Source organism: Heloderma suspectum, chromosome 5 (assembly GCF_057233095.1).
Source record: "Heloderma suspectum isolate Gila_16-S chromosome 5, 16-S_ref, whole genome shotgun sequence".
NCBI lineage: Eukaryota > Metazoa > Chordata > Lepidosauria > Squamata > Helodermatidae > Heloderma > Heloderma suspectum.
Window position 1 is genome coordinate 201,947,808 of NC_139462.1, and position 144,179 is coordinate 202,091,986.

Genomic DNA, 144,179 nt, shown 5'->3' on the forward strand with positions numbered 1-144,179 from the left:
GTTTCCAGGACAATGGAAAGAGAAGCTAATGGAGGACTACCGGAGTTTTAAAAAGGAATCAGCTTTGCCATGAAGAGAGGTTTCCGCCCCTCTCCCCCCCCCTTTCTCCTTTCCCCTGAAAGTCCAGATGCACCTGCATTTCAGGAGCAAATCTCATTGAGCACAATGGGAGTTACTTCTGAGTAGACACACATATGCTTGTGCTGGGAAGGTGGTGGTGGGGAGAACACAAAGAGGGAAATCAGCTCCCATTTTAATCCAGAGGACCTCATTGTCTACAATGGGAGTTACTTCTGAGGAGACACTAATGGATATGTTTTGGGAAAGAGAGTAGTAAACACAAAGACAGGAACCTCCCCCCATTGTAACCCACAGGATATCTATAATGAAGCTGTGAAGTACTTTCTTCCCAAGTCAATTATTCAGAGCCTTGAGATCATGCTTGGTTGAGATCGTGCATGGTCGTTTAATCACACTTAAGGAACTGGGCTTTAAAGTGTGCCATTTCAACTGAGTGGGAATTTTGCAAGCCTCATCGACTGCAATGGGAGTTTCTTTCTAGGAGATACTAATGGGTTTGTTGTGGGAAAGAGACCGAAACCAGCCCCAATTTTAAGGCACAGGATCTTTATCAGGAAACAGTAAAGGAGTTACGTCCGAAGGCAATGGACTGAAGCCTCAGGATCGCGCTTAATCGCATTTAAGGAATTGAGGGCTTTGATATGTGCTGTGTCAATTGAGGGGCTTCTCTGTCATTTCTGTGGTCATTGAGAGGTCAAGCTTCATTCAGCACACTGGGAGGAAAAAAACCTTGACTGGGGTCATGGGCTGTGTTCTAGTGCTTATTTTCAATGATGTTTTAAAAGTTGCTCCCTTGGCATCCTGCTCCAAAACGGTGATGAAACTTCTGGAAAACGGAGGGAAAGGGTTGGGTCACTGAGGTCAGAGCAACACACCTACAAAGGCCGGGCTACATGCCCCATGGGCGGGTCTATGATATCGGACCTAGTGCGGTTGTGGAAACAGGTCAGTAATGGAGCCACGGTAAGCTGGAAAAGTCAGACTATAACCAGTCTCAGAAGAAGCGGTTTTTCTGCGTTAAAATGCGGGGCTAGTGCTGAATGGCCACGACGTCATGGAAACACAGAGACCTCACTGCACAGCCAGGTTGGAGTAAATCGCTGGTGGAAACACAGCCTGCGGGTCTGTACAGTAACATAGATAGGTCGGGTGTTTCTTCTTCCTTTAGTTCCTTTGACATCTTTGATGCTTCTGCTGATCTTGGAAATCCATCCTTCCTGTTATCTGCAGTGTTTATTTAGTATAGGTTGTAATAAGCTAATGACATTGATTGTGTGTATGTGTGCTTGCTTGCGTGCATTTCAATGGGGGTTTCTATGAACTTGCCTGCGGCTGATTCTTTGAATTTGTGCATGGAGTGCTGCGTGACGGAGTGAGCTCCCGTCTTCAGTCCCAGCTTCTGCCAACATAGCAGTTCGAAAGCAAGAAATTGCAAGTAGATAAATAGGTACCGCCTCGGTGGGAAAGGTAACAGCGTTCCGTGCACCTCGGTGTTCAGTCATGCCGGCCACATGACCACGGAAGCATCTTCAGACAGCGCTGGCTCTTCGGCTTAGAAACGGGGATGAGCACCGCACCCTAGAGTCGGACACGACTGGTTGGGGACACCTTTACCTTTTATAAGCGATTCAGTGGGGCTGTTGAGAGGGAGAGAAGATAACTATCCTGTACTGCTATGAGGAAAGATGTCTACTTCATGGATCTGAGTGTGCGCGCATGTGTGTGTGAAAGAAAGCACATTATGAAAGATGTGGCTACAGTGTCATGCATCGGTGGCATCCAAACGTAGCCATGTGAATTATTTTGGGTAAACTCCAACCTAAGTCCTAATTAGAGTAGGACCCATTGAAATGAATGGGACTTACGTTATTCATGACTAACTTAAGTCCCACTCATTTCAAATGGATCTGCTCTAACTAGGGCTTAAGTTGGATTCTAACTTTGGTTTCCGAATGACAACTGAAGATCAAAAGCAGAAAAGTCCATTCTTCTTTTTTAACACTAGAGGGAATGTGAACGTTAGGAATTAACATTGGATCATATTTCTCGTTTGCAGCCTCCCTGTAACGTTGCTAGGGTGGCGCAGGTGTGGGGGAGCGAAATCGTTTTCCAGGAACAGATCTGAGGGACACAATAGGAGCGCCCGCCTGACAGAGGCTTTAAAAACGCCAAGGCCTCGGGACAACCGCGCATGTGCTAGTAATAACACAGGGGCTTCACAGAGATATAAAATAAAGTGACAAATTAATAGGTTAGAGCAGGTCATGAGGCTGGTTTATTCAGTGGAAGCTGGTGGCTCCGCTCTGCGTTTCAGTCAGACCCAGCCAGAACTCTAAGGGAGCTATCCAGGGTGCTGAACCCAAACCTCAAAATGGGCTCAGCACCCTGGATAGCTCCTTTAGGGTTCTGACTGGTTCTGGCTGAAACTCAGAGCGGATTCACAGCCCCAATGACATCGGAGCCACCAGCCTTCAGTGGGTTTAGATTTCCAGGTAAAACCCCTGAAATAAATCACTCTCCAGGTTGCTGTAGCAAAAAAAAGGAAAAAAGCAGTTTACTAAAATTGCTCCCTCAGACCTACTTCCCAGCGCAAATCCAGCGTTCAGTTTAACGCAGAAGCCTTGCACTCCTTTGACTTGCATGAAGACTGTTGTGCTTTTAAACGTTTAAAACTAAAACACCCCCCCCCCCAACACACGAGAAATAAGACATGAGTTCGAGCAGAAGAGTTGTCTTTGCTGCTAGATTTTGTTGCGGGGGACGCGGGGGGAGGAACACGCAGCTGTCCAATCACATCTACGCTAAAACCCTGGACTTCTCCATTGTTTTCAAAGGCAAGCTTTTATTTCTGCCCAGGATATCAGAAATGGTCGAAAGTTAACCCGGAAGCTATAAGTCCTGTATGCGTTTATAGAGTATAACTCTACTATCGGATTCTGCCCCCCTCCGCCGACACTCTAAAGGCGCAGGAAGCTCATCCGACGCATGCGCCCTGGAGTGTCCCGCGCGGTGGCGTAACCTAGCAACAGGCAAAGCGAAACGCGCTAGGAAGAGAGTGAGAGACAGGCGCTGCGAGGTTTTAGGAACGCGACTGCCCGTGTAGACAGTCGAGTAGAGATCTCGCCGAGTGAGTGGAGCTTCCCCGGGGACAGACAGGCTGGGAAGTTGTCTAAGGGAAAAGAAGGGACGCGTGTTTGTAATGTCTGTGTGCCTTAATGAGGCTGTGCACAGAAGAGTTATGGGGTGTATCTGTTGTTCAGTCGTGTCCGACTCTTGGTGACCCCATGGACCACAGCACGCCAGGCCTTCCTGTCCTGCGCTCTCTCCCGGAGTGTGCTCAAATTCATATTCATTGCATCGGTGATGCTATCTAGCCATCTCATCCTCTGCCGTCCCCTTCTCCTTTTGCCTTCGATCTTTCCCAGCATCAGGGTCTTTTTCAATGACTTTTCTCATTAGGTGGCCAAAATATTTGAGCTTCAGCTTCAGTATCTGTCCTTCCAATGAGCAGTCAGGGTTGATTTCCTTTAGGATGGACTGATTTGACCTCCTTGCAGTCCAGGGGACTCGTAAGAGTCTTCTCCAGCACCACAGTTCGAAAGCAGCAATTCTTCGGCACTCAGCCTTCCTTATAGTCCAGCTCTCACAGCCATACATCACTACTGGGAAAACCATAGCTTTGATTAGACGGACCTTTGTCGGCAAGGTGATGTCTCTGCTTCTTACTATGCTGTCTAGGTTGGCCATAGCTTTCCTCCCAAGGAGCAAGCGTCTTTTAATTTCATGGCTGCAGTCACCGTCTGCGGTGATCTTGGAGCCCAAGAAAGTAAAATCTGTCACTGCTTCCATTTCTTCTCCTTCTATATGCCAGAAAGTGATGGGGCCAGATGCCATGATCTTAGTTTTTTTAATGTTGAGTTTCAAACCAGCTTTTGCACTCTCCACTTTCACCCTCAACAAGAGGCTCTTTAGATCCTCTTCGCTTTCTGCCATTAGGGTGGTATCGTCTGCATATCGGAGGTTGTTGATAATTCTCCCAGCAATCTGAATTCCGACCTGTGATTCATCCAACCCGGCGTTTCTCATGATGTACTCTGCATATAAGTTAAATAAGCAGGGTGACAATATGCAGCCTTGTCGTACTCCTTTCCCAATTTTGAACCACTTGGTTGTTCCATGTCTGGTTCTTACTGTTGCTTCTTGGCCCTCGTACAGGTTTCTCAGGAGACAGGTAAGGTGGTCTGGTACTCCCATCTCTTTAAGAATTTGCCAGAGTTTGTTGTGATCCACACAATCAAAGGCTTTAGCGTCGTCAATGAAGCAGAAATAGACGTTTTTCTGGAATTCTCTTGCTTTCTCCATGATGCAGCGAATGTTGGCGATTTGATCTCTAGTTCCTCTGCCTCTTCGAAACCCCGCTTGTACTTCCGGTAGTTCTCGGTTCGCATACTGCTGAAGCCTAGCTTGTAGGATTTTGAGCATAACCTTGCTGGCATGTCAAATGAGCGTAATTGTGCGGTAGTTTGAACACTCTCTGGCGTTGCCCTACATTACTACTGGGAAAACCATAGCTTTGATTAGATGGACCTTTGTTGGCATAGTGATGTCTCTGCTTCTTACTATGCTGTCTAGGTTTGCCATAGCTTTCCTCCCAAAGAGCAAGCATCTTTTAATTTCATGGCTACAGTCACCGTCTGCGGTGATCTTGGAGCCCAAGAAAATAACATCTGTCACTGCTTCCATTTCTTCCCCTTCCATATGCCAGGAAGTGATGGGGCCAGATGCCATGATCTTAGTTTTTTTAATGTTGAATTTCAAACCAGCTTTTGCACTCTCCGCTTTCACCCTGAACAAGAGGCTCTTTAGATCCTCTTCGCTTTCTGCCATTAGGGTCGTATCGTCTGCGTAACGTATCTGAGGTTGTTGATAATTCTCCCTGTGTATCTGTACCCGCCTTATTTTCTTAGACTAAGTCTGCCAGTTGATTTTTTTAAAATTTAGTTAATGAATTTTCTGAGATGTTGTGGATATTTATTTGATTAAATTTGCAGAATATTCTTAAGGATAAAATAGTTATTTGTAAAGCGACGTGAGGAAGGAGCATTTTTTCATTGTTTTTAGAAGATGCACGTGTCATAACAGGCCTCCTCTCAGAAAAGGCCATTCTTCCTGTGAGGGAAAGAAAGAGGAAGGAATGCCTCTTTTAAAATGGTGTTTGTCACTGGTGAATTTGTAAACATTTAGATTTTTTTAAAAATGTAAGAGGCTGCTTTCTGAGTAGTCAAGGTCACCTTTTTAATTGATAAAAGATCTTTCAATTGATTAATCAATTAAATGCTGGAGTCCTGATTATTATGTAACTATCATAATTAGCAAGGAATAAATATTTAATTCAGCATTTTACTGCTTGGAATGATGGTACTAGTTGGTAGCAGTATGTTAGGGCATGCACAAATATGTAATTTGACTTCAGGTATTTAATTTGAGTCTGCAACTTGCTACGTACAATATCTATCATTATGTTCCAGGAGGACTGTTTCCCCATATGTACCCTTCTTCTTTCCTTTCCTCAATAAACTTACACCCTTAATCCCATACTGTCCCACTCTTCTTCATGATCTAAGTTTGTTTGGTGAAGCACAATTTTGGCATAAAGATTAGTATGCAGATACCTGTTTAAGTTAGTCCAATCCTAGGCATGGTTACTCAGATGTAAGAGCCAAACTTGACATGACAGCAGCAACTGTGTTTGTTCAGTATCTGTTGTTCAGGCATTCAAGGGCAGGAGGATTAGGGGATCTAATATTAATATCAAAAGGGCTACATTATGGCTAAGGGGAGCTTAATCCCCCCCTTACTTTGCTATGGTCTGATGCTCGAACTTCTCTTTTCCCCACCCTGGTTCTGGGATAGATCATGATGCTTTTTTCAGTGTGGTGTGGATTGCAGCTCTAGTCCTGTTGTTCTTAAATTGTAATTGGCTATTTACAATTTAATTGTAAATTTTCTGGGGCTGCGGTGGCTTAGTGGTTAAGACGCTGAACTGCAGACTGGAAGGTCGGCGTCAGCAGTTCGAGACCCGAGTGCCGCGTGACGGAGTGAGCTCCCATCTTCAGTCCCAGCTCCTGCCAACCTAGCAGTTCGAAAGCAAGAAATTGCAAGTAGAGAAATAGGTACCGCCTCGGCGGGAAAGGTAACAGTGTTCCGGTGTTCAGTCATGCCGGCCACATGGCCATGGAAGCGTCTTCGGACAGCGCTGGTTCTTCCGCTTAGAAACGGGGATGAGCACCGCACCCTAGAGTCGGACACGACTGGTTGGGGGCACCTTTACCTTTTTTTTATATCTCTTTTCCACTTTTCTTGGTTGGAATAACTTGCTTCTAATTCTTCTGTAATCGTCACTTACAATGATGCTTTTTCAAAAATCTCCAAATATGTACCAGTATCTGGTGCACTATGGCTTAGCTGTTGCTGTACCATACAAACTTCAGTATATTTATTACCTCATCATGTGAGGCTGGCTTCTGTAAGGCTGCAGTCCAATGCATACTTTCCTGGGAGTAAGCCCCATTGAACACAGTGGGACCTACTTCCAAGGAAAAAGCCATAGGATTGCACTGTGTGGAGGTGCACACATGAAGAGGCCCCTTCTGTACTAACCCCGTTTTTAGTCCCCTTTTCTCTTGCATTTGTGTGGGTGCCGTAAAGATACATGATAAGAACAGTGCTAGGCTAAAATTCACATGAGTATAATACATTTATTAGGCCAACCAAAAGATCACAAAAAATGTGCAAGGTTTTGAGATCTCCAGATCATTTCATCAGGCAAAATGTTAAAAAAAAGCAAATTGAAGTGGCAGGAAAGGGAGAAAAGAAAAAGCTGAGTTCTTGTAGTCATGGGGATTGTTCACATGTAACAACTGATAGATTTGAAAACTGATGGGTTGTTGTGCCCGCCTCTTCTGGGGCTAAACAACCCAGTGGTCTGGCTTCGCATGTCACCCTGCACAACCTACAAAGGAGATGAGTGTGGGTTGTGTGCTAAAGTGGAAGAGCAGGCATGCCCTCCCACTTGTTTCTGACAACTGGTTGGTTTAAAAATCAATGGGTTGTTGTTACGTGTGAACCCGGTCATGGTGTCTGCATGATCACAATCTTGCGATGGAATGGAGGAGGAAAGCAGGCATTCAAATAAAGTTCTAGGAGGTGATGTGTTGGTTTCAGCTGCAGTTGCTGGAGCTGGCCCTAGGGCTGTTTGGAGGAAGAATGGCACATTTTTGGTCCTCCATTTTTGAAAATATAAAATCCAGCTGTTAGCTCAAAAATAAACAAACTAATAGATTGAGGGAATAAAATAGTGTTGATAACATTATTGGAAAAACAGACATTTCTATCACATACTTTATTGAATAGGGAAGAGTAATGCTGGTAATCTTTACTGACATTAAAACTGAGTGATAGTAGAATGAATGCTATGAAATGTTGGGGAGGGCACACCATTCATTGTCAAGATGGATTAACAATGAAGCACACTGGAAGCAATGTCTTATTTTTTATTTACTTATTCCTGAGGACCCTTATCATTCCAGGTACCTCATTTCAGGTTTATTTAAAAAGAAAGAGGTGGTCCATGCTGGTTACTGGGAAAGTCTGGAAAACGTATTGACCTGAGCAATAGAAGTAGATAACATAGAAGTGTGTTCAGTCAAAATCAATGGTTTCTGCTTGGTTGAAATGTATTCAGCCCCTGAATGCTAATCTTCAGTCCTTAGCGCAGTACTTTACCCCTCTGTCATAACTGCTGTTTTCTGCTGTCTCTAATTCTGTTATTGTTAATATCGATACCCTTCTCTCCCTCTAGATTTGACATGATTGTCCTCCTTCTCAATTCCATTCCAAAATACTTCCTGGAACCCTGGTAAAAATATGCTTAAAAGAGACAGGCAAAAATTGTAGGTGGCCATGTTGGTCCATTAGGAAAAACCCAACACCAAAGTAGGACAATAACTTTATCAGGACTAGCTAAAATGTCACTTGGCCATATGCAAGCTTTTGAGTTCTCCAGAACTCTTCATCAGATTAGATGTTAAACAAAATAACAACGGGGATAGGAAGATGAGTATAACAGAAACACTCCAAAGTCTGCAGTTTGTAACAGTGAAGTGTAGGAAATGTTGTGCAGACTTGGGCTGTAATCCTATACTATGGGAGTAAGCCCCATTGTAGTCATTGTAGACATGTGTAGGATTGTGCTGTTGATTAGATTAGACTGTGCTAGGTGCAAAAGAGATTTCAGGTTGCAAGGAGGGCTAAGGGGACAAAAAAGCATAGCGACTGTTCTCCAGTTTTTAAATATAAAAACCAGTTATATTTTATATTTTTCCAAAAATGGATGGGCAGACATTATTGCTTCTTTCTTCCTGTAGCCTGAAATCTGCATAATATCTCTTGCATTCCATCTTCAGTGTTACTAACTGCAGACTTTGGAACTTTTCTATCATGCCTGGCTTTTCCTTCTCCCCTTTTGCTGTTTTGCTTAACATCCAACCTGAAAAAGAGTTCTGCGTAACCCTAAAGCTCGCTCACTATTTTTGATAGTTCAGTTCAGTTGGTTCTAATAAAGTTACTACCCTACTATGGCTTTTGGATTTTTTTTGTATTGGGCGAACGTGACTGCCAACAATTTTCATTTACTTTGGATTCCCACCTTTATTCTAAGAGATCAGGGTAGTGTACTTGGAAACCTCCCTATTCCCTGATTCCATATGACCCCATTCTTCCGCAAAAGGCTGCCTGCCCCTGGGCAACAGTTAGTGAGGCCACATGAGCTTTGTTCAATTAAGGTTACAGTATCGGCAGCTCAAGTAGCCTTTTTTCTTGACCTCAGAAATCTCACTGTCATGTTAGAACAGGGGTGCAGAACCTCAGGCCTGGAGGCCAAATCCAGACTTCTGGGGTCTCAACAGATCCCTCCAGGGTTCCCCGGATAGCTGTACCTGCTTCTGCAGGCCCCATCACCTTTCTTGTGCCCACTGATCATTTGGTGGTTTCCCGTTTTTTGTGCAGTTTTTCCTATATTCTAAAAGGTTGAAATACCTCTCCTAAGGATCAGTTCCTGGCAGTAAGAGCTTTAAACTAAAATATGCTGGTCTTTTTGTTCTGCCCCTTTGTCCCTGCCTCCTTTTGCCTTTGGCCCTGCCTACTACTTGAATGCAGCCCCCAAGGGCTTCTCCAAAATGGAATTCAGCCCTCGGGCTGCACGCCTGCACCTCTATATTAGAGGCACCTGTGCCCTCCTTGCTTTTTCTTTATTTACATTTGTACATCCCCCCTTTCTGTATTTAAGCATTAACTCTTAAGTATTTTCTCTGTGCCAACATCATATGTAGGGATAGCTAAAAGTACTATCATTCTAGAAACATTACCATCACAGCAGCACAATAAACCTTACGTTAATGAACAGAAGCTTAGCTAATACTGTGTGGGGAAATAAACAGAGAAGATACTGACTAGTAGGATTTCAGGAGATTTAGAAAGTAATGCATTTCCGAACAGTAAATTTTTCCAGTTCCTAACAAATCAGCTGAGGTCAGCATAGCTAGAATTTCATGGTGCCATCTTTGCTATTCAAGGCTGTCCTTGTATTTAAAAAATGTGCCCAAAGAGTGGAAGACTGGTTTAAAAAAGGGCTAGGATGAAGCATACACGTTAGTAGTGTGGAGTGGACTAGTGTACAAGAGGTACTCTGCCTGGATAGGGATGCCACATCCATCAGAGAATGTAAGGGCTGTAGCTCAGTGGTAGAGCAATGCTTTGCATGCAGGAAGTCCCTGGCATCTCCAGGTAGGGCTGGAAGAACTCCTGCCTGAAACCCTGGAAGAACATAGGAGCCATGCTGGATCACCCCAAAGGCTCCGTCTAGTCCAGCATTCTGTTTACAAGTAAACAGTCCAAGTAAACAATGTCTACCAGATGTCTACAAGATCACCCCTGCCCACATGTTTATTGACACTCTCAAAAAACTAAATAGTGAGACAGGACTTGCCTCTGCAGAAGCCATGTTGATTCCTTTTGAGCAGGGCTTGCTCCTTCATATGCTTATTAATTTTATCTTCAATAGTGCATTCCACCAGTTTACCCAGAACAGACATTAAGGTAATCTGTCTGTAATTACCCAGATCCCCCCTGCATCCCTTTTTAAAAATTGGCATTACCTTGGCCATTCTCCAGTCATCTGGTACAGAGGCTGATCTTTGGGGCATGTAACATATTTTTGTTGTAAGACCAGTGATTTCTTGTTTGATTTCTTTAAGAATTTTAGGATGAATACTATCTGAGCTTGGTGATTTGTTAGCTTTCAGTTTGTCAGTAAAGTCAAGAACTTTATCTCTTGTCACCACTATTTGCCTCAGTTCCTCAGACTCCTTTCCAGAAAACATCAGTTCAGGCACAGGTATCTGACCTACATTTTCTGCAGTGAAGACAGATGAAAATAACGTGGCTTTTCTGCAATTGCCTTATTCTCCTTTAGTACTCCTTTAATTCTGTTGTCATCCAACAGTCCCAACTGCCTCCCTAGGTGGTTTCTTGCTTCTGATATATTTAAAGAATTCTTTATTGTTGGCCTTGATGTCATTAGTGCTATGCTTCTCAAAATGCTTTTTTGCATCACTTACTGGCTGTTTGCATTTCCTTTGTGTGAATGTTCCTTTATGCGAATGTTCCTTTTTGTTCTCATTTGGGCAAAACTTCTGTTTTCCGAAGGAAGCCTCCTTCTTTTTTCTAATAGCTTCCCTGACACTGCTCATTTACCATGCTGGTGATCTCTTGGACTTAGTCCTACCTTTCCTGACCTGTGGTATAGATTCTAGCTGAGCTTCTGTTACTATGGTTTTGAGTAACCTCCAAGCATTTGGGAGAGATTTATTCCTCTTGACTCTGCCACTGCCAGAGTTGACTGTACTGAGCTAGATGGACCAATGGTCCAGCTCTATATAAGGCAGGTTCCTACGTGCCTCGAAAAGCTCTCGGATCTCATTTGTATAGGCCCATTAGTTCAGGGTGCAATTGTGCCCTTAGTCATTTTTAACTTCCTGTTGTCAAATATTGAATGTGAACAAAACACAGGAAGAATCCAAACATATAGAGCTGGTTGATTCTGAAACATAGTACCATTCAGTCTAGCTCAGCACTGTGTTCTCTGACTGGCAGAGACTCTACAAGGCTTCAGGTAGAGAATGTTCTTCCCCAGCCCTGGAAACTGAGGATTTTTGAACAGGGATTGAATCTGGGACATTCTGCATACAAAATATATGCTGTAGCACCTAACTATGCCCCCAAAGACCCCAGATACTCTAGTTACCCGAATAGACTTTTTGCAAACATCCTCTTTGTTAGCAGGAACTTATGTCTAACCCTTTTACTCACATCTGTCCTGATAATATCGTATCTGGGTCCAGTCCTTGCTAAAGTTTTTGATGAAAGTTAGATGAGCCTTAATAACAAGTTCAAGCACTTTTCCATGGTTGATTGCGTCCTATTCATTTGCGCCTCTTGATTCTTCCTTGTTTTTCTGCTCCGTAGTTTGGACAGCTTTGACACTCATCTAACTCAGGAGCAGAGACACTTACACTGGCCTTAAGAAAGAGGTCTCTTAAGGTCCTCTGCTGATAAAAGTAACATCCAGCAGCAGGGAAGCTTGCTAGTTAGAGATTTATTGCGATGAATTTGCATTTTGATGAAGGGGGGACACTACTCTCCATTTGTATGTATTAATTGATTTAAAAGATATATTAACAAATTATAATTACATGATGCCTTAGATTTGGTTGGGGTTTAAAAAAATCTGGCAAAATCAGGCCTGTTTTAATATATGTCAGGTTTTAAAGTGGCAACCCATGAGTGTTTGCATTGCCCTGATTTTCAGCTGCATCTGAAATAGGTCTAAAGAACACAATTGGAACACACAGACATTTTTTAGTTTAGAGATGGAAAACAGGACTTAATCTAATTATGCTGACACTTCTTATAAAAGCCCTTTAGTTTACGTGACCCTTTAATATGATTTGCTTTTGAGGCAGACCTTCCTAATTTTCATGATAAAATTGCTCTGCTGCTAATTCAAAGTACCTGATTGAATAGCTGCCATGTTCCATTTCTTTTAGGTTCATATTAAAACACTTTTTCTTAAAGTCTCTCCCTCTTGGGAGGAAGAATTTTACTGTACATCTCAGCAAGACATTTAAAATCTCACACATTTTTCCATTCGTTTTGTTTGTCACAGCTTGTGTTCTCCATAAGGACTGCTAGTGGAGCGTCCCCTAGAAACCTGGATTCTGCCTTAAGAACCCTGTGATTGCAGAGTCTAGGATACGCTTCATCACATGTTGTCATTTGTCTCCATTAATTTTATTTCATAAATGAGTAATGACTATATTTAGTGCTGTATCAAACATAATGAAAATATTGTTTCCTTTTTGAAATAGCTTACAATACATGCAGAGCTCAGTTTCACAGGTTTTAGGTGAGGATTGGTCTTGTAGTCTCTGTGTCCTCTCCTTGGATGAAACAGTGGACAGTAGGAAAAATGTGTTACATAAACACTCACAAGTCTCTCAGCATCAGCCACTCATCTAGAATATAGGGATAATAACATTGGTCTATCTTATAGGGCTGTTAGGGAGCAATCCTATGGGCCGCTAGTCAGAGGCTAGATGGCTGCTATTATTATTATTATTATTATTATTATTATTATTATTATTTTTAATACCCCACCTTTTCCCCAGTACTGGAACACAAGGCGGCTTACAAACATTAAAACATACAATTAAAACATATGAAAATATACAAAGGTAAAATATAATTAAACAACAATACAATTAAAATTATATTAAAAAACATTAAAACAGCATTTTAAAGCATTTTAGCAGCTTACCCCCAGGTTCCAACTATGTCCCAAAGGCCTGCTGGAATAAGAATGTTTTAGCCTGCCTCTGGAAACACATCAAGGAGGGAGCCATCCTAGCCTCCCTGGGAAGGGTGTTCCACAGCCATGGGGCAGCCACTGAGAAGGCCGTCTCCCAGGTTCCCACCAAACGTGCCTGTGACAGTGGTGGGACTGAGAGAGGGGCCTCCCCAGAGGATCTCAGAACACGTGCAGGTTCATAAGGGAGGATACGGTCTTTCAGATAAGCTGGACTGGAGCCATATAGGGCGATATACGTCATAGCCAGCACTTTGAATGGAAACAACCTGGAAGCCAGTGAAGCTGTTTTAACAAGAGAGTTGTATGCTACATAGGATATCTGGTTTTCCGGGAACCAATCTCAGAGCCTGCGCTCCGAGGTCGGTTCCCAGAGAACTGACCTCCCCACACTTCCGCACTGCCTCGCAGGCAGTGCGGAAAAGCCCTGTGCTCTGCACTCACAAGAGGAGTGCGGAGCGGCCAAAATGGGGCATTCCCAGGGGCGGGGAGGGTGGAAATGCCTGTATGACACATCCAATGTGTCGTACGGCAGCCTCTTCCCTCGCTTAGCCCTCCCACGGCTAGACAGCCGCAATCAGCTATCTAGCCAAAAATGCAGGGCAGGAGGAGCGCGGAGGGAAAGATCCCCTCCGGGATTCTCCTGACCTGCATTGGATAGGTGGTTGCCTCTGAGTTCAGAGGCGGCCGCCTATCTGCATAGGATTGTGCCCTTAATGTCAGTGTGGTTGCATGAGGCAGCAATTCCCATGACCCTCATATATCCACAGTTCATGAAAACTTTAATTATCACAATAGAAGGGTGAGCTGGAGTTGGAGGGAATCATATTGTCCCACCAACAAAGTATTACAGTTGGGAAATCTGGGGAAATGCAGTTTTCTCTTAACAAAAGCATTACCTTGGGTAAAAACATCTGGCCCATAATAATAAAGTAACAACTGAGGTAAGATATTTGGCACATTTTTTTTGCAAGACAAATGTGATTTTCTGGAAGAGACCTACATTTATCTTTAAAAACATAAGAGTTGTGCTGGATCAGAACTAAGATTAATCTAGTCCAGCATTCTGTTCCCAAACTGGCCAACTAGATGCCTATGAGAAGCCCAAAATCAGGCATGACTGCAGTAGCACCCTCATGTTTGTGTTCCCAGCAAGTAGTCTATTTCTATCTTTTTATTGTTGTACTTTGCCTTTTGATCCAGCAGGCTTCTCACTGATTGTGAGAGTCAGCGTGATGTAGTGGTTAGAATGTTGGATGAGATCTGGATTCAGTTCTCACCTGAACCATGACACTCAGCGGGTGACATTGGATCAGTCACCAATTTTCAGTCTAACCTACCTCTTGGGGTTGTTGTGAGAATAAAATAGGGATGGGGTGGTATGAGCTTCTTAGGGGAAGGGTGGGATAAAAATGTAATAAATAAGACCATTTTCATTAAATAATAGAATGAAATTAAACTACTCCTATCTTTAGGTCTAGTTGAGAAATAAATAGGCTATTTTTTTTTTTTAACGAGTCAGCCAGTTGTGCTGGTTATTACTTCACCAAATAATTTCTAGTACTTTCTGAAAAAGTTTCAAATCAATCAGAGATCCTAGAGAGACAGCTGTGATCTCTCCTAGGGAAAGGTGATGTTAGCTCCATAAGTGAATCAAGCAATAAATAACTGCTCAATAGCTCACCTTACATCCTCTTTTTACTGCCAGAGGAGGTAATTGCCCTCAGAGCTGACCTCTGATTTCTTGACAAAAAGATAAGTAACACATTTGGCAGTGGTTTCACTTTAATGTTTTGCTGACTGCTGCTCTTTGAGCTCTGGGTTTTTCTTTCATCTGTTTTCAGAAACAGAGGGAAGATAAGGAAAGTGGTCAGCATTTTGTAAGTATAACTGTTCAGACCCACTACAATCTGTATATTTGCTTTAAAATGAATACAGACTGATATTTTAAAATAGATTCCTTATGTTGTCCAAGGCACATTTATGGCACATATGATATGATGGAGTCCCTATGATATAAAATTGCAAACTGGACACAATCATTGATTGTAAACATTTTTGGAGGAACGGTGTACAGAAAAGTTGGTTACAGAGTATTAACATTCTTTTGTAGAGATATAGAGTGCATTCAGATGTAATGCCATAACATGGTTTGGCATTAGTGTGCACAAACAGCGGTGAACCTCAGGCCCAAATACTCCCCCTCCCCCGCCTTAAGTGCCACAAATGTTTAAATTGACTTTCAGGTTCTTGGCAAATTATAGTTTGCCATTGCATCCAAATGTGGCAAACTATGGTTTGCACAAACTAGAGTTTCCCACAACCAGGCTGCTGGTTTGTGCAAACCTTACTTTACCACACCGAGACACAATAGCAGACAATGGAACATGGGTGTCAGTTTAGAAATCATGGTATGCAAGGAAAGGAGGGAGTGCCGAGTGAAAAACCCACTGCTTCTCGTGCACAAAATGTCAAAACACGATTTGGACTTAGAATAGAATGTACTCATTTAGTGTTTTCTTCTGATTTGCCATAAATGTCAGCTTCACATTTGACCGATGCTTTCAAAGACCATTTTTGGCTTTTAATTCTCAAGAAATGTAACTAGGATATTAAGTTACTTATTATGGTTTGAGAGATTCTGCAAATGTATACCTTTTGACTAAGAAAACGTTTACGTTTGTACTGGAAGCTTTTTGTTTATCTGCATTAGGTCTACCTCATACCATGAATTCAGCAATCATGCATAATTGGGTGGAGGCCTGGATGTGGCCCCCATATAATGTGCATGGATTGCCTGATTTCTATTATCCCTGCAGGAATGATACATTATACATAGGGATGTAATGTATTTGTGCATATGTGTCATATGTGCTATGGTGGCTGAGGGCCCATCTGCTGCTGTGCATAGGGAGTAACTACATAAATCAGTATGCAACAACATGAGCTCTGTAAGCAGACAGTACTGCACTTTTGGCATTTTATGTTTGGTCTTTACTTGGAGTAACATGGTACAATAAGGAAAAGAGAGAAGATGCTAGGGGTTGTATTAATATACTTAGTTACGTGTCTGCACTATTCACACATAACAACTCGCCTGGTTGCCATAAGTGACTGGAATTCCATGCATGTGAGTGAGCAGGCTGATAGAGGAGAGACGTATCTCTCTGTCCTTCCTCCTCCCCCAGTCCATTTGGTTTCTGCACTAACTACGGGGGAAGGGAACTCCTTCTTCCATAACCTATAGGAAAACCAAGCAGGCTAACAAGGGATTGACATTCCGTCCCACTCTATTGTCTGCTTGATAGAAGGCTTTGGTTTTTTCTTTTTACTATCCCACTAAGCAATTAAGAGCTTTAATTTCCATGTTGACTGTGGAGAAGGGCTTTCCTTCCTCCGCAGTGAGCATGGAAATGCAGGCTACTAGCTTGTTAGCTGGCTACTAACTTTTTTTGCAGGCTAGTAACTTTTGGCGGCTTATTTACAACTTAAGGCCAAACTTGATGTGATGAGGCAAACGTCTTTGTTTAGTCATGCATCTGTCCTGTTCATATATAATGTAGGGGTGGATAGGGAAGCTAATGTCTGTAACAAAAGATGCATGTGGCTGAAAGGAGTGGAACCCTCCCCACCTTAACTTGTTCCCCATCTTAACTTAACACTGTTGTGTTAGGCCTTTTTTTCTGCCCAGCCCAGCTCATTTCCCTTATCAAGCCAGCCTTGGAGGAATGTTCTTGTAGCGCTTTTAGGTCTTTCCCCCCTATTTATACAGAAAGGGACAAAGACATGAACTATGAAGATAACTGCCCCTTATCACATCTAGTTTGGACCTCATGCTTCAGTCTGAAGAATGTAACTTGACTCTGCATCCATTCACATGTAAGCGAATATAACATAAGGCATATGTATAGCCCCTAAAAGAGGAGAATGCTCCCCTCGTGTTCCTCTTTGTCTTGTTAGGCAAACATCTCTTCAATACAGAAGTGAGGTTTGGAATAACCTCTGTTGCTGGACATCATTTATGGTTTGCCTTGGTCATGTAACGGCATACGAGAAGCAGCCAAATTTGTTGTGTGCAGTTAATTGCTAAAGACAGAGGAGTGATAAGCCTCCACAATTACTAAGAAGCAATACAACCATAATGCCAATCAACCAGAAATTTGCATAACTGAGGGGGAAAGTGCTCTTCTTCCATAATTTAATGCACATTTAATAATACACATATGTGTGATTAGCAGCAGTAATTTCACTTCAGTATAACATACCCTCTTTTAAGATGCCAATAAACAAAAACGTGTCTTGTTTTATGTTGCTCCGGATTTGAGGGGGTAGAGCAAATCCAGTGTAGTAGCAAGAAAGGGAAGAACTCTATTTGGATCCTAGTTGTCGGCACTGCATTTACAAAGGCAATTAAGCTCCTAAAATAAGAGCAAAAGGCTGTTAGCTGCATGGCTTCATAACTGCTTCATTTTAGTGCTTGTTTCTATAAATCTTAGTGCACTTAATTGTTGTTATTGAACTCAAAATGCTTTAGGGGGAAAATGCGGTTTTGATTTACCAAAGCACTGTATTTGAAAAGCATATGACTCTAAATGAAATCCCAAGGTGAAAATTTGATTCTCTGCCACTACTGAGCTTGTGTAGTTACACCTTGCAGTGAGCAAAACTTCTGATCAGTTCAAGATGGTGAGGTTAAATACTCACTTAACATAGGTGTAAATGAGAGCACAAGGTCAACAATAGTGGATAATCAATTCCATGATTTTTAAATAAGTGCTCCTTATATGATTGTTCACTTCACTTCCAGCAATTTGAGCTAATTTTATCTGATGCAGAATCATGCTTTTCTACTACATTATGTGATAAATTGAAATGTGTTGGCAAGCTCAGGGAGTTAACAGTACTTCCTGTACCTGCCTGCCAGTTCTCTCTTGCCAGTGCCCCCATCCCCATCCTCACATTCATGTTAATATTCATGTTTGAGGAAGATGTGTTTGTAGACTCCACCCCTAGGTGTTTTCCCTGCAGTTGTACTTACTCCCTGTTTCACAGTCTGTAGGGAAAAAATGTCTGAATGCGTGTTTGAAATTGGCAGGGAAGAATTTACAGCTAAGAGAAGGTTAAACACTCCCCTCCCTGCACTCTTGTGATTCTCCCTGGCAGATACCCCATATCTGCATTATTAAGGAAACACAGGGTTGGTAAACCCATATTTCCTTTGTAACATGTAGTCCTGCTAATAAAGATGGCAGAAGTGAAGGCCAAGGAGCTAGTCTGCAAAATTTTATTTGTCTATTGGAGGGAGCAATCCTATGGCTGCTAGTCAGCGGCTAGATGGCCATAGGATAGGTCGGTTCCCTGAGCACTGACCTCCATCCCCTCCTGTGCTGCCTCGTAGGCAGCATGGAACAGCCCAGCACGCCGCGCTTGGAGGAGCGTGGAGCGGAAAGAACGGGGCATTCCTGGGGGCATGTTGGGGTGGGGAAGTCGGAAATGCCAGTACGACACAACCCACGTGTCGTCCAGCTGCCGCTTCCTGTGCTCCGAGGTCCTGCGGCTAGACAGCTGAAGTCAGCTGTCTAGCCGTAAATGCAGGGCGGCTGAAGCATGGAGGGGACAATCCCCCTCCGTGCTTTTCCTGCCCTGCATTAGATAGGCAGTCGCCTCCAAGTTCGGAAGTGGCCTCCTATCCCGATAGGGTTGCGCCCTAAATATATTTTATGCAACTATTATTGTACATGTATTTCTGTTTGGGGGCATGCTGTTGAGTTAAACTGTGGAGAAAAGTTGACTCTGCATATTCCTATGTAAAAAGGATAATTTCCATTGAAGCCCTTCATTATAGCAATCGCTGTGTTTCCTAAGTCCATGCCTGTCGTTATGTCGCTATTGACTTGTATTAGTATGCTGAGAATTGACTAGCATCCCGCTGAGCTTTAGTAGTCACACTTCATGATTGCACACATGAATTCAGCTCATGAATTGCAACAGTAAGTCCAATTATAACTAGTATTTCATGTACAGGTTTTTCATGTATTTCATGTACAGGTTTTTTTTTTCCTGTAGTTGTATTTTTATGTACCGTGTGTTCTAGCTGTGATTCCATATGTATAACTTTTGGGGATCTTGCCTTATTCAGTTTGTGTCTTTTTAATTTTTAATTTTCTTTTTAGTTTTTCTACTTACACATTTTAATAGATATATTTACTGTTTGATGAATGTACATTAATGTCTTATTGCCAGACTTTCTTGTTCTCATGGACACATATACTAGCATGTATATGTGTGTAATGGTGAACACAGGTCTAAGGGGGCCTTTAACCAGAGATGTGGTTTGCACATGATGGATTTTTGCACAGACTATACTCTTATCAATGTAACAGCTACTTCTGAATGAGGAAATTAGCTTGTCGAAAAGCATAGACTTGATTTTTTACAGATTTTGTTCTTAAAGGACACAAACATACATATTAGTAACAGAAGAGAAAAATGGCTTGGTTAGTATACCCACCCCTCTAGCACATAGCCAGTATACTAGTTCTAACACTAAGAAACTGAGAAAGATGAACATTGGGAAAATTAGTGTTTGCCAAATAAGAAAGGGAAGGTGGCACAATGTGGCAGAGCAGGGGAATGGAAATCTGTGTGACCAAGGGAACTTGGGTGCTGGTGACAATGGTGGGCTGCCGGGTGGAAATTTGTAGATTGCGCAGGAAAGTAAAAGAAATAGAGCAGGAACAGCTATAATTAGCTGACTTCAGAGGCAGGGGAGTCCAAAGGACTTCCTGGTTGCTTGCCAAAATTTAAAAAAACTCAGCACAGATTGCCCTCAGAGTTCTCAGCTTTACTTCCAAATTAAAACACGGAGCAATTGCCTCAAGCCATGTGAGACACTCTTGAAGACTAAATTATCAACAAACATCCAAAATACTGGGTTTGATAGTTTAGTCTTTGTGGCTATGATGGGGAGACTTAACAGAGGCTAACATATTTTTAGGGACACAATTTGATTCAAAATAGATTTAGATGGAGAGCCTTATCAACATGGCTTCTCCTTAGACTTTTTAGTAGCTGCTTCCCAGTACTGTATGCTCCGTGAAGGACCAATTCAGCGTTTGGATTTAGAACCAAGAGCTCATGCATAGGTCATACTCCCCTACCAGGCAGCAAAATGTTTGGATAGAGCTGGCATGTTGTGATACATTATGTGTGGAACCCAGCTCTGGCTTAAGTGAGGCATTTTACCAAGGGCTAAAGCTTTTTCTCTGGGTGTACAAGGTAGGAAAGCAGGTGATGCTGGCCCTGAAACATGGGGTAGGCACTAGAGCAGGATGGAGAACTGGGGGAGTGTTTCCACCCTGTTGGCTTCACTTTGTTTCCAACTTTGTTGCAATGTTTCCCCAACTGCATCTTCTCCTTTTCCAGTTTCCACAGTGCTTAAAGTCCCGGCTTATGATCGCTATAGCATGGGGCTCTGTGTTGTTTCCACTGAGCTCTAATCAAATTATTTTCTTGATGGCTGGGTGGAGTCTTGAGTGGAGTCTGGGTTGGGTCTGATTACCTCATCAGTGTTCCTGCCTCCTCAGCCATGTTTCAAGGACAATGGAAGGAGAAGCTAATGGAGGAGTATGGGATTTTTTAAAAGGAATCAGCTTTGATGTGAAGAGAGGCTTCCCCCCGCTTTCTCCTTTCCCCTGAAAATCCAGATGCACCTGCATTTCAGGGGCAAGCCTCATTGAGCACAATGCGAGTTACTTCTGAGTAGACACACATATGCTTGTGCTGGAAAAGGGGGAGGAGAACACAAAGAGGGAAACTAGCCCCCATTTTAACCCATAGGACCTCATTGACCACAATGGGAGTTACTTCTGACTAGACAGTAATGGGTTTGTTGTGGGAAAGAAGTGAAACCAGCCCCCATTTTAACACACAGGATCTCTATATGGAAGCTGTGAATGAGTTACATCCTAAGGCAATGGACTGAAGCCTCGAGATTGTGCTTAATTGCATTTAAGGAAAAGGGCTTAAAAGCATGCCATTTCAATTGAGGGGGAATTTCTGTAAGTTCCGATGCAGGTATTCAAAGGCAAGTCTGGGGGGCAAGTCTGTCTAAAGAGGAGGCTGGGGGATGTTGACCTGGTGTTGAATGGGGTACAGCTACCCTTGAAAGACCAGGTCCGCAGCCTGGGGGTCATTTTGGACTCCCAGCTGTCCATGGAGGCTCAGGTGTCAGTTGTGAGCCGGACAGCGCTGTATGAACTCCATCTGATACGGCGGTTGCACCCCTACCTTCCTGACCATCTGCTCCCATCAGTAGTACATGCCCTAGTCTCCTCTCGTTTAGACTACTGTAATGCACTCTACGTGGGGTTACCATTGAAGACGGTTCAGAAGCTGCAGCTGGTACAGAACGCGGCGGCTCGCCTGATTAAAGGCAGCCGCCGGTGAGATCACATGACTCCAGTGCTGAAGGAGTTGCACTGGTTACCAGTTGTTTTCCGGGCCAAATTCAAGGTGTTGGTTTTGACCTTTAAAACCCTATATGGTTCCGGCCCAGCCTATCTCAAGGAGTGCCTCCAGCAACACCAGACAGGACACTCAACAAGATCAGCCTTGGATGGCCTTCTCTCTGTCCCATCAGCCAGGACAGCTAGACTGGTGGGGACTAGGGAGAGGGCCTTCTCTGTGGTGGCCCCCACTCTGTGGAACTCCCTCCCTAGGGAACTCCGCCATGCCCTGCCCCTTCTTTAATGAGCTTCTGCCACGCACTAGAAACGTGGTTGTTCAGGCAGGTATTTTGGATGGGTTAGGGTATTTTAGAAAATGTTTTTACTGTAGAATTTTATTGTTTTAAACTGTTTAATTATATACTTTGTACATCGCCCAGAGTGGCTGGGTGGCCAGCCGGATGGGCGATTAATAAATTTAATAAATAAATAAATAAAGTCTCATTCAGAACAGTGGGAGTTACTTCTGAGGAGACACTAATGGTTTTGTCATGGGAAAGAGAGTAGTACATGCAAAGCCGGAATCCAGCCCCCATTGTAACCTGCAGGATAGCTATAATGAAGCTGCGAAGTACTTTCTTTCTAAGTCAATTCATCTGAGCCTCGCTTGGTAGCTTAAATGCATTTAAGGAATTGGGCTTTAATGTGTGCCATTTCAATTGAGGGGGAATCTCAGCCTCATCCACCGCAATGGGAAGTACTTCTGAGGAGACACTAATGGGTTTGTTGTGGGAAAGAGACTGAAACCAGCCCCCATTTTAAAGCACAGGATCTCTATATTGAAGCTGTGAATGAGTTATGTCCTAAGGCAATGGACCGAAGCCTCAAGATCGCAGTTAATTGCATTTAATGAATTGAGGGCTTTGATATGTGCCGTGTCAATTGAGGGGCTTCTCTGTTATTTCTGTGGTCATTGAGTGCAAGCCTCATTCAGCACAATGGGAGGAAAAAAACCTTGACTGGGGTCATGGGCTGTGTTCTAGTGCTTATTTTCAATGATATTTTAAAAGTTGCTCCCTTGGCATCCTGGTCCAAAACGGCAATGTAACTTCCAGAAAACAGGGAGGGAAAGCGTTGGGTCACTGAGGTCAGAGCAACACACCTACAAAGGCTGGGCTACATGCCCCATGGGCAGGACTATGATACTCGACCCAGTGCAGTTGTGGAAACAGGTCAGTAATGGAGCCGCGGTAAGCTGGAAAAATCAGACTATAACCAGTGTCAGAAGAAGTGGTTGTTCAGCAATAAAATGCGGGGCTGGTGCTGAATGGCAACGACGTCATGGAAACACAGAAACCTCACTGCGCAGCCAGGTTGGAGTAAATCGCTGGTGGAAACACAGCCTATGTTAGGAAAGCATCATGAGGAATGATTTTAAGCCAGTCAGGCCACAGGTTATTCACAGTGCTCAGGCACACCAGTGAGAGGGATGCTCAGACAGAAAGAATGAACTTCGATTGCCTGAACTCCAAGGCAGTTACAGCAAAGAAAGCAATAGTTTGGTCATGGCAACTGAATAGAAAGTTCAAAGAGGTTCCTTGCTCCTTGATTAATTTTACATCTAGCTGGCTATACAGAGCAGCGTTGTATAATATTCAAAACAAAAGATGTATTCAAGGGTACTCAGGTGGTTCTTGGCTTTGCTGACCTTTTCGGGAGATGGCGATGCTTCAGTAGTGGGCCGTTTTTCCTGCCAGGGCTCTTGATTAGCCATTTCAAAGGCACTCTTGTGGGTTAGTCAGCTGGGTGGTAGCATAGCAGTCAGGTAGGCATTTGCATGTTTCTGTGGCCACAGGAAACACCCCCCTTTAATATAATCAAGGAGGAACCCTGAACGGCTCCTATGCCTCTGCAGTGGTTCAGAGCCATAATGGTGTTCCTTCAGGCTGTGTGTTCCGTAACCAAAATAGATCCTTGAGCCACAGTATCAGGGTAATACCAGATAAATTCATATCACATAGTACAGGTGTCAGAGAGCCAGTACATCTGAAGCTCCTCTCTAACAGTCTATATAAACGATAAGTTTGTGTGAATGCAGAAAGTACTGGTAAAGTTCCCTGAATGCATATTGTGCCTATCTCAAAAACAATCTGAAAATGAAACCAAACTTTTTAAGACTCCAGGAAGCATTGGTCAATGTTATCAGACCTGCTTATCCATACCAGAATATGGCTATTTCTGGTGTCTGGCAGCATCCCTAACAGCTAGTGGGTGGGCATAGAGGAGGTTTTTTTTAACAAGTAGAATGGAACTGCTATTAGTTTAGCAGTTGTTAAAGGCATGAATTGTATTGGGATGCTGTGAAATACCATTTCCTAACAACTTGAACTCAACAGTACTAGTAAACCATTCCTCATCCCAGTAACAACTATTACATCAAGTTCAGTGAGGTAGGGCTGAGCTCTTTGTAAATGCTGTCCGCCCAGCCTTCGTTGTCTGTTCATCATCTGCTCTTTTGTTTGTTTTTAGAATGGGTAAAAAGGTAAAAAAGGAAGTGGAGCCTCCTCCTAAGGATGTGGTAAGTTTATAAAGTACTGCTCGCTGTAAAAATGTTTACAATTATAACCTCCAAGTTTGTTGTGCTTTTCAAGCCTCTTACTCCCACTTATTTCCCCTTATGCCTCTAAAAATGTCTTGTAAAGATAATCACATTTTTGCTTCAGTTGGGCTCTGTGTGTAAACAGATGGACATTGATAAAACATATAAAACATAAAACATTGATTTTATGAAGAATCTTGTCTTTTGGTAGCCCCCTCCACTTTGTAAATGTAGAAAAGGCCTTCCCCTGAAGAAGAAAAAGAAGTAGTAGTAGTAGTAGGAAAAGGAATATATATTAATGGGTTCTGAGTAATAACTACTCAACTAGGCTGTGGCATATAGTTGAGTGGTGGCAGAGATGGTTCTCTATTCTGATCATTTGTAAGCTTTGACTTTGGCCTACAAAAACCAGTAAAACACGAGAGCCTGTTACAGAGACGTGAACAGGTATGCTAGGCTTATATCCCAGTGTAAAAAATGTTGGTCCTGTCTAGAGAAGTGGACAGGGAGATCTGCATGAGGAGTGGGGGCTTTTTAATTTTTGTGGAAAATCAGCTGACTGTTGCTAAAAAGAAGCTGCTGTTCACTACAAGTAAACAAACCCCCTACAGTTTGCATGCAATTCCTCACGTATATAAAAGAGCTCACACACTCAATCAATAAAGATCATTACATGGGGGAAAAGTTCCACTGAACTCAGCTGAGTGTAGTTCCGCTACTGATATATTTATGATCTGGTTGTGAGATTCTATTATTTTTATTGAATATTGAAGCTGTTACTTCAGTTTTCAATCATATGACTCCAGCAATTGATCTGTTCTGTGCATGTTCTGAAGCATAATAAATCTTAACATCATCTCATGAAATTTTAGAACTGCCTTGAGTGGTAAAATGGAGAACTGCAAAATATGGTAGGGAATAAATTCCATGTCTTCCTCATAGTTTTTGTGGAGTTCTATGCATAGGATTGTTCCAAAAAGCTCTAGAGCAGCCTTTCCCAACCCTGTGTTGGGAATGATGGGAGTTGCAGTCCAACACATCTGGAGGGCACCAGGCTGGGGAAGGCTGCTCTAGAAATTAGGAGGTGCTGCTCCTGCCACCATATCCTGCTCCACAAGTTCTGAAGCAAGTAGACCACTTTCTTGATCAGTTTTTTCACCACTGAATAAGGAGCAGAAGGAAAAGATCTAGTATAGGAACAAATGATGCCATCTTCTACCCTAATCTAAAGCCGATAATGTGATATAAAGTCAGAGGAACACTCTGGTTCCCCTTGTGTTCCCTTCTCCTCTGATATTATCCTGTTAAGGAGAGACATATCCATTCATTTCCCAAATCCACCTTGATTTTTTCCTTTTAATAAATGGTTGATTCAGATCTTTGAAAACTTAAATGTGTTTAAGAAGTGCTCTCAGGTTTCCTCTAACTCTAATTCACAAGTAGTTAAAACATCAGAACTGTAAACTGTGTTTAGTATTTCTAAACTTGTTATACAAATTAAGACGTAATATTTGAAAAAAATGAAAATATATACTTTTAATTTAAAAGAACGACCATTATTCTGCCTCTCCTGCAATTGAAACGAAACCATGCATAAATAGGACTTTTGTTTTCTTCTGTTAAGATTTTTAAAATGCTGAACCCAAGGAATGATATACCAAAACCATTCAAGCAATTTGTCACAGGTTCTCTCAGTTCTTTATAATTGCCCTTTTGGTGCTGCATTTAGCTGTGCTGTAATAATAAAAATCCCAGAAAATAACTGTATATCAGTAGTTCCCATTCAAATAATGTCTAGAACCAAGAAATTAGCATAAAGTTGTGCTGCCTTTTTTTCTTTTCTTTTGTGAGTACTGGAAGTGGACTCCAAAGGAGGGATTAACCTCTTCCATTTTGTAAGGTAGAATCTGTAATCTACATATATCATTAAGGTTACTGGAGTTTTGAATTTTTCAAAACTGAATTTCATCTGTGCTTTACTTGATCAGTCACCATTATCTGGTATTTTTGAAGTTGTAGGAGTTGCTCCTTTCAGTCTTCTTTGGACATAGTAAACATAACTTATTTTGTTATCACTACACATATCAACACCGTCTCTTATACTTTAAAACAAAGGAAATCGTTGTACAAATACTTGCAGATTGCTTTTTCCTTTATTGATATTGACCCTTTTACTATCAGTTAACCAGCTGCTGATCTGTGAAAGATCTGTTCTATCTTATTAATGTTTGGTCTTCATAGGCTTGGTGGTGTGTTCTGTAAAAACTTTCCAAAAGCTGTGTTGACGTATTCAGTGTGATAGTTTATATTTTTGTGGAACGAGTATAGACATCCTTGTTAAACTGCAAAGATTATTAGTAAGAGTTGTGATTTGTTTTGAGTCCCACATTTTTGTGTCTACAGTATACATTTCAATTATTTTCATTGGTCCTGTTCACACATAACAGCATGCCATGTACAAACTGCTTACGCATTGAATAATCAACCTCCAGTTGGCTCAATCGTAGGTTGTTGCATGATGTGTGAACCTGGACATTAACCCAGAACTAATTGTAGGTTAACTTTGGGTTGTTTAACCCACAAATAATGCATAGACCTGGTTCGTACATAACAACTCATCACTTAAAAAATGGTGGGTTGTCAGAGATGAGTGGGCGAACTGCCTGCAATGCAAAATGGAAGCAAAATGGAAGCAGCTCACACATAGCATGTCACCCTAAAAATTGTGGGTTAATTAACCTATGATTTGCCATGATTACATATGAACCAGGTCACTGTTTCTATCAGCTTGACTAATGCAAGCACATTTACAGGACCTCCCTTTTGGCATTCATAGATAAAGAGAAAGGATTTAGGTTTTTCTACTTCCTCTGGAGAGTACTCATGAGGAAAACATTTACTGGGGTCCTACAGCTGGCTCCATCAGCCAGGGTCTGGCTCCAGTTGCTTAACTTGGCTATCTTGCATCTGTGTCTTGCAGGGAGATGAGTTTCCTGCTTTCCTTTTTTAACACATTGTTATTGATTTAAAAATTAAATTTTCCAGGGAGGGAAAAAGGATAATCAACAACATATTAAACAACCAATGTATACCAATATTTCATCTTCCTTATATCAATAAAAATGGGTTCCCAATCATTATAATGTGTGGATTATTCCAGAATTGTTTAAACCAGTTCCATTGTTGCTCAATCTTAGCACAAGACCTCTCTCCTTGATGAGGTCTGATAATCCAGGTTAATTTATTTAGAACTGCAAAATCCCATAATTTAATATACCACTCCTTAATTCTTGGGATTTTATTAGATTTCCAATGCTTTGCATATACTACCCTAGCAGCAACAATCATGTGATGAAGGAGTATTTCCTTATCTTTATTTATCAACCCTTTAAAGTTTGGTAATAAAAAATCTTAGGGTCAAGAGGTAACCCCCCCTCCTGAATTATATTAACTGATATTAACATTTGTTGCCAATATTTCTTAGCCTGTTTACACTGTCACCAACAATGGTAAAAATCTCCCCTCCACCCCACCCCGCATTTACCTCAGAATACCCCTGGTGAATCTTTGCGATCCTCACAGGAGTTGTATACCACTATACTCACACAATTTTACACAATTCTCTTTCAAACAAGTAGCTATTGTGTATTGATCCACCTGTTTCCAGAATTCCATATTCCTATAGTCACCTCTGCTCGTTTTCTTGCTTTCGCTCTCAAAAGCCTTCCCAACTTAAGGCCATGGAGTTTTGGTATACTCATATCAATATATGCTTAAAATAAGTTATTATAAATGCTTGATGTACATCTTAAATAACTAAGGCTGCAATCCTATGTATACATACTTGGAAATTACTCACGTAGAGCTCAGTGGCAGTTCCATACAAGTGAGCATACGTAGCCTTTGGTGTTAATGTTCGATGAAGACCTTTTTATTCTCCCAGGCATTTTAGCTTCCTAGTATTTTAGCTTTGGTGTTTTAAATCTGTATTTTAAATCTCTGCATCGCTGCTAGATTTTATTCTGGTTGTATTGTTATATTGTGGTTTTAATGCTTTTATATTTTATAGTGTTTTATCCTGTGCTTTTTGGTTTTAATTTTTGTGAATCGCACAGAGGGCTTTGGCTATTGGCCGGTGTGTGTGTGTGTGTGTGTGTGTGTGTGTGTATATATATATATATATATATATAAAAAAATGTAGAGGTTGATGTAAAGCAGCACAGCAGCGAAGCAAAAAGGAGGCTCTGGATGCACCGTGCATGCAGTCAGTCTTAAGGTAAAATATATAAGAAAGATAGAAAGACTAGCAACAGAGTATTCAAAAATATATTTTAAGCTAAACGTTTCGGCTTCCGCTCTTATCAGTAGGTGTGCTGTTAAATGTTAATATCCATTTAACAGCGCAGCTGCTGATGAGAGCGGAAGCCAAAACGTTTAGCTTAACATATATTTTTTTAATACTCTGTTGTTAGTCTTTCTATCTTCTTTAACATTTGGTGTGAGATGCATTGTAGAACCAGGAACAAGAAAGACTGACACTTCTAATAACACATAGCATTGATTTCCTTAAAACTGTTCCTGCAATATCTGGAAGGTGACATGGCATAGGCATAGGTTTGTCCAGACCCAAGATGCTATTTTAAGTAAGTACAATAAAAATGCTTAATTTTGTTAGTGTTTGGATGTAAAGGTTTCCAAAATGTTTGATTCTAAATGAAGAACAAAAGGCATTTTGCAAGATTTGCCCTTTCTTCAAATCATGTCAGTTTCAAATAAATGGTTAAATAGGGTCAGAACAGCTGGATTTCATAATAGAGTTCTTTCTGTTTGAGAAAGGTCAGGAATGGAAATGAACATTTTATATTACTTCCGAATGGCTGAACATGGATTGTGGCATGACAGTGCTTTGACCGGTCTGGCATCATGGAGAGCTAGCTTTTGAGATTTGAACCTATGTGAAGCTAGCAGAAGAAGGGCTGATCTATTTTTAAAATCCTATTTTAAAATCCTATTTTTAAAATCCACTATAGTAGTGCAGAACATGCCACCCATGGCCAAATTCTATGAGTCTCCTTGAATGCATTGGCTGTGTGGAGAGTTGTTTTGCTGGGATTATTTTCTAGAGAGTGTTTTGCTGGCCCTCCAGTGATCAGAACAACAAAATGAAGTTGCCAAAAATGTCTTGGATTGTTGCCTGGCATAGAGCAATTAAGTCATTTATGTTTTTGCCCAAAGAATTCTTTGGATCCTCAAGGGAGTTGCAACACTTTCCCAGCTTTATTCATAATGTATGGAAAATCTTCTAAATCTCCATTTGATATTATGACTGCAGTCCACCAAGCCCATATGCTGTACAACATTTGCACATCTCAAGCAGCCTATGTGGACAGTTATGCAAAATTCCTGTTGAAATTATCAGATTGTGGAGCAGCAGCAGTATAGCTGGAGCTCATGGAGCACTTAATCATGCCTGAAGTTTCTGACTTTACATTTTGTGTTGTACCTCATCTATTCCCATAGTAACAAAAAGAGCTAGACTACGTCACATGTGGGATCCTCTAAACTTTAATTCTCAGTCTATGCTTCATTACATACCGCTGTTACATCCACAACTGTACTAAAGATTTAAAAAATAACCCTCTTGCTAGAGCCCTTATGCTCAACTCTTCGGCCTAATCACATCCTGCTACAAAAGGTTCCACAATGGAATAACTGTAAGGGAAATGTGCTGGCATGCATTGGGCTACCTTTTGCTTACAGCGTATTTCCATCTTGTTTGCATCATAAAAAAGGAAAACTATAGTCTATTCTGCCTACCCATGTCATATTTCCTATGTGTATATTGAGGCTACTTTTATTTATCTACATACTAGCTCTTCAGATGAGACCTTATGACATCTTCAGTAATTTAATTGTCATTCTTGGTATCCTGTCAGCAGTTGCGCAATACTCTTTTTGAATTGACCTGACCATTGTGCACAGATTCCAGATGAAGGTGAATTGTAGGTTTGTATAATGTCATTGTATTTTCCCCCCATATTATTTTTCTTCCTTTTCATCCTCTTCCTATCCCTAGTAACCTGTTTACTTTTTGCCTGCACCTGCACAGTAAACAGAGCTCTTCAATGAATAATTTACAATGATCTCCAATCATGCCTTTCCTGACCCTTTTCTGTAGGACCTTGAGAGCTGGTTGAGTAAGATACATTTCTGTGTATTTTAATATAAATTGTCTATGTATGTTAAATTACATATTCACACTTTGATCAGATCTAGAAGTTCTTTGCTGTCAACTTTATGATTATTGCCTGTAGCCATGTATCAGCAACAATATTATCTCATTTAAAAGCTCATTAACATCGAAGTCTGTCCAGAGCCATTAATGTCCCACAGGACACCTGATTGCCAGCGCTTTCTTTTTCCAGATCACTGATCTATGTATATAATAGCCAGTTTCCAATACTCTGGTTTTTTGTTCCGCTGTAGCAGTGTTATGCTAGAGTATGATAGAGAATCAGAAGTCAAGGGAGTGTCTTTGAGAAGGGGGAAAATAGGCAATTTATCAGAAATTCCCAAACCTAAATGCTGAGTTAGTGAAAAAGGGCAATCTGAGGGGAGGGCATTGTTTGGCCTGGCGTAGAGCCAGGGATGGAGAAAGCTTATGTCCTGACAGGCTTACCCCAACCCTTCTTGAGAAATTTCACCTAATAGCCATTGTTTTTTTGGGCTTGTACAGATATTTTTTTCAGCAAATTATCTTGGTCTCTCATAGTTATGCACCTATTACAGAGCTGAGCAACCTGCAGCCTCATCCTAATTTCAAAAAGCCCTCTGCAAGTGATCAATTCAGACCACTTGCAAAAATAAACTGTCCCTCCCCTGGCAGCCCATTGGGTGGGGAGAAAGTGGGAAGCAGAGAAAAAGGAGAGAGAGAGAGAGAGAGAGAGAGAGAGAGAAGGGGTGACAGAAAGAGAGAAAAGGGGTGGCCCCACTCACTGCTGGCTTTAGCCCTACCCACTGCCAGCATATGGCCCTAGACAGAGTGCCTCCAAGGCATGCTGTTCCTACGGGTGATCACTTCAAGTTTCTCCTCAGTTTGGCTTGGGGTTTTCCAAGCTTTCCCTCTCCGAATCACAAGAGGGTTGTAACTGCTAGAATGTATATGTGTACTTTCTGATAGCAAAGAAAAATGTTTGCTAGCCATGCATAGAGGGCACAGGCAATTAAGAATAAAATGAGGTTGGAATATCCTAGGTGAATAACTCTTTCTGTGAGAGAATTCTGAAGTCGCCAAATGGAATTCTCATACTCTTGCCAGAGGTCAGAGCAACTCATTATCTTAGGATGCAATCCTATGCATGTTTAGACAGAAAAATATCTTACAGCTCCCAGCATTCCCCAGCAAGGATTGCACCCTTAGAGACTTGCCAAATATGAAGACTCGGGTCTGCCAGATTTGAGCAACAAGAAAGAAGCTGAAATGTGTATAACACCCCCTCCCTTTATTTTGTGTCGCTGATGGTGGGGATCTGGATAGAAATTAGTAGTTTTCAAAATAGAGAGAATTTGTATTGGTGATGAGGAAATTAGTTTGTGACTCAGTTTGTATGTTTTTTGTTTCTTTGTTAACAGCTCCAATTAATCGTTCTTCCAGGAGGAGCTGTTAGCCTTTAAAAACTGGTCTGAGGGTCCAGACCTTTCTTTGATGACAGGCTAGCCATCCCTTTTATTAAGCAGGTTATAGGCTAATGCCCCACGATGGGTGGTGGATGTTTCCTCAGTGGGAGTAATGACTGAGATACAGATATCTCTCTGGAATATGTGAATGCCTTTCCTCCCCCAACCCCCAAACTAAGGGAAGGAGGGTAGAGGTGTGTGTGTGTGTGTGTGTGAAGACATGAAATGCTGTTTTGAGACAGTTGTCAGGTTCGCACGATCAAATAAGCCACCATAGCCCACAGTGGCTTATTATTTAAGCCATAGTGTGCTGTGGTGAATGCTGGCAGCCATTTTGAATATTCAAGCCGTAGCTTGTTGTGTTGTTCAAACCTGGGTGGCCACGGTTTGAATATTCAAAAACTACCTGGCATGTGCCACAGCCTACCATGGCTTAAACAAACCACAGTGGGCTGCAGTGATTGTGTGACCCGGGTCAGTGACTGAAAGACAGGCAGAGAGAGAAATAGCTGAGAGGCACCTTCAGAATCTGATATGAGGAAACAGTTTTGCTTCTTGCTAGGTGTGTGTATGCTGCTTGCTCCCACCTATGCTTTCCTTGTACATTTGTTAAATTATTACAAATACATCATAAATCACAAGTGATTTCTCCTCTAGAAGGAAGCCAAACCCTAGTAGTGCTGTTCCTGAAACTTTTCACTGTTAGAGAAAGTGGGACGTGCATGACAATATTTTACTATATTTTGTCAGGCTGCCTTGAATGCCATCTGTGGCAGAAAGGTAGCATAGCAGTGTACGGTTATTTTTTAAACAAACAGAACAAATTTATCTTTTGTCATGTATTCTTATTTCTATATCTGTAAGATGTGCATTCCAGTGTATGTTGAGGTGGGAGGGAAAGTATACATTTCCCTTGTATTTCTTACAAGAAAGGAATAAATAGGCTCTGTTTCTTGCAGCAAGGCTACTCCTTGTCCCTGGCCAGAGTTATACTCACATTGATTTTGCTGAATGGGTGCATGGTTGAAGTCTTCAGTATCCAGGGACCAGACACAGCCCAATGTTTGATTACTGTAACATCCATGATAAGCTGCCAGAATGAACAAAATGATTAACATTTGTTGGGAATATTACCATTTTGTTTTCTAGTTTGATCCTTTATCAGTTGAAAGCAAGAAAGCCGCAACAGTGGTGCTAATGCTCAGTTCCCCTGAAGAAGAAGTTTTGTCTAAAGCATGTGAAGCTCTTTATAAATTTGCATCAAAAGGTTTGTTTCTCAATGGTCACATCTCACTATGTCTTATATTTCCATTCTTTAACACGTCTACTTAGTATGAAATGCTGCCATTAATAATTTCTATTGCTAATTGACATTTAACTGCCAGCAGTATACAAGATATTGTACAGAGTGCAGATTGATATGGATCCATCTGTCTTGCTGGGGCATGACATAAGCAACGTCTTCAGGATGAGGACCAGGAGAAAAAGTCTTAGCCAGATCAGGCGTACAGCTGATTCACACCAGCTTCTGACACATATTTTATGGGATAGTACCGGGATCATTTCTCTGAAAGTGGATGAAACAAAACCTTGCATATGAGAAGCTTTCTACTTCCTGTATTACCTTCCCAGCTGCAGGAAGATCTTTAATGCAGTACTTTCACATAGTTATTCACAGCATGTACCCTGAAGTGCTCTAGTCCACAAAAGAACAGTACCATGTACATAGGCCCATGTTTGAATTAGCTATTACAGCAAAGGCTTAGTCACTATGTTTTAGGTGCAGGAGTCTTTTCCCTTTCATTTCTGGGTGGGCTAGAGAAAGCAGTACTAGCACTAGACACTTCTAAATGCCTGTCTTTTTTGGTGAATAATGTATATACAGATGCTTGTAAAAATCCATCCTAAGTCTCTTTGATTTCAGCTAGAAAAGCTGAAGTGGGAGGAGTAGGTTTTATAAAGGTATAATTAAGATTCTTTGTTCTAAGACTGGCACTCTTATTAGGAGTGCTTGAAGAAGGAGATCTTTGCAAATTCTGATATGAAATGACCAGATCCGCACCTGCCATACTAATGTGAAAATAGAATTTGGTTATCCACTGGCTTTTGCAGTTCCCGAATGTTCCAATACAGTTCTTGGCTCAAAAACACCCATATCTAAAAGCATTTAGAAATACATTTAGAAAAGTAAGTTTTAAAATTCATATTGCAATATGTCTTTAGATGTGAATTTGTGTAGATTTAAAGAAAAGAATTGCAGATTAATGCGGAAACAGGACAGTGAACACATGCAAAAATGACAGACTAGAAAGAGACTGATTTGTCCATCTGTAGCATTTATTAAATATGTTTTTATTATTATTACTACTACTACTACTACTATTATTATTATTATTATTCATCTTGTGATTTGACATTAATGCCCATTGACATTTGCATTGTAGGTGAAGAAAACAAGCTGACACTTCTCGAACTTGGAGCTCTGGAACCTTTATTTAAATTAATTACCCATGAAGACCCTGTTGTCCGTAGAAATGCCACCATGGCAGTTGGGATCATGGCTTCTCATAGTAAGAATCTTTTCCTTATAAACTTGCCCAATTATATTTGCCAACAATATTAAACAGCTGTAACTGATGAAATGATAGTATGTCTAACAGACTTGCGGAATGACAGTAAAACAATCTATCAGAGTTCTTGGGGCTGCTATATCACCATGGTGATGGAGTAATCCCAGCAGCTAAGCTTGAAGCACCATCACTATCCACCATGTCTCAGTGAAGGAAAATAAAAAAGAAGGGTCCTTCCATAGAGCAATAATCTAGTGCTTGAGGGTGGAGATTTAGCCTATACTAGGCCCGCGCAATTTGTTTCCCCTCCAAATGAATAGCAGCCCACCAGCCAAATCTGTCAGCCTAACAGGGGCTCAATAAACCTTAAATTTTTGTTGTTTACCCAAGACTGCAAAACAGAAGTGATTTGTCAAGCACCTGGTAGGTTGCAATACCTACGTGCCAGTGCCCAATGTACAGTCTTCCGGGTTTTGCTGCCTTCCCTCAGGCATCTTGTCAAACTGAGCCTGAATCCTGGCAAGATGGAGGCTCTGTCTGTGAGTGGTTCCCATGCCTGGGAATTGGGTCAGTTGCCTGTTTTGGATAGGGTTACAGACCCTTTGAAGGAGCAGATGTCTGGGGCTGCTCCTTGATCCAGCCCTGTCACTGGAGGCACAGGTATCTTTGATGACTAGGAGTGGCTTTTACCAGCTTGCCTGGTAAGACAGCCTTGTCCATTCATGGGCAGGGATAGCTTGACTTCAGTGGTCCATGTATTGGCAACCTCAAAATTGGATTACTGCAATGCACTGCAATACAAAATTGGATTACTGCTATGTGGGGCTGCCCTTAAAGTTGGCTGCAGTTGTTGTAGAATGCCGCAGCCAGGTTGGTAACAAGAGTGGTGTATTGCCAGCGTATTACACCTATGTTGTGGGAACTGTGCTGGTTACCTATGTGCTGCTAGGCCAGGTTTAAGGATCTGGTACTTGTTTACAAAGTCCTAAACAACTCAAGACCAGGATACTTAAGTGAGTGCCTGAACCCCTTACCTTCCTCTTTGGTTACTGTGCTCATCAGGAGATCCTTTCCTGATGGTGCCTAAGATTTCAGAGGTCTGGTCCATGATAACTCAGAATAGTGCAGGGATACCCAGAGTGGTGCCTGCGGGCGCCAGTACACCCATGGGGACCTCCAGTGGTGCCCATTAAGCTCTCTACTCTCTGCCCCCTTCAAAAAATATTTTAAATAAAAACCATGAAAAACCTTAGAGCACCAAGTTCTCCTTCCTGTTCCTGAACCTGTTTCTGATTAGCTGTTTGGCAGGTGAGAAGAGAAGGAAAGAGTTGCTCCCTGGCCCTTCCCAGTCTTTTTCTGCCAACACAGAGTTTTCCCCTTTGCACTCTCTCTCTCTTCCAGGCTCTAGCCTCACTATTTCTCTCCTCATAACCCCTTTCCTCACTATTTCTCTCCCTTCGCCTTCTCTAGCTTTCTTCTTTCTCTCCCTTTCTAGCCTAGCTCTTTCTCTCTACTCTACCCTTTTGCCTTGCTGTTTCCCCTCCCACTTAGCCTCTAGCTTTGCTATTTCTCTCCCCCCCACACACCTCTTTAACTCAATTTGACTAGCCAGGCCCCCATGACGGCCATTATGTGATTAGCCACATCCTCCATGGGAGCCATTTTGTGGTGGTGCCCACAGCAGATTGTCAAATTCCCAAATGTGCCCACAGGTCCAAAAAAGTTGGGGACCTCTGGAATAGGGCTTTACTATCACAGTGTCAACTTTCTGGTACTCCCTACCAGTACAAATTAGGCAGGCACCAACCCTTCTGGGTTTTCAGCACCTACTGAAACGTACTTGTTCCAACAAGCTTTCCCACAACAGTGATCTTGTCCTCAATATACTGTAATAATATACAGTAGTTTATTATAGTTTCATACTGTATTGTTTTGTATATTGCATAGAAACTTTTTTTAATGTCAGTGATTCATAAATATTAGTAAGTAAGTAAATAAATAAATAAATGCCAATGCATAGATGTCTGGGGTATCCCAGGGCACGTGGTGGGCAGAATCCCTTGCTGCATGTAGGGAGAATGTAGGGAACAGCATCACCTGAACGGAGCTAATGAATTGTAGATTTGATGAAGAATTTCTGATATGTCCAAGTCTTGTCCAGTCTTTCATACATTATGAAACTATCCCTGAAACTAGAGCATTGCATTTCAATAGTGGACTTTGAATCTACTGGGAAAAATGTAATGACTATTTTTAAAAATGGAAATAAATCCATAAGCCATTCAAAAACTGTTTTTTAAACAGGCTTCAGCATGAAAGCTTTTGCAGTAATGTTGCCAAAATTCGTAGTTGGGATTACTTGTCGTCATTCTTCATTCTTTGATGGAATATTACTGTGCATCTGATGTCTGGCAGGATATAAAAATCTCTCTTGGAAGTTGCTTGTTTTTAGTTTTTCTGATTTCCTGTAATATATTTTTCCTGTCAACTCCCAGTGACACATGCTTCACCTTTGATGTTACTTGCAGACCATTCCTTTAATTCCACCTCCCCCCACCCCCGCAGTAGGATTAAACCATAGTATTAAGCCTGTATCACCAGTTCTGACTGTATCCTGTATTCCAGGAGTTTTTAACCTCTTTCAGCCGAAGGGCTGAATTCCATTTCAGAGACGCTTTCAAGCTTTCACCCATTCTAGTGGTGGGTGGGGCCAAAGGCAAAAGGGGCAGGGCCAAAATACCAGCATAATTTAGCTTGAAGCTCTTCCTGCCAGTAACCATGCCTTAGGAGAAGGATTTCAGCCTTTAAGAATGGAGAAAAAACTGTACAAAAGCTGGAAAACCCCTGAATGACCACTGGTTCAGGGAAAGGGGGTGGGATCAGGGGAAGGGGCATGACCCTCTGGGGAACCCCTGGAGGTCCAGATTGGGACTCCAGGAAGGCCAGATTTGGCCTCTGGGCCTGAGCACTCCGCTCTGTTTCTCCAATTACAAAATATATTGCTTCATATCTATATTTGCTTTGCTGTAGATGATGTGAAAAAATCACTAAGGCAGCTCGATGTTACAAGTGCATTCATAGCTCGCCTGGCACCAGAAGGTAACTTGCACTGCCCTTTGTGCAAATTCTTGTTTGCTTTTGTCATTTGATAACAAGTTTTTGTAGGACTGTGGTTTGTTCAAACATTTTAAATTATGAATTTACTTGCGCTTTTTTATCTTATTGCTTATGTATAGCAAATTGGGTTGAGAATTTAGTAAGAGCTACTGTTTATTGAGATTGTAATAACATTTTGTTACGAATCACAAAAAGAAGCATTTTCTGTGCTGATTAATGTCTAATTGCACTATTTCGTTTTTATGCTGTAGAAGATATAGTCATCCATGAGTTTGCCAGCCTTTGTCTGGCACATATGGCAGTTGAATATAACAGTAAAGTGCAAATATTTGAGCAAGGTGGACTAGAGCCGCTTATCAGACTGCTAGGAAGCTCTGACCCTGATGTTAAGAAGAATTGTGTTGAATGCATCTATAACATGGTACAGGTGATGATTTAAAATTTTGTAATTACAAAGAAATACATCTTTTTCTGTAAATTGATCTTCAATTCATGAGTCAAAATTAGCCATTGGTTGGGGCATAGTTCTCATTTCATTTACACCAGTTTTCTCAGTAGCCCATTCTTATGTGCAACTTTCCCATATCCCATAATCTAGGACAGCCTCACCCAACTTGGTGTCCTCCAGATTTGTTGGAATACATTGGCCATGCTGGTTGGGGATGATGGAAGTTGTAGTCCGACACATCTGGAGGGCTGTACCCTCACAGTTGTTTTTGAGATGTGACCCTCTTCTGCCTCCCCACCTAATCACAGAGATAATAGTTAGCTCCAACATTGCTGATCACATGTTAAGCTGGAGGGACATAAAAGATCCGCTTTTCCTCCCTTGCCTAAAGGATAATTAGTGTGCTGTCTATGCATACAGATTCAGGTTCTGCTTGCAGGAGTTTTGTTGTCCTAAATGCCCTTTTGCAGTTGGCAAGAGGGTGGGGTGGTGAGATCTATGAAGAATAATATATGGATCTCTCTCGCACTGGGTTGGAGTGAATCGCTTAATGGCAAGTCCCATTGATTCCAGTGGAATTTGCTTCCAATTAAATGTGTTTAGCATAGGTTGGAGCAAACTCCATTTGCATGCACATAAAGGAAATCATTTTCAAGACTAGAATGCATAAAATCCATCTTCTCTTCATTGTGCAGAAAAATTGTTTGACCCTTCCAAAGGAGGGTTATGAAAATGTCTGTCTTCAGGTGGGATGGGGGGATAAGAAATTGTTTTTGCCATATTCTTACATAACACATCATGATTTTTCACATCTTCTTAACTCTTGGTGAATGCTTTTGACAGCTTCTTTTCATAAGGGAAGGAAGGTTATTGTAATTGGTTACTTTCACAATCAGTGTTAATGTCACTGTATGCTGGTTAGCAAAAGAATAGTGCATTTGTATAGAAGTTCTTTTCAGAGTCTAATAGCCTGATCCACAATCCAGTGAAGCTGAAACACAAAGATTTAAGCTGATTTAGCTCCATTGACTTCAGTGGTACCAAATTGGCTTAAGTCCAAGCACTCCATTTTAACTGTGTTGTGGATCTGGTTATAAGTGAATCAACTCAGTAATGAATTCAATTCATAGCTCAATCTTTGCTAGGGGATCAGAGCATATCTTTATTCTGAATCACATTTTGCTGTTTCCCATCTTTTGCTATCTAGCTTTCTTTGTTGTAAGATATATCTGGACAACTGCACCTGGTGCTTGCTTAGATTAATAAGGGAAATTGCACAGAAACATGCCCAGGATGGTATTTTTAACTTAAAACTTTTTATTTTTACCATTTTAATATTGCATAGCGAACAACCATTCTTTTGGGAAGGTTTATTGCTAGAAAAGCTTGAAATATTTAGCAAGACAGTTTTTAACATTCAATGATAAAGCAAGAAAACAGACCTGTGAAGGTGCAGAGAAGTATGTAAATATCATCTTCATATTTGGGTAAAATGATCAAACTGCATTTGATTGGCCCTTCTTGTAGAATTCACATGATGCGCTATAAATAGTCTCTGCATGAAAAGTACTTAAAAACATAGCATGACAGTAACATTGATTGTTGTTCAGTCGTGTCCGACTCTTCGTGACCCCATGGACCATAGCACGCCAGGCCTTCCTGTCCTCTGCTCTCTCCCGGAGCGTGCTCAAGTTCATATTCATTGCATCGGTGATGCTATCTAGCCATCTCATCCTCTGCCGTCCCCTTCTCCTTTTGCCTTCAGTTTTTCCCAGCATCAGGGTCTTTTCCAGAGAGTTTTCTCTTCGCATTAGGTGGCCAAAATATTTGAGCTTCAGCTTCAGTATCTGTCCTTCCAATGAGCACTCAGGGTTGATTTCCTTTAGGATGGACTGATCTGACCTCTTTGCAGTCCAGGGGACTCGTAAGAGTCTTCTCCAGCACCACAGTTCGAAAGCATCAATTCTTCGGCGCTCAGCCTTCCTTATAGTCCAGCTCTCACAGCCATACGTTACTACTGGGAAAATCATAGCTTTGATTAGATGGACCTTTGTCGGCAAGGTGATGTCTCTGCTTCTTACTATGCTGTCTAGGTTTGCCATAGCTTTCCTCCCAAGGAGCAAGCGTCTTTTAATTTCATGGCTACAGTCACCGTCTGCGGTGATCTTGGAGCCCAAGAAAGTAAAATCTGTCACTGCTTCCATTTCTTCCCCTTCTATATGCCAGGAAATGATGAGGCCAGATGCCATGTTCTTAGTTTTTTTAATGTTGAAAACATTAGCTTTTGCACTCTCCTCTTTCACCCTGAACAAGAGGCTCTTGAGATCCTCTTCACTTTCTGCCATGAGGGTGGTATCGTATGCATATTGGAGGTTGTTGATAATTCTCCGGGCAGTCTTAATTCCGACCTGTGATTCATCCAGCCCGGCATTTCTCATGATGTACTCTGCATATAAGTTAAATAAGCAGGGTGACAATATGCAGCCTTGTCGTACTCCTTTCCCAATTTTGAACCACTTGGTTGTTCCATGTCTGGTTCTTACTGTTGCTTCTTGTCCCTCGTACAGGTTTCTCAGGGGACAGGTAAGGTGGTCTGGTACTCCCATTACTTTCAGAATTTGCCAGAGTTTGTTGTGATCCACACAATCAAAGGCTTTAGCGTAGTCAATGAAGCAGAAATAGACGTTTTTCTGGAATTCTCTTGCTTTCTCCATGATGCAGCGAATGTTGGCGATTTGATCTCTAGTTTCTCTGCCTCTTCGAAACCCAGCTTGTACTTCTGGTAGTTCTTGGTTCGCATACTGCTGAAGCCTAGCTTGTAGGATTTTGAGCATCACCTTGCTGGCATGTGAAATGAGCGCAATTGTGCGGTAGTTTGAACACTCTTTGGCGTTGCCCTTCTTTGGAATTGGAATGTAAACTGACCTTTTCCAGTCTTGCGGCCATTGTTGAGTGTTCCAAATTTGTTGGCATATTGAATGCAGCACTTTAACAGCATCATCTTTTAGGATTTTAAATAGCTCAGCTGGAATACTGTCATCTCCGCTAGCTTTGTTGTTAGTAATGCTTCCTAAGGCCCACTTGACTTCACTCTCGAGGATGTCCGGCTCAAGTTCAGTGACCGCACTATCATGGCTATCAGGGACATTAAGATCTTTCCTGTATAGTTCTTCTGTGTATTCTTTCCACCTCTTCTTAATCTCATCTGCATCTGTTAGGTCCCTGCCTTCTTTGTCCTTTATCATGCCCGTCTTTGCATAAAACGTTCCCTTGAGATCTCCGATTTTCTTGAAGAGATCTCTAGTCTTTCCCATTCTGTTGTTTTCCTCGATTTCTTTGCATTGTTCATTTAAGAAGGCCTTCTTGTCTCTCCTTGCTATTCTCTGGAACTCTGCATTCAGTTGGATATATCTTCCCCTTTCTCCCTTGCTTTTCGCTTCCCTTCTTTCCTCAGCTACTTGTAAAGCCTCATCAGACAGCCACTTTGCTTTCTTGCATTTCTTTTTCTTTGGGATGGATTTCATTGCTGCCTCCTGAACAATGTTACGGACCTCCGTCCATAATTCCTCAGGCACTCTGTCTATCAGGTCTAATCCCTGAAATCTATTCCTCACCTCTACTGTATATTCATAAGGGATATGATTTAGGTCATACCTGAATGGTTTAGTGGTTTTCCCTACGTTCTTCCATTTAAGCCGAAATTTTGCAACAAGAAGCTCATGATCTGAGCCACAGTCAGCTCCAAGTCTTGTTTTTACTGACTGTATAGAGCTTCTCCATCTTTGGCTGCAAAGGACATAATCAATCTGATTTCGATATTGACCATCTGGTGATGTCCATGTGTAGAGTCGTCTCTTGTGCTGTTGGAAAAGAGTGTTTGCTATGATCAGCGTGTTCTCTTGGCAAAACTCTATTAGCTTTTATCCTGCTTCAATTTGTACACCAAGGCCATGCCTGCCTGTTATCCCGGTGATTTCTTGACTTCCTACTTTAGCATTCCAATCCCCTATGATGAAGAGGACATCTTTTTTTGGTGTTAGTTCTAGAAGGTGTTGTAGGTCTTCATAGAACCGATCAACCTCAGCTTCTTCGGCCTCAGTGGTTGGGGCATAGACTTGAATTACTGTGATGTTGAATGGTTTGCCTTGGATTTGTACTGAGATCATTCTATCATTTTTAAGATTGTACCCCAGTACTGCTTTTCCCACCCTTTTGTTGACTATGAGTGCTACTCCATTTCTTCTAAGGGATTCTTGCCCACAATAGTAGATATGATGGTCATCTGAATTAAATTCGCCCATGCCTGTCCATTTTAGTTCACTGATTCCCAAGATGTCGATGTTCAATCTTGCCATCTCATGTTTGACCACCTCCAGCTTACCTTGATTCATTGATCTGACATTCCAGGTTCCTAAACAATATTGTTCTTTACAGCATTGGATTTTCTTTTCACCACCAGACACATCTACAGCTGAGTGTCCTTTCGTCTTTGGCCCAGCCGCTTCACTCTTTCTGGCGCTACTTGGAAATTCCCTCTGCTCTTCCCCAGTAGTATATTGGACACCTTCCGACCTGAGGGGCTCATCTTCCGGCGTCATCTCTTTTAGCCTTGTGATACGTTCCATGGTGTTTTCTTGGCAAGAATACTGGAGTGGGTTGCCATTTCCTTCTGCAGTGGACCACATTTTGTCAGAACTCTCTGCCATGACCTGTCCGTCTTGGGTGGCCCTGCACGGCATAGCTTATGGCTTCACTGAGTTACGCAAGCCCCTTCGCCACAACAAGGCAGTGATCCATGAAGGGGTAACATTGATAATGCATATTAAATTATATACAGGCCAGAACTGCAGAATATTGCTCTGTGATATTCAGTCTATAACAATTGACAACTTCAAACTAATTCATTCAACTGCATTTGTGCTCATATTTTTGTTTTGGTATTTAACTACAGGATTTTCAGAGTCGTGCTGCAATTCGTGAATTAAATGTGATTCCTCCTTTGTTGGATCTTCTGAAGTCTGACTATCCAATTATTCAGTTGTTAGCTCTCAAAACTTTAAGTATCATTAGCATTGACAGAGAAACCAGAGTGATGCTTAGAGAACATCAAGGACTAGATCATCTTTTCAAGATACTAGAAACTAAGGTACCATTTATTTGAAATCTTACTCAGTCAGAAGAATTTTAGTCAATTACTGTGATCTGTGGAAATTCACATGTGAGAAAATATAATAGTTTGAGAGTAAAAAGTATACTTCTGTGTTTTTTTTAATGATGCATATATAGCACACATCTGCTTAGAAGAGGCATTCCCCCTCCCTTTCACACAGGAGGGAAGACCTCTCTTAAGTACCTACCATCTGTAATTTTTTGAGTACTTGTACAAAAATAATTAATATAATCCCCCCCAATTAATCAGGGACTCCTTTTTAGTTGAACAAAAAATTTAATCCATTCACCAGTTATTCGATGTCCCTAAGAATGGCTTCTGTAGCAGAGAACTGGAAAGCAGCCAACGTAATGCAATTGTTAAAAAAAGGATCCAGGGGGGATGAGGAAATTACAGGCCAGTTAGCTTAACATATGCTCTGGGTAAATTGATGGATAGCATTGTTTTTTTGAAAATACTTTTTATTTTTGTCTTTATAAATGAAATAAACAGTACCAACAACCTAATCGGTAACTACAGTTTCCCAACAATACATTATTCTTAGGAGGATACAGCAATAACGAAAAGGAGAAGAAAATAAAACATTTTTTTAAAGGATTAAATTTAAACTCCAATACACATGGACTTCAGATCCCATTCTACTTAAAAATTATACCCATAACATTGGCAGTATTACAATTCAATACAGCATAAATAATCTACCTTACATTTCAATATCATATCATCAGTCTTATGGCAAGGAAGCAGGCCTATAATTAATTTCCAATAACCATATATTGCTCTTCAGTTAACATATAATAGTAAAGCTTAACAATTTAACCAGCCAAAAATCTTACTAACCAGTCTCATAGTGATGATGATGATGATGATGATGATGATAATAATAATAATAATAGGAAGGAGATTAAAAAGGATAAATAATAATAATAACAAATCACTAATAAATTTTATAATGCTATATAATAATAAAGCTTAAAAGCAACCTTATAACAATCAGTAATATATTTTATACTAGATATATAAATGAGTGTGCACATTTCTATACACCCTCAAACAATATATTTTAGTACAGTATATCATACCCATTTTAAAGAGAAAGGATTAAAAAAAAAAGAAAAATGAGAGAAAGCAAACGGATATATGTATAAGCAATTATCTCTGGCCTAGCCTGAATCATACAGACTAAACATAGCCAGTTAACAAAACATGTTTGTAGATTCCAGTTCATGGGGCTGGAACAGAAATCTCACATGTTTTTGTGTTTAGCCATGCCTCCGCCATTTCGTGATTTAGGAACTTCTTCATCTGCCTTCAGAAACAATGCAAAATGTAGCAGGATATTTTAAATGATATTGTAAGTTCATTTGTTTTGCCAGATTTTTCGCCTTGATGAATTGCCTTCTTTTATCAGCAACTTCTTTGGTGTAATCCGGAAATAACATAACTTTATCTTGTTTCCAAAAAAGATTTCCGCCCCCTCTTGCCAAACGCAGGATATAATTTTTTGTGGAGATTCTTGCAAATTGGACTATAATCGTATAACCAGTCCCTTTGGCATTTGGCACACGGAATGCCTGCTCAATATCAAGTAAATAATCGGATGGCACAGGGAGTATCTCATATAAAAGCTTTTCTACAAAAGTAGACAAATTTACATCACTAGGCAAATCTTTAATACCAATGATACGTACATTTGCCCTGTGTGTAAAAGCCTCCAGTTGGGAAATTCTGACAGAAAAATTGTTGAAAAAAAGTTGTGATGCAGTTTTGTTTGCTGCCACCCTATCTTGCATCGTTAACCTTCACCTCCATTTTTTGCCAAGAAGTGTTAATTAAATCCACAGCCCCTTGCAGGGCGGTGATGGAATTTTGAATTGTATCCAACCTCTTAGCCTGTTCAGCAAATTGCGAAGACAAAGTTTTTATCAGAGTAAGTAACTCCCCTGTATCTTCAGTTCTTGGAGCCTTTGCCAAAGGAGGTATGGGGGCGGGAGAGGCGGAGATCCAGTTCCTTTTTTTCTCCTTGCTGTAGCTATGTTTCTCTTCAAACAGATCTTGCAGGTCCTCAAATATCCTCAAATATTGTTAATATTTCTTAAACCATTCCTCAGATATTGTTGGTATTTCTTAATCCATATATTACAATGGAGCACGTCAGCCCTGATTTCTCCTAATTAGATAGGAGTTTCAAAACAACTTTTAGTGATGATTAAGCTCTGGGAGACTAGTCTTGGAATCCAGCCCCCCTGCTGCTTCACCGAGAGAACTATTCTTCCAAGACTTCATCCAGATACTGCCTTGCCTCCCCTTTTAATTCCAGGGGAGAGATGAAAAGATTTTTCAACCTTTTAAAAAGCTGTTTGAGATAGCGTCCTGCAGAGACTCCGTGGAATGTTGCCAGGATGACATTGGCTCCTACCGGAAGTCGATGGATAGCATTGTTAAAGATACAATTATCAACTATATAGAAGGACAAGACTTGCTGAAGAAGAATCAACATGGCTTCTGCAAACAATGATCCAGTCTTACTAACCTTTTAGAATTACTTGAAAGTGGGGGATCCCGTGACATTGTTTACTTCGATGTTCAAAAGGGGTTTGATTTCACCCACTGAGACCCAGAAGTTTTAATGCACCCCAATCTTCAGCTGCAGGAACGGGTTATTCAAACCCAGGGAGAGTTATATTTGAAATTCTATCCTATTTCCATGACGTTCTTGTACAGACTGTAGCCTTCTACTCTGCACCTTCTCTTCTATAGTGTGTGTGCAAATTTTATCTGTTACTATGACCATACACCAGAATTAACCTGATCGCCCTGCCTCTTGTTAGGACAAACTCCTTTCAGACCCTTTCTTTCCTCCTCAACTTACAAGTTCATCCCAAACCTTTCTTACTCCCAATAGTGTTAGGGACTCCGCTTTATTTAATCCCCACCTCTTTTACCTTTTCACACTCACAAATCCATTCTTGATCAACCCAGACTGTTCGCGCATGAAGGCAGCATAGCTTTATGCACCAGAGCCCTCTGATTCGGCCACTGAGAGAACAAAGCCAATTTCCCCACAATCTCCACATTGACTGAGGGTTTTTGCATGTTTATCTTTGTTTTTGCTTGTTTTGATTCATCATCACTCTACCAAGTTAATTTCCTCAATGAATGAATGAATATTTTAAGTTCTTGCTTGTGCTTAATAAATTCCCCTGTTCTTTAAGAGCCAGGATGTGTGTGTGACTCATTGTGTTCCCTCCTACCAGACACTCTGTTGCCAAGGTTAAAAGGTCCCTTAATGAATGCGGATCTTGAGAACATGCGCACATTTGTACACATGTCTAGAAGAGCACATTCAGTAACAAAATGCAGTTTAGTTTAAGCAAGTGTAAAGTAATTCACGTTGGGACAAAAAATCCCAACTTCACATATATGCTGATGGGGTTTGAGCTAGTGGTGACTCACCAGGAAAGGGACCTTGGAATTGTGGTGAATAGCTCAATGAAAACATCAGTCCAGCGTACAACTGCTGTGAAAAAGACAAATTCCATGTTGGGAATCATTAGGAAAGGAATCGAAAACAAAACTTCCAATATCATAATGCCTTTATATATTAATCTGCAATGCAACCACACTTGGAATACTACATACAGTTCTGGTCATTGCACCTCAAAAAGGAAATTGTAGAGATGGAAAAGATGCAGAAAAGGGCAACTAAAATGATCAAGGACCTGTAGCAACTCCCCTGTGAGGAAAGGATACAATGTCTGGGTATCCTTGGCTTAGAAAAAAGGTGAGTAAGGGTGGGGGCATGATAGAGATGTATAAAATTATGCATAGTGTAGAGCAGGGATGGACAAGATAAGGCCCTCTAAATATTTTGGCCTACACCAGCCCTCACTATTGGCTATGCTGACTAGGGTTGATTGGACTGGTAGGCCAAAACATCTGGAGGGCCATAAGTGGCCCACCTCTAGTACAGAGAAAGTGGATAGGGAGATCTACGCATAATACGGAAACTTCACCATCTAATGAAGCTCAGTGGTTGGAGATTCAGGACAGATAAAGGGAAGTACTTCATAGTTAAACTATGGAATTCGCTACCACAAGATGTAGTGATGACCACCCCTGCCCTGCACTATGGCTTAATTAATTTTAAATCTGTTGGAAACATTAAGATGTCCATTTTTCTACATCGTAATATTTAGATCCTATTGGACACAGTGGAATGCTTTCCCATCTCTTTTGAATTGTCCTAAAAATTATAGTAGCACATTTTGTACAGTTTTGCTTGCACCTGTCCATAATGGGCCAGATGTCGCACCCACCTGGGAGGGACACAGAGGAGCTCCCCCGCTCCTGTGCACCTTTTGGCAGACATGGACTGCGGTCAAAAGCTTGTGTTAGGTCTGATTTTAAACAGATCACAGCAAGCCATTTGTAGTTTGGTAGTATCTTCATACAGCATGATGGAAATTAAACACATTTTTAAAAAGAGGACCAATGAATGACATACTTTGATAATTTGTAATATAATATGTGACCAAAAATGACAGTAAGCATGTAGTTGTTTGTAACCCCTCTTATGATCTTCATTTAATGTCTGCATCTTTTTAACTTTCAGGATTTTAATGATCTACATGTGGAAGCTCTTGGAGTTATGGCAAATTGTCTTGAGGATGTGGATACTATGCAATTGATTCAGGAGACAGGGGGTCTCAGAAAACTACTTGCCTTTGCTGAAGTTTCCACTCTTACTGATTTTCAGAAGAATGCAGCAAAAGCCATTGCTAAAGCAGCTTATGATCGTATGTCACTTCTGAAATTCATATAACATTTCTTAGGAAAAGCCTTTAGAGCATACTTGTGGCCAATCAAGGATTCCTTTCCATGGTTAAGGGTAAAATTGGATCTCATGAGTTGATGGCAGTAGGGGTGAGGGTATCTCCTGCTTTTAGGCTGGGCAGACTAGATCACAGGGCTAGTATCAGCACTTGGTATCCGTGAGCAGGTGCTGGGGCCCTATTGCCCTAGAAGGGCCAGCTGCTGACTCCTGCCTGGGGCCCACATTAAAAAACATGGTGGCCTGGCAGTCTGAGCAGTGTTGGGCAGCTGGGCCAGGCTGTGAAATTAATATCCCACAATGCCTCTGATATAGGAGCATTGTGGGAAATTAAAATGGTGACTGGACTTGGTCACCCAGTGCTGCTTATAGCTCTTCTTAAGAGCGCTACTCCCACCCCAGCAGAGGTCACTTTGCCCAGGGCCTCCTTAAATGTGAAGCCAGCTCTGCTAGATCACTTCTGGTTCTTATTGACCCTATGATTCTGCGACACAAATTTTGGTAATTAGTTCAGGTACCAGCATAAGGTGCCATTTAGGGATTGGGGGCACATTTCCTTCTATTATAGATCCGAATGTGATGATTTCTTAGGAGCTCCTGTATCTCTGGTTATTATGGAGTATATAAAAGTAACCACAACAAGTGTTCTTTTAAAAATGCACAGGCTTTTTGCAATATGCAGCCTGATCCTATGGAAATTGGCTTGAAAGTAAATCCAGGTAAATGTGCATAGGATTGCACATGCACACACAAATGTTGTTGAAATCTGAAATGGTGCACTGCAGTGAAACACTTGCTAAAATGTTGTAAATGTTGTTAATTAACATTTGTAAATCCGGCATGTAGGTAAGAAAAAGATCTCATCAAAAAAAAGTTGATGTTTCAGATTCCCATCTTGTGTGTTTTTTTATTTAATTAAACAACTGTGATTGCAAAAGTGTTTCCCCCACCCCTGCCCCATCAAATATTTTTCATTCCTAGGATTAACTCTGTCTTATAAGCTTAGAATTTGCCATCTCAGACAGCTAGGAAGCAGACATTTTTCTTACAAATATATAAAAGTCTTTAAAATGGTATACAGATTAATGCCCCCAGTGATTAATGCCACTTCATTTTATCATTTGATAATTATTCATTCTGTACTTCTTTGTTTAAATGAACAGTTCACTGCTTTTGAATTCACCATGGAATTCTGCAGCAAGAAGACCCGATGCTCCTAGCTTGCATTCAGCATGACAATGCTGTTTAAATATGTCTCAGTTGCATCTATAGTGTGATTTGTCAATCTGGAATCGAAGCACAGCAGTGCCATATAACAAAATGTAATAACATAAAGAATAATGTACTTCTTATTGTCCATAATAGGATTCTGAGTCCCTCAAGGGGTTCTCATGACATAAGCTGTGACAGACTTAGGTGGTTCTTATTTCCACCATCTATGGGTTATTAGTTATTTCTAGCATTATTACTTTAATTTATTTGTTGTACACAGTTTCTAATGCAGAAAACCTTCTTATTCCTTGTTATATCTTAGCTTTCTAATATTTTATATATATTTCTCTCTCCTCTGTCAATTGGCAAGTTGAAATTTTAGATTTATTTATAGGAGTTAATGAAATCATAGGAAGATGAACATTGACATCAATGGGCCAGAACATGTTCTTTGCTGCCATATTCAACAACTTGTGAACAAAGATTCATCGCACATAATGTCAGTGGCAGATCCACATAACTGATTATCAGCACCACAGAGCAGGGACTTGAATCAATTCTGTTTTCCCTTATTTTTACCATGAGAATGTAGAAATAAACTAATCATTCAAATGTATTTTAAAAGAATATTCCTAGGACTAGCTGCTGTATAACCTAGCTTTTTCCATCACATCTGGAGGGCATCAGATTGGGGAAGGCTGATAAAACCTATGAAGGCCTCCAAGGTCTACCTCCTTTCTAAGTGCAACTAGCTAAAACCCAACAGGAAGGCCAGAACCTCTGCTGCTATTCTAGTTCCCCTAATTCTTAGGGAGCACCTTCCAAGGGAAGCCAGCCTGAACCACCCCCTTTTGCCCTGTTGAAAATTGATTGAGAACTTTATCTTACCAAGGTTTCAGTTGGTGCTGACTGCCTGAAATTCCATGCTGCTCTGTTTTTATAATTGTTGACCTGATGTAATTGTTTTTGCTACCTTTCATACATTTAGGCCAATTCTAAGGTTGCTTAATTTGTTTCGATGTAAGGCTCGAGTCCTATATACACTTGTTTGGGAATGAACCCCATTGAGCTCAGGGACTTACTGTAAATATGCTTAGGATTGCACTGCACATCACACAAAATAAAACTGAACTTATTCTAGTAAATGTACATAGGGTTGCAACCTTTAATTCAGGCTGTAACTTGTGGCCTTCCAGATGTTTCAGCCTACAACTCCCATGATCTGTCACCATTAGCTAAGCTGGCTAGGGCTGATGGAAGTTGTAGACCAAAACATCTGGCAGGCCACAAGTTGACCACCCCTACTAACTATTGGCTTTTTATCATGTAAGCCACTTGAGAGCTGATTGGCAGAAAGCCAGACGACGACGACTACTACTGATGATGGTTTTTTTTCTCATTTGACTCTATTTTTAAAATGTAATTTTATCCCTGCTTTCAAATTCACTTGGAAAAGAAATATATGCTCTCCTTTTCTCTTCCTCCACCTCCTTTTGCTTTGCTGTATCCCACAGGCATTGTTAAAAATAAGAAGCAGTACTACAGGCTACAACAGATTTCTAACAAGACCAACTGGAATTATGTTTCTATTACCTATGACCCTGCATCTCTGGATATAACTGTCAACGTCTATGATGTATCTTCTTGTTACATTTCTTTATAAATGAAATCAGTGTAGTTTCACAGTAAAAGTTTTCCTTCGCCTCTCTATGACAAGCTAGTATGAATGCAGTTGGTAGACAAAAGAGAAGTGAGATGTTAGAAGTATCAGATTGTGTGCAAGAATATACAGGTGTTTTTGATCTAAACATTTTTAAGGACCAAAGATTTTAAACATCTTAAAATTTGTAACCTAATACAGTTGTACTGAAAGTATTTTGGCTGTTGTACCCTGAAGCTACTACATTTTCTAGCAAAACACTGGAAACCTAATTGAGGCTGCAACCCTATATGTGCTTGCCTGGAAGTAAGTCCCATTGAAAACAATGGAACTTACTGCCAAGTAGACACATATAGGATTACACTGACAGTAAATTTTAGTGGCTGTAAATGGTTTCCCCTCTTGTCTTCAGCTGATAATATAATGGGTAAGAGTTAGTAGCTCTATTTGAAGGGCTATCCAGTCCAAGGCTATTTTAAAGATAAAGAACCCTAAGAAGGGAGAGTGGCAGGGCCTTGGAGTTGCCCATCCACAGGTAGCACCTGGATAGCAGACTGAGCAGCCATAGAATCCATCTGGTCACAGCGTTCCCTGATATGGGGAGATGTGTTTATTCCTATTTTAATTATAATAATTAATTCCAAATGTGCATTCATAGGCATGTGTTATGTCAACTGGTGTCCTCTTTTTTGGCAATGTGCTTCCTCAGTGTTAGCAAAGTGTAACTGGCCACCCTAATGAATCGGGCTGGAGCGTACACTTCAGTAACGTGTCGTGGGAGTGGGAGCCCTCTGGCAGTGATTCTTATTATGAGAACAGGGATTTTACAAGAAAGTCCCTATTTTCATTTATGAAATGTTGGAGGATATGGATTTGCCCATCCTACATGATTTCATTAAGAGATGTGCAGCCCAGTCTACTACCTATGTTTACATAGCAGTAAGCCCCACCATGTTCAATTGGACTTCCTCCCTAGTGCAGCCTTAATTTACATCAATGGAACCAATGGAACGTTGCCACGGTAATAGGATATGAAATGTGCTCTTAGGCTTCAGATGGTTTTCATTTTCTCTTTCAATGTTTGAAACAAACATTAATTTTATTTCCCTTTATACAGAACCAAAACATGTTTTAAATTTAAAGTATCTTTTTGGCATAACTACTATTTAGAAGAATGGTGAGAATTAATAAACACTTTTGTTCTAGATAAAACACAAATAACTTGTCGTATCAAAAACAAATTTCTGAAGAATGGAGACCCCCTAGAGACCATTACCAGGGATTACACACAAGTTTGGCAAGCATCAAGCCAGAGGCAAAGTCCATTACATGTGAAGGCAATCTGTAATCCCAATTAATGCCATCTCTAGAGTGTTTGCAGTTACATACTACTGACATTGCAAACCTTATTTCTGCTTTTGTTCAGAATTCTCCCAGAATCATTTGACTTGTGTAAAACACCAACAAAAACCTATTAAAAGGCATACCTATGCTGAAGTATAAAACTGTCTGGGGAAAGCTAGATTTCAAATGCCTATTTTTATTTGAACCCCAATGTTTTCTATGCATGTTCTCAACAGTTAATCTGACTTCCTTATCTGTATATTTTGGACTTTGTTAAAACAATCAGACTGCCTTATATTGAAATCCACTTAATTATTAAATGCAATACATAAAGTAAATACATTTTGTATGAAGACACGTTTAGGTGACATTTTCCTGTTTCCAAAATTAATAGTTGCTCTATTTTGGAAATGGAAAATACTTAAACGTGTTCTTATACAAAACGTAAACCTTTCCTTCTATTTAAATGTGTTTCCTTTATATATTGTATTAAATAATAATAATCAATTATTTATGTATTTTATTATTTAAATGTTATTAATCAATCTTTCAATTGTTAATTAAATACTTAAATTAAAACTAGGTCTTGGTCCTTTTAGTTACTTGTCAATAGGTCTTAGCATATCTATTTGTCTGCTTAAGATTATCTAATCGGTTAAGTCTTCCCATGAATCGCTACTCCAGAAATTAAAGTGAAAGGGAGCAGTACAGACATACAAAACTCTGCCAATAAGGGCTGTATTTCCATGGGCAGCTTGATGGCATGTATTCTAGAACATTTCTTTGGAGCACTTGTTTGCTTTCCCATTCATGCGCTAATATTGTAAGGCTACTGAAAAACTAACCAAATGAGATGATGGCAACATGCACACTTTCTAGGTTTCAGATGATACACATAATATAAAGGCAAAAGTGGAAGTCCACACACACATAAGCTTCATGATGGGGGAAAAATCTGTCTGTGCATCTTGCTTACCCTTGTGCGTTACCGCAGCATTAGATAGACCTATGGAAGGGCACACTGTGTTATTCTATATCATTCAGAGCATAACCATTGTTCAGTTGCAAACTAATCATGAATGAAGAGTGGAGGAATCTGTGTGATTGACTTCACTAGCATATCTAGATGTGCGTTGCAGTGGTGACCACCTATAGAACATCCACACCATTGCGTGGTCTCAGACAATGTAACAGAGGCACATGCACAGCCTTCTTCCCTTTTCCTTTCAGTCTGAACCTGCATGGAGAGTGGAGCAATCTGTGAAAAAGGCATCAAACACATTTAATAGCCTTCTATTGTAGCTGGTCCATGCATTGATTTGATTTGTATAGCAATTGTCAAGTACACAGCATCTCTACTGGAAAAGTGACCTTTTAATTTTCATGTACGTGGCTCCTATTAGCACTAATTGAGGGAAGACATTATACCCTAGTGAGGATAGATCTGGTGGGGAAAAGCCATGTGCATCCCTGACTCTGCATAAATTCAGGGTTTAAAAAGGAGTGGTGGTACATAATCTGTAGTGTCATTGGCTCACATGTTTATAGCTCGTAATTGGATTCCATCCTTTTGACCTTCTCTAAAGATTCCCATATTTCTGCAAACTTCACCAGGGTTGAATCAGGTTCTGTCTGCAATTTAAGGGCTAATGTGTTATGAAGGTTAGTACACTGTGTTTTGATGTGGCACTGAACAAAAGCAAACATTTGTTAGCAACATCATCTGTATGGAAATAAATATTTTGCTACCCTTTTACCTGTTTGCCATCATAATTACATTGAACATTGGTTAACAAATCATTAATGTTGATGATTTGTTGTGTTTGTTCTTTATATACAGCTGAAAACAGAAAAATCCTGAATGAACAAGAAGTTGAAAAATGTCTTGTCACCCTTTTGGGAACTGATAACGATGGAACTAAAATAGCTGCTTCTCAAGCAATCTCTGCTATGTGTGAGAATTTAGCCAGCAAGCAAGCCATTGGAGCTCTAGGTAAATCAGTTATGGTGGCCGTGGAATTATGATCCAGAAAAAAATATTTATCCATCTGCAATTTTGCCATGGCTAATTTGCAACTGCATATATACATTTTTTTCTCTCCAAAGGAATTCCCCAGCTAGTTCAGTTGCTAAGCAGCGAAAATGAAGAGGTAAAAGAAGCTGCTGCTACAGCTCTAGTTAATCTGACAACAGCCCATCTTGGCAATGCAAGGTAAGCTCATGATGAATAAAGGATTCTTGGACACTTTAATCAAGACATACATTTTATTTTATGCAATTTCTAGGTATTTGGACACATGGCCTGGTTACTTCAATTTTTCTTTACATTCCATCTCTGTGCTATTCAATGAATCAGTCATTTTTAAAGTTTTACCATAATTTTCTTTACTATTACTATTGAAATCTGGTATAGTAAAACTAGCTAGTTTTTTATAGGAAGCCTGGAGAATATTATGTTTGCTAATATGTAGCCTTATGTATCTGGGAAGACTCTTGGAAGACAAGGCTAAAAATAAATATATTTGGGGGTGACATGAAACTTTTTAGAACTCTCTTAAAGATTGTGTTTTTTAGGAATCTCCCCTTTCTGTTATATCTGTGAATACTGAAGCATGTCATAGTTTTAACTCTCACTGAAAGCACCAGAACTTAAATATCATGTGTTCACTTGGGTCCATCTGCATTCCTTGAGTGAGCAGAGGAAGAAGGCTAGATTGGGAGGCTTCTTATTCCCTAAAATGAACTGGTGTGGTGCTTGCACGTGCAGCTGTGAGCTTGTGCCAATAGTGGGGGGAGGGGGGTGATGCGCACGCACACACCATTTGCATTGGGACATTCTTCTTCCCCAATTTGTATACAGTTCCTTCCATCAGAGGGGTCAGAACAGGATGGAGTAGTTAATAGCAGTAATCGTAGTGGGGTTGGTGATGGGTGTGGCCTAGGGAGGGTCCAGAGGTCCAGATTGAGAAACCTGGAGGTCCACATTTGGCCCATGGGCCAGAGGTTCCCCACACTTGCCTTAAGGTGATCCCTCTGTTCAAGGCACTGCTCCTCCAATGGTCTGGATCAAACCCTATATGTAAATTGTATTATTATTTATTTGTTATATTTACATTTATTTGTCCATGGTATCTCATGAAGGTAGAAATATGTTACGTTAAATCAGGACTGTTAAAGCTCAGGCCTGTGGGACAAATTTGGTCCCGCCTGGGGTCCCAATCTGGTCCTCCAGGCCATGTCCCCTTCCCCTGAACCTGCCCCCTTTCCCCCAACTCTCAAACCTTAGGTGGTTTCCTAGCTCTTGCATGTTTTTTTTCCATTTTAAAAGGTTGAAATGCTTCTCCTGAGGCCTAGTTACTGGCAGGAAGAGTTTTAAGCTAAAATATGGTGGTATTTTTGCCCCTGCCTGCTTTGCATTTGGCCCCACCCACCAGTGGAATATGGCCCCCAAGAACTTCAAAACTGAATTCAGGTCTCTGGCTGAAAGAGGTTCAACAACCCTGCTACAAATGTATGATTGCAATGAATGCCTTTTTTTTTTTTTTTTTGAAGCAGCCACAAGAAACCCCAAAACAGAGTTGGGACTATGGGGAGGACGAGTAACCTTTTTCTCTTAATGAAATTCCCTTCCTCCAAAGCTACTATTTATTTATTTACTGCATTTCTGTACCACCCAGTAGCCAAACTTCTCTGGGCTGTTCACAAAGTAAGACTAAGAATAAAATGCACACATATAATAAAACACAATGCAATGTAATATTTGCCAGGGGAGGGAAGCTGTTACTGGCGTTTTCTTTTGCCATCAAGGAATCTTGGTAGCAATCCAGACAGTTTTTATTGAAGCAACTGATGGTTATATATCAGTGTGATATATGGTGCATTTTCATGCATCTCTGTAAAACAGTTCAGTTTTAACTTCGCACGTACAAATTTCAAAAATTTGTCAGCACTGGATTTTCTCTTCTTACCTCCCTAATTACACTATTCTGTAGAAAAGAAGGTGAAGGCAGAGACAAATGCCATAGATTTCTGTCTGGGTTGAATGAACATGTCTAAGGACTGAAATTTTTGATTGGCACTTGGAGAATTTTATCTGGGGAACTAGATGTTTTCATTGGGCCAGTCAGCAGTTGACTAGGATTGAACTTGTTGAACTTGTTTTAGGTGTGTTCATTCTACAGTGTTGCTGGCAAACATTTGTGTGAATAGCAGGAAAGTTCATAAAAAACAATTGTAAGCATGCATCACATATGTGCATACGTAGACATTTTTCTCCTCCATTTATTTCCATCTGCATGCAGTTTATAAGGCCTGTGTTCACTCAGTCAGAAATAAAACCATGTGTGACTTACATGACCAATAACAAATGAGCAAGGAAGTTCATGTCTCAAAGGACTTAAAGGAATAAAATTTGCAAAACGTTTCTTGGAGTATCTCAAATAATGAATAAACTAGAGAAAGTGATTGGTTTAGATATTCCAAAAAGAGAAAGAAACGTAATTTATCAGATACATTTTATTCATTTGGCTCTGATAGCCACTGACAGTAATTTAACATTATCAGATGAAACATCATTCATCATATGTAGACATTATTCTACCCAATTCTGTTCTCTGAAAAAATGAAGTAGATATTGACTCTGATACTCTGTTCTTGTGACTTTTCAGTTAATGTCAATTGTACCTAGTTTCACATATAAAGAACTGGCTATTGGCCTCTAGCGCCCAGCCCTCCTAGAATTGCCTTGCTCTGCTCTCAGGTTAGAAAATGATTGTAAAGTTGATTGGTACAACTTTTGAGGATTTTCCTGTAAAAGTCAATTCTCAAGACAGTGAGCTGGTGTCGTTTTCCCTCTAGTACCTGTTTCAGAATCCATCTTGAGGTTGATAGATTTGGTTCAGGGCTCCAGTGATCTCTAATTGCTAAAGTCTTGAGTTCCTGGGCATATTGCCTTTTTTACTGAGAAGGTCATTTTTACTTGTGGCGTGTGCCAGCCCACAGTGTAAACAGCTGTGATGAAGTTGTTGTACAGCCATTTTTGTCTCCATATCCAGCACAATTTGCATGTGCCACTTTTTTGTCTTTACTGCTCCATATAGGCCAACACAGATTAACATTATTAACTTGATTCATTCAACTAACTGAAAGCTAACATAGTGGCAGTGATATTGCCAGAATTCTTGAGGCCAGAATTGCCTTAAAATTATATAGCACATTACATGCAAAGACAGAATGTATTTGGAGAGAATGCATTCCAAACATTAATGCTAAGCCAAAAAATGCCTCCCTTTTTTCATGGCTCCATTCACAGTAGGTAGGCATTTTCAGCCATTTTGGGGGTGGGGGTAGGGAAATTCTTAAATGGGGGGGCAGGGCTTATATGGAGATGTGGTGGTTTTTCCTGCCACTTCTGTTTTTAAATCTCATCGTTTCACTGTTTCAAGTGGCATGTAGCTGCAGTCATCAGCCCTGTGGGCTGCCATGTTCCCCTACAACTCCTCTGTTTAAACAACAGTGTGTCAAGATGTACTACCAGTCAAATTGTGAGGAAACATGGCAGCCCACAGGGCTGCCAATTGCAGCTACATTGCCACTTGCAGCAGTGGAATAATTTAATTTAGAAATGGAAGGGTTTAAAAAACCCACTGCTGCTTATCTGCTAGTCATTTAGCCAGCCCTTGAGAATTTTTTAATTCCTTCCCACCCTCCCCCAAAAGTATATTTTTCTGCTTTCCATTTCACCCCCCTCCCACCCTGACAAAAAGTGGGGAGGCAAAAGCTTCGGCTCAACTCTAGTATGCTGAATGTGGAACACTTTACCTATATTATGTTTTATCAGCAAAATCACTGGAATAAATAAGGTTAAGCTACAGCTTTATGACATTTCAAAATTTGCTGTTAAAATAGTAGAAGATATTCTAGCCTTGAATGGGCACAATGAGAATAGAATAATTTTATTATAAACATATTAGATCTTTTATCCAATAGCCCTCTGTACTCATAATCATACAGCCAACAGCAATGTATAAATCTTTTGCAACAAGAACGGTATAACACTAACTTAATAGAGGATAATAGATTAATTTTTTAATTACAGATCATTTTGGTAGGCCACTGACTAATTTAACCACAATGTGTGGTCTCATTACAGTATATATACACAGGCCAGTGCAAGATATTTTTATGCAGTAGGTTTGAATGGACTGAATGCCCTTTCATTGTGTAAAACATATGTTACGGGCTATAAGCAGTATTCATGATAGTGCTCTATGCTTCTTCATCGTGAATTTGATTGGTATAGACATATGGAGAAGCTTGTGTCTTAAAATGTTGAATTATTACTCCAGTAAAAAAGTATCCATTCCTAGTTTCTGATCTGTTCACAAGGAAAATATAGCATAAAGAAGAGGTAGTGTTGCTCAATCAGTATGTGTTAATAACATCTCTCTCTCTCCAGCCAGATCTTGCTTCTCCTGAAGGAAGCAAGCCTGTATCAAATATGATAAGAAATGTTCAAATTTAAACACTTGTCTATTTGGACAGATGCCACTCAATCCTGAGATTGTTTTCTTCTCTGAACTATATGATCTGTGTCACACTTTATTTATATTTTTAGGGATGCCTAATTTGTTATTTGAAGCACACTTTGTACTGGACAATGTTTTCAATACAGAGAAATGTAGTCTACTAAGTATGAAGTGGACTTGTGCAGCCTCATTGTCTGATATAAGATACTGCCTTGGTTACAGCAACACATCTCAGCTTGCCACATATTAGCTTGAGCAGGCTTAGGCAAGGGAAAACATCAGACTGAACGCCCAGAGCCAAAGAATCTGGGCCAGATTTTCAATCTCCAAAATGCAGGGCAGATTTTCAGAAAGGCAGGAAGAACAGCAGGTAAACGTGAGCTAGGTTCTTTTGCACCTTCCACCCAGTTTCGGAGGTATACTTGACTGAAAATCTGGCCTCAAAGAGGCATTCTGGTTACTGCTGCAAAATCTGTGGGCACCTTATCCTGGATGTTGGTTCATTCCCCATCAATCCAATTATGAAATGTTCAAAACTATACCAGGAGTTCAGTCTAGACAGATCACTGATTTAATAGGCAGCACTCTGGTTTGGCATAGAATTTACACCATCACTGCCATCTATAGGTCATTATGCCATTCTCTTCTACAGGTACCATATTTTATTGATATTGAGTCACATTTTATGACTCAATATCAATAACTGAATAATAGAATAATTGTAGAATTATTATATAATAGAATAATTGTATTCTATTAATACAAAATAAATGTATTATACAAATTCTTAAATGTAGCATGAGGTATGTAGCTGCCCTATGAGTGCTATTTATATTTTAACAAGCTCCCAAAACCTGCTAACATAAACAGCTACTGTGCAATGAAGTTTAGAGTAACATTATATTGGGTTTAAATTATCTTTATAAGTATTAATTACTCTTGGTAATGTTACCACAGCTCATTCTTTATTACACAGAAGTTACCAGTTTGGTTAGTCTGTCATCTTAGGGTTTAAATTTTTTAAATTCAGTTGGAAATATTTGGCGGGAACCCTGGCCATCACTTAGTTATTAAGGATGAACTAACCTGATGATTATTTATTATTTGTAATAATTACAGATACATTGCTTTACAGAGTTTCATTACAAATAACATGCAATATAAACCAGGGTAGGCAACCTGTTACCGTCCCGATATTTTGGACTATAACTCTCATCAGTCTCTGCCAGCATGGCCAATAGTCAGGAAACTTTGTTGGAGTGAGGGGAGGGAGAGACAAAGATAGCAAGCAATGAATTGAGCAAAGCTGACTTTAGTTGTAAATGAGTTTAGTAAGGACAGTTCAATTGAGTTGAAAAGACTGGTTTATTTGAGTGTCTTATTGCAAACTGAACATAATGGAAAGGGTTTCAGAATAAATGAAATGCCAGAATTATTTGGTGTTATGTTGGTCTGAGGAATGGCACTCCTCTAAATACTACAGCTGGAATCTCCACTATAATTTCTTGAGAATCTCCAACAGTTTGCACAGGTAGCATTGAAGAGGACTTATTTGGAATTCCAGTACATCAGAATAACCTTTTATGAAAGTTTGTGAGAAGGCATTTCTCATGGTGTTCCTGTTGGTATATGAGGGTCATTCAGTAATCAGTAATACAATATCGACTCTTCTCCTTCAAACTTAGCTATAGGCTTCCACTGTAATGTCAAATCTCCAGCATTTTTTGGACAAAGAATACCTGGTTGGGATATTCACAAACCATCCCCAGACATTAATCAGAAATGCCTCAAATATCATTAGAAATTTCAGAAAATGTTTTATGAGTTCTGTCACTCAAGTGCAACCACGAAAGAGCAAATTCAGCTCCTCTCCCACAAGCAAGATACAAGTATCATCTTGTTTGCTGAAACACACCAGGACTGAAATAATGCTACATAGTCAAACTTTTAGGAGTAGCATATAAGCATTTGTGTGCATACAACCATGTTTATGTAAATGGAATGATGTATTTGTTAAGTAGATGTCTTATGACTGTTCCTCTGAATCCTACTTTTTGTAAGATGATTTGAGATCATTTATAATAGCACATGTTTTCCCATAGGCTGTCCTTAAAGAATAATTATGTTCTTGAAGTTATTTGGAATAGCTAGTCTTTGTTGTGATAATGTGACTTAACACTGACCCCTAGTGACAGCCTGCAGAACTTTGCACAAAATGTATGACGGTAGTAGTAGCATACCCTTGCATACAAAGATGCCATATTAGACACTTGGCTAGCGATACTGGCTAGTGATAGTAGCCATAGAACCCCTCCTTTACTTTTGTGGGACTGTGTTCTGAAGATCAGGATGTTGGAAATTAGTACATTTTAATTTTCACTATAGCAAGAGGAAAGCACCCTTCAAAACTTCTAGAAGATCCCTGTATCTGGCCTGAATATAAATAGTCTCATGAAGAAAAGCCAGAAAGAAAAAACAGTCTTGTATCCCAACCCTGAGCCACATTTCCAAGTTCCCAGGATTAGGATGTTAGATCTTTGAAATGAGTCCTCATTGCAGGAGACATGAGTACTGGCATCCTAAAAAGAGGAACTATAACTCAGCATTAGAGCACATGTTTTGCTTGCAAAAGGTCTCAGGTTCAGTCCCTGGCATCTCCTGGGATGGGAAAGACTCCTGTATCAAACTCTGGAGAGCCACTACTGGTTGGTGGCGAAAATAGTAAGCTAGATGGACCATTGATTCCGATGATCCTATCATGGTTTCTCAAAACCACGCACCTTAAATTTAGTTAATTAGTTAGTTGATTTGTACTCTTCTTTTCTACCAAAAAATGGCACTCAATTCACTGTGATTCCCAGACTACTAAGTAATCCACAACATATGTGAGAAGCCATCCTCCCTGAAACCCCACCCACCAGGAAGGTAGTTTCTGATAAAAGATAGGACTGAACTGTTATTTATTGTCTTTCATTGGTTAGAGTTTGGGCCAATGAAAAAGTCTAAATATTGACTTTGAAATGGACCTTTGATTACAGAATTTTCATCCCTTTTCTTCCTACAAACTGGAACAGGAAGAGTACTAGCTAGAGCAAGATGAAAGTAACCAGTTTGTCACTTTTCTTTGATTTTTATGCTAAAGACTGCATTTGCTTGTACATTTTAATTAAATCTCTTTCTGTTAATAGATTTCCTGTGTTTTTTGCCTGTGGGAGTTGATTGCAGCTATCGTTCAATAGACTGCCTAATTGATTAACTTCACATTTAACAGTGTGGTCCTATGCATATTTACTCACAAGTAAGTCCCACTGTGTTCAGTGGGGGTTACTTCCTAATAAATATGTTTAGGATTACAGCCTAAGGAGTAAGTCCCATTGAACTCAATGGGTTGGATCCAGGCTGAGGCTTATGTAGAGTGACTTAGTTATGACTAAAGTCCAGTTGATTTCAGTGGGTCTGCTCCAAGTATAACTAACTCAGAATCCAACCCAATGTGGCTTACTTCTGAGTAGGCATATATGGAATTAAACTGTAAAGGAAGCTTTGAGATTGAGAATCCAGAAACTGAAACAGACTGGTGTTTGCTAAGTTAGAGTATTTCTTCCTACTAGCATTTCCTACAGCTTCTTCTCAGGCCTCCAGAATAGCTTGAGTAAAATATTAATTAACATTCGATTATCAATATTGTTATGGTGGCAGCATATACTGTACGATCCTTGCCCATATGATTCATTCAGACTCTGTGGGCAATGATTATTGCAGGGTATAAAAGGAAGCATTTCATCACCAGCTTAGAATAAAATGATCACACAATGCAATATACAGCATAAAAATAACCAAATTGCTAGTTATCAAAAGATCAAAAATCAGTAAGCTTAATATGAAAGGGAAATAATTTTCTAAAAAAAAATTGATGTGCCATCAGAAGCTTTTCTGAAAGTAATCATATCAAGAGAAATTACCTGTGGGGTGTCTCCACAACAATGGAAGGAGAAGCCAATGGTGGCTTACCCGAATTTTTCAAGGAGTCAGCTTTGGTCTGCGCAGGGCCCCACAAATGAGTGCACTGCACCATTCTAAGTCCCTTCACAGGAACATACTTCTGGGTGGGGGGATTGGAGTGAATGTCATCCGACTGGCAGGGGCTGATCAACCAATGCGGGAGGCTTCCCCCCTCCCTGCAATGCGGGGGCTTCCCCCGTCCTTCCTTAGAGTTGACAAAGCTGCAAATGATCAAAGCTTCACATTAATTACTCCAAAGCAAATATTAAAGAAACACAGGTGCAGCCTTCTTTCTCCCCTGAAGCTCCTGATACTGTGAACGATCGACGCTTCGCTCGTAATTACTCCCTTACAGTACTGTAAGGGTAATTACTCCCTTACAGCTGAAAAAACAGCTTCAACATAGTGCTTCACAGCCTTTGGGAGAGTTAACCCTCTGAATTTTTGAATCACCGTGGCTCCAACCAGCCCCCTTTCTAATCCCTTTTCTCCTTTCCGCTGAAGCTCCCAATACTGCAAAGGATCAAAGCTGCAAATTAATTACTTCTGAAAAGCAAGGAAGCAAACATCAAAGACCCGTAGCTTTGACATTAAGGCTCCTAAATACGTTATTTCGATTCATGGGAATCTCAGTAACTACTGGAGTGCGCATTTCGGGAACAAGCCTCATTAACCACAATGGGAGCTACTTCTGAGTAGACACTAATTGGTTTATGCTGGGAAACACAGGGATGGGAAACACAGGAACAGGAAACACCCCTTGACCAGGGTCTTGGTGAAAGGCACACCCCTGGGCAGGGCTAGCATACCCGAGGTAAATGCGGGGGTTGGGGCACACAACAACTATACTGAGAGAACCCAACTTAAGGAAAAGAATCAGACTTAAAGTAGTCTCAGGAAATCCATTTTTTCCACAAAAAGCTCCAGGGCGGTTGCAGGATGGCCACAATGTCATGTGCCCCAAATGACCTCGAAACAGAGCCAGCTTGCAGAGCCAAGAAGACACCCCCCTTTGTATGATACATGTTTAGCTCAACATACAAATGATGGAATTAAGGGTTAAATCCCACGTCACAGTAGTGGGACTCTGCTAGCACAACAGGATTTTCTCCCTCTCTCCTCCCCTCTACAGCCATTTGAAAATCTGATCTAGGGCTTTTTCCAGCTCTCTGGAGCAGATTTTGAGGGATCCTGACATGTCATACTGTGTGCACAGTGGACTCCTGTGTATGAGTTTCTTCAACCGGGACCGTGGTGTTTTTTTAAATTCATAATGGCTCAAGGACCGATACAAAGGATATGTAATGCTGTTCCACTGATGAACTGACTTGGTAACTAGATGGGAGACCAGTTCAGAACTGAATGAGTCAGGGAGAAATATAATAAATACATTTAATAAATAGTTTAGAACCATGATTTGAAACTAGGGAACACAAATAGCTACTTCGGACTGTATTGATGGATGAAGATTAAAATGCATCAAGGCTGCAATACCACACCTCCTTACTTGAAAGTAAGCTCCATTGTGCTAAGTGAGACTTAAGTTTGAGTAAAAATGCTTAGTATTGCACTGTAAGATTGCAAATGTAAACAGACTGACTAGAAATTAAGTTTCATTGAACACAAAAGGACTTTTGAGAAAATATGCCTAGGATGGCATGCATAGCAAAGATATAAATAGGAGAGCACATGGATAATTGAGATTTCAATCTGTATATTTCCTGTGTTAACACCTCTGCCAATTTTTGTTTAACAAACAGATGAGCTGAGTATAGAATCACTATGAATTGACAGTCAGTTGGGCATATGCCTTATGTTGTTTACAAAAATAATATTATGAAGGCATATAAGAGGAAGAATTGCTTTGCTTAGAGTACACTACTGTTAGATAACTTTGAACTGAAGAAGGGGTAGAATTAGAATTCCATTGACTATCTATAAGAGAATATAGGCAGCAGTCACACAAAGCTAAGATTTGGAAAAATGACAAATTCTTGTTTTGACGAATGTTGGAAAAATGCTAACACCATAAAGAATGGATCAAACTGTATTTTGGTGTGAAGCCATGTTTTAAAGACTAGACAACTCTTTTTCACCTTCTTTCCTCTCAGACTGTAACATCATAAAGACTCCCTCCTTTAAAACCCCAGTGTAGCTGGAATTCTATGCATGTTGGGGAGTGACCATTACAATAATAGAGCACACGCTTTGCATGCAGAAAGTCCCAGGCTGGATCCCTGGCATCCCACCTTTGAAACCCTAGTGCAGCTGCAAGGATGAATCAACGGTCTGCCTCGGTATAAGGAATCATCCTGTATTCACTCAGGAGTAAGTCCCACTGAGTTCAGTAGAACTTACTCTCAGGTGAGTGTGCATAGGGTTTCACAGATTGCCGCCATCCACTTGCTGGCATGGCCCAACCACCACACTGTCTTTCTTTCACTTTCACTGGACAGCCATCTGTTGGGGATGCTTCAGCTCCGGATTTCCTGCAATAAGTAGGGGCTTGGATTAGATAGCTCACAAAGTCCCTTCCAACTCTACGGTTCTAGGGAATTCCAAGATACCCTCATCTCCCAAAAAGTCATTGTTGTGGCTTATCCGTCCCTCATCCTGGATTCATCTGTGGAGGACTGGTTTTATTATCAGTCTCACTCCCCTAACATGTGGTTCAGACAAGTGTTGGATGCACCTGCTTCTGTGCCCTGCAGCATTTCCATGCCATCTGCAAGTCTGTGGAGTTTGGGGATGTGCAGAAAGAAGTACAGATATAATTATCACATTCCTATTTGATAGCAATAGTGTTGAGGATTTCTGTGAAAAGGAATGGAATTTCAGGTTCTTAATAGGGCTGAGCAAAAATTGCCTTCCAAATTGTCCCCCCCCCCCTGCTTTTTGGGTTGGCAAAATTCAGGGTTTTTGTTGTTGTTGCCGCATGTTCTCTGAGGTGGAGGCAAATTCTCCAGTAGTTTGCAAAAGAAAATTCTGAGAAAATTCTCTTCTGAGAAATTCTGGCTCTGTTAATATTGAATGAAATTGTATAGTTAAAGTCATGCTAGTGGGAAGAATGGGCTAAAAAAGGAGGGCTGGAAGGAGCCCATTACTTCCTTCAATATCAACATTTGGTTGGATCCACAGTTGCACCAACACATGGTGAAAATCGGAAGCAGGGCATTTTTCTAACTATTCTCCAAGGCCCCCTGAAATTTTCCAACAGTTTGTGGGGAGCTTTCTTCCCATTGCAAATAGCACTGGTGGGAGAGAATTGCATCAGAATTGCATCAGGGGAGAAAGAATAAAACTCTCCTTCCCTGCCTAAGATCTCGACCCTGTTCAGGCTCCCTTGCACTTGCTATGTGTATTTTTGAAAAATGAGTCACGTTAAATGCAGGAACATATCTGGCATGATGTCTAGTTTGTATCTAAGACTGCAACCCTATGCACACTTAACCTAGGAGTAAGCCTTGAGCCTAGTCGGACTTATTTCTGGGTAAGCATGCATAAAATTGTTCTGAAAGACTGCAGTCCTGTGCATACTTCCTTGGGAGTATGCTCCATTAAAGTCAATGGGACTTCTGAGTAAACATGCATAGGATTATGCTGCAAATGTTTCAGTCCTGCTATACATTTATATGTGCAGAATTATTCAACTAACCAGTTCATCTGATTTTTGAAGTTAGCGCAGTGCTTAAGGTGTACACCTTAAGGTGTACAGGGAGGATGCTTCCTTCCCTGAGCTTAAAAGTTAATGTGGCTTTCCTTTTATCCCCTTTTCTAGTGCTGTTGCTGATGCTGATGGCATTGAACCACTGATCGGCGTTCTGAGTGCCAAGAGAGATGGGGCTGTTGCGAGTGCTGCTACGGTTCTCACCAACCTGGCCACTCAGGAGCCATTGCGTCTCAACATCCAGAGCCACGGTATCATGAATGCCATAGTAGAAGCACTGAATTCCACCAACAGCATTGTGCAAAGCAGAGCGGCTCTTGCTGTGGCTGCAATTGGTTGTGATGCTGAGGCAAGAGCTGAGGTGAGGCGTATACAGTGTGTCATCTGCTTTGTCATTTGTTGTTCAGCAGGGGCAGGGCGGGAGGGGGGAGCTGGTATCTTTTGCATTTTGTGGCTTTCTTGGATCAGTACAACGTATTTCTGAGTAAAGGTCTAATTTGTGGTTCTCTAATCCACATATATATGTAATAAGCATTTCTAAAAGGCAGAATACAAGGCCATTTCTGATTTTCATTTTCTTAGCCAGGTTTCAGAAAGGTTTGTGGGAGTTCTAAGCAGCAAGCAAGATTTTTTTTTTTAAGCACTGTGAATCAATAAATTATATAAAGACATAGGAACATGCCTTATACTGAGACAAACTACTGATCCAGCTAGTTCAGCATTGTCAGAACTGACTGGCAGTGGCTCTCCAGGGTTTCAGGCAGGGTTTTTCCAGCCCTACCTAGAGATGCCAGGGATCGAACCTGTGTGCTCTGCTACTGATCTATGAATCCCCCTCCCTGCCCCTTATGAGGATACAAATATGTTCTTTTTTTAGCTACAGTATGTGTAAATCCTTGTGCAGGGAAATATTACCATGTCATGCTGTACAAGCTTTTCCCACCCCAGGATTATCAATGCAAGCTAGAGATGGGACAAAAGCTCCATGGAGAATACATGCCTTGCATGCAGAAGGTCATGTTGTGAACCGCCCAGAGAGCTTTGGCTATTAGACTATATAGAAATGTAATAAGTGAATGAGTGAGTGGGTGAATGAATCAATGTCCCAGCTTCACCAAACAACCCACGGTTCAACAACTTCTCCATTTGAAAGGATCGTGGAGGAGCAGTGCTACGAAAGACCCCCCTTGAGACCCCGGTACTGCCACCCAAAGTAGAGAGCACCAAGCTAGATGAATCACTGATCTGAGTGGGTTCGCACAACATACTAACCCACACTCAGTGGTTGAGTGTGGGTGTTGTTGAACTGTGGGTTAGCACATTGCCTGAACCCCGGACATTTTCTGAAGTGTGACTTGTTAACCATGCAGTGTGGCTTATTTTTCTTGAACAAGCCACCTTGAGAACCCATGGTTTGTTGTCGGGTTGTTCAGGGTGGTTAATAAGCCACCCGGCAGAAAATATCCTGGGTTCAGACAACACGCTAACCCACGGTTCAACAACAGCTCACACTCAACCACTGAGTGTGGGCTAGCGGGTTGTGTGAAGAGCCTCAATATAAGGCCATTTCCTAGGTTTATGTATTTAAACACCTACAACAGATCAGTCCACTTGTGAATAATCATGCCACCTTTGTCACTGGAAACAGTACCTACCCATGAGTTCTGTCAAATGGCAGGAATCCCTCCTCACTGTTGGACAGACCCGATGCACGTTTCAGATTTGGGGGAGATCCTTGGGCACGATATCTTTAGTGGACCCCCTCTTGGACTACACCCATCTTCTCCTCACCACTATTGCTGCTGCGCATTAGATTGCTTCTCCCTCCAGCCCTGGTCTGCACCACCTTGCAGTGGGAGAGGACAGGGCATGTGGAGGTTACTGCTCCCTCTCATCAGTCCTCTCATTGCTCATTCAGAGACGGAAGGTGAACAGGCAGCAACAGCGAAGAGGAGGAGGAGGAGGGACAGCAGAGCTGCAGGGTTCCAGAGTTTAATAGTGGGCCCCCTGCCAGGGCATGTGCCTTGACAGGTGCCTGCTGATGCCAAGCCTTGTCACTAGCCTTGGTCAGATCCATGCAAATAAACATCCTGACCCGACACTTGACTTACTAGAGTGAGACAATGACACCGCGTTCCTGCGCTGCTCTTTGCACTGTTTTCTTTTCCTTGGCCAGGAAAGAAATGCATGTTGAAGCTCCAGCACAGACACGGCCTTAATTGTTCAGCCTTGATTGTGTAGAAGGCGTTTGGCAACAATCTTCTCACCTGAATGAATCCAGCCTTTGCCAAACAATGTATATTTGTCTTTTTAGTTACGGAATTCAGGTGGTCTTGAGCCTCTTGTTAAGCTCCTACATTCGAAAAATGATGACGTCCGAAGAAATGGCTGTTGGGCTGTTATGGTTTGTGCGAGTGATGAACCAACAGCAGCTGAAATGACCAGGCTAGGGTGAGTAGAAGGACTCTGAAATGGAGGGGGGTAGTGAATTGTTTTAATGGTGACTCTGGTATGGCTTTTATTTATGTATTTACAGGTTGGACCTGAAACAAACTCTTGCAATGTGGAGTGTTCTTGTTCAGGATTCCAGCCAACCATGCCCCTTCCACCGTCCTCCATTCCATTCCCCAGCCCTCTGGTTTTCCATTTTTTCCACCAACAGTCAGTGGCGGCTGGTGGGGCAGAGGGCAGGGTAGATACTGAATATTCTACTGAGATTATTGGAGGAGGGGGAGAGGAGATCGTGTGTGGCAGTTGGCAACTGCATACTGTGCACTGGGGCAAATGCACCTGGTTGTGGGATGGATTTCTCTGTCATAAGTGGGTGGGGGAGAGGCAGAGGGTCATTGCCCTATTTGCCCCAAATATAGAGCCGCCTCTGCTGACAGTCAGCATTTCATGGCCACTGAGCATGGTCAATCCTCACTGAGCTGAGTTGGGGCTTCCTCCCCCTTTGATTTTTTCTACAGTTTTTTTGTTCTTCTTCTTCTGTAAACCAAGCCTACTGATAACCTCCCCTCTGTGTGTGGATGAAGCTTTGTTGGCTACATGAAGATCCACACTCAGCGAATGGGTTTACTATTTGTTGTTGTTGTTCAGTCGTTCAGTCGTGTCCGACTCTTCGTGACCCCATGGACCATAGCACGCCAGGCCTTCCTGTCCTGCGCTCTCTCCCAGAGTGTGCTCAAGTTCATATTCATTGCATCGGTGATGCTATCTAGCCATCTCATCCTCTGCCGTCCCCTTCTCCTTTTGCCTTCAGTCTTTCCCAGCATCAGGGTCTTTTCCAGAGAGTTTTCTCTTCGCATTAGGTGGCCAAAATATTTGTGCTTCAGCTTCAGTATCTGTCCTTCCAATGAGCAGTCAGGGTTGATTTCCTTTAGTATGGACTGATTTGACCTCCTTGCAGTCCAGGGGACTCGTAAGAGTCTTCTCCAGCACCACAGTTCGAAAGCATCAATTCTTCGGTGCTCAGCCTTCCTTATAGTCCAGCTCTCACAGCCATACATTACTACTGGGAAAACCATAGCTTTGATTAGACGGACATTTGTCGGCAAGGTGATGTCTCTGCTTCTTACTATGCTGTCTAGGTTGGCCATAGCTTTCCTCCCAAGGAGCAAGCGTCTTTTAATTTCATGGCTACAGTCACCGTCTGCGGTGATCTTGGAGCCCAAGAAAGTAAAATCTGTCACTGCTTCCATTTCTTCCCCTTCTATATGCCAGGAAGTGATGGGGCCAGATGCCATGATCTTAGTTTTTTTAATGTTGAGTTTCAAACCAGCCTTTGCACTCTCCTCTTTCACCCTCAACAAGAGGCTCTTGAGATCCTCTTCGCTTTCTGCCATTAGGGTGGTATCGTCTGCATATCGGAGGTTGTTGATAATTCTCCCAGCAATCTTAATTCCGACCTCTGATTCATCCAACCCGGCATTTCTCATGATGTACTCTGCATATGGGTTTACTATTAGTATATAGGATATGGAGATGAATGTTTCATTTCTTAAGATGCATGCAGATAGTATTTGAGATAAATTATTTCACAGCTTAAATTAGAAAACAGCACTATTCTGGTTACCAAGGCATATCCTTGCACCACTGTGGCTGTTATGCAGTCTTGGTGTATGGAAAACCAGGGAAAACTGAAGGAGTTCTTATTTAAGTCAGACATAACTAATTGCAGTATGAATCTTTTTGTGAAAAAATTATATCATCGTAGATGAAGTTTTCTATTAAATTGAAACATCCTTAATGAGTATTTTGTTTGTTTTTTGGAACAGTGCTTTAGACATCCTTGAAGAAATTAACCTGTCCATTGGACGCAAAAATAACTTCAGTGAAGCAGCTTTGGATAAAATACTTGATCACAACCTTCCCCAGAAATATAGTCAAATGGGTTTTTTATCATCCAGTAACAACATTTTGGATGGGTTCTATGATTATGGACAGGTAAATTTGCTTTAAGTATCTGTTTAAAACCTCTAGAGGGCTGCTGCCTATCTTCCTGCTCTGACAAGAAAATGGGGCCCTATAAGCCCTTTTCATCAGCAGTGCCCAAATAACTCATTGCAGGGCACGACTTCACATCCCTGAAACTATATATTGACTTTTCCTACGTCCCATTGACTGTGTTGGGATGTAGCAGTAAACAATGTTTTATCGTTATTGGAACAAACCTAGGCAATCCTTGGGTTTACACATGCCCCCATAAAATTCATACTGTGTCCTCCTTATTAATGCTGCTCAAAATCATTTGAAGGGAGTGTTTGTTTAACAGTTTTGTATCAAAAGCAAAATCATTCAAAATATTAACAAAATTAAGCAAGTTTGTACAAACTCCAGTCAATTGCCTGGATAGTTTTGCTGGCTTGTTTGACAAACTAGAGTTTATTTTAAACCACAATTCCTGGTTTACATGTAACAACAAACGAGGAATCTGCAAAAGCGAAATTGAATTCTGCTTTATTCCTCTTCCCAGTGATGTGGGAGGAGAAGGGGAGAGGGACCATGCAAGCCTAGTGCTTCGCATAGGTTCCTTTCTGCACATGGTCGTAGCTAAAATACGGTTTAGCATTACATCCAAATGCTGCCAATGGCAGTCTGTGAGCACCTTTGAGGTGGAAGGTGGTTATATCTTGTGCTTTGTTGTAATCTGCCTTTAGGTTAAGCGTGGTATAAAACTATTGTCCCTGGAGAAACTCAGTGCTCAGGAGCTTAATGATCATCGTGCTATAATCTTAATAAATGCTAAATCACCAGAACCGTAAGTCTGCTAAACACTACACTGACTTGTTTCTAGAATGAAATTGATTTATTATTTATTTTACAAATGGGACCTACAACAAAATGTTGTGGTGTGGAGTTCTCTTGTCCAGAGTTCCAGCCAGCCATGCCCTCTTCCAGGTTATTCTATTGCATTCACCCTCCTGTTTTTCCATTCCACGCACCCTCCCCCCACCACTAACTGGCAATAGTTAGCGTTCTGTGCCAACTGAGCATGCTCAATCTTTATTGGGCTGCTTTGGAGTCCCTCCCCCGCTTTGGTTTCTTTTTTCCTAAAGATTTTTTCTACTTCCACAAACCTTAGGCTTCCCCCCAAGCCTGCTGATCCCTCCCTCTTGTGTGTGGATGGTGCCGTTTTGACTACATAAGGTTCCACACTCTGAGAATGAGCTAATGATATAGAATATAAGTAGCTGGCTAGCACTGAAGTCAGGCAAAAGCCCTGTAATGCCTACCTTTTTCATTTGTATTTATTTATATTTTACATTTATATTCCGTCTTTTTTCCTCCTGCAAGGGATCCAAGGTGGCTTACATGGTCCTTCTCCTCTCCATTTTATCTTCACAACAACCCTGTTGTGTGGTAGGTTAGGCTGAGAGTCACTGACTGGCCCAAAGGCACCCAGTAAGCTTCATGGCTGAGTGGGAACTAGATCCTGGATCTCCCGAGTCCCACTCCAACACTTTAACCATTACACCACATTGGCCCCCTTGACTGGCAGCAGCTCTCCAGGGTCTTTGGCAGAGACCTTTTCCTGGCCAGGACATGACCTGGAACTTACTGCCATTATCAGTTCTGGCCCCAATGCACCTCCATGCCCATCAGCCCCATAGGCTATAATCCCATATACACTTAAAAAAAGATGTCCCCAACCAGTCGTGTCCGACTCTAGGGTGTGGTGCTCATCTCCATTTCTAAGCCGAAGAGCCAGCGTTGTCCGAAGACGCTTCCGGGGTCATGTGGCTGGCATGACTGAACACCGAGGTGCACGGAACGCTGTTACCTTTCCCGCTGAAGCGGTACCTATTTATCTACTTGCAATTTCTTGCTTTCGAACTGCTAGGTTGGCAGAAAATATATACACTTACCTGAGAGTAATCCCCACTGAAAACAATTCAAACTTATTTATTTATTTATTTATTTTTAATTCATTCATTCATTCTTTCATTTCATTTAATTTAATTTCATTTCTATACCACCCCATAGCCAAAGCTCTCTACTTCTGAGTAGACATGTATAGGATTGCACTGTAAAAGAGACATCTAAGAGAGCACTCCATTCCCGTTTCATTGAGTGTGAAGCCCTTAGTATTAGTTGGCAGAGGTTCCTCTTGTCATCAGCCTTGGGGCATCCACCATCTGCAATCACCTCCTCTTTATATTATTCTAGTGGCCAGATGCAATCAATCATGGCCTGGTCTGACTGACCTTTAGATGGAAAATGAAATCAGGGAGGCCTCCAAACACAGAAGTGTTGTAATAATGGGTGACTTCAATTACCCCCACATTAACTGGATAAATGCATGTTCCAGTCATGACAAAGAGGTTACATTTCTCAGTGCTCTAAACGATTGTGCCCTAGAACAATTGGTCATGAAACCGACCAGAGGCGAGGCAACCTTGGATTTAATCCTAAGTGGTGTTGCCCAGGACCTAGTACGGGATGTAAATGTCGTTGAACCAGTTGGAAATAGTGACCATGGTGCTATCAGATTTAATATATGTTTAAGTGGAAAATTGCGCAGGAAGTCCAGCACAGTCACATTTGACTTCAAAAGAGGAAAGTACTCTAAATTGGGGGAACTGGTGAAAAGGAAGTTAAAAGGGGGAATCAAGAGGATTAAATCCCTTCAAAATCCTTGGAGATTACTCAAAGCCACAATAATAGAAGCCCAGCTAAAATGTATACCACAAGTTAGGAAAGGTAGCACCAAGTCCAAGAGGTTGCCGGCATCGTTAACGAGCAGCATTAAGGAAGCTATTCGAGAAAAGAGAGCTTCCTTCAGAAAATGGAAGTCTTGCCCAAGCGAGGCAAACAAAAGGCAGTAGAAGCTTGCACAAAGGTGATGCAAGCAGACAGTAAGAGGTGCAAAAAGCGTTTTGAAGAGCATATCACTAACAACATCAAGGCCAACAATAAAGAATCCTTTAAATCTATTAGAAGCAGAAAACCAGCTAGGGAGGCAGTTGGACTGTTGGATGGCAGTGGAGTTAAAGGAGTACTGAAGGAGGACAAGGAGATTGCAGAGAAGCTGAATGAATTATTTTCATCTGTTTTCACTGCAGAAGATACAGGTCAGATACCTGTGTCTGAACAGAAGTTTTCAGGAAGGGAGTCTGAGGAACTGAAGCAAATAGCGGTGACAAAATAAGTTCTCAAGCTTATTGATAAATTGAAAGCAGATAAATTACTGGGTCCAGATGGTATCCATCCTACAGTTCCCAAAGAACTCAAATATGAAATTGCTGATCTTTTAACCAAAATACGCAACATGTCCCAAAGATCAGCCTCTATACCAGAGAACTGGAAGATGGCCAATGTAACAACAATTTTCAGAAAGAGATCTTGGGGTTGTGGTGGACAGCTCGATGAATATGTCAACCCATTGCACAGCTACTGTAAAAAGGGCAAACTCCATGTTAGGCATAATTAGAAAAGTAATTGAGAATAAAACTGCCAATATCATACTGCCCTCATACAAATCTATGGTGCAACCACACTTGGAATACTGTGTACAATTCTGGTCACCACACCTAAAAAAAGATATTGTAGGGTTGGAAAAAGTGCAGAAAAGGGCAAGTGAAATGATCAAGGGGTGGAGCATCCCCCCCCCCCCCATGAGAGAAGGTTACAACAGCTGGGATTGTTTAGCTTGGGAAAAAGGAGGGTAAGGGGAGACATAATAGAGGACTACAAAATTATGCATGGGGTGGACAATGTGGATAGGAGACATTTTTCTCCCTTTCTCAAAATACTAGAACCCAGGATCATCCTATGAAGCCGATTGGTGGGAGATTCAGGACAGATAAAAGGAAGTACTTCTTCACACAGGGCATAGTTAAACTATGGAATTTGCTATCACAGGATGTGGTGATGGCCACCAATTTGTATGGCTTTAAAAAGAGGGTAAACAAATTCTTGAATGAAAAGGCTATCAATGGCTACTAGTCTTGATGGCTATATGCTACCTCTAGTACCAGAGGCAGTGAGCTTATGTACACCAGTTGCTGGGGAACATGGGTGGGAGGGTGGTGTTGCGCTCATGTCCTGCTTGTGGGTTCCTGGTTGTCCACTGTGTGAGCAGAATGCAGGACTAGATGGACCCTTGGTCTGATCCAGCATGGCTCTTCTTATGTTCTTATGTCTACTCCCATCTAAGGCCAGTCATGTTGAAGGCTACCCCATACCCATCTACCTAGTTCTCTACATCCATTTCTCATTTTTAAAAAATATCAACATCACATTTCAACCATAGTCATTTTGCATAGCCTTCTTAGCAATTCTCCATTTTCTCATCACTCACAGTTTAAGTTGAAGCAGTCTTGCTATGTCAACAAAAAGAGACTAAGGGGAGAGTGGATACACAAGTAGATAAAAATGGAAAAGATGGTGGGGGGGACAGACATGGACACAAAGAGGGAAAGAAGAAGTGGAAAAGCGGGGACACTCTCTACAAGGCATGACATGAAAGGAGTATCGGATGGTTTACCACCTTCAGTTGTATTTTGTTTTTTAAAGACCACACACTAACTGACAACAAAGTTCAGCGAATCCATGGTCCATTCTTCAGTATTTCAGGAGGTTTTTGCCTGCTGACACAACCACCTAGGCTTTCCTTAGGGCATGCCCTCTTCCCTTCCCCATTGATTTGAATAAGTGACATGCACTTTTATGTTATCCATGCCGATATATGTTATTCTGTTATATAGGCAAGATTTGTCTGATAGGTTGGTGTGCAGCAACATAGCACCCTTTGTTGTTCCAGTGAATCCACAGCTCCTCCGGTAGATGAAAAGACAACACAAGATACAACTCCCAGCCGAATTGGGCCTTCTGTCAGTACTATCAGAAAAACCAGTAAAGAAAGAGCCAGGTGTGTATTTGAGTATTTTAATCACACTTTTTTTTCTGGCTGCAATGGATTCTAAGCTTGAAGAAAGCTATTTTAAATTCAGAGGAAATAAATATCCTTTCGGGGGGGGGGGGGACACCTGCCTGTTCAGTGTTTGAAAAGAGAATAAGGAACTAAAATAAGAAAACTACTTCAGGCCACGATGCAGTGCCAGCCCAAGACATCTGGAGCCTGAAGTGCAGCCCAAATGCCCTCCTGCCACATTTAAAATTCAGACACCAATTTCGGCCATTATCTATCCTTCCCTTGCCCCACCTCCATGGCGTCGTCTACAGCAGGTCGGTTCACCCTGCTGCCTCGCAGGGCTGGCTGTGCTGTGATTCTAAGCATGTTTAGGGCACAATCCGATGCATGTTTAGACAGAAAACAGTCCTTCAACTCTCAGCATCCCCCAGCAAGCATGGATGGATAGGTCATTTTTAAACATGCATAGCGTTGCACTCTTAGCATCAATGTGGCATTAGCCACACCTTTGGATCCCATTAGTTTGTGTTCTCCTCTTCGTTTTTTAAATTCATACCAGCCATTGGGGCCCTGGTCTGATCAGGGCCATGGCTGAGCTGTTTTCTCACTGAAAATCCTCTCCCTGAAGTTACAATTTCCCCTGTTGCAGCAAATAGCAGCTTTAGAAAAGGATTTTTGGCAGGAAAAAAGTGTGTGGGGGGACTTTTTTTAACCCCACCCCACCTTGGATTCTCTCTCTCTGTCTCTGTCTCTCTGTCTCTCTCTGTCTCTCTCTCTCTGTCTCTCTCTCTCTCACACACACACACAAACACACACACACACAGCAGTTGTGAGTTTAAAAGGTGGCAGGGAGGATCCCAATTACAGGATTCAAAGATAGGCTGATGTCACATCTAGTTTAACCCTCAGGGTTTGTGTACACTTCAGTTTCTAATGTACATAAGGTCACTTTGTGAGAGATATACTTCCTTTGGATTTGGCCATCCTTGACCATCTTCTCTTTTAATTGCCTCTTAATTAAAAGGGAAGCCTTTTTTAAACAGAGGTCTTTCAAAAAAAGAAAAGAAAAGAAAAAAGGATGCCCCTAGGATTAGCTAGTATTATTTTCTACCTGGACTTCATTCGTGCTCATGTGTCACCTTCATAAAGATTCATTTTTTATTGATAGAGATCAAAAATAAAATTCTACATGTTAATGTCATCACTGTAAAGAAAAGCTGCAGGCACTGTCACCTATTTACTGGGCAATTTTCGGCTTGTATGCATTATACATTTTCAGCCTGTGCTCATTCTCAGGGGCAAAATGTATAAAACAGTGTATTACTTATGAATAGAAATATCGTATTGTAGAAACAGATAAATGATTCAAACAAACATCAAAAATCACTTTTAAAATCATAATTAAAAGAAGCAACACAAAACATATGTAGACCATCTCATAAAAAGAAAAAAAAACCTTATAAATGGACTCTGAAGAATTCTACAATGAAATTGCAAGTTTTAAAAGTACTCCACAGTTCTAGATAACACATCAATTGTGTTTATCAACAGGGATTGATACAGTAGTCTCAAATCAGTCTCATACAGAGTAGATCCTGTGGCAAACCCTTAAAATGGTAAACTCCAAAATAAACTATGTATGTTGTGTTATACATTTTAAAACAACAACCATAAAAACATTAATAGTAACAGTTAATTACCCTGATTAGTATTATCTACTTACAACATCTGAAAAACACATTCATTATATATCTGTATTAAGCAGAGGAAATTATACATTTTCAGATTGTATGCAACAGTATAAACGAGATCTGCGAACCCACATATAATGACGACCAAATGCATACGACGGTCTTTCCCATCCTGGTGCCCTCCAGATGTCTTGGACTACAATTACCATCATCTCCAGACAGCATGGCCATGAAACTGAAATGGTCTAGGTGGCATGGCGGACAACAAACCAAACCTTGAAGGTGTAAATAGGGATTCAATCCAGCCCGATAGTCCAGTTAAGAACGTTTATTAAGTACAGATAAAAACAATGATGGGGAAAGAAAGTAGTGAGTATATATGAACATGAAAGCAAATCAGGAACCAGAAATCTGGTCTGCCTAAACTCTACACTGAGTGAGTTAGGACAGCAATCACACTTACATCAGGATCCCTCATTGGCATTCTTTAGAGGGTCTTGCATTCATCCAGAAGGATGGAGAAGACAAGAAAGCTAGCATGGCCATGCTGTCTGGGGAAATGGGAGTTGTAGTCCAACATCTGGAAGGCACCAGGTGTGTTGGAGAAGGTTGGCTTAGGACAGCAATCACACTTACATCTAATTCCCCAATGAATATTTAACAATACCTGTGGCTCCCCCACTCCCACTGTGGTTTCTTGCTGCTGCAGAGGCAGCCCTCCTTTCTTTCCCCCACTCTAATGTAATCACTTAAGACATCTCCCAAACTTGATTGATATACAATAATATACAGTATAATAAAAGAACTGTGAATAATAATGCCATCAACAGTCATGTATATTTTCCCCTGATGCAGATCTGCATTCAAGCATGAAATGAAATTTATTTGCCATTCTTACAAAAACTTTTATCTCTGCATTTTATTGCCAGTCACATCTGGTTTTGATATCTGCTGACTGGGCACTTCTGTCCTCTTGTACAATGCCTGTGTGTGTGTGTGTGTGTGTGTGTGTGTGTTTAATGTCCAGTAAATTAAGAGGCCCCTTCATGGATCACTGCCTTGTTGTGGTGAAGGGGCTTGCGTAACTCAGTGAAGCCATAAGCTATGCTGTGCAGGGCCACCCAAGATGGACAGGTCATGGAGGAGAGTTCTGACAAAATGTGGTCCACTGGAGAAGGAAATGGCAACCCACTCCAGTATTCTTCCCCTTCATGGATCACTGCCTTGTTGTGGTGAAGGGGCTTGCGTAACTCAGTGAAGCCATAAGCTATGCCGTGCAGGGCCACCCAAGACGGACAGGTCATGGCAGAGAGTTCTGACAAAATGTGGTCCACTGCAGAAGGAAATGGCAACCCACTCCAGTATTCTTGCCAAGAAAACACCATGGAATGTATGACAAGGCTAAAAGATATGACGCCGGAAGATGAGCCCTTCAGGTCGGAAGGTGTCCAATATACTACTGGGGAAGAGCAGAGGGAATTTCCAAGTAGCGCCAGAAAGAGTGAAGCGGCTGGGCCAAAGACGAAAGGACACTCAGCTGTAGATGTGTCTGGTGGTGAAAAGAAAGTCCGATGCTGTAAAGAACAATATTGTTTAGGAACCTGGAATGTCAGATCAATGAATCAAGGTAAGCTGGAGGTGGTCAAACATGAGATGGCAAGTTTGAACATCGACATCTTGGGAATCAGCGAACTAAAATGGACAGGCATGGGCGAATTTAATTCAGGTGACCATTATATCTACTACTGTGGGCAAGAATTCCTTAGAAGAAATGGAGTAGCACTCATAGTCAAGAAAAGGGTGGGAAAAGCAGTACTGGGGTACAATCTCAAAAACAATAGAATGATCTCAGTACGAATCCAAGGCAACCCATTCAACATCACAGTAATTCAAGTCTATGCCCCAACCACTGAGGCCAAAGAAGCTGAGGTTGATCGGTTCTATGAAGACCTACAACACCTTCTAGAACTAACACCAAAAAAAGATGTCCTCTTCATTATAGGGGATTGGAATGCTAAAGTAGGAAGTCAAGAAATCACTGGGATAACAGGCAAGCATGGCCTTGGGGTACAAAATGAAGCAGGACAAAGGCTAATAGAGTTTTTCCAAGAGAACACGCTGATCATAGCAAACACTCTTTTCCGACAGCACAAGAGGCGACTCGACACATGGACATCACCAGATGGTCAATATCAAAATCAGATTGATTATGTCCTTTGCAGCCAAAGATGGAGAAGCTCTATACAGTCAGTAAAAACAAGACCTGGAGCTGACTGTGGCTCAGATCATGAGCTTCTTATTGCAAAATTTCAGCTTAAATTGAAGAACGTAGGGAAAACAACTAAACCATTCAGGTATGACCTAAATCATATCCCTGATGAATATACAGTGGAGGTGAGGAATAGATTTAAGGGATTAGACCTGATAGACAGAGTGCTTGAGGAACTATGGATGGAGGTCCATAACATTGTTCAGGAGGCAGCAACGAAATCCATCCCAAAGAAAAAGAAATGCAAGAAAGCAAAGTGGCTGTCTGATGAGGCTTTACAAGTAGCTGAGGAAAGAAGGGAAGCGAAAAGCAAGGGAGAAAGGGGAAGATATATCCAACTGAACGCAGAGTTCCAGAGAACAACGAGAGACAAGAAGGCCTTCTTAAATGAACAATGCAAAGAAATCGAGGAAAACAATAGAATGGGAAAGACTAGAGATCTTTTCAAGAAAATCGGAGATCTCAAGGGAACGTTTTATGCAAAGACGGGCATGATAAAGGACAAATAAGTCAGGGACCTAACAGAAGCAGATGAGATTAAGAAGAGGTGGAAATAATATTTATTTATTTATTTATTGCATTTATATCCCACCTTTTTTCCTCTTGCAAGGAACCCAGGGTGGCTTACATTATCCTCCTCCTCTCCATTTTATCCTCACAACAACAACCCTGTGAGGTGGGTTGGGCTGAGAGTCTGTGACTGGCCCAAAGTCACCCAGTGAGCTTCCATGGCTGAGTGAGGACTAGAACCCAGATCTCCTGGCTCCTAGCCCAACACTCTAGCCACTACACCACACTGGCTCTCAAGTCAAGTGGGCCTTAGGAATACACAGAAGAACTATACAGGAAAGATCTTAATGTCCCTGATAGCCATGATAGTGTGGTCACTGAACTTGAGCCGGACATCCTAGAGAGTGAAGTCAAGTGGGCCTTAGGAAGCATTACTAACAACAAAGCTAGCGGAGATGACAGTATTCCAGCTGAGCTATTTAAAATCCTAAAAGATGATGCTGTTAAAGTGCTGCACTCAATATGCCAACACATTTGGAACACTCAACAGTGGCCACAAGACTGGAAAAGTTCAGTTTACATTCCAGTTCCAAAGAAGGGCAATGCCAAAGAGTGTTCAAACTACCGCTCAATTGCGCTCATTTCACATGCCAGCAAGGTGATGCTCAAAATCCTACAAGCTAGGCTTCAGCAGCATGTGAACCGAGAATTACCAGAAGTACAAGCGGGGTTTCGAAGAGGCAGAGGAACTAGAGATCAAATCGCCAACATTCGCTGGATCGTGGAGAAAGCAAGAGAATTCCAGAAAAACATGTATTTCTGCTTCATTGACTACGTTAAAGCCTTTGATTGTGTGGATCACAACAAACTGTGGCAAATTCTTAAAGAGATGGGAGTACCAGACCACCTTACCTGTCTCCTGAGAAACCTGTATGAGGGTCAAGAAGCAACAGTAAGAACCGGACATGGAACAACCGATTGGTTCAAAATTGGGAAAGGAGTACGACAAGGCTGCATATTGTCGCCCTGCTTATTTAATTTATATGCAGAGTACATCATGAGAAATGTCGGGTTGGATGAATCACAGGTCGGAATTAAGATTGCCAGGAGAATTATCAACAACCTCAGATACGTAGACGATACCACCCTAATGGCAGAAAGCGAAGAGGATCTAAAGAGCCTCTTGTTCAGGGTGAAAGTGGAGAGTGCAAAAGCTGGTTTGAAACACAACATTCAAAAAACTAAGATCATGGCATCTGGCCCCATCACTTCCTGTCATATAGAAGGGGAAGAAATGGAAGCAGTGACAGATTTTATTTTCTTGAGCTCCAAGATCACTGCAGACAGTGACTTAGCCATGAAATTAAAAGACGCTTGCTCCTTGGGAGGAAAGCTATGGCACACCTAGACAGCATAGTAAGAAGCCGAGACATCACCTTGCCGACAGAGGTCCGTCTAATCAAAGCTATGGTTTTCCCAGTAGTAACGTATGGCTGTGAGAGCTGGACTATAAGGAAGGCTGAGCGCCGAAGAATTGATGCTTTCGAACTGTGGTGCTGGAGAAGACTCTTACGAGTCCCCTGGACTGCAAGGAAGTCAAATCAGTCCATCCTAAAGGAAATCAACCCTGAGTGCTCATTGGAAGGACAGATACTGAAGCTGAAGCTCAAATATTTTGGCCACCTAATGCAATGAGAAAACTCCCTTGAAAAGACCCTGATGCTGGGAAAGATTGAAGGCAAAAGGAGAAGGGGATGGCAGAGGATGAGATGGCTAGATAGCATCACCGATGCAATGAATATGGACTTGAGCACGCTCCGGGAGAGAGCGGAGGACAGGAAGGCCTGGCGTGTTATGGTCCATGGGGTCACGAAGAGTCAGACACGAGTTAAAGACTGAACAACAACAACCAGTATTCTTGCCAAGAAAACCCCATGGAACGTATCACAAGGCTAAAAGATATGATGCCAGAAGATGAGCCCTTCAGGTCAGAGCAGGTGTCCAATATACTACTGGGGAAGAGCAGAGGGTATTTCCAAGTAGCACCAGAAAGAGTGAAGCGGCTGGGCCAAAGCCGAAAGGACCCTCAGCTGCGGATGTGTCTGGTGGTGAAAAGAAAATCCAATGCTGTAAAGAACAATACTGTTTAGGAACCTGGAATGTAAGGTCAACTCTGGGAGAGAACGGAGGACAGAAAGGCCTGGCGTGCTATGGTCCATGGGGCCACGAAGAGTCGGACACGACTTAACGACTGAACAACAACAACAAATTAAGAGGGTTGGATCCAGACTAAGTTAGTTGTGCTTAGTTCCCATTGAAATCAATAGGACTTGTTAGTGACGACTAAAGGTGCAGTCTTATACACATTTACCTGAAAGTAAGTTCCATTGAACTAAATGGGGTTTACTCCTGCATAGACATTATAGGACTGCACTTTCACACTGATTTCAATGGGACCTAAGTGCAACTAACATATTGTGGACCCAACCCATTTTAAATAAGGATTTTGTCTGATGCTGCTGCTATTAAGTTACTGCTTTCCCCTTTTTCCATTTTGGTTAGCTGGTCTTTAAGAAATGGGAGAATGAGAGTGTAAGGAGGAAACATTTATCATCAGGGAGTTTATTGCCAATATGAGAGTTTACTAGTGGTTGGCTACCTTGAATGCATTCCTTGTCATCTGAAGCACCCTTCCCCAGCCTGGTACTCCCCAGTTGTTCTGGACTACAACCCTCATCATCCCTGATCATTGGCTGTGCTAGCTGGAGCTGATGGGAGATGTACTACAAAAGATCTGGAGGGCACCACATTGGGCAAGGTTGATCTAAAGCAAGACATTTTTCACTTTGATCCTCCTCCTCCTCCTCATTATTCTTATTCGTTTATATCTCACCTTTCCTCCCTGGAGCCCAAGGCAGCATACTTAAAGACTCCCAGGGCCAGATCTGCTTATCTTAGGTAAGGTTACTGGATCATCTACCTTTGGACCATGGGAGCAAATAACAAATAATATTCACTAAAATCAAGGGATTCCTTCTGGCTCCTCTTCAAAATCGGAATCCTAGTGTTTTTGTACAAAGAAGAAAAGATGGCAACAGTGCTTCCAGTGAGGAGGCTCTTAGCACTATGAATCATTGCTTTTCCACTGTAAGCTACAAACGGAATTGCAATTTGCCTTTGGTGGGAACCTTTGTGTACATCCTTCTATGTGGCAACTAGTGAGCATGTCATACCCATGTGGCAGGGAAGAGTGAATTCATTGGAGCAACCATTTTAAAAATACTATTTTCTCTGCAATTACTCTGTTGGATTGCATGGAGAAAAGAAAGGCTGCATCCCCCAAACTCACTGGTGAGGGGCAAATGCCCACCCCCAGCAAGGACTCTGTTGCACTAAGGGTCTTTGGTGGGTGATGAGCTTTTGCCCTCTACCAATCATTTTCAGAGGTGCAGTGTTTTTTATGCCACCATGAAAAACTGTAGAAACATTGTGGTCTCTATTAGTTTACATAATAATGATGGTACTTGATAAACATATGGGAGTGAACTGATTAAGAATGATGTCTGGATGAGCCATATACACATAACACACTGGAGGAAGTCAAGGGAATTAAACTATTAAGGAATGGAAGCTGGCTTATATTCAATATTTCATTGGGGTGCAAAGGGAGTGTTTCATAACAAACCACATAATTTTATTTTTCCTTTGGTTTTGGTTGGGAGGAACCTGAAAACATAATTTCCATTGCCCTGTATGGGATATCTGCACAGCCCCCTAAGAATTCCTATGCCTTACATAAGTCAGAGAGAAATGGAAAATTACTTTGTAATTTTGATAGCTCATTGGAGGAAAAACCAGACTCTCCAGGACGGTCTTCTTCAATCAGTAAAGGAGGCAATAGAGAGAAAGGATCAAGGTATCTGTATTCTTATTTAAAACTAAACTACAAAAATAAAATAAAATAGCAGAGTATTATTTTTATTGCACCATCAGTGTACTTGGTGCTTTACAAAGACCATGTGTGTCAGATCCCTGCCCCAAGGGGATTACAAATAAAAACAGACACAAGGAAACAGAGGAAAGGGAAGACAATGAAGGCAGGCGTAAACAGGGAAAGCATATGTGATTATTTCAATTACACATAATAAATGCAACTATTTCTAAATCAAACATATATCTGGGTAAGTCTTCAAGATGTTTTGTGCTACCTTTTCTTGCTATGATTCTGATGCCAAGCAGTGACCAGAGTTCACATGCATTTGCATTTTTTCCCCTAAGCAAATGTGCTATCTGGGTAGGAAATTTATCATGTTTCAAGTGGCCCAAGGAGCCCATTGCAGTAATCCAGTCTTGAGGTTACTAGTGCCTGTACCACTGTGGCCAAACTATCCCTGCCCAGGAGAGGCCATAGTTGGCGAACCAGACAAAGCCAGTAAATGCACTCTGAGCCGCCATGGCCACTTGGGCTTCCAGCGACAGTGATGGATCTAGGAGTACCCCCAAACCATGGACCTGATCTTTGAGAGGGAGTGCAACCCATCCAGAACTGGCAATGAGCCTCTCTCCTGGACTCAGGAACTACTCGCCCACAGGGCTTCTGTCTTGCCAGGATTCAGTTTCAGTTTATTGGCCCTCATCCAGCCCTTTACTGAGTTCAGGCACTGGTGCAGTACTTGCACATCATCATCATCTTTATTACAGTCACTGACCAGACTTTGAACATACAAAAATACAAAGAGTCTACAAACACATTTAGGGAATATACAGTAAAATCAATTCTGAAGAGATCTTATTCTCATAGCATTCAAAAAGAATTTAGCAAAAGCCTCGATCATATCCCTATCCTCTGTTGTCCTAAAACAGTAAAGAAAGTACGTGCACAGCCTCTCCTGATTCAGATGTCACAGGCAGACAGAGCTGTGTGTCATCAGCATACTGATGACACCTGGCTCCAAATCCCCTAATGACCACTCCCAGTGGCTTCATATAGATGTTAAATAACATTGGGGACAAGATGGTAACCTGCGGCACCCCATAGCTCGATTGCCAAGGGGTCGAGGAATAGTCACCCAATGTTACTCTCTGAAATTGGCCCCGCAGGTAGGACCAGAACCACTGTAACACAGTGCCTCTGATACCCATCCCATGGAGTCGATCCAGGAGGATACCATGGCCAATGGTATCAAAAGCCGATGAGAGATCAAGCAGAATTAACAGGGTTGCACTCCCCCTGTCCCTCTCCTGATAAAGGTCATCCATCAAGGCGACGGAGGCTGATTCAGTCCCATAACCAGGATGAAACCCAGATTGAAATGGGTCTGTGTGTAGCATGTGTCAGCAGCATGTGTCAAGAAGAGGTCTCTGTCTGCTTAAACAAATAAATGTGCCTCCTCCATTGGAGAACAGTGGTTATTCCCATCCAGCACAATGAGACATCCATCATGGGTTAACTCCTCTCACTACCCAGGACAGGCAAGGAACATGTGACCAGACTTTTGCCTTGGTCCTGGCTTCTGTGGCTCCTCCCACCCAGTTCATTCCTTGCCTCTGCCAGGGTCCAAGCTTGTTCCAGTTTCTCTAGCCTAGGGATCCTGACATGGGCCAGATCACACTCCAGACCCCTTCAGGCTCCTCCTTCCATTTCAAACCAAAATAATTCACAGGTGCCACATCAGGAGCACCACACCTCACTCAGTCAGAATATCCCTGCTCTAGTGGAAAGCGCCATGACACACATCAAAGGGCACACCCATTCAAGAGCCACATCGCGTAATTGTGGTGACAGATGCCAGCCTGAAGGGGTGGGGGGCTCATTGTCAGCTCATTGTCTCCAGGATCTCTGGCCTCCTGAAGTGAAGCACCACAGTATAAACTGGTTGGAGCTCCGAGCAATTCACCTCCCCATCAAACATTTTGCTTAACACATAGGCCCTGCCCATTTTTAGTCAGAACAGACAACACAACAGCCTTAGCCCTTAAATTGTCAGGGAGGAACAAAATCCCTACACAAAGAGACCTCCTCCTTCATCCTATCGGTAGAACGCAACATCCCATCCATTATTGCACCACACATTCAGGTGACTCTCAATACAGAGGCCAACCATCCAAGCAGACAATGTCTTGATCGTAGGGGATGATCTCTGGAAATGACCGTCTTTCAGCAGCTCTGCCATCATTTCGACCTACTCCAGGTGGACCTCCTTTCCTTCTGTCTCAACAACTAGCTGGACCACCACCCTCTCAACAACACTTCTTCTCCAGATACCTGGCTCCATCAGCGGAGGCCACAGATGCATTCCACTCCCCCTGGTCGAAAGGCAGGCTCTGTATATTCTCTCCTCTAGCATTTCAGGACAGGGTCTGGAGGGCATTGTACTCTGAAATCCTTCAGCTAGCGCAGACAAACCCATAGTTCCTTCCCTTGAGGACCAACCTCACACAAGGATTGGTCTGGCATTTGGACCCAGACTGGCTGTAGCTACTTGAATACTGAGTTCAGCTCCTTCCACTCACTAAGCTGCTCTGCTGAGGTAACTAACATCCTGTGGTCCTCCATCAACCTACTGAGGGCACAATCCTATGGCCACTAGTCAGTGGCTAGATGGCCATAGAATTGGTCGGTTCCTGGGAACCAACCTCGGAGCCAGAGAACTGACCTCCACCCCCTCCCACACTGCCTCATAGGCAGCATGGATCAGCTCCATGCTCAGAAGAGCAGCACAGAGTGGGGAAAACGGGGCGTTCCTGGGGGCGGGCTGGGGCACAGAGGTCGGAAGTGCCGGTACGACACTTCCTATGTGTTTTCCAGCCACCCCTCAAAATCGGCTGTCTAGCCGTAAAAGCAGGGCACCGGGAGTGTGGAAGACATCTGCTCCTCACCACTCCTCCTGCCCTGCAGTGGATAGGCAGTCACCTCCGGGGTCGGAGGCAACTGTCAATCTGCACAGGATTGCTCCCTGAATATATGAAATAACTTGAACGGTTCTTTTGCACTGGTGTAGAAGGAAGTGTCTAGACTGTAAAACAACAGGAATCAACTAATTGCTTCTATCCCTCCAAACACAGCTAGACATGGGACTCAGACTGAACATATTTCACAGACAACCTACAGCTTTCTTCTGTTCTCTCTAGGCCATGCCACAAGCTACTTGGTTCCCACCTGCACCTCCAGCAATTCCTCAGAGGAGTGACACTGCTATGTCTTCCAGTTGTACACCACTTCCCAACTTGGAGTCTGCACATGATACTAAAAGCTTTTACCAGTTCCCCTATTCAGCTGCTGAGAACTTCCTCACAAAATTTTCTCTCAAGGTGTTATTCCTTGTCTATAACATCAGCCAGAAGGTCTTGGAACTAGCTGCACTCTGCATGAGGGATTACCTCTGTTCATTCTAGCAGGACTCCATCACTCTTCAGCTGGACCCTTCCTTTATTCCCATAATTAACACTGTTTTGCACAGAATGCAAGAGCAAATTCTCCCTTCCTTCTGCCATAATCCCTCTCACCCTTCTGAGCTGGTCTGGCACACCCCAGTTGTTAGGAGGGCCAGCAAAAACTACCTTAAAATAACTGATGATCTTTGACATTCCAGTTCCTTGTTTGTTTCCATGCTACTGGACTGGAAAAGAATTCCTCCCATATGACCAATCTAGATGGTTCAATGCATGTCTATTTGCAGCCTATGAGGTTAAAAAACTCACTAAACCTCCACATGCCACAGCACACTCCACCAAGGCCATGGCTGCCTCAGTGGTTTTTCTTTGCTATCATTCCTTTAGTGGAGATCTGCAGGGCAGCTAATTGGTCCTCACATCACACATTCGTTAGGCATTATAAACTTAACAAATATGCTTCACCTGAAACAGTCTTCAGACATAGAATATTACAACAGGTTCTCCCTCAAACTTAGGTTCAGCCTGCTTTAGGGCCCACCACATTGGAATAGTAGCTTTTGTACAACCTAGGATGGATGTCTCCTCACACCATACTTACCGTGAAGTTCCATTCCGATGCACTGCACAGGAAACATCCATACTGCACCCTGTGGCAGGCTGAGCACACTCATTATTTGTTTTTTCCAAAGGGAGTGCCCCAACCCCCAAGAGATGGGGGGTTTTGTTCTGACTCTTCAGGTGTCCCTACATTTTCTTCCTTCTTTGTTTCTGGCTCCTCAATCGGTGCTCTATCTAAAAGCTCGGCTAGAAAAGAACTGGCTGGGAGTTGCCACAAAGGCCAGGACCAAGGCAAAAAGCTTGGTCTCATGTTCCTTGCCTGCCCTGGGCAGTGGGTGGAGTTAACCCATGATGGACGTCTCCTGTGCACCAAATCGGAATGGAACTTCCTGGTAAGTACCCAACTTTCCAATTACGGGGAACAATCCATCCATGATACACAGAGCTGAGTTGTGCACACAGCTCTTCATTAATGCATGTTTCTGCTTGTTCATCGTGACTAGGGATGTACGAAAGTTCCGCCACGGATCTCAGGGAGGCCGAATGCCAGCGCATTCGGCCCCCCGAAATCGGTGGTGGAATGGCCTGCCACCCCCCCGTGACGGGACTTACCTGGGGCGGATCTTCCTGGCGGCGGCGGCTCCGGCGGTGGCTCTGGCGGCGGCTCGGCGGCGGCCGGTCTTCTGACCGGTGGCCGCCACCGCCATTTCCAGTTTAAACAAACAAACAAACAAACATGATAGGCTACGTAAAGATTTATGTAGCCTATCACGGCTAGATTTAAAAAAAACACCGTGATAGGCTACATAAATCTTTACGTAGCCTATCACGGCTGATTAAAAAAAAAAAATGCGCATACGCAAATGGCGGCACCCATGGCCGCCGCCATTTACGTTCCTTATTTTGGCACGTCTTAGTCTACATAAACATTTACGTAGACTAAGACGGCGAAAATAAGGGGAACGCAAATAGCGTAGACACTACGCTATTTGCGTTCCCCTTATTTTCTCCGTCTTAGTCTGCGTAAATGTTTACGTAGACTAAGACGTGCCAAAATAAGGAACGTAAATGGCGGCGGCCATGGGTGCCGCCATTTGCGTATGCGCTTTTTTTTTTTAATCAGCCGTGATAGGCTACGTAAAGATTTACGTAGCCTATCACGGCTGACTGCAGGGACGCAAACGGCGGCAGCTACGGCCGCCGCCATTTGTGTCCCTGCTAGCCAGCGGCCGGATGTCCGGCTGCTGGCAGAACTGGCCAGCGGCTCCTCAGAATCGCTGCGGAGCACAGCCGGCCGGCCAGGATTCCAGGGGGGGGAGGAACGGAGCGCCTCCCCCCGCACCATCAGCATAATCCCCGAAAGGTAAGTGATTTTCGTACATCCCTAATCGTGACACAATGTATAACTGAAAAGTTTCATCTCTGAAAAATGCTCAGAGCAGTCTTTTCTGCAACAGCCAGTTGCTAAACTATCTGGAGTTACATCAAGATTTTTTTTCATTTATACCATCTTAGTAATTAAATAACACAGCAAAACAAAGTTAAACCTGGTCCATGCTCCATATATGTGTTTGTCTTATTTCAGGTGTGCCATTGTATTACTACACCGTTGGGAAGATGCAAATTCTGGGTGCATTCAGACCACCTGTTAAGTGCTTTAAATATTACCATGGCACATCTGGCTTACATGTAGAAATAGCTGGCTGTATTCTCTGACCACTCACTCAATTAAACCCAGAATTTGGCCCTTTTCTTTTACAGCCATTCAGCTGGGCAGATGTCAGTTGTTTCAACTTCTTTCAAATATTGCTGTGCATTTATATTAATGTTTTTACTCCGAGATACCAGTTTGTTTGATTTAGCATATACTAGAGTAGTTGTATGGGCAAATAGCACTGACAGTGTATATAAAAGCTAACTTTACCATATATTGTTCCTGATATTTGTGGTCATTAAGGTCTCTCCATCAATGTGCATATAACAGTTACGTAGAAAGTACAGCATCCAGAAATTTATGTAGGACTAAATCCTCATTTTGGCTAGATATAGGAGATCCACACTGAGCTCACTAGCATGGCTGAAACCCTAAATCTAGTGGAAGAGGGAGTGCAGGCTGCCCCGAGAAACAGATCTTGTCGTGTGCTATTATGGTGGGTGGCTTTGGAGCAGCTTATTTTGCATTAACTCAGCTCAACAGCTTTCTTGATTCCTTTGTTGTTGAGTTTGTGATTTTTGTTTTTTGGGGGTTGGGGTTGCTTGCTTTTAAGTTTCCAGCTATTTAGCTTTTTAAAAGGAAAACTATTGCATTCATGTGAATATTATTGTTCTTAAATGATTAGGATTATGCAGGATCCACTTCAGTTCCCTTATTGCCATACTTATAGTACTTGTTCCACCAGTACAATAAAAACCTCATATTCTAGGGTTTCCAGAGTGCTACAGTTTCCCAAAGGGTACAGTACCACAAATTAACCTTATTTGCAAAAGTACTGTTTGTGGAAACATATTGGGCATTTTCATGGTTAAACACAAGTAAATCACAACTGTAGACTCCCAATATGGTCTTTCTTAAATTTGTGAATATTATTAACACCAGCCACATTGAATGCAGTACCTATAATATATCTATCATAGGTGTGGTTCACACATAATTTTACCCTATTACTGAGGTCCCCATTCTTCACTTAACTGTCAACACTATATGTGAACAGATTCCAAACATCTCTGGCGATACATGTGCTCATGATCACATAGACAAACATGTGACTCATATGGTAGATGGATATAGCTGGCACCAGTGTTTGTGAAATTGGCTGCATTTTTTCCAGCTGCTATAATCATGGGAATTACTTCTGGCTCTATCCATTATATCACCCAGCTGACAATGAGATCTTGCCACATGAGGTGTGTTCCAAAGATGCTTGGGACTACTTGCATGTCTGGTGGATTCATGTTTGCTGGTTTTTGTGAACAGCACTGTGAATTTATTTTAATATATATAGGTCACATTTTTCACCTACAAGCCTTTAAAGCAGCTAGCTAGCTTGCTTGCTTGCTTGCTTGCTTATTTATTTATTTTCTTTTGGCCGGTCACCCAGCCACTCTGGGCGATGTACATCAATACAAACAGTTTTAAAACAATAAAATTTTACATTAAAACATATTTCTAAAAATACCCTAACCCACCCCAAAAGCCTGCTTGAACAACCACGTTTTTAATGTGTGGCAGAAGCTAATTAAAGAAGGGGCATGGCGGGGTTCCTAGGGTGGGAATTCCACAGAGTGGGGGCCACCACAGAGAAGGCCCTCTCCCTCATCCTCACCAGCGTAGCTGTCCTGGCTGATGGAAGAGAGAGAAGGCCATCCGAGGCTGATCTCATTAAGCGGCCTGTCTGGTGCTGCTGGAGGCACTCCTTGAGAGGGTATATTAAAACCATATAGGTTTTAAAGGTCAAAACCAACACCTTGAATTTGGAAAACAACTGGTAACCAGTGCAACTCCTTCAGCACCAGAGTGATGCGATCACACTGGCGGCTGCCTTTAATCAGGCGAGCCGCCGCGTTCTGTACCAGCTGCAGTTTCCGAACCGTCTTCAAGGGTAACCCCACGTAGAGCACATTACAGTAGTCTAAACGAGAGGAGACCGGGGCATGTACTACTGATGGGAGCAGATGGTCGGGAAGGTAGGGGAGCAGCCGCTGTATCAGATGGAGTTGATACAGCGCTCTCCAGCTCACAGCTGGCACCTGAGCCTCCATGTATAGCTGGGAGTCTAAAATGACCCCCAGGCTGCAGACCTGGTCTTTCAAGGGTAGCCGTACCCCATTCAACACCAGGTCAACATCCCCCAATCTCCTCTTGTCTCCCACCAAAAGTACCTTGGTCTTGTCAGGATTCAGCTTCAGCTTATTCCTCCCCATCGAGCCATTCACCATCTCCAGACATTTGGACAAGGATTCTATGGCCAACCTTGGTGAAGATTTAAATGAGAGAGCTGTGTGTCATCCGCATATTGATGACACCACACCCCAAACCTCCTGATGATAGCCCCCAGTGGCTTCACATAGTTGTTAAATAGCATCGGGGAGAGGATGGAATCCTGTGGCACCTCACAAGTGAGCGGCCATGGGTCCAAAATCTCCTCTCCCACTGCTACCCTCTGGTGCCTGCTGGAGAGAAAGGACCAGAACCACCGTAATACGGTGTCTCCAATGCCCAACCCCTCCAAGTGGTCCAGAAGGATACCGTGGTCAACGGTATCAAAAGCCGCTGAGAGGTCGAGGAGAACAAGGAAGGAGCATTCGCCCCCATCCAAAGCCCTCCTCATATCATCCACCAAGGCAACCAAGGCTGTTTCTGTCTCATGCCCAGGCCTGAAGCCCAATTGAAATGGATCTAGAAATCAGCTTCTTCCAAGTGTGCCTTCAACTGCATCGCCACCACCCCGCTCAATCACCTTGCCCAAAAATGACAGATTCAAAATTGGGCGAAAGTTGTTCAAAACATGGGGATCCAAGGAGGGCTTTTTTTAAAGGGGTGTTATCACTGCCTCCTTGATTGCTGATGGGATCAATCCCTCCTCAAGGGGGGTGTTCACCACCACCTTGATCCCCTCACCCACCCTCTCTCTGCAGCTCATAATGAGCCAAGATGGGCAAGAATCAAGTAAGCAGGTGGTCAGCCGTACAGATGAAAGCACCTTGTCCTCTTCATCAGAAGGAAGAAGCTGGAACCGATCCCACAAAACTGGTTTGCCCCAGACTGCCTCTTGCTTGCTAACTGTATCCACAGTGCACGGAATAACACTGCTAACCCGATCAATTTTATCCGCAAAGTTCCTTGCCAAGGCATCACAGGAGGCCTTAGAATGCTCCAGCAGTTCCGGAGCAACTGGATCAACCAGGCTCCAAACCACTTGGAACAGCCTCCTGGGACAGCACTCTGCAGATGCGATAGAGGCAGCATAATATTCCTTTTTTGCTGCCTTCACCACCACGTGATAGGCTGAAGATACAGCTCTAGCCCGTGTCTGATCATCTTTGGAGCGAGACGTCTGCCACCGGCACTCTAGCTGTCTCACCTCCTCTTTCAGAGCTTGTAACCATGTATTGAACCATGGTGCAGTCCTAGCCCTGTTCAGGGGGAGAAGGTGTTTTGGAGCCTCCCGATCTAATGCCCCAGTGATTGCGACATTCCACCCACCCACCAGGGTCTCGACTGAGTGGCCGTTGGCATGCTCCAGAGAATCCCCAAGCACGTTCAGGAATCCATTTGGATCCATAAGATGCCTGGGGCGGACCATTTTAATGGGTCCCCCATCCCTGTGGAGGGGTTGTGGAACCAAGAAGTCCAACGTCACCAGATAGTGATGTGACCATGACAAGGGGGTGGTGGATAAGCCCCTGACTTCCAGATCACTCCCCGCTTCTCCAGAAACAAACACAAGGTCTAGTGTATGACCGGCTACATGGGTGGGCCCAGTTGGAATAGGGTGCAGCTGTCAGGAAGCCATGGTCTCCATGAAGTCCCGAGGTGCCCTCATGAGGATGGCCTCTGAATGTACACTGAAGTCCCCCAACACCAATAAGTTAGAGGACTGCACACGCACATCAGAGACCACCTCAAGTACCTTGGCCAGGGAGTCAGTCGTGCAGCAGGGTGGGAGGTACACGAGCAGAATCCCCAGACTGCCCTTTGGTCCCAACCTCCAGTACATGCACTCAGCAATCTTGGTCTCCCGGAGAGGGGGTCTGGTGAAGACCAAGGACTCCCAGTGGATAACAGCCACTCCCCCTCCCCGACCGCCAGCCCTCAGCTGCTGTGCATATGAAAATCCGGCTGGACATATGGCTGCAAGAGTTGGAGCAGCAGCCTCAGCCAGCCAGGTCTCTGTAATACATGCCAGGTCGGCACCCTCATCCCGGATCATGTCATGGATGACAGATGTTTTCTGGGTAACAGACCTGGCATTGCAGAGCAGCAGACGAAGGCCAGAAGATAGAGTCACGCCTCCCCCAGCCATCCTTTGGCTCTAGGCAGGCCCAGAACAGGGGACAGATATTACACATCTCTCCCTTGTTCCCCTTACCTGGCATGGCCTGCCCCTGGCGTTTCGCCAGCGCCTTAAAAAAAAACAAATCAATGACAATTCAATTTAAAATAATAAACACACTACAGTAGACAAGATAATCTATCAAATATAAAAGAACCATATAAAGAACAATTTAGTCAAGAGCAAAGGCCTAATGGAATAAGGCTGTCTTAATGTCATGCTGGAAAGTTGGGTGGCCACTTATGAACCACCAAAAAAGGTAATCTATTTGCATAACCTTTGCATGTGTTAATTTATATGTATTGATGCAAATTTATACATTATTATAATTTAAATAGAAATACATCTCACCATAGTGGGAAAGACTGTGACCAGATGACCTGTGAGTCTGCTCAGTCTGCTTTCCAGGTGCTGTTGATGAGCAGGTTCAAGACCCTGCTCTCCTCCTTATGGGTCTTTATTTTTAAACCAGATTTGGACTGGACAGCCAAGGTGTGATATCATTGCAAAGACACAGGAAAGTCTAAAGTGATTGAACCATTTCTTATGAAAGTGCCTTGGAAGAGAGAGGACATCTTTTTGTCCTCTGAAGTAGGGCAGGCCCTGTCCCATTATGCTAAATAGAATCAGGTTTTTAAAAAACAGATGTGTGTCCTAATAAACCTGTGCTGTCTATTTAAAAAAGAAAAGGGAAAGGGAAAAAAGAAGAAGAAAAACCAAAAGAAGAAGAAATGGAGCCAGCTGTGCCTAAAATACTCGAAGACGTTCGTGGAAAGGCTTTATGGCTTCCTCCTTTTGACCCCATCTTGCTGGATTACATTACAGAGGCTTCCAAAACAATTCTTCCACTAGCAACCACCAAAGAACAGGTTGTAGCCCTTGCACAGTGAGTACTAGAATGTATTTGCTGAGTATTTAAGGACTTTAATTAGGAATGTATTGACCAGAGTTCCCATTGTGACCTTCTTTGCTTTACTGCCTCCCAAGAGAGGTAAGGTGGCCAGTTATACATCACCAAAAAAGAAGACACCAATTTGCATAACATTTGCATATGATGATTTATATTTAGAAATGCATCTTTAGAAATAATTACTATTATTTAAATAGAAATACACTACACATCTCATTATAGTGGGGAAGGTTGTGACCAGGTCACCTATGTGTGCCTGCCTGCTCAGTCTGCTGTCTAAGAGGATACAGCTGATGGACAACTTCAAGGCACCTTCTCTCCCTTATTAGAATTATTTTTAAACTGGACTTGGACTGGGCAGCCCTTCCAATAAAAGACATCTTCAAATACTGTTCTCTGTAAAGTAGGACACAGGGCCACCTTATGATAGAGCTCATCCTGTTTACTTATGATCGTAGGTGTTCGTAGCCCACCTTTCTCCACAAAGCAGACCCAAGGCAAGTTTCAGTTTCACATAAAATTCAAAGAGAAAATAAAATGGCAAAATAATAAAATTGATAGTTTGTAAATAAATGAACAACACCCTTTGTTTTTTAGTTTCTTTTAGCTATACTGTTCCAAAGTTGGGAGGATGTTTTGTGGGGGTTGGAAAAAAGAATGTTTGACATCCTTCCTGAAAAACTGCCCAAAGTTTGAAACAGTTGGACCTCCCACAGAAGGGAGTTCCACCACTGAGGCACCCCTACAGGAAAAGCCCTACTCCTTAGAGTGCTAAACACTGGTGGAGATGTTATGTGAAGCAGGTGCCTCATCAGAAAATTTGAGGGGACAATGTGTTTTCTTTGGGAGCAGACATTCCCTCTCGACATCCATAGATGCATTTGACTTCCCCGTATTTGTTTATTTCATTGTTTAAAATGAGCTAGGTGCTGTACAGAAAAACAAGAGAAGGACAGGCCTTGCCCATAAGCTCACTATCTAGACTGTAGACATGCTGTACATGTTCTTTCTAGATTCTAGAGGCCTGTGTGGTTCTGGAGAACAGGAAAGGTAATGTGGGTATCCAGACTTCTTTGAAGACATTGGAATGGGGAGAGAAATTAAAAATATTTAAACATCAGTTAAGGTTTACAAAGCCATTGCATCTTAGAATGGACCTTGTGCAGCAAGCAAGAGGGAATGTATGTGTCTATTATATCAAATAGGACACATTTACAAATGGTAAATCAAAAGTGACCTCAGAGAGGAGGTAAAGGAGGCGTTTTGGCGGATGAGGAGGAGAGGGGACTAGAGAGGCCAGCTTATGCGATTTCCCGAGGCCTTCTCTCCCCCTCTGAGACGCCCCAGCTAGACAGGAGAAAAAGTCCATCTAGCTGAAATGCGAAGCGGGAAGTGGGATCGCCTCTGCTGCACCTCACACTCTGCACTGGATACTTGTAAGCCTCAGAGTTTGGAGGCTTATGAGCATCAAGGGTGTAATTGATAGGATTGTGCCCTTAGTGAGCTGAGTAGGCAGAAATTGGCCGCTGGCAGAGTGGTGACTCGGCTGATACCTGAATCAGAACTCTCCCCCCAAGATACTACAGAGACTTACTGCTCTGTTAATTCCGTAGGTGGTGGCAGCTACTAATTTCTTGGGATATTTTAGGGTAGGTCTAGTCTCAGTGGCAAATTTGGGGCAATGCAGTTTAAATTGGTTTAGTGACCTCCTGGGGTGCCAGGTAAAAGGACTCTTTGAAAGGCCACAGTACAAAAAGGTTTTATCAAATATTAGGGCAGATTGTATTGTCCTAGTGTAGTTTGCGCCATGGTGGCCAAAATGAAATTGGAATGCCGCTCTTGAAGTCCACCCCATCCTGCTCTGCCATGTCCCTCCATCCATTCACTTCTGTAACAGGCTGCTGGGCCACATCTGGCCAGGGTGACAGTTAGAAGTCTAAAACCAACCCACATTGTAAAATCAGTGTGACATCTTTGATGAGCTCATAATGCCACCTATGGGTTGCCATGCTGTTACAGCCCATCCTAAGCACATATTGCTGCATAACTGCTTGTAGGCTCAAGCTGCTGGGCTTTCTCCCAAATATAAACCTTCTAGTTAGCAGGTTTGGGAACACAAAGGCAATAAAAAGCATTTACTTATCACAGGTAGCTTCTTCTTGATAAGGGATATTTGTACACAGCAGGCTGCTTGCCAGCCAACATAATAAACTAGTATTTTATGTATCTTTAAAAGATATTGCACGTTGGAATGATTTCCATAAACAGTCAACTCTGCTTGGTGCATAAAGACAACATAAATTCCTGACCAACAAGAAACAGCATTAGCATTTTAATCTGTCCAACAATAATCAGCATATTCCTAGAACCAGAATAATAAAAATAAAAGCAGCTGTGACAAGTGTAATACATTTTTATTTGCCATTCAGAATGTTGTGTCCTTGTGTACTAAGAGCAATTTCATACCATACCAGTGTGGAAACTGCTTCCGCATGGCCACACTGGCAGTGCTGACATGCACACTATCCACCTTAAATTGTCCAGTGCTTGTGATTGCTTCCTACACCTACTATGGGAATGATGTGGGAAGTAGCCAAGTGGAACCAAATGAAAGCCAGTCTGATATAGTGGTTGGATTAGTCCAGTGGTCCCTAACTTTGGGTCCTCAAATGTTATACAACAATTTGCATCATCCCTATTGCTCATGCTGTCTGAGAATGCTGGGAATTGTAGTCCAGCAGCATCTGGGGACTGAGAGTTGGGAACCACTGGATTAGGAGGTTCCCTACTTAGCTGTGAAATTTACTGGATTACCTTGGGCTAGTCAGTCGTTTTTTGGCCAACCTATCTCACAGGATTGTTAGAACTAAAGTGGAAGAGGAAGAACCATGTATGGGGGCTTGTGCTCCTCATGTGGAATAAAAATGTAATATTTAAATAAAAGCAGCTGAAACACTGCTTATGTAAAATATATATTGGCTCTTAGAAATAGGCCCCAAACCTTTATGCTTAAAAGGTAAAACAGACTAGAGAGTTCCAAGTCTCAGGTTGCATACAAACAGCCCAAACCTCTCCCCTTAGATCTTTTTTCTGACTACTCCTGTCTTTCCAGTCTGTTATAAAATATGGAAAGGCCTATAACAGCACCATTCCAAAGATTTTGCTTGGAAATGTTTCAGCTGTTTAGAGTGTGTGTGGCAAGGGTGCTTACCAGTAAAAGCGGGTGTGGCAGCATCTTTTTACTTTTCTTTCTTTAACATACATTTCCTGTGCTTCGTCAAGCAGTGTAAAGCAGCTGTTGACCAGAGTGGGCTGCCATCTTTTTTCCAACAATACATGTGGAACACTGCTATGTCTTGATATAACATAATTCCAAGTAAAGCATTGTGAGGGAACATGGTGGCCTGTGTAGCCGCCAACTACGGCTGTTCCACGCTGCTTGAAGCAGCATGAAAGAAGTATGGTAAAGAATGAAAATACGTTTTAAAAAAAGACACTGCCACTCCTGTCTTTACTGGTAAGCCCCCCTACCTCTGAAAAGTGTTAAACTTCCAGTGGTTGTCTAAGAATGTTGCTAAAGAATGCCCTTCCACTTTCACACTCCGTGGGATGGGGTTACAAAAATGGGAGGGCATTCTTTGCCCCACACTAACCTATAACCAACTCGCAATGTGCTGGAATACAAAAACATAATCAGACCAAGATCTATTTAGTCTGGTATTCTGTTGCCACCAGCCAGATACCCCCGATCCTCAAAAACGGGATGGTGTGTCTTGTTTATCACCAGCAACTGGTATTCAGAAATATACTGCTTCCATACTGACTAGGATCTTGAAATGGATCCATCATAAGCTCTAAACAAATATTCATGTAGAAGCAGTGTTATTGTTAAGCCAGATAAATTTTATGAAAATGGTTGGTTTAATTCATCTTGTTGGGTTTTAAAACAGGTTTGTTGCAGACAAGATGGGTGGTCCTATCGAAAGAGATAGGTTGCATGAATTCAGCTGGGAACTTCATATAAGTGAAATTGAATTTGAACTCAAATGCAATGTGGTGCCTGTTGGGAAGATCAACAAAGGGACCTTCTACCACAGGGCTTTGCTTTTCAAGGTAAAGCAAATTACTTAGCCATGTATCTGATTTTTTAAAAATGCTGTTATAATTGCACAAGTTTCATTTTAATAAACAGATAGCACATGCTAACATATATCAGCTTCAATATAAACTTGCTACAGTGGTGTTCAAACCCTATTTATTTGTGTACTTTAGTCATTTTGAGTTTAGTCAGTATTGATTTCCCATCAAAGACATGCATTCCTGTCCTGTAGGTATTCTAGACACAAGCAGCATTTAAAATAGCTCACAAAGCTAATGTGAAGAGATGTGAGCAAAGCTACTACACTAAAAGCAAAAAGACAAATTACCATGTTTGAGAAACGTAGTGCTGTGACTTGAAGTCTACAGATCACAAATCTCATCTCAGCTGTACACTCACTGGGAGGCCAGCCAGAGTCTCTCAGCCTCAGTTCTCTGTCTTCAATATGGGGGTAACAATACAGATTTCTTCTAAGGATTACCAAGTGGGAAGCACTTTTAAGCAGTTAGGAAAAGCACTATATAAATATTAAATATTAAAAATGCTACTTTACCTACAGAAATTGTTCTCTTTAACAGTAAACTTACTTAGTGGCCCTGTGCCAACTTGTTGTTGTTGTTCAGTCGTTAAGTCGTGTCCGACTCTTCGTGACCCCATGGACCATAGCACACCAGGCCTTCCTGTCCTCCGCTCTCTCCCGGAGCATGCTCAAGTTCATATTCATTGCATCGGTGATGCTATCTAGCCATCTCATCCTCCGTCCCCTTCTCCTTTTACCTTCAATCTTTCCCAGCATCAGGTCTTTTCCAGGGAGTTTTCTCTTCGCATTAGGTGGCCAAAATATTTGTGCTTCAGCTTCAGTATCTGTCCTTCCAATGAGCAGTCAGGGTTGATTTCCTTTAGTATGGACTGATTTGACCTCCTTGCAGTCCAGGGGACTCGTAAGAGTCTTCTCCAGCACCACAGTTCGAAAGCATCAATTCTTCGGCGCTCAGCCTTCCTTATAGTCCAGCTCTCACAGCCATATGTTGCTACTGGGAAAACCATAGCTTTGATTAGACGGACCTTTGTCGGCAAGGTGATGTCTCTGCTTCTTACTATGCTGTCTAGGTGTGCCATAGCTTTCCTCCCAAGGAGCAAGCGTCTTTTAATTTCATGGCTAAGTCACCGTCTGCGGTGATCTTGGAGCTCAAGAAAATAAAATCTGTCACTGCTTCCATTTCTTCCCCTTCTATATGCCAGGAAGTGATGGGGCCAGAAGCCATGATCTTAGTCTTTTGAATGTTGAGTTTCAAACCAGCTTTTGCACTCTCCACTTTCACCCTCAACAACAGCCTCTTTAGATCCTCTTCGCTTTCTGCCATTAGGGTGGTATCGTCTGCGTATCTGAGGTTGTTGATAATTCTCCCGGCAATCTTAATTCCGACCTGTGATTCATCCAACCCGGCGTTTCTCACAATGTACTCTGCATATAAGTTAAATAAGCAGGGTGACAATATGCAGCCTTGTCATACGCCTTTCCCAATTTTGAAACAATCGGTTGTTCCATGTCCGGTTCTTACTATTGCTTCTTGTCCCTCGTACAGGTTTCTCAGGAGACAGGTAAGGTGGTCTGGTACTCCCATCTCTTTAAGAATTTGCCACAGTTTGTTGTGATCCACACAATCAAAAGCGTTAGCATAGTCAATGAAGCAGAAATACATGTTTTTCTGGAATTCTCTTGCTTTCTCCATGATCCAGCGAATGCTGGCGATTTGATCTCTAGTTCCTCTGCCTCTTTGAAACCCAGCTTGTACTTCTGGTGGTTCTCCGTTCGCATACTGCTAAAGCCTAGCTTGTAGGATTTTGAGCATCACCTTGCTGGCATGTGAAATGAGCGCAATTGTACGGTAGTTTGAACACTCTTTGGCGTTGCCCTTCTTTGGAATTGGAATGTAAACTGAACTTTTCCAGTCTTGTAGCCACTATTGAGTGTTCCAAATGTGTTGGCATACTGAGTGCAGCACTTTAACAGCATCATCTTTTAGGATTTTAAATAGCTCAGCTGGAATACTGTCATCTCCGCTAGCTTTGTTGTTAGTAATGCTTCCTAAGGCCCACTTGACTTCACTCTCTAGGATGTCCGGCTCAAGTTCAGTGGCCGCACTATCATGGCTATCAGAGACATTAAGATCTTTCCTGTATAATTCTTCTGTGTATTCTTTCCACCTCTTCTTAATCTCACCTGCTTTTGTTAGGTCCCTGCCTTCTTTGTCCTTTATCATTCCCGTCTTTGCACAAAACGTTCCCTTGAGATCTCCAATTTTCTTGAAAAGATCTCTAGTCTTTCCCATTCTATTGTTTTCCTCGATTTCTTTGCATTGTTCATTTAAGAAGGCCTTCTTGTCTCTCCTTGCTGTTCTCTGGAACTCTGCATTCAGTTGGGTATATCTTCCCCTTTCTCCCTTGCTTTTCGCTTCCCTTCAAAGGCTAAAACAGAGACATCCCAGAGACAAGATAGGGGTTTCTGCATACTCAAGGGAACTCCCCTGTTTGCAGGAAAAAAGAAGAGCAAACATTATCTTAATGTGCAGAGCCTTCCCATAGGAACAGAAAGTTAGAAATAGCTCTCTGTCAGATACCCAGCCCTTGGCTTTATTAGCGGTCAAACTGTCAAGTCTTATTTCCAGTCAGTTACTTTTATTATGCAAACTACATGCAAACAGGCATCGCTTCAAGCTGCAGACAATATCCTCATGCATCCATTAGCGACAGGCTTTTCTAAGAGACTTTGCATAATACAGGATCACATAGACTTCAGCTAATCACCTGGGTTAAGGTACTATGAAAGACAGTTGCTATGAAACTGCCACTGGCTACTACGGGCTTCCCTTCTCAGCCTGAGTGGGCTACTAGGTCCTGCCCTCAAGGTGGGTCTTTTCAGGGGGTCACCTCGCTGGCTGCCAGGATCTTGGAATGTCTCATGACCCTACATTGGTCCTCCCTTTTTAGCTCACATCTGACCATGGGGTCTTGTATTCCTATCCCTTCCGCCTCATCTTTAGGAGCCTGCGTTCCCACAGGTTCAGAGGCCTCGACCTGGCTGTCATCCAAATGATTAGGCTGCTGCTGGGCTTCCTCCTCTCTGGCACTGTTATTCTCACTAGCCTCCTGCAATCTTGGCAGGCTGAGGACACCTTCTGCCTCCCCCTCCCCATCTGATTCAGAATTCATTCCCATGTCTTCTTGGGGCACATCTGCAGTGGTGCTGGACCCAATCCCTGCAATCACAACACTAACAATGAGGAAAGTATGGGGAAAGGGAATTATATTAGCTTCACCCACAACTCTCTTCCTTTCTTTTTTTCTTTAAAAATATTTATATACCACTTCCAATTTTAAAAATCCTGAAGCAGTTTACAGCACATTATAAATCACTATATAAGCACAACAACATTTAGACAAGTTAATGGTTGGGGAAAAGTTAGGGTAAACAAGCAAGTTTTTAATTATCTTCGAAAGCACATGATTGTCAGCACCTGAAGTATCGCAAAGAGGAGGCCATTCCAGCAGAAGGGGGCCACCACAGAGAAGGCTCGTTGCTATATTGCTGCCAGATGGGATTCTGCAGGATGTGGCATGGACAACAAAGCCTCCCCTGAAGATAACTCTTAGCTAACTATTGCTTAGGTTGGAGACTGGCCCCATCCTCCTCCCACTTCCTTGTCCCCAATTATTGTTTCAGAGTAACGGGGATGCTGAGAACACAATCTTGTTGAATGATACTGTATTCAGAAAAATAAAGTTGGTACAGCCTCTCTGTGACTGCACCACTTCATAATGCAGGTGGGGGATTCTACATTTGAGTGCTCTCCCACCATAACGCGCCCCCCCCCCAAAGCAATGCCTCCCTGTATGTAGAACTAACATGCCAGGGGGAAGGCTAGGCAAACACCCTTCTCCCTGACGTGCTAGCTTCCCATAGATGAGGAATTTCTGGCATGGAGGAGCAATAAAAAATGTGATCCACCACTACCATCCTGTGTTGTACCGATCCAATTTATAAAGGAAAAACTGGTGTGGGTGGGTAACACATTGTTTCACTTTAGGCTGTGGGTATGTGGGAGAAGGAAGGAATGTTCCCTTATAGGTGAAAAAACAAAAAGCCCCTCCCACACAGAAAAATAGCATATAAAGAAGGCTAGGCATGCTCCTGAAGTGCTAGTTGAGCACAGTTTTATTTTTGATTTTGTTTAGATTGGGGGCATTCAAACAGGCAATCCCCCCACTTGCAGTCTGAAGTGGTATAGTCCAGGGGGAGAAATTACCACTTCTAATGAATGTATAGGCTGATCCATGTCACCGGAGGATATACTACATGCCTGTTCTGAACATATGGATCAGCTCTTTGAAGCTGATCCTCCCCTCCAAGAACTGTCTCCCACCTGCAGCCATTCATTCCTCCAGGCTGCATCAGAAGGAGAGGTGAGGGTGGCAGAGAGGCTCCCCCCATTGGCCCCATTGACACCAACTGAAATTTGGCTCTGCTTTCCTCCTGGAACTGTCTCATTCAGTGGACACGGTACTTGGTTTTAATAATTTTCCTCTTCCCTCCTTGTACCTTTTTCTTTTGTATCATAGTCTATTAAATTGTAAGGCACTGTTTTAAAGTGTGGACTGCCTTGAGTACATTGGTAATAAGACCATCTATTTATGTAATAAAAATGAAGTAACAAGTATTGTCATCTTATTACTACCTTCCATAGGTTCTTGCAGACAGAATTGGCATTGGTTGCAGCTTAGTCCGTGGCGAATACAACAGAGCATGGAATGAAGTAAAATTAGTTGATGATTCTCCATTAGGGATACCTGGACTTCTGCTTCCTCCTCAAGTATTTATTGTAGATCTCATGTACCAGCCAGGCTACCTGATGAAAGAAGGAAGTCCAGAGGCAGATCACTATCGACGTATTTAATTATCTTCCATAGTGTTTCAAAACCAAAAGCAGCTTGTCAATTAGTTTTATTAAGTTTGTGCAGAGGGGTTTGTAGGGCTTATTTTTGAAGCTGGGCTGGGTGCCTTTGCATGCTCTGACCAATTTAGATGGGCCTTTGGGTCTTTTATTTTCCTGCTGGAGATTCTGAAGACATAATTTCTGACTGTCTTTAGGCATCACTGAATTTTAGGACAAGTCTTGCTCATGTTTTTGATGCACCTTTTGGAATAAAAGGCAGATATCAAGAATGTAAAAGCGGTGGCTAATTAATGTTTTATAGGGTACGTTTTAAAATGTCACAGTCCACCAGGACATTTACCTTCACTTATGTCAAGAGGTCTGCTCTTTCCATTCTTTTCATATAGTTGAAACAGAAATTCCTGGTTTTTTGCCTTATGCTTGCTATAGTAACATTTGTTCTTCTTTCTCCTTTTTTCTGTTATTATCATGCAGCTTTTCTTAAGTAATAATAAGAATGACATGTAATAGAAGCCTAAGAAATAAACAGAACATCTTAGGGCTGAACTAGAAATGACGAGGCACCCACAAGTGTTTCACATGCCTGCCCTGTTCAAACATAAAATGGTCATGAAACAGAGCATGCAGGGGAGGGAAGTAAAATCATCCTCTCTCCTCCAATTTATCTCACTGTGCTCAGTTCCCATGCTGGAAGTCAGGTGGGCTTCACTGTGTGTGTGTGTGTGTGTGTGTGTGTGTGTAGATGGCTTGAAGTGACAGAGCACAGTGAGGTAAGGTGGAAGAGGAAGCAGGGTTTAGCTCCCCACCCTTTGTATTCCTGCTTGTGTAAGACAATAAACCTAACCTATCCTGCTTTATATGTGAATGGGTCAGACACTTGACTAAAATAAACATGACTTTCCCATCACATCTATTTTGAACCTAACCATTCCTACTGGAGTGGAAACCAGGCCCACAAAAGGGTGGCGTTCATACGCTAGCCTGCCAGAGCTAGATCTGGGCATTCGGCATTCTGCACTGCATTTACCCCTGAGTTGGGAACACAGTGCACATTGACCAATAGATACTTTGCACTGTGAGCTAAGGATGGGTAAGAAATTTGTTGGTAGGGGTGGTGGAGAATTCCTCCACAGATTCCAATGAGGCCGGATTCTTTAGAACAGACCATTCCCCCCTGCCACCCTGCGAACTTCGTCCCGGATGGACCCTACCTGGTGCCGGCTGGGTCCGTGTCCGTCCGCTGAGTCCTTGTGTCCGCTGCCAATGTGTGGATGCAAATGGTGTCCGGCGTAGCAGACGCCATTTGCGTCCCTGGTCTTTTCGTGATAGGCTACGTAAATATTTATGTAGCCTATCACGGCAAACAGCAGGGATGCAAATGGTGTCCGCACACCGGCAGGGCAGCAGGTGGAAGTCCGGCTGTGGGTGGGCCCAGCTGGCGGCTCCGCGGACTTGCCGCGGAGCTGGCTGGGGAGGATTCCGGGGGGAGGAACGGATCGCCTCCCCCCCCACGGACCCCCCAGGCAGATCGGTGAGTGGGGTTCATACACCCCTATTTGTTGGGTTCACATTTTAATGCAAACTTCCCGAATTCACACTTTTCAAATCTAAACATAAACCAGAACACATTTTGTCATCAAAATGCCATGAATTGCATCCTAATCGCCCCATGGTGGCCCAGACAACCTTGGTTCAAAACACTGAGGGATCTGTCGCAGGGACATTGCCAACCGCTCCCACGAATAGACAACTTAATTTCTCGAGACTGGGGTCGAATTCTCCACCCCAGTCTCCATACCTTGAAGCTCACGGCGTGGAGGATCCAGTGCCCGAAGACCGCTCCCCACCGCTCCCGGCAACAGTACAGGCTATTCTAGATGCGTCGAGAAAGCCACCAACGCACTGGTCATACTCAGCTAAATGGGCTTCATTTGTGAAGTTTGCAACTGACAACAATTGTAATCCTAATGTCTGTTCCCTTATGGATATTTTATGTTTTCTCCAACATTTATATAGTAGAGGACTGAAATATTCTTCCATAAGAGCATATGCCTCAGCGATTTCCGCAATGAGGGGCAACATAGACGGGTGCTCCATCTTCAGCCACCCCTTATGCAAACAATTATTACGGGGACTTAGAAACTTGGCTCCCCCCATGAGAGACCTCATCCCTCAATGGGACTTGTTGCTAGTGTTCAGCAGCCTGACGTCCGCGCCATTTGAACCTCTTTCTTGGAAGGTCGCCTTCTTGGTAGCGATTACAACCTCAAGGGCTAGCGAGCTCTTTGCCTTACGAATAGACTTGCCTTACACTATTTTTCACAAGGAAAAGGTGGTACTCAGGCCGGCCTTAGCTTTCCTCCCTAAAGTGGTGATGGACTTCCATATGAATCAGCCAGTTGTCCTCCCTGCTTTCTTTCCCTCTCCGACTTCCGATTTGGAGAAGAGGCTGCACACTTTAGATGTCTGGAGAGCCCTGGCCTTTTATAAATCACAGACCGAGTCTTTCTGTAAGTCACAATGATTATTCCTGTGCTACAGAGGACATAACAAAGGATTGCCAGTTTCCTCCCAGAGACTAGCCTCCCAGAGACAGACTATTAGCTTAGCGTACCACCTCTCAGGGAAGGAGTTACCGCCTCAAATCCAAGCACATTTGACAAGGGGAGTGTCGACTTCCACGGCCTTTACAAAAGGTGTGCCTCTGGTAGACTTGTGTAAAGCGGCTACCTGGTCTAAGCCTTCTACTTTTATAAGGCACTATAGACTAGATGTTTGGGCCCGAGCAGACTGTGCCTTTGGCGGGGCCGTGCTGTCATCGGTACTGCAGTGAGACACCAACCCACCTCTGGTAAGTCAGCTTGTTATTCACCCATATGTGTGATGCACAGAGACCATGAAGAAGAAAGACAGGTTGCTTACCTGTAACTGTAGTTCTTTGAGTGGTCATCTGTGCATTCACACAACCCTGTCAATGTGACTATTGGTACCGAGGTGTTTTTTCTCCTCCGGATCCAGACTGCTTTGCGGTCTTAAGGAACTGAGGGGAAGGCGGGAACCCACGCTATATATACCATAGACGATGGAGGGAGGGGTTCCCGCCAAAAAACTGGTTCAGCTTAGAAGTTTTCCGGAACAAGCCTCTGCACAGGCACAGTGAATGCACAGATGACCACTCAAAGAATTTCTGTTACAGGTAAGCAACCTGTCTATTTCAGAGGCAGTGTGGTGTTGCAGAGCAACAACAGGAAAGGGCTGTTATCTTCCTATTCTGCTTACAGGTTTCCCAGAGGCATCTGATTGGCTACTGTAAGAAAGAGGATGCTCTGGACTACATGGACCCTTGGTTTGATCCAGCAGGGCTCTTATGTTCTTATTAGCACCATCAAACTGTCAGTACCAATCACACATTGGGTGGGAGAGCTGAAATCTATGTGCAGCCTAATGTGAATCTCTGAGTCAGGGCGATTTTGGTTCCCATTATGTTTCTCAAATTGTATAGTGGAGAACATTATTTTGCTTTACTTGAGAACTGAGAGGCATATGCATTATATTAGGAAATCATTTCCATATAGATAAATGATTAGCAATATGAATCTAAGTTAGTCCTCTTAGAAGTTACTCATTTCATTGTGTTTTGACAAGAGTTGTTCCACTGTTGGTGTGGCAGTGGTGCTACTGATGCCAACCACAACAAATTTCATGACCAAAAGGACTGACATACTACAAACTGATGCTGCCTGGGTTGCAGCCCTGGCATCCAAAGATCAAACAATGCTCTCTGCCCAAATTTTATATGGCTCCATTCAATTTTCCCATGGCATCTCCTAGTTAGTTACTTCCTGGCAATGTAACTATGAAGGAATATGAAATGCAGCACTACTAAGTATGGAACTGCAGCGGTGTAATTAGCTTCATCCACAGAAATCTTCTAGGGAGCCGATAGTCACTGAAAACTTATAATCTGCAAGGGCGAAGAGCAAGGTCTTCTCTATTGTAAAGTACCCCTTGCAGAACATGCTTCCAAGGAAAATCCTTGGAATTTGTTATAAGGCAGCTTCCTATATTCTTAATCCTAAAAGAAGGAGGAGATTCTGGTCTACTTTAAGCATTTACATCCCCAGGGAATTGCTTATAGTAGCTTCCTTTGGACAGCAAACTGTCTCACCTCATCCTGATTGGCTAGCATTTCATGCACCTCCTTTAGTGGACTGGGTTTATTTACAGACTCAGTACAAACAGAGATGTTTGAGATGGGAGGAGCTAATCTAGAAAAAATAATGGGCTTCTGAATTCACCCTTCACGAAATGTGTCTTTATTCTATGAGCTTAACCTCTTTTGTCACCTTAACATTTTAAATGAGGGAATTTGGGGAAAGAGTTGAGGCGAACAATAAATATTTTGTGCTGAGCCTGAATCAACGCCCAGCAATAAAGGAGAAGACAGAATAGCAATGGGAATCTAGATCCATTACTGAAATGTTGCAGCCTCTGTTAGATCAAATATTGTCAAAGTGATTCAAAAATGCAGCTTTGAGATATCACTCTTGAGTTTAAGCCATAAATACTCTCCTCTTTTTTTCACACCTCCCTTGTTCTGTCCTCCTGAGAAAATACCCTGGAAGGAGAAAATGAAAAATGATGTGTTAATGAAAGTGCTCAAACTCCACTGATAAATCAGAAATGGAGGAGGAAGAAGAATGCAGCATTTTAGTATTGCCCATTCACAATTTATAGCAAACACAGCTAAGCATGGCACATGGGCTGCTGTGGGAAGGATTCCAGGCCAATTCCCTTGTTGCAAGAAACCGGATACTTTATCAAGGAAATCAGTCTGTCGAGAGGAAGAGCCATTTAGCCCTGATTGGTGCATGAAACATGACATACGCTTGCCCTTAAATCATTTATATTTTACTTTTTTATGATGCAGTTGTGAATTACCTCTTTCTGCATTTGTAATTAGAGGATGTAACAGATGGCCTGGGCCTAGTTCAGGGTGATAAATCCATTCAAATAACCTACAGGGAAGGTGCTGCGGACAAATGATTCTTCATCCACTGCATTGTTCAAGATTTGTGCTCCTTGAGGTCTTGAGGAAAGAATAGATGATTCTAAAAATATCCTGTATAGAGCATGGAGTTTCCAGCCCTCTGAAGGCTTTTGTTCCATTATTTGTAATAGTATTAGCTGTGTCCCTCCATCCACCCCAGTTTGTTATAGTTTGCAGGAAGCTTGGTATAATATTTTTAGATAGTTACCTGGTTTGCACAATCACCACAGCTGAAACAAGCCATGGTGGCTTGTTTAAGCTGTGATGGTGCAAATCCAGCCAGTATGACTCTTGTCAGACTGAATAGGATGTTTGTGGGAAATCATTTTATGTATTGGAAATGTGCTGCTGATCACATGGATTTCCTCTGCCTGTGATGGAGTTGTAATTTGGTTCACAGGTTTGGGGAGCAGGTTCTGGATATAACTGCTGGTGGCTGTTAAGATAGTTTTAGGCAAACACTGGAAGATCCCACCTATATACCAGCAATCAAAGAATGGCAACCTTAGAGGTTGTTGAAATGGGCAAATCGATGGCCATTTAAAGGGTGGGGGGACTTTTTTCAGCCGTGGAGTTGATGGATAAATGGACACAATTTAGATGAACAGTATGATTTTTCTTTGGACAAAGGTTTCTTTTGTAGAGATAATGTTTAACTCATTAAATGAATTATTTGTACTCCTTTGCAAAAGGCTGGGCTTTTTGAGATTTCTCTCTATGCTGTAACCAGGCACTATAGGCTGTGTGTGTGTGTACCTGGGATAATGTCATATATTGAGACAAATGGATGAAATGTATTATGGTTTTAATTGTTGTGAACTGTCCAGAGAGCTTTGGCTATTGGGCGGTATAGAAATAAATAAATAAATAAATAAGAATAGATTGATGTGCCTGGGAAGATTTATCAGCATAAACATGGGAAGGGACGCTGAGCTTCCTTACAGACATACTTAGGCTCTCGGGTAATTGCCTATATAGCGTAGGCTTTGTATTCTCTGCGCTTACCAAAACAAAAAACAAAATTCAAATTATGCACCAAGGTATTCAAAATTCTTCCCCAACAAAGGTTGAATACCATGAACTGCATAAAATATGCAAATTACCCTAGGTACATATGACCAGAAATTAGCCAAAGCACAAATAACTCGTCAACGCAAATTAACTTCGGCTAGTCATGGGGAGAAGCAAAGAACTGTGCGGGCTCCTGATACCCATTCACTGCCCATCAAAAAGCCAGCTCAGGCACCTGCTTTACCTACCTCTCTTCTGAGATTTGATCAGGAACTTGCCCACATATATTCATTCTGCCTTCACAGATTTAGGGAGCAATCCTATGGCGGCTAGACAGTGGCTAGACAGCCATAGGATATGCTGTTTTCCAGGAACCGACCTTGGACCCCACGCTCCGAGGTCAGTTCCCGGAAAACCAACCTCCCCCCACTTCCACGCTGCCTCCTCTGCGCTCGCGAGAGGAGCGTGGATGGGCAGGAAAGGGGCGTAGCTAGGGGCGTTCTGGGGTGGGGAGATCATAGCTGCCTGTATGACACATCCAGTATGTCGTACAGCAGCCTCCTTCCCCACTCTGTGCTCCTGAGGCTAGACTGCTGCAATCAGGTGTCTAGCAGAAAAAGCAGGGCAGAAGCACAGAGGGAACAATCCCCTCTGTGCTTCTCCTGCCCTGTTTTGGAAGTGGCCGCCTATCTAGATAGGATTGCGCCCTTAAGGACTTGAAACTTAGCTTTTTTAAAAAAAAGAAAGTTGTGCTTCTTAGGATACTGAATTCTGTGCTACATGGAGTGATTACAGCATATATACAGGGCTGCTTATAGCGGCTTTATTTAGACAACAAACTAACTTACCTGGTTTGGACTGATGGCTGGCATTTTATGTACTTCTGTCAGTGGACAGAATGGCTCAGCATGAAACGGGAAATATCTGAGCAATGAGATGGCTACCAGCCAATTGACTGCAGGCCTCAGCCATTGCTCTGAGCTTCTGGACTACTTCACTCCTAACACCTGCTTTCTGCCATGTTCTAATCCAGCTCCTGGCCTTGCTTGGCTGCTGCCACTCATTTCTTTGGACTCCGACCATCTGGCATGAAGCCAGATTGCATCTGCCTCTCACAAATCTCATTCTCTTCTTTATGCTGCTGCAACAAGTCTGGACTGTATCCACTGATTTATTTTCTTTTACTTAAATCGGTATTCTCTCCTGTCTCGAAACTGGTACAAACATGCAGAGAGAGAGAGAGAGAGAAAGAGAAAGAAAGAAAGAAACCCCTATCCTGTGAACATAATTTCCATGTGCTTATCACAAGCATTTCAGAAGCACTTTCTTACAAATCAGATAATTGTGAAACATTCTGTACCCTGAAAGTTCCCAGTGAAATATTATCATGATGGGCTGGCAATACATTTTTTTGTGGATCTCCCAGGCAAGACAATGGCAGTGTCTCCCCATCCCCAAATCCAAGAGACCTGCCCACTGGCCAGCAAAATTATGCCACTTATTCAAAAGGATCCCAAATGCTGGGAGAGCAGCAGACAGGATGGATTATGGATCTCAGCAGGTTGAGGACTCCACTCAATGATCCATCCCTTCAAACATCCATAGGCCCCCGACAGCTGCACCAACTTGTCCATTGTTGGTGCAGCTAGGAAGGGAAAATAATATTAATTACATGACAATCAGAATGTGGAATCAAGTATATATTTCAGAACTGTTGTTCAGAAGCTCCTGAAAGCATAGTTTCTAAAGAGTGATGCCTGTTTCTGCATGACTCACCTGCCTGGCTGGATGATATCACTCAGCATCTGCTGACATAAATGTGCATGATGACCGGGTTGCCCTTTGAACCTGCCAACCAAGCTGGGCCGAGATACAGTTCAATTAGGAAATAGGTATTGCCAGATGGAGAGGACTCTTGCCATCTTCCACCAACTCTTTCAAACACCCACACACACACATGCTGTTGTTATTGCTACTGCTGCTGCCACTGCCCAGAAGTAAGAATCTTGGAAAATTCAACATTTTCTCTCCTCTCTTTTCCCCATTCCATCCTAACAATAGTTAACAAGATGATATACTTGTTTTGACAAGTTATCTGTCTGGATTTAGGTTTAATCACTGAAGGGCCTTCCAAGACAATCAGTTTATAGCCCAATAAATGTACAGTTGTTGCTTATTTATTACACAAAATCTAGACCTTTTTTCCAGCATGGTAACAGTTCATCTGTCATGTCCTGGAATATGAACACCAACAGGCATTCAGACCTGGCAAGGATGCTCTGCTGTACATTCCCTCTTTTGCTGTAGTGAGATTTGCAAGCGGGTGGGACAGACCATGTTGTTTGGTTATCTCACCCATTCCCTACCAACAGAAGTTCCCCTAGCTCTCTGGTTTTCGCTGTCTCATTCCAGTGAAAGCATTCTTTATTTAGGAACACATCTGAAGACTATTGATGTATCGGCTGGTGTGTGTTTGCAGTGAAATTAATTGCTGCTTTTAGAATCTGTTATTCTTATTCTTACGCTTTTAATTTTGATTATATTGCTTTAAATATGTCAGATTATAAACAAACAAACCCTGATACATGATACCATTATTGTGTAACATTAAGTACACATCAGAGTCAATAGATATTTAGTTTTTGAAAACATGTATTAAAATGGCAATATTTGCACTGGCTGGCTTCAGACTGCCAACTCATGCATTCATGGTCCCTGTTCAGTTTTGTGTTTTGTTGAATCAATGGCTCTTTCCAGTAACTGTTGGAAGCAGTGCGGAGATTCACTCCACACCCTGCTACATAGTATAAAATCATTACTCCCATAATTAACAGCATGGTCCCTCTGAGTGCTGAAGCAATCAGATTTAATCATTAATTAAACTTAATGCTGGACCTCTTTCACTGCATAGTTTTCATGAACTTTGACTCAAGATTAGACAGCAATTGATGAGTCTAATCATTTGATCTCCTGAGTGCCCTCAACTTCCACTGAACTTAGCACCTATTCTTACTGTGCAACTGATTTATGTCAAGTGCAAATGACACAACTGCAATTTTTTTAAAAGTAAGTTAAATCGTTTCATGAGAAGATGCAGATTCGGTCAGGACAATAGCTATCTTCATAACTCACTTCTCGTATAAAATATGATTATTGTTATCCTCTTAAAAAAAAGTATCAACATTGATTCCCATTATACTTAGCAATGATCATTGACTGTCTGCTGAGAAATGTGGTTGACAAAATTGGTACTATATATTCACATAAGGCTTGACACTGAGGTTATACAACCACGGAATAGTTCTGTCTGCTGTGATGGATCTGCCATCTATCTGGTGCACAAAATCACTAAGTTTCTGGCTTGATTACAAAGTCAATGACTGAAATACAGAAAGCTTTGGAAAGCCAGTCTGGGTGATTTTTCTTTCTCTTCAAAGTGGAGGATGTTGTGTATAGACTTTGTGGGATGATGAGGCCCTGGTTCAGTGGTAGCACTCCTTTGGGTTGTATCCAGTATTAGTCCTACTTGGAAGGACAGATAATGAAGCTGAAGCTCCAATATTTTGGCCACCTAATGCGAAGAGAAAACTCCCTGGAAAAGACCCTGATGCTGGGAAAGACTGAAGGCAAAAGGAGAAGGGGACGGCAGAGGATGAGATGGCTAGATAGCATCACCAATGCAATGAATATGAACTTGAGCACGATCCGGGAGAGAGCGCAGGACAGGAAGGCCTGGCGTGCTATGGTCCATGGGGTCACGAAGAGTCGGACACGACTGAACGACTGAACAACAACAGACCAGACCCATTGAAATGAATGGGGATGAAGGTGGATTAATGTCGGATACAACCCACTGGAACTCTTGCATGTAAAAGGTTCCAAGCTGAACCTCTGGCATGACTAATCAAAGAAACCGAGCGCCAAATTATATGTGATGTGAGTGATCCATGATCAGGACCTCCAGCCTATTTTCCCCTTCAAAGCTACTCCTTGTTAAAGGCATTTCCTCCTGCAGATTTCTGCAATCTACCCTCATCCCAGCTAGTAATATCTCTGGGGGTGGGGCGGGGCGAGTGACAGGGTATTGGATCCAGATTTAGGCAGATTTCTCCATCCCCTCCTTCCCACAGCAGCCCCTCCATTCCCTGGAAAATACTACGCGGGGGGGGGGGAACCCTGCTGAAGGGGGTGCGCTGTGGTGCAGGAGGGGAGAATCCCCCAAATCAGGCAGAGAGGCACCTTCTGCGAGGGGAGCCCTTCTATCAAGGGAAGGCATTTCCGGGATCCAACCCACCCCTCAGATGCTCTCTCTCTCTCCGAATCGCGGGTTCGGGAGGGGGCACTTTAGATAAGGGCGAATTGGGTTGCGTTCAGGAGGGGACATCAGAGCACGCTAAAAATCCAGACGACCGACCCAATGATGCATTTCTGTTCTCCAATGGATTTTAAACACGCATGTTCTTGCCTTCCCCTTTTCCAGTGCTGAAGGCGCTGTGTGTGTGATATTTTATTATGGTACATAATATCACACACACACACACACACACTACATTTTGACCCCGCAGCAGGTTCAGAGCATGCCCCGCTTTTCTCCACAGGTCCGCGAACGTCTGAAAGGGGTCCGAGCCTCGGACCAACGTGCGGAGATGGGGCGGGGAGGAGAGGGGCGAATCTCCACAGACACGTCGCGCGAGCAGGGAGAGGCGGCCGCGGAAGGCTTGGCCTGCTGACTTCCTGACCGTCGTGGAGCTGCGAAAAGCTCCCGGGAGCCGTTCTTAGGCGACAGCCCCGCCTCTTCACTGATCATCTGGCATGCTGCCGGGGGTGATGGGAATTAATCCAACAACATATGGGGGGCAAGTTGGGGAAGGCTGCCATACCAGGGGTGGGCAGAAAGTACATCTCCAGATGTTTTGGACTTCAACTCCCAGCATTCCTGGCCATTGGCCTTGCTGGCAGAAGCTCCTGGGAGTTGAAGTTCAAAACATCTCCAGATCTGCCCACCCTTCGTTGCAAGTAGGATCAAAAGACCTTGAGGTCATCCGTCGCTGTGAGGGGAAAGCGAGAAGGCCGAGCGAGGCGGGCGGGAAAAGCCGTGGGCGGAGCGCCGGGTCTCACGTGGCACGCCGCCCGCCGCCGCGCCGCCTCCTCAGGGCCTAACGGCTGCCCCGCTGAGGCGATGACGGCTGCTCGGCTGCTCCGAAGACTGCCCGCCTTAGTGGCGCTCCCGCGAGTTGCGCAGGGAGCCGCCCGCAGCGGCGCTTGGGTTGGCTCCCGAGCAGCTCACAGCGAGGACACCGGTAGCTGCTCGGAGCGGCTTGGGCCGGGCTGGGCCGGGGCGAGCAAGAGCGGGGTGGAAGAGAGCGGCGCTAGCTAGGAGGGCGCGCAGGGTGGCAGGGAGGTTTTCCTCCGAGGGCTCACTCGGGGGTACTCTGACGTGTGCGTTTTCGTTGTTGTTATTGTCATTGTTACTATTAACAACAACCGCAACAAGTACAGGGCAATGGATTCCTCCGCTATATTAATGAGGAAGGAGACCTGACGGCAAGGAAGAAGGATGCGCCGAGAAGGGGGCGCCATTTCGGCAGGTCCAGCGACGCCGTTTCTCGCCGCTGCTGGGAAAGCAACTTTCTCTCGTCTCTGCAGTTCCTAAAGGGCCGCTTTTGCATCTCTGTTCACTACAGGTGGGGTGAAAGTAGATCTCCAGATGTTTGATACTTCGACTCTTCGCATCCTTGACTATTATGCTGGCAGGGGCTTCTGGGAGTTGAAGCCCCAGACATTTGGAAATATACTTTCTGGCCACCCCTGTTGTAGGGTTCCATAAAAGATGATGTTTGGGTGGGTGCTGCTGTGCTTGGGAAAGGGCCTTTCTGGTGGCGGCCCTGGGATTGTGGCATGCTCTCCCCAAGAAACTTCTCCTGGCCTCCCTCTGAACAGTGTAACCCTATGTGCATAAACCACTGCGTTCAAAATGCATTCAGTGGGGCTTAAGCCATGGTAAGTACATGTAGGATTGCATCTGGAAAGGGATTCTGCTTGCCATTTGGGTGAGCTCCAATGTGGGACAATTTTAAAGCCTTTCTACATGAGGCTTTAATTGTGCGCTAGTGACTGTTCATTCACGGTAGCTTGCAGGTCCTTTACATGATGTCGTCATCCTCCAGGGCATCTCTACTCTTTGCAACCATTTCCCCGGCTTTCTTTAGATCGAGGAAAGTGTGGTATTATTTAGAAATGGGGGAATGAGACTCTCCTGTAATTCTGCTATACCACAGTGCCATTTAGTGGTTGTGTAATGAAACATAGAAAGGCAGAGAAAGACCTCCCCCCCCAAAAAAAAGCACGTGTAAAGGAGCCAATCTTAATCCTGTAAAGAATCAGGAAGCAGAAGCCTTGGTAATGGTACGGGCTTTATGTAGAAAAGCCCTTTAAGCTTTTGAGGGAGGAGAGTACCAACATGGTAGAAAAGGCTGGAGTATTTTAGACTGCATCACGATCACGTTTTGGATGCTCAGCTATGTAAAAAACAAAGCCCCATTACAAATGGAAAATTAGAGCAGCAGACAGCAGGTTAGGCCAAAACCTTTCTCCCTGGTGGTTTTAGTTTTCTTTATTTACTTGCAGGCAGTTTTGTTAAGTGAGGGAACACTGCAGCCTGAATTGTTGCAACTTGCTCTACCACCTCAGAATTGTACCATCTTGTTCTGCTGCTGGTATAGACTAGGGCTCTAGTTAGTTGAACAATGATGTTGCTTCAAAGAGAGCCATAACAAATTGTTGCTGGAATGGGCCCTGCTTTGTTATTCTTTTTTGCTCTGGGCTGAAATAAAGAGTCAGCCAGTTGCTGAAGTCTTCAGTGTGGACCATGGAATGCTGGGCTCTGGTTTTGTGGGTTTTAGCGATTAAACCACTGGGGCAAGTCACTTAACTTTCAGATTCAGTTTTTCTATCTGTAAAATGGGAGCACTCATGATATACTTTCTTGTGTGTCAATGAGGGCAAGCAAGGTGGTGAATACAAGCATATGTATGGGTAAAATAAGAGAGGAGGAGGACTTTGTAAGCTACCTTGGGCTCCTTGCAAGAGGAAAGAAGGTGGGATCATAGAATAGTATAGAATCATAGAATAGTAGGGTTGGAAGGGGCCTACAAGGCCATCGAGTCCAACCCCCTGCTCAATGCAGGAATCCAGTCAGAGCATCCCTGACAGATGGCTGTCCAGCTTCGTCTTGAATGCCTCCAGTGTGGGAGAGCCCACTACCTCCCTAGGGAATTGGTTCCATTGTCGTATTGCTCTAACACTCAGGAAGTTTTTCCTGATGTTCAGCTGGAATCTGGCTTCCTATAACTTGAGCCCATTATTCTGTGTCCTGCACTCTGGGATGATGGAGAAGAGATCCTGGCCTTCCTCTCTGTGACAACCTTTCAAGTACTTGAAGAGTGCTATCATCTCCCCTCTCAGTCTTCTATTCTCAAGGCTAAACATGCCCAGGTAGTTCAGTCTCTCTTCATAGGGCTTTGTTTCCAGTCCCCTGATCATCTTTGTTGCCCTCCTCTGAACCCTCTCCAGTTTGTCTGCATCCTTCTTAAAATGTGGTGCCCAGAACTGGACACAGTACTCCAGATGAGGCCTAACCAGTGCTGAGTAGGGGGGAAACTAGTATTTCCCGGGATTTGGAAGCTATGCTTCTGTTAATGCAGCCCAAAAGAGCATTGGCTTTTTTTGCAGCCACATCACATTGTTAGCTCATATTCAGCTTGTGATCGACAACAATTCCAAGATACTTCTCGCTTGTAGTGTTGTTGAGCCACGTATCCCCCATCTTGTAACTGTGCATTTAGTTTCTTTTTCCTAGGTGCAGAACTTGGCATTTATCGCTATTAAATGTCATTCTGTTGTTTTCTGCCCAGCGGTCCAGTCTATCCAGATCACTTTGAATTTTGTTTCTGTCTTCCAACGTATTAGCTATCCCACCCAATTTTGTGTCATCTGCAAATTTGATCAATATTCCCTGCACCTCCTCCAAGTCATTAATAAAAATGTTGAAGAGCACTAAGTGTAATAATAAATCTGTTGTGTTTAAACATTTGTTACTTAAAACTGCCACGTAATAAGGGATGTCATGACCCTAACACTTCTCCAACCCTCATCAATTGAGTGCTCATCTGCCAAATGCTGGTGTTATGCAGCATGCCAAAGAGCAATGGGGGAAAACTCCTTTGAAATGAATGGAGTTTGTGCAGCCATTTACTTTGGTGGGTTTCTCCACATTGCCATCTTGCTTTGTGAACTTCCACCTAGAAGGCTGCTGGATGTAGAATAATATAGGAAGCTGCCTATTACTATGTGAGACCACTGGTCCATCTAGCCCAGTATTGTTGATACTGACTGGCAGCAGCTCTCCAGGGTTTCAGGCAGGAGTTTTTCCTAGCTGTACCTGGAGAAGCTGGGGTTTGAATCTGGGACCTTCTGCATGCAAAACATAAGCTCTACCACAGAGCTATAGGTATGAGCATGATTGATGGGGCCACTGGGAGAGGGAAGAGCGGTCGGCATGTCAGTCTGAAATTATTTTCATTACAGAGTCTTTCCCTCCCTGTAACTATGCGATACCTTTTTATTGCACTCAAGGCCCCATTAAACATCTCCTACATGAAAATGTGCCTTTGACCATTTCCTAGTAAATTCCACTGCTGTAGAGTGAAGCTCATCTTCTAGCAGCTGTTCTGAATGCATCATCTTTCAGCACTCTGTCAGCTATTATTGCAGGCCTCCATGTACAACCTTCTCTTTTCTCTGGCTGTAATTATTGTTTCCCTTCTGGTGCAATCTGGCATATATAGACACATGTTCTACATATGGTGGCTCATACCTGTCGGTTGTGTTTCAGCACATTTCAGATGTGCTTCCCATTCTCCCACCTTTGCAGATAAAGATGTGGGCTCTCTGACAAGATACAATGAATCAAGCATTATCACTGACTGGCAAAAGAAATTGACTCCTGAACAGTTTTATGTCACCAGGGAAAAAGGCACTGAACTGGTAAGCCAAGAGATGCAATCATTTCTAAGGAACTGTCTATTCAGTATAGGCACCTAATGTGTAACCACTCATTCCCTAGCGACCAGGAAGCATTTCTATTAGGGCCAAGTAAGGTCCAAATCCAGCATTAGTATTTTTTCCACACAGTTTTGTTTTCAGTTACTTGAGTATTGCATTGTTCTGTCTCCCACAGAATTAAAATGTCATAAATCAATTGAAGTTGTCTCTAGAGCAGACTTTCTCAACCTGGGGGTCCTCAGATGATATTGGACTACAGCTTTCATAATCACTGATCATCTGGCATGCTGCCGGGGGTGATGGGAATTAATCCAACAACATATGGGGGGCAAGTTGGGAAAGGCTGCCATACCAGGGGTGGGCAGAAAGTACATCTCCAGATGTTTTGGACTTCAACTCCCAGCATTCCTGGCCATTGGCCTTGCTGGCAGAAGCTCCTGGGAGTTGAAGTTCAAAACATCTCCAGATCTGCCCACCCTTCGTTGCAAGTAGGATCAAAAGACCTTGAGGTCATCACCTAATTCAACCTTCCCTGATGTGCCCTCCAGATGTTTTGGACTTCAGGTCCCATCAGTTCCAGTCACCATGGTCAGGAATCCTAGGAGTTGGAGTGCAAAACATATGGAAGGCACCAGGTTGGGGAAGGCTGTTTTAGAAATACTCAGCAAGTGGGTAGGGTCCCTGGATAAACTCTAGTTTGTGAAGAAAATGTAGGTGGGTGATATTCTATATAGCAGGGGTGCAGAACCTCTTTCAGCCTCAGAACCAAATTCCATTTGAGAGAAACTCTTGGAGGCTGCATTCCAGTGGTGGCAGGAGCCAAAGACGGGGGGGGGGGGGGCGCAAAGGCAAAAAGGGTGTGGCAAAATACCAGCATATTTTAGCCTAAAGCTCTTACTGCTAGTAACTAGGCTTTAGGAGAAGCACCTCAGCCTTTTAGAATGGTCAGAAAAGTTGAGAAACCATCAAACAATTGTTGAGGAAAGGGGGTGGGACCAGGGGAAGGGGCCATGGCCATTTGGGGAACCCCAGAGGGCAGGATTGGGACCCCAGGAGGGCCAAATTTGGGCCCTGGGCTTGAGGTTCTGCACTCCTACTATATAGCCTCCGCATAAGAAAATAGCTCTACTGCAGACCAAAGCACAATCTAGTCTAGGACTCTGTTGCTAACAGGGACCACCTGGATGCTTCTGGGAACTTTATAAGCAGGGCTTGGAGCCAGCATGTCTCTGGTTCTATCTAATGATCATGGCTAACAGCTGTTGATAGACTTTGCCTCATCTAAGGCCATGCTGTTGTCGCAACTGGCTGTGCTGGCTGGGGATAATGGGAATTGTAGTCCAACACGTCTGGCAGGCACCAGATTGGGGAAAGTTGTTGTGTGAAAAAGTACTTCTTTTTGTCCGTTCTCAACCCACTGCCAATCACAGGATTTTGCCTGTATAAACAGGAGTGATGTGGGGCGCTATAAATGTGTGTATACAGCATACCTGAATCCATAGGATTCTGCTCCTCAATTCAGACATTCCCCCTGCCCTCAGGAGGGTTTCAGGGGCCAGTGGGATATCCCAGGATGACAGCGGGGCACTGTTGTGTGGCAAACATGCCAGTTGAGTGCCCATCCATGTTGCTGTAGAAGTTCTGACACACAAGCCTGGCTGAGAATTGGCTTTGCAAGCTAACTTTGAAAATGTAGATGGCTTTTGAGTTACAATATTAACATACATGTTGCAAGCCTTTTAGTGGAATCCATCTGACCAACACAGAGCCTGGGATGTACCACTGCATATGCTGCAATGCCCTGCTGTTCAGGTAGGAGTCTAACTGTAACATACTTACCTTTTAATTCCTCATGTTTGTATCCCTACCTCTCTCTGAGGAGCTCAGGTCGCATGACATTTGCCCTATTTTATCCTCAACAATCCTATGAGGTAGGGTAGGCTTAAAGATAGCAACTGGGCCAAGGTCACCCAATCAGCTTTATGGCTGTGCATGGATTTAAATATGGGTTTCCCAAATCTAAGGGTGCAACAAGATGTCACAGAAGAGATCTACGATTAGGATCTTCCACTTAAAATAAAATTTAAAAAAAACAGCTGTGAGGGGGACTCTGAATCAGATCAGGACCATGGCACTAGAGGAGGGGGTGTTAACCATTTCCTCTGCACCATTTTCCCAATTAAAATCTCTCCCAAAGCTACTATTTCACCATGGGGTGCAGGGAAAAAAGGTTTCTGTATGATATCTGTAACTTTTCCCCCATGGTAAAAGAGCAGCTTCGGGTGGCAGTTTTAATTAGGGAAAATGGTGCTGGGGAAAGGGTTAACCCCTTCCTCCTCTAATGCCACAGCCTTAGTCCAATTTGGGCTGGATAAAGACTGCAAAGAATTCTCTCCCACAAGGTTGCTATTATTGTTGCTATTTTTATTTTTAAAGCACAAATGCTCCTAATGAAGGGTATCCCATCTCATGTCTGGCCTGGCCCTAAGTCCAACATTCTGTCCTGTTTACCACATATATCTGCTGAAGGAGAAGGATATTCTTAATGGGAGGAACAGAAATAACTTTGACGCCTATGTATATAATATATGAAGCCTCTGAAACCCAAGGCACTTCTCTAAGATTCCTAATGCCACCTAGGAAAGTGATTTTTTACAAGCACGTGAGGCCAGTAATAGAAACCCAGTGTCCAGGGTACAGGATAACCGCTAACATTTGGCTGGGGGCAAGGAATAAAGGTACACTATTTTCTACATTTATGGGTTCAAGCTGGTAACCCTTTCTTTGGTAACAGACCTGTCTTCCTGATGGCCTTGCAGTTTGATTGTTGTACTGCACTCTACTTATGGTAGACCGTGGAGATAGTTTAGAACACGGGTAGGCAACGTGATGCCCATTGGTACCAATGCACCTTGACACCTTTCTTGGCACTTGCCAAGCTGCCCTCCCACTTTTAACAAAATTGACATATTTTCTTAGCAGCAGCTGGAATTGCTGTGCAATAGGTTTCTGCTGGTGCTGAAAACTGTGGATTCAAAGGAGTTGTTTGGTGCGTTGGGGCTCAGACCCTGCCTCTGCCTTATATCCAGTCTTTGGGGCAGGTTACTTGTCCTTTGCACACCTCCCATAGCAGCCATTTTGTGGTGGCGCTCAGAATAGTTTCTCAAATTGCCAAATGTGCCCACTGTCCAGAAAGGTCACCTACCTCTAGTCTAGAACTTCAACTAGTGCAAAATTATTTTCTTTTGACTATGGTGTGCAGCAGAAATCGCAATCACCCATTATCTCCCATCTACAGTGTCTACTTGTGTGTTACCAGGCCTAGTCCAAGGTGCTGGCTGAATGCAAAACCAAGAGCAGCCCACTGAAGCATCCTTATCTCTGCATTTGCACTGTTTCTGCAGTATATGTAGCTTTAGTGTTATTACAAAACACTCACTGAAGATTAGGAATACATGGAACATAAGCCTCATTTTTTATAGATAGCAAATTACAAAATTTTAATGGAACGTCAAAACTCAGTCCAGTCATAAAATTACAGCCAAGGGTCATACTTCTTTAAATTATCTCAAATGCATTCAGGACAGCTAAAATAGAGATGAAAGAAAATAGCATGTGTTGGAGGTATGGTGTATTAAGGACTAATCAAATGCACATGTTTGGGGAATGTCCATTTATCCATAAATGCTCTGCTGAAATACTTCAAAGGGCAAATCGAATTTTGAACAGCAGTATTTTGGTAGCTACTAAAATGTTTGTAGCAGAAAATCTAGGCAATGTACCTATAAATAAACCACACAGGGCCAGTTGTGGTGGAGAGCTATTTTAATAGGGCAGAAAATTGGAATGGGTTTCAGCAGTAAGTAAACGTAGACCTGATGTACAAGATACAGTGAACTAGACATAAAGCATCTGTACAAAAATGAAACTGTAGTCAATGTGGTGGGGCAGGGAGGAAGTATAATTGTGTTGGTCCCAATCCAGTGATTTTCTTTGCAGTAGCAAGTCGCCACTGCTTTGCACAAGAAATCTCTAACCCAAACACATGGCTCTAATTATGTAGTATCTCCTCTTGGGTCATGAGGAATTGGGGCCAAGTGAAACATCGTAGGGCAGTCATCTATAATTTATATTAAATCATCTCCCCTCCTGTCTGCACTTCATTGCTTTGAGTCGTGTGTGTGTTGAACCTCTTTCAGCCCAGGGTCCGACTTCCATTTCAGCAAAGCTCTTGGGGCTTGCATTCCAGTGGTGGGTGGGCCAAAGGAAGAAGCGGCAGAACCAAAAATACCAGCATATTTCAGCTTAAAGCCCTTACTGCCAGTAACTAAGCTTTAGGAGAGGCACTTTGACATTTCAGAATGGTGAAAAGCCACACAAAAGCTGGGAAGCTCCAAACAATTGGTGTTGGGGGGGGAAGGAGGGGGCTGGGATGGGGATGTGGCATCTGGGGAACCCCAGGAGGGCCAGATTTGGCCCCCAGGCCTGAGATTCTGCAGCCATGTTTTAAGCAGATTTCTTGCAGCCCTGCTCCAGTACTGGAAGTGAACTAGGCTAGGAGAAAGTTGCTTAAGAGTGTAGTGGGGGAAGAGTTTAATTTTGCTTCCCTTTCTCAAGCACTCCTTTTCCAGAGACTCTTCCCCGCTGTATATGTCAACAGGGCATACACATGGCAAAAAGGCATAGTTTGGGCCTCGGTCCAGCCGCTGATATGACTACTCTCTGTTCTGTGCACATGTTCAGTAGAGTATGAGGCACTTGCCTGTGTGGTGCAGGATGACGGCATGAACCTCTGCGGGTGACAAGAGGCAGGGTCTTCTTCCCATTCTCCTTGCCAAGCAGCAGCAGTGGCTGCTTGCATACCAGTAAGCAAGATCTGTATTGAGTGGGGATGGACTGAAGGTAGATTGGGATCTACTGCTAGATCTTGGGGTGATTTGCAGTAGATCAGCCAGGGTTTCTAACTATCAATAGCAACAAATACAAGCCTTTCTCCCCACACCCCCAAGTTGCATGGCTCTAAAAAGGAAAGCTTGGGGCGGAAAGTGGCCTTGAATCTTGGCATGTGAAGGGACTGAGTTCATTTCTGATACTGAAAATGAATTCTTAGGCTGCACATATACCCAGAGGCGCCCTGGACCTTAATTCTAAGTGTACAGAAGCCATCATTTTGTATTTGCCTCTGGTCGGTAGACCTTGAGGTTCTGGTAAAAAAGAAACACTAAAGCAGTTCTGTCAAGCCTGAAGTCTGCCCACTTCACAGAAAACTGCTGTGGTACATGGATGCCTCTCACTAGATGGTGTGTAGTGGGCCTCTGACCAAGACTTGTGAGCCTGCTTCCCCACATACATTAGAATAGGGGTGCAGAACCCAGTGATGGGAAAAATGTCCAATGCAAATTAGATGAAGGGCACAATCTTATCAAGATAGGCGGCCACCTCCGAACTCAGAGGTAACTACCTATCCAAAGCAAGGCAGGAGAGGCACAGGGGGATTGTTCCCTCCACGCCTCTCCTGCCCTGCTATTTTCCGCTAGACAGCCGTTTTCGGCTATCTAGCAACAAGGGGCCAACTGGGAGAGGAGGCTGCGTGTACAACATATAGGATGTATGTCATAATCATAGAATCATAGAATAGTAGGGTTGGAAGGGGCCTACAAGGCCATCAAGTCCAGTCCCCTGCTCAATGCAGGAATCCAAGTCAGAGCATCCCTGACAGATGGCTGTCCAGCCTCGTCGTGAATGCCTCCAATGTGGGAGAGCCCACCACCTCCCTAGGGAATTGGTTTCATTGTCATATTGCCCTAATAGTCAGGAAGCTTTCCTGATGTTCATCCGGAATCTGGCTTCCTGTAACTTGAGCCCATTATTCTGTGTCCTGCACTCTGGGATGATGGAGAAGAGATCCTGGCCTTCCTCTCTGTGACAACCTTTCAAGTACTTGAAGAGCACTATCGTATCTCCCCTCAGTCTTCTCTTCTCAAGACTAAACATGCCCAGTTCTTTCAGTCTCTCTTCATAGGGCTTTGTTTCCAGTTCCCTGATCATCTTTGCTGCCCTCCTCTGAACCCTCTCCAGTTTGTCTGCATCCTTCTTAAAATGTGGTGCCCAGAACTGGACACATTACTCCAGATGAGGCCTAACCAGTGCTGGGTAGAGGGGAACTAGTACTTCCCAGGATTTGGAAGCTATGCTTCTATTAATGCAGCCCAAAATGACATTTGCCTTCTTTGCAGCCACATCATAGGCTCATATTCAGCCAAGCTCATATTCAGCTTGTGATCTACAACAATTCCAAGATCCTCGCTTGTAGTGTTGTTGAGCCATGTATCCCCCATCTTGGAACTGTGCATTTGGTTTCTTTTCCTAGGTGCAGAACTTGGCATTTATCGCTATTAAATGTCATTCTGTTGTTTTCTGCCCAGCGGTCCAGTCTATCCAGATCACTTTGAATTTTGTTTCTGTCTTTCAAAGTATTAGCTATCCCACCCAATTTTGTGTCATCTGCAAATTTGATCAGTATTCCCTGCACCTCCTCCTCCAAGTCATTAATAAAAATGTTGAAGAGCACTGGGCCCAGGACTGAGCCCTGTGGTACCCCGCTCGTTACCTCTCCCCGGTTTGAGAAGATCCCACTGATAAGCACTCTTTGAGTCCAGTTCTGTAGCCAGCTGTGGATCCACCTGATTGTTGTTTCAAGTAGCCCACTTTGAGCTAGTTTGCTCATCAGGATATCATGGGGCGCTTTGTCGAAAGCTTTGCTGAAGTCGAGGTATATGATATTTACAGCATTCCCACAGTCCACAAGGGAGGTTACTTGATCAACAAATGAGATCAGATTCGTCTGGCAGGTTTTGTTCTTGACAAATCCATGTTGGCTTCGAGTAATCACTGCATTTCTTTCAAGGTGCTTACAGATGGATTGCTTTATAATCTGCTCCAGAATTTTCCCAGGGATGGATGTCAGACTGACTGGTCTGTAGTTCCCAGGTTCCTCCTTTTTGCCCTTTTTGAAGATAGGGACAACATTAGCCCTCCTCCAGTCATCTGGCACGTCACACATCCTCCATGATTTCTCAAAGAGAATAGACAGTGGTTCTGAGAGTTCTTCTGCTAGTTCCTTTATTACTGTAGGATGCAGTTCATCTGGCCCTGGAGATTTGAACTCATTCAAAGTAATTAGGTGTTCCTTGACCATATGCCTGTTGATCTCAAGCTGCAGTCCTGCCCCTTCAGCCTTTGCCAGGGGGGTCATAGACCCTCTTTTGGGAGAAGACTGAGCCAAAGAAGGAATTGAGCACCTCTGTCAGGGTAGACACTGAGCCCATAGAACCTCAGAGCAGTTCTGATTCTGAGGAGGAACAGCCGTCCGTGGGAGAGGAGCGCGCTCATCCCTCCCAGGCCCTGCAGCTGGCAGAGATTCCTCCTGCCGGCATTCCAGACATAGATAGCGGTCCTGGGAATGAAAGAGCGTGGGAGGAGGGCTGGCTGGATGCTCAACGCAGACACAAAGAGCAACAAGCTATGGAGGGCACGGAAAGGAGGTGTAGCACACGTTTGGTGCACAAGCAACGGTCGCATCCAGAGGACCCAAGGGAAAAGGGGAAGGACTCTCCTTAGCCCGTAAGTTCAGGGTCTGCAAGTGATTCTCGTTCAAACGGGGACCAACTGTTTCCAACCCGGGGCATAGGTTACTCTGCTGTTCATAGCTTAGTTGCTGGTGATAGAGTTATTAAGTTGTAAAAGGAATAAAGCCTTGAAAAGAATCCTTTGTCTGTATCTGGAGTTGGCTACTGGAGTAGACTGAAAGAGGCCGGCTAGGGCCCCCTGACAGCCTCTGCCTTTTCTTTGTCATCTGTTATCGTTTTGCCGTCCTTATTTAATAGCTGAACCACCATTTCTTTCCTCTGTCTTTTACTATGCACGTAGCTGAAGAAAGCCTTTTTGTTGCTTTTAGCATCCTTCGCTAACCTCAGCTCGTTCTTAGCTTTAGCCTCCCTGATGCCATCCCCGCAATTCTGTACTACCTGCCTGTACTCTTCCTTTGTTGCTTGGCCTCCTTTCCAATTCCTATATGTGTGCTTTTCTGTTTTCAGGTCATCTCTAAGCTTTTTGTGAAGCCACATTGGCTTCTTCTGTTGTCTTCCTCCTTTTCTTCTTGTTGGAATGGTTTGTAATTGAGCCTTGAGAATTTCCATCTTTAAAAGCTCCCACCCATCTTGGACTCCTTTTCTCGTTAGAGTTGCTTGGCATGGGACCTTACTGATCATTGTTCTAAGTTTATTAAAATCAGCTTTCCTAAAATCCAGGGTACGCATTTGACTACACTCGGCTTTTGCTTCCCTTAGAACCAAGAACTCAAGTATAACATGGTCGCTTTCCCCCAGAGTTCCTGTAACTGCTACTTTATCCACTAAGTCATCTCTCTTGGTTAGGATCAAGTCAAGGATAGCCAAACCTCTAGTTCCTTCCTCTGTTTTCTGTAGGAGGAAGTTATCCGTCACACAAGTCAGGAATTTCCTGGAGGGGCCATGTTTGGCAGAATTTGTTTCCCAACAAATATCGGGGAAACTGAAGTCCCCCATTACTACTACATCATGCTTCCTTGAAACATTGGCTGTTTGCTTTTCAAAAGTTTCATCCTCGTCTTCTCCTTGATTGGGTGGCCGGTAGTAGACTCCGACCACCAGGTTCCTTTTATTCTTTGCTCCATTTATTTTGATCCAGATGCTCTCGATGGGGCTACCAAGCTCATCCTCCTGTATTTCTGTGCATAGATATGTATTTTTCACATACAGTGCAACCCCACCTGCCTTTCTGTTCCTCCTGTTCTTTTTGAACAAGTTATATCCTTCAATTGCTGTATTCCAGTCATGAGAGTCATCCCACCAAGTCTCAGTTATACCTGTCAAGTCATAATTTCCCTCTTGTATTAAGAGTTCAAGTTCGTTCTGTTTGTTTCCCATACTCTGGGTATTAATATATAGACGTCAAAGACCATGTGCTTCATAGTCTGGCTTTCTTCCTGCATGTAACTGAAGACTATTATTGGGCGCTATCAGAGCTGTTCTCTCCATTGCAGCGCATGCGCCTACATCCATTGTTACCCCCAACATTACATCTCCCTTCCCTGTAGGATTCAGTTTAAAGCCCTCCTGATGAAGTTCTTCATGCTGTGGCCAAACATATTCTTTCCATCCTTTGTGAGGTGCAACCCGTCCCTTGCCAACAGCCCATCTTCCAGGAAGTATAGCCCGTGGTCCCAGAATCCAAATCTCTCTCATCGGCAGCACCTTCGTAGCCAGTCATTCACCTGGAGTATTTTTCGTTCCCTTTCTACCCCTCTTCTAACTACTGGAAGGATGGATGAGAAAACTATTTGGGCCCCAAAGTTCTTGAGTTTCCTTCCCAAAGCTTCAAAGTCTGACGTGATTTCTTCATAGCTCCGCTTGGCAGTATCATTTGTTCCCACATGGATGAGAATAAAGGGATACCGGTTGGTGGGCTTTATGAGTGCAGGCAACCTTTCAGTCATGTCTCTAATCCGTCCTCCTGGGAGACAACATACCTGGCAAGTCCACGGGTCTTCGCGACATACTTGGGTCTCAATCCCACAGAACAAGGAGTCTCCCACTACTACTACTCTTCTCTTCTTCTTGTTGTAGGCCTTGGTTTCATTGCCTCTGCTTGACTGACCTTCAGCCTCTCGCTCACTCTCATGCAGGTTCCCCTGTAATTCTTCCTCTGCAGGCTGTCCTCCAGTCTCATCCTCAAGTACCTGGAATCGGTTCCACAGCTGCACTGCTTCCACTGGCGCAGAGTGGCGTCTAGTTCTTCTGCTCCTAACTGTCGCCCTTTTCCAAGGAATATCCTCTACTGCATTTTTCCTCACCTCAGCATTTCCCTCTTCTGCCCCAGCTTGCTGATGCTCTTCAAGCTTCTGGTCTTCACTTTGCTGCTGTAGTTCCCCCATTCTGTCCAAGAACTCTTCGTGTTCTCTTATTCCCTGGAGGGTCGACAGTCGCTGCTCCAGTCCTCTTACTTTTTCTTCCAGCAGTGTGATCAACACGCAGTTGTTGCAGGTGTAGGCCATGTTGTTCTCAGGCAAGAAAACAAACATTGCACACACCTTGCAGGCCACCACCACTGGAGAGTCTTGTCCTTCCATAGCCTCTTTTCCCTTTTTGTGTCTAGCTTTCTGATTGTTCTAGACTAGCCTGTGGCTGCTCCTCTACTCACTAGAGGTTAAAAGCAGAGTCCCACTGGTGTGGAAGTGTGTGTTACAAGAAAAATAATTTTTAAAAAAATGTTAGGGGCCTCCCCCTTGACCTCCCCTGCTGAACTCCCCTGGCCAACTCCTGTTTGCTCCCCCTGTTTGGTCGCTCTGGTCGCTCTCTCTCCGGGAGCTTGCTTGCATCTGTAGTCCCTGGACCAGCTGGAGCAGCTTCCTCTGCTCAGCTGGGAGGCGGGAAACAGGCTGAAGCTTCCTGCCCACAGCTGCTGGGAGTACTCAGGCCACACACCCCCAATTCAGTTGGAGCTCTCAGGAGTACCTGGTGAGCTCACAGGCACTCAGAAGAAAAAAAGACAGCCCCCTGGGCTTCCTGCAGCCCACTTAGCTCTTTGCCTCTGTCTCCTTTGTCTCTTCTACCACTGCAACTCCCCTGGCCAACTCCTGTTTGCTCCCCATGTTTGCTCTCTCTCTGGGAGTTTGCTTGCTTCTGTAGTTCCTCTGCTCTGCTCTGCTCAGCTGGGAGGCGGGAAACATGTGTCTGCTCTATGTCAATAGACAGCACCCTCCAAACTCAGAGGCTGCTGACTATCCAATGTGGGGCAGAGGAGGAGAGCAGAGGTGATATTTGCCTCCACGCTCCAGCTGCCTTGCATTTCTGCTAGATGGGTGATGTTGCCCATCTAGCAGCAGTGCCTCCGAGTGGGAGGGAAGGAGGCTGGGGTGGCCACAGGAAACGGCGTACTGCAGCTGTCCCTGTCTACCCCCCGCCCAAGAATGCTCCCTTTTCTCATCTCCACTCTCCATTTTCTGAGCGCGGAGAGGTAGCTGGTGTGGTTCTTTCTGGCCAGCTGCAAAGGAGAGGGGGCATGGGCTGCGGTTTCATGCTCCCGAAATGCCCTGTTAGAAGTACTCCTGAGCTGAACCTCAGGAGCATGTGGCACCATCAGAAGTGCTCCTTCTGAGGATTGCAAATACCAGGTGGGGACAGAAGGGGTGTGGGGATCCCTCAGGTAATGTTGCAACACAACAGTCGCCAACCTTGCTGGTGTCTCAGTGCCTGTTAGAACTTACTTGTTTAACCACACATTTGCTGTTCTTAATGTCTAGCTTAGTGGGATTCCTTGTTTTTATTGTAGATTTTTATTTCAATTTTATTTGTTGCTTCATGAATTTTGCACGCTACCCAGGAGTTTGTTAATGAAGGGTGGCATATAAATATTTATAATAATTGTTAGTGCTTTCATCTGCCACTAGGTGCCACTACAGAGCAATGATTCTGCAGTGCTGCCTAATCTTGTGTAAGACAGTAAAACAAGTGATATTCTTCCATTTTGCTTTCAGCAGCAGTAAGTGAAGCAACAGTGATAAATTGAACCACTCCAAAATAAAAGCTCTAATTTCCAATGGGCATCTTAATCTACAAACCAGATGAGCCATAGTAATTGGATTTAACTGTTTTCATTAAATTAGAAATAATCCTTGCTGATGCAATTGACTTTTCTTCCAGGTAGGGGTTAAGGTTGTATTGATGTGAACAAATCTTTACTCTCTGAAGATCTCCTGGCATAATAAAGGTTCTGTGAGGAAGCTCAGAAGCTCTTAAACTGCACAGGATGGTTGGAGACCTGTGATCAGTCTCTTGGCTTTTGGTGGGGAGGTAGCGGTGGGAAGAGAAATGGAACGTTAATATATAGCAACACATCATTAATGTTCAGCTTTGCTGTCCTTCATAGCTCAGAAGCAAAGTATGATTCCGGCACAGGGTGGCCATCCTTTTCAGAAGCCTATGGGACACGTGGAGCAGATGAAAGCGATACTAATATCTTAAGACGGCCTGATAATTCATTAGGATCAAGGGGCACAGAAGTCATTTGCAAACAGGTATACATGCCTTGAAGGAAGTATAGAAGGTGCTCAAATACAAGTGTTGTATTCCATGTAGCTACTATTGTGTTACACACTCTTTTATTTGCAACCATATGAATCTGTCTAAAGATTCTTCCACGTGTGATGAAATTAGTCCCAGGTGAACCTAGTGTAGGAATGCCTGGGGCCAACTTATTCTGTGAAAAAAGAAAAAAAAATTAAGGATTCAATCCTATACACACTGACCTGGGAGTAGGTCCCTTTGAACTCAGTAAGATTTATTTCAGAGCCAACATACCTAGGATGGCACTGCACTCCTATGCACATTTTAATAAGAGTAAGTCCCACTGAATACTGTGTGACTTCCAAATAAATATGCATAGGGCCAGGCTGCACATGTGAGGCAGTCATATGTTCAGTGGATGGGGAAGCTGACATTGCAGAAATTGATGGGAAGTTTAATGATGTGCCCCTTGGTTGATTATGCGCCTGGAATCAGCACTGGAAGTCCCAGTGGGTTTTTTTTTACTTACAAATGTGGTCAGCTTAACAGTGGACCCCTGATAAGGGTGAGAAAGTTCCTTCCTCCTCCATTTCATTCACATTATTAATTGATTCCAAAGTGATGTCCTCAGTGAGAATGAGTGGAGGCTGGTGGTTCCAATGTCAGTGGGGTGGTGAATCTGCTCCGGGCTTCAGTCGGAACCAGTCAGAACTATTCGATGCTTCAAAGCACCTTGGATGGCTCCTTTAGAGTTCTGACTGAAACCCAGAGTGGATGCACTGCTCCACTGACATCGAGAGCCACCAGCCTACACTGGCAAGAATACTTTTTGACATCAGAAGCAACCTTATTAGAACTAAGGTATCTTTTCACAAAAAGTTTATCCAGGAGAATTCAACCTTATTCCTGGGATATTTGGATGCATGCAAACATGGAAGCCTAGAATGGGTGGGTTTGGAAGCTAGTACTAAATACAGAAGGCATTGCATATGTGGCAGTTGCAAACTTAATTGGCCCCTTTGGCTATGAAATCAGTATGTATAATTTATGTAGATATGCTTCAGTTTACAAATCTGGCATTGCAATCCAGTCTGTTCTTCTCTTGCAGTGTGATGCTCATCTGGGCCATGTGTTCAGCGACGGCCCCAAACCATCTGGGCAGAGGTTCTGCATCAACAGTGTTTCGTTAATATTTAAACCGAGCTGAAGTCAGTGAGGCTTGCATCTTTGCAACCTGTGTGTTGATGGTGCTTTAATGCTCAGGTCTCTTTTGCTGCAGAGGGCTACCTTGAAAATGCATCGGGAACTAGTTGCCTGTAGTTAATGTGTCTGTTCTATGTAGATATATTGAAGAGAATGATTTAGTATATGTATGGCCAGTACCAATCCGTTGATATGACATAATGTACTTACCCTGTGGTGGAATATACTTCTTTCATGTAGCCAGCCCAGTCTGTGTGCATTCTTCATATGGATGCAGAGCTCTTTCATATGTGGCTGGGAAACGTTGGCTGAGGAATGCTGGGAATTGTAGGACTTTGTTCTCTGTAAACATGCATAGGATGGTGCCAAAAATGAAGCAAAAAGCTCCTGTAGCTAGCTCCTGAGCATTAAAAGGGCTGAGGTGCGGCACTTCTAATCACAAGTTCAAATCCTTGCTCAGCCATGAAGCTCTCTGTGTGACCATTAGATCTCAGCCTGCTCTACCTCAAAAGGTGGTTGTGGGGATAAAAGTTGGGAAGAAGGGAACCTTGGACTGCTTTCTGCTCTTTGATAAATTGTAATAAAAATGCTCCTTGGATAAAAACGAATAAAAATCTCAGAGTCAGGAAATGTTTTGTTACTCTTGTCTCCTCAATTCATACATCTATGTAAACTTGCATCTATACATGTGTACACAACGGTCACAGAAATATCAGGATCTTTGGCAGAGGTGTGCACATGGTGGATGATGCACTCTGCTAGATCATAGTGGGGAAATACTGCGGCTATGCACCCATTGTGGGGGGCCCTCAGGTATCCTGGCAGTTATCTGAGCTCCCAGTGTGGTAGTGTAGCACTATTGGAATGGTGTTTGCTAAATGCAGCAATGGGTGCTTCATGGCAAGTTTGGCTATCTCTTGGAGTGTTGTAAGTTGTGCCTCTACCTACATCCAACCTGTGTATTTATAAATAAAATATTACAGAGCACCATAAGTGGCTAGGGACCTCCTTCCAACCCGTTTGGTGTTTTTGAAACACAGGTGTTAAAAATTAGGAAGACTAGCAACCCAATATAATAACAAGTGAGAATATAAATGAAAAAGGACAATTTACCAATCAATAAAGGAGAGTAAAGATTCTCAGAAAAAAAAGTTAGATGGAAGCTATTTGGGTTTAATATTTGTTTAAAACCTGCATGTTTCAATGGCCTAAACATGGGACTTTGCAATCCTTAAAGCAGTTTTTTCTGTCTACAGAGAAGTCCCCAAGCTTGGGTGGGCACATTTGGAATTTTGAGAGCATCATAGGCACTCAAAATCCCTCTTTTGAACCCAAATAAAGATGGTGTTGGAGGGCAGTACTCCATTTTGCAGCAACACAGCCTCGCAATTTTAAAAAAAACAACAGTTTTTTAATAACATAATCAGGAGGGTAAGGAGACTGGCAGACTCCAAGAAAGGTATCTGTGGGCACATTAGAGACCCCAGATCTGTCATAAATGAGAAAGAGAACTGTCGTGGTCCACTGAATGAACCATTGCCCTTGTAACTGATTGCTTCCGAGCATTCTTCTGTCCTGGATAATAGATCTTTTTCAATATCAGAAGCCATCTGTAGTGTAACTATAGTATATGTCAGTAAATCCTAGCCTCGGTTGCCCACCTTTAAAATGGTAATAACATTGACGCACCTTGGAGCAGTGCTGAACCACTTAGCACATCAAATGTGCTGTAGAAAGTATTAATCATAGCACAGTAGGGGCCTGAGCACAAAGTTGGCATGGATGCCATCCTGTTCACAATCCCTCAGATAAGATCCTAATACCTCCTGTACTTAAAAGCAGTCCCCATTTGTTCTTTTGCCAACAACCTTTGCAAACAATTGGACTTTAGGGGGTGCAGATTAAGGCTATACAGCAGGTGGCAATCTAATTGCGATCAATCTTGTATCTGCATCTCTTACTTTGTCATCTGATCTCACCTACAGTGGGCTCTTGACCCTGATTATCTTCTGTGCTATTAGTTACAGGTTCAAAGAAGACGTAGGCTCCAGGTCCTTGATTTGCATTCTACATGCAGTACAGAACCAAAAGGCGGCAGCAGCCTGGGTGATTTGGGAGATGCAGGGTGAAAAGGAAGGTTTTGTACAGGTGCCATGTTCTAAATTAGGAACAGCCTAAGTACCAGGTGAACCATCTACCAGGATTCCAAAGTAAGTACCCTTTTCAGTCTATTCACAAGAAAGCCGTAATTGTAGAGTTTGGTATTCATTGCCTGACTTAGCCAACTGGTACCGCCAAGCAGAGAAAAGTGGCTGGAGGGAAGGATAATGCCAACCCAGGGTGGCATATCTGCCACTGGTTCTGGTATCGTGCCAGAAAGCAGCAAGCAAGCAACTGAAGGGGCAGTGCAGAAAATGGAATACATTCAACTCTGTGTGTGTGTGTCCCTTCCCTTTTCATCTAGAGGAATAATGAAAACTATTTTCAGAGACCAGTTAAAACGACAGAATTAATCACATCTTATTTCCAGGACTTTATGCGTTAAAAGCAATCGCCTATTATAAGACCACAGCATGAGACATAGATGTTATTTCTCCCACTCAATATTTTTTTAAACCCAAAGTGGGGGCGGGGGAGGGGGCTGGGAGAAAAGAATGGACACATCTTGCCATTACTTGAGAAACTTCATGTAAGGTTTTTTCTGGGGGCAATTCAAGGTGCTAATTTGGACCTATAAAGCCCCAAATGGCCTGGGATCAGGGGGTACCTGGTTCAGCTGCACCCGTTAAAAGTTGCCAGTCTGTTAAGATTTCGATCTGAGTCTCTCCCCCGCTGACCCTTTAGACGTGATACGTGGTGGTTAGGAACAGGGCCTACTTAGATATGGTGCCTCCACTTTGGACCTTCCTGCACTTATCTATTGGTTTGATACTAGGTAAAAACTTTTATTTCCCTGAGCTGTTAATGTAACTTTTTCCCTGTACTTTAACAGCCGTTGGTGATTTCTTACTGTATTGATGAATATAAACATATGAATCTGCCTTATACTGAAACAGACGCTCAGTCCATCTCACTCAGAATTGTCGACTGGCAACAGCTCTCCAAGGACTTTCCCAGACCAGTAGATCCTACTATCTGACATCCTTGTGGAAATTGATGCTAAGGGTTAAAGTTGGGGCCCTCTGCATGCAAAGTATATGCCCTACCACTGAGGTGTGGTGCCTCCCTCATTATTGCATTATTGTTACTTATGGGTTTATTTCATTATGATGTTGTAAACCAGCTTTCCCCAACTTGGTGCCCTCCAGATGTGCTGGACTACAATTCCCAGAATCTCCCAGCCAACATTCTGGTAAGTGTAGTCCAACACAACTGGAAGGCACCAGATTGGGAAAGGCTGTTGCAAACTACCTTAGACATCCAAGATTGAAAGGTGGGATAAAGCTAATTGAAAAAATCATAAGAAAAATTGGGTGGCTTTAAGCAAGCCTCCCTCCCTCCCTCCCTCCCTCCCTCCCTCCCTCCCTCCCTCTCACACACACACAGACACACACACACACACACACTTCAGTCTACAAGATCCTTCTGATGTTGAAATGCTGTTCTGAGATGCTTGAAGGAAAGGAAGGATATAAATAGGCCTTATTATCTGACGTTGAACCATGCATTTATATGTTCTCCAATTAGAGATGTTGGAAAAATCCATTGCAGAGGGGGAGTTCAACAGGTTTTCCTAGGCTTGGCCTGCTAGACTTTGTTTTGGTTCCTGCTGTGGCACCCATCTCGATCTGCAGCGAATCAGGCTGGTTCACTGATTTCCTGGGAATTTTGTGCATTTTCTTTTTTTGGAAGGTTCTGCCATTTGTGCAAATTTCTGAGCAATTTGCGCAAATTACAGCCAAATTTGTGTGATTTGTGCAACTTCAGTTGTACTTTGTGCAGATTGTTCAGAAATTTGTGCAAATTGCAGAACCTTTCAAAAATATGCAAAAATGTTCCCGGAGTTCAGGTAACAGCCCACAGTTTGGCTTGCAGATGCAAAGCAAGTCTTACACGCCATGGAACTTTGTTGAGCCAAAAAAGAACCGGATTTCCCAGTAACAGACATCGCTGTCTCCGATGCACAAACATGTAGCCATACTGCCAAAGTGGGAGCAGGATGTAGAAGCAGCAACTTCATCAGGACACCCCTAATAAAGAGTCAGGCCAGGTATATCTGAAACGCTCTACCAAGCTCTTTACAGATTTGCAGTATGACCATTTGAAGTCTGAGGTACAATAGCTGAACTACCTTCCAGGCTCAACAGGAAGGGCAATGCTTGATTCCATTTTAACACACAAGGTGGCACCAAAGAACCAGTTTAGCCCTACAGTAGTTCTTGAGTTTATTTGACATTTGTAACAACAGCTGGTCAAGAAGTCCTAGTCATACTGGTTCCAGAATGTAAGGGAAATACAAGCTGGGTCAAGATGATGTATTTTATTGTACTGATTATTTGACAGATAAGCTTCTGGGTTATACAGAACTCTTTGTAGGGTGGCCACTTATAGATTGCCAAAAATGGAGATTGATTGATTGATTGATTTGATGTATTAGCCGCCCATCTGGCTGGCTACCCAGCCACTCTAGGCGGCATGCAATACAAATAACAACACAAAATACAACATAGTCAACTAAACAAAACAACATTGCTCTAAAAATAACCCTACCCCACCTCAAATGCATGCCTGAACAACCAGGTTTTCGAAGCCCAGTGGAAGCTCATCAAAGAGAGGGCATGGCAGAGGTCGCTAGGGAGGGAATTCCACAAAGTGGGGCCGCCACAGAAAAGGCCCTCTCCCTAGTCCTCACCAGCCTAGCTATCCTGGCTGATGGGACAGACAGAAGGCCTTCCGAGGCCGATCTTGTTGAGTGTCCTGTCTGGTGTTGCTGGAGGTGCTCCTTGAGATAGGCTGGGCCAGAACCATATAGGGTTTTAAAGATCAATACAACACCTTGAATTGGACCTGGAAAACAACTGGTCACCAGTGCAACTCCTTCAGCACTGGAGTGATGTGATCTCGCTGATGGCTGCCTTTAATCAGGCAGGCTGCCGTGTTCTGTACCAGCTGCAACTTCTGAACCATCTTCAAGGGTAACCCCACAGAGACCACATTACAGTAGTCTAGGCAAGAGGAGACCAGAGCATGAACTACTGATGGGAGCAGATGGTTAGGGAGGTAGGGGTGCAGCCGCTGTATCAGATGGAGTTGGTACAGCACCGTCCGGCTCACGGCCGACACCTGAGCCTCCATGGACAGCTGGGAGTCTAAAATGGCCCCCAGGCTGCAGACCTGGTCCTTCAGGGGCAGCTGCATTCCATTCAATACCAGGTCAACATCCCCCAACCTCCCCTTGTATCCCACCAAAAGTGCTTTGGTTTTGTCGGGGGTTCAGTTTCAGCATATTCCTTCCCATCCAGCCACTCACCGACTCCAGATACTTGGACAGGGTTTCTACAGCCACCCTTGGTGAGGATTTAAATGAGAGGCAGAGTTATGTGTCATCCGCATATTGGTGACACTGCATCCCAAACCTCCTGATGATATCCCCCAGCGGCTTCACATAGATGTTAAATAACATCGGGGAGTTATTTACTCCCAGTACTACCTTCTGGTACCTGCCAGAGAGGAAGGAACGGAACCACCATAATATGGTGTCCCCTATGCCCAACCCCTCCAGACGGTTCAGGAGGATACCATGGTCAACAGTGTCAAAAGCCACTGAGAGATCGAGGAGTACAAGGAAGGAGCATTCGCCCCTATCCAGAGCCCTCCTCATATCATCCACCAAGGCAACCAAAGCCGTTTCTGTCCCATGCCCAGGCCTGAAGCCCGATTGAAATGGGTCCAGATAATTGGCTTCTTCCAAGTGTGCCTGCAACTGCAACACCACTACCCGCTCAATCACCTTGCCCCAAAATGGCAGATTCCAGAGCGGGTGAAAGTTGTTCAAGTCTTGGGGATCCAAGGAGGGCTTCTTTAACAGTGGTCTTGTCACTGCCTCCTTGAGGGCTGATGGCATCACTCCCTCCTTGAGGGAGGCATTCACCACTGCCTTGATCCCCTCCCTAAGTCTCTCCCTGCAGCTCATAATAAGCCAAGATGGGCAAGGATTGAGTAAGCAGGTGGTCAGCCTTAAAGATGAAAGCACCTTGTCCACTTCCTCAGAAGGAAGAAACTGGAACCGATTCCACACAACCGGTCTGCCACTAGCCACCCCTCGTTCACTAACTGTATCCACAGCACACGGAATAGCACTCCTGATCTGGTCGATTTTATCTGCAAAGTGCTTTGCAAACTCATCACAGGAGGCCTTAGAGTGCTCCATTGGTTCTAGAACAACTGGACCAACCAGATTCCGGACCACTTGGGTGGCACTCTGTGGATGTGTTAGAGGCAGCATAAACATTATTTTTTGCTGCTCTTATCACCACATGGTAAGCTGAAGCTACAGCTCTAACCAGTGTCCGATCATCTCTGGAGCGAGATTTCCTCCACCGGCGTTCTAGCCATCTCACCTCCCGCTTCAGAGCTCCCAACTGTGGGGTGAACCATGGTGCAGCCTGAGCTCTGTTGAGGGGGAGAGGGCATTTTGGAGCCACCTGGTCGAACGCCCCAGTGATTGCAGCATTCCAGCCATCCACCAGGGTCTCGACCAAGCGGCTGTTTGCGTGCTCCAAAGAATCCCCAAGCGCGGTCAGGAATTCATTTGGATCCATTTGGATCCATAAGATGCCTGGGGCGGACCAACTTAATGGGTCCACCACCCCTGTGGAGGGGTTGTGGAACCAAGAAGTCCAACCCCACCAGGTAGTGATCTGACCATGACAAGAGGGTGGTGGATATACCCCGATTTCCAGATCACTCTCCGCCTCTCTGGAAACAAACACATGACTGCATGACTTTGCATGGAGGAGGGTCCCAGATTCAATTCCTGGCATCTCCACATAGGGCTGTGAAAGACTCCCATCTGAAATCCTGGAGAGTTGCTACCAGACACTGCAGACAATAGTGAGCTAAATAGATCAATGTTCTGTTTTTGTATAAAGCACTCCTCATGGGCACTGAAAACAATAATGTTCAGTGAAATCTGGTGCACCTGATAACAGCTGAATGTGATAATAAAATATTGTATTTCATTGTGTGTGTGATTGTGTCTTTTACTATACACTGCTCTGGTACATTTCTTTGTTAAGCAGTATATACATTTATCAAATAAATAAATACTGTATTAGAAATGATTCAATAAACGATAACAAGCATGAAAAAACATAAACAGTTCATAGCAGTACTGAGGTAATCTGCTCGTAACAGCACACTAATAGGTATCCAAAAGAGTGCAAGAGATTCACATGTAGCAGTCCCATTGTCCAACTTTTGCAATAAGATGCTGTTCAGATAACCTGTTTCAGAAGGTCTTGCTCATGAGTGTGAAAGAAAACAGATCGTGATGCACATATTCCGTGCTGTCTCCTTCTATTCATAGGTTTGTGTCTGTGATTTACACTTTTCAAACATTGCAGAGCTTCAACATTGGGAATCCAAAAAGCAAAGGTGTCTTCATTGCTGTTAAAAGATCTCATGTTTCTACTCCAGAGTAGGGGGTGGGACCAGCTTCCAGCATCTAGACCAAGAGATCAGTGTCCTCTTGTGTCAGAGCTGAGAGCCTAGTGCCACATACTATGCTCTGCTGCTGATGTACATCAGAGCATAGGATTGAGTTGTAACACAATGAGTCTTCGGGAAATTTGAAACCAGATCTCCATTTGTTTGCCCTGCCCTAATTTTTACTTTAAAAATTGAATCTGTGCCAGTCCTTGGAACAGTTCGAATCTGGATTAAGCTTTCCTATCTGAAGCCCAGATCAATTTGAAAAGTCCATTGCTAATCTTTTCAATATTTAATATTCTACTAATAAAAAATGAAAGCAAGCAAAAATTATATAACAGGTCCATCTGCCTTGGATGTGTGTCCCGATGAGGAAAATATCAGGTTTTTCAACCATTCACTCTTCGGCAGACAGAAACATGCCAAGCATCTGATCTAATGATGCCAAGCAGCCATGGCATCATTCCAAGAGGAAAGGAAAACTCACTGTGAGAAATACCTGGCAGAGGGATGATAAATTAGGACACAAGCTATACAGACCTGCACAGTGTCCAAAATTAACACTGGCACCATTTAAAGGGTGCACTGGATTCACACCCATTCCCGGGGGCTTCATATGCCAGCTCAGAAGGCTTGCCCCTGTGACCACCACATCACCCAAATGAACAGGTGCAGCCCCACCCAAACAACAACACTGGAAGACAAAAGAGAACAAATGAGCATTAAATCCTTCCACAGTACTACTCATCCTCGTAATCAGAGGCAGGTGGCATGGGATAATTCTGCCAGCCACAGGACCCCTTGTTGCCCATATTGGTAGAACCTGCACTATGATTAAATTATTGTTACTTGCAACCACTAGTTCTGTGGCAAGACGATTTATGTGGCACAGTAAATCAAATGTAAGGGGGTGGGAATGTAAATGAGTCTAATCCATAATTCAGTTAAATCAAACGTTTTACATTTCAATAGGTTTATGCTGCAATCCTATACGCATTTACCTGGGAGTGGAGTAATTCCTTTTGGACTCAGTGGGGCTTACTTCTGAGTAGACATGTAAAGGCTTTCTTTGTTTATGCCACTGGCCATGATCCTGCAAGCCCTGTATGTGTATGTATGCAGAGCTGGAGCTTTGTAACCATCTACCCTGTACTGGACTGCAAGCCTCCCCCGCCCCCTGCCATACATACGCATGCAGCATTGCAGATTACTTTTTGAGCTTGGGAAGTGGAGGGGGGAAACGGTAGCTTCCAGTGCAACACAGGGTGTGTGGATGGGTTATTTACAAAGAGAGAAAGAGGACTCAATTAAGTGTGCTGTGCATAGGACTTTGGGTACTAGCCCTTGACTTCAGCTATCTGAAATAACATCATCTCTAGCATGGTCTGGGCCCAGCCAGTAGCTCAGGGGTGGGGAACCTGTGGCCCTCTGGACATTGCTGGACTTCAACTCCCACCAGCCCCAGCCAGTTTGGCCACTAGTCAGGGACAATGGGAGTTGTAATTCAAGTTCTGGAAGGTTCCCCAGTAGCTGAATGGAAGACAACCCCTTTATCTGAGTTTTATTGCAGGAAGGATACAGGTGTGACAAATACATATATCGGCATCAGTTCTTCCGCTTTCATCAGTTGTGAATCATGCTGTGAGGATGTTTTCACAAGTGACAGCAAGAGCTGTTCCACACATTGCCCTTCAAATGAGGAAACATATGCATAGCCCCAACAACCTCTTTAGAACCAAAGAATGCTCTGCTCCTTCACATTATCTGGCTGAACTGGTCCTCTGGCAGAAGGAATAAGAAGAAAGAACTTTTCATACGGCACAGGGCAAAACTCCAGAAGCTGCACTACAAAACATGTAAGAAATCTTCATGTTGAAGGTATTCCCCTCCCCTAGCTGCCAGAAGATGTTGGAGCTGATGAGGTTACATCCCTGGAGTGACAGTTTACCATCCACTAAGTCTGGCTGACTCCATGTAAAGATTCCGTTCTCTAGACCAGGGTGTGGGCAGATTTCATGCTTGTAGCACCTACTTTTTTTTTTACTAGAATGCCAAGAGTCACCAACTGGAGCCTGGTGCAACAGACGTACACCTAGAATTAAATAATTATGAGCCCAGGAGGTTTGTTTTTTTTAGTTCCAGAACTGAATGGAGCTTACAGTTCCTCTACGCAGAAACCCACACAAGGGGTTGGATCCAGGATCTGCCTTCTACAAGAGGAAGGGACCTTCCATGAGAGGAAGGGTTCCATTTGTGGAAGGTCCCTCTGCCCAATTTTGGGGGATCCCCTTCCCCCACACCCCACAGCACACCCCATTCATCAGCATCTCCTGGCTCTCTGAGCAGCATTTTCAGAAGGCTGGAGGGGCTGCCATGGGAAGGAAGTGGGAAGTCCACTTTCATCAGTGCAGTTGATCCAGCATAAATCTAAATCCAACCCCCGATTACCCCAAGCTTTCTTAATTTCAGCAGTAGAATTTGGCGGGGGGGAGGGGAGTGGAGGAGGGAGAAGTGAGTAATTTTGTGGCTGCTTTAAGGCACAGTCCTATGCATGTTTAGACAGAAAAAAGTCCTACAACTTCCAGCATTCCTCAGCTAGCATGGCTGGCTGGGGAGTGCTGGGAGTTGTAGGACTTTTTTCTGTCTAAACATGCATAGGATTGCACCCTTAGTTAAATAGTTCAAAAATCCTTGCTGATCTCAGCAAATTACCCAGAGATATACCTTCTGTCCACCTCTGTTCTACACCATACCAACCCTTCCTCATTGGCATCCAGATCCTAAATACATTTCCTCCAAATCCCCATTGACTCCAATTATGCACCATGCATCAGTGTTGTCTTATGTATTGTGCTTTGAATGCTAGTTTTCAGGTAAACACAATAAAAGAATAACATTTTTGTTAGTAAAATAATAATTTTTATTATTTTACTCAAGAGTAAGTCCCACTATGTTCCATGAGATGTACTCCCAAGCAAGTGCACATAAGATTGCAATCTTAACCTCCGTTTCTTTTCTCTCTCTTTTTAAAAAGCATTTATGGCAGTGGCTGTCGCAGTATCTTGTAGCAATGAGTTCCATGGGTTGGTTGTGTGACGTGTATGCTTTCTTTGTTTTAAAGCTGTTGCCTTTCTAGTTCGGTGCATCATGGCTCCCAGATCTTGAATTCTGAGAATAATGTCTCTGATCACTCCCTCCACATCTTTCGGACTTTTTCCGCACCACCTGAGCTTCCAGAGCCCCATATAGTTATTTTTGTTTTTAATTCCCCCGGCCAAGTGCAAAACAAGTGTATGTGCCCTTCCTAGACCCTTCCTAATTCCTGATCATCGCACTCATGTAGCGGAGGTTGGGGGGCCTGGTGTCAGTGGGGCAGTGAATCTGCTCCGGGTTTCAGTCAGAACCCTAACGGAGCTCCGCACCTTGGATAGCTCCTGTAGGGTTCTGGCTGGTTCTGACTGAAACCTGGAGCGGATTCACTGCCCCACTGACACCAGAGCCACCAGCCTCCACTGGCACTCACTCCCTTCTGGACTTGGGCTCTTTTCTTTGCACACCCTGGACACGGGAAGCGGGTGAGAAAACCGAATGGACTGATGGAGGACAGGGAAGATCCATAAACTCCAGGTTGCTCGCTCTTACCCCGGTGCTGGAACTGATTTCCTCCTGCCCCTTTCCCCGCCGCTGGAGGATCTCCAACTCCAGCCCCGGGGGCTGATCCTCCTCCGTGCATCTCTCTCTCTCTGCGCTCGGCGGGCTGGTCGCCGTCGGTCTCTCTGGGACACGTGCGCGCGCCTTGCCGCGGTCCTCAGAGCGCAGGGCGTTTACCAACGAAGCCCTGGGCTGCAGCCTTCATTGCCACAATCTGCCCCCCCCCACACACCCATCTTTTTGGGTCGACATTGATCCTCGAGGCCTTTTCGTGTCCCTTTGATTGAAACGTAT

At 43.1% G+C, this 144,179-nt stretch overlaps 2 protein-coding genes across 3 annotated transcripts; both read left to right on the forward strand.

Annotated features, from left to right (window-relative positions):
* The first annotated feature begins 3,035 nt into the window (after nucleotides 1-3,035).
* ARMC3 (armadillo repeat containing 3) lies at nucleotides 3,036-104,701 on the forward strand. 2 transcript variants are annotated; one of them, XM_084860479.1, is made up of 19 exons: nucleotides 3,036-3,208; nucleotides 24,040-24,088; nucleotides 32,936-33,053; nucleotides 34,231-34,356; nucleotides 37,387-37,455; nucleotides 37,725-37,900; nucleotides 42,873-43,067; nucleotides 47,707-47,890; nucleotides 53,982-54,134; nucleotides 54,248-54,353; nucleotides 66,449-66,698; nucleotides 68,652-68,788; nucleotides 70,615-70,783; nucleotides 71,497-71,597; nucleotides 75,603-75,710; nucleotides 84,022-84,099; nucleotides 94,875-95,075; nucleotides 99,050-99,212; nucleotides 103,944-104,701. In XM_084860479.1, the coding sequence occupies exons 2-19, from the start codon at nucleotides 24,041-24,043 to the stop codon at nucleotides 104,151-104,153; spliced, it is 2,592 nt and encodes an 863-aa protein (XP_084716605.1). In that variant the 5' UTR covers nucleotides 3,036-3,208; nucleotide 24,040; the 3' UTR covers nucleotides 104,154-104,701. The 2 variants fall into 2 exon arrangements, with proteins under 2 accessions (XP_084716605.1, XP_084716606.1); XM_084860480.1 differs by lacking the exon at nucleotides 84,022-84,099 and having other exon boundaries at nucleotides 3,083-3,208; nucleotides 37,725-37,894.
* A 10,656-nt stretch (nucleotides 104,702-115,357) lies between these two features.
* MSRB2 (methionine sulfoxide reductase B2) lies at nucleotides 115,358-133,211 on the forward strand. Its single transcript, XM_084860481.1, has 5 exons — nucleotides 115,358-115,514; nucleotides 119,147-119,259; nucleotides 121,013-121,089; nucleotides 131,245-131,392; nucleotides 132,490-133,211. The coding sequence occupies exons 1-5, from the start codon at nucleotides 115,394-115,396 to the stop codon at nucleotides 132,586-132,588; spliced, it is 558 nt and encodes a 185-aa protein (XP_084716607.1). The 5' UTR covers nucleotides 115,358-115,393; the 3' UTR covers nucleotides 132,589-133,211.
* Nucleotides 133,212-144,179: the final 10,968 nt, after the last annotated feature.

Coding starts and splice junctions, on each gene's coding strand:
- ARMC3 (XM_084860479.1), top strand. CDS start 24,041: ATGGGTAAAAAGGTAAAAAAGGAAGTGGAGCCTCCTCCTAAGGATGTG. Junction 95,076..99,049: donor CAGGTTGTAGCCCTTGCACA/GTGAGTACTAGA, acceptor GTTTTAAAACAG/GTTTGTTGCAGACAAGATGG. Junction 99,213..103,943: donor ACAGGGCTTTGCTTTTCAAG/GTAAAGCAAATT, acceptor TACCTTCCATAG/GTTCTTGCAGACAGAATTGG.
- MSRB2 (XM_084860481.1), top strand. CDS start 115,394: ATGACGGCTGCTCGGCTGCTCCGAAGACTGCCCGCCTTAGTGGCGCTC. Junction 119,260..121,012: donor GGGAAAAAGGCACTGAACTG/GTAAGCCAAGAG, acceptor ACATGTTGCAAG/CCTTTTAGTGGAATCCATCT. Junction 121,090..131,244: donor TGCAATGCCCTGCTGTTCAG/GTAGGAGTCTAA, acceptor TGTCCTTCATAG/CTCAGAAGCAAAGTATGATT.